This window comes from Oryza glaberrima, chromosome 2 (assembly GCF_000147395.1).
Source record: "Oryza glaberrima chromosome 2, OglaRS2, whole genome shotgun sequence".
NCBI classification, from domain to species: Eukaryota; Viridiplantae; Streptophyta; class Magnoliopsida; order Poales; family Poaceae; genus Oryza; species Oryza glaberrima.
The window spans coordinates 16,121,969-16,265,343 of NC_068327.1; the positions used below are offsets into that span (position 1 = coordinate 16,121,969).

Sequence of the window (143,375 nt, forward strand, 5' to 3'; positions counted from 1 at the left end):
AAACCAACAGCTTGTAGCGAAAACATACTCTTAATTTCCTCTGAAGAGGCATAGAGTTGCAGTAGGTCTCATGTCGCTCCAGTCCCAGGGGCGACACGAGCACCCCCGCACGTGCCTGCCGCCGCCGTGCCTACCCTGTCCCCTCCGCCTCGCCGCCGCCCGAGTGACCCGCCAGAAAGCTGGCTGGCCGCAAGGACGGCTGCGGCAGGGCTTTCTCTCGAAGCGGCGCCGGGGCTGGGGCATCCCTGTGCCGCTAGATCTTGGGTGGCGATGGGGTGGAGGAGGCAGTGCTGGCGGTGGCGGATGAGACGGAGGCGGCGCTGGTGCCATGGACAGGGAAGGCCCAACTCCCCTCGCCAAATCCGGAGCACCCAGTCCGGATCTGGCCTCATCGGATCCCTCCGTCGGCTCCTGGCAGCGGCAGGCCTGTGCGTCGACAACGGTGGAGGCGGGATGTGGAGGTGGGGAAGGAAGAGACCGGCGGTTGCGGGATGCAGGCGACAACAATGACGGTAGGAGGTCTGGGCGGCTGTGGCTGGCTTGGCGGAAGGCGCGAGCAATGATTGACCGGCGCGACCGACAGATGAGCGGGTGTGACAGCGGCTCGCCGGCTCGACTCGCGTGAGGAGGCGCGACCGACGGCAACAGAGGCTGGCACGGCGCGATGAGGCGTGGCCGGAGGCTGGCATGGCGCGAGAAGGCATGGCCGGCAACGACGGAGGCCGGCATGGCGTGAGGAGGCGCGGTCGACGCATGTAGGCGCGTGTAGGCCAGCTCGCCGCGAGAAGGCACGGTCTGCGGTCGGCAGAGGCCGACACAGTGTTGGCGGCATGCGGAGGTTGGCCGGCAGGGGGTGCCGGTGCAACAGCAGTTCCCACGTGCCGGCGGAGGTTTTGATGGCGGTGGAGCATCGGTACTACAGCTATGGACCTGCAGGCAGTGGACGGCGGGTGAAAACCTAGCCCGACCTTGGCTGGGCCAACAACCACTATGCATTCAAGCGTCTTTCCCCTCTTGAGGACGTTGTCGTGTCATCCCAGCTCCTCGATTGGAAATGCCGGATGAAAATCCAGTCTCGGCTCTTGGCCTTGACGGACGACGGCGGCAGTTCTTTGTCGTTCCTCTCCCTGGAGATGTTGTCTTGGCAGCCCGTTGTTGAATCCTCCAAGACAACTGACGCAAGCTTGCTCTCTAGATGTATGTCCTCTTGTGTCGGTGCCCTAGCTTACGCAAGCTAGCCACGACGGTAGGCCTAGGAGGGAGAGCGGTTCCATCTTCTCTCTCACCCTTTCTCTCCCTCAATCCCAAAAAGGTGGCTAGAGTGTGGTTTGTTGTTGGTTGTTAGGGCTAGGGTTTGGGTGATCTCAGTTACTCCTTTGTTGGCCTAGCGGCGGTCGGTCACGCTTAGCGGTGGCTGGTTCGGTGCTAGCCTTCTCTCGGGTATGTTTGTTGGTGCTGCCGGTGTGTGGGTGGTGGTTATTTTTTCTTTTTTTTTCCTGGTTACGACCTCCCAGGGTGTTAAAAAGAAACCACAGCAACTTGGGCGTAAACGTGGGCTCTAATGGAGATGGATGGGGTCATGCACCATAAATTCACTCAAAAGCTGCTTCCCCTACCTATGTTTTGTTGATTATTCTTTTTACGAAAAACAGCAGGATCCTGAACAAGTAAAAGATAATAAATGATATTTTACGGAACAAGTACAAAGAGTTAAAACCAATATTTTCCTCTAGAGTGACATTAAGCATCTTTAATTTTTTAAGGTAGTAAGCATCTTGAACAATTGAACCTCTTGTTCAATTGGAACCTTGGCAAATTGGAGGTCATAATATTGATGTGTCAGTTTTGACTAACTGGGATTACGTATAGCATGACGGATTAACAGTACTAGTTGTTAATCAGTGATGAAGTACAGCTGCTCGCGAGCTGAAGCTATTCACCAGTCTTGTACCCGTACGCCTATAAAAGACATCCTGACCGTCTCTAGAATGAGCACAGCGGCACAAGCACACTTTACTAATTCAGACAGAGCTAGCTAGCAAATACTCCTAGCTAGCTAGGTAGCTTAATTAGGCTAGTCACCATCACCAAAACGCAACAATGGCTGCAGGAGGAATTGAGTTAGTAACTCTGTTAGGGCCATCGATCTCCCTGACCTCAATCGCGTTGTCGGAGCTGCACCGTACGAGGGCCAAGAAGAAGGTGTCCGACACGGTGGAGAAGGAATTTGGCCTTCATCAAGGAGTTCGAGATGATGCAGCCATTCCTGGTGGACGCCGCCGCCGAGTCCGCCGCCACGACGACCGCGAGCTTCAAGGCCTGGTTCCGACGCATCCGTGACCTGGCCCACGACGCCGAGGACACCATCCACGAGTTCTTCCTCCACGTCGAGAAGCCGCCTCGCACCACCAGCTCCAAGCTTCTCCTTCCACTGGACACCATCACCAAGCGGATGGCAACTCTGAGGAGCGAGATCGAGCACGTGAAGGGCAATGGGATATATGCCAACATGATTTCTAATTTCCATACCGCCGCCGTGCCACCACAGGTGAAACAATATATATATATATATATATATATATATATATATATATATATATATATATATATAGAAAGAGAGAGAGAGAGAGGACACTCATATGGGGCACCATGATATCAAATGCACAAAATCACTCAAATTTTTTAAAATTTTCAAATTGTGAGTATATACCTAGTTATAATAATTTGATTCATACCTATACCTATCAACAAAACAACTCAAATTTAACTTTATTTCACAATCCATGATTACATACCTAACTAATTATATGTATGGATGCTATATACCTAAAATCAAAATCTAACAAAAACAAGTTCAAATTCAGTTCAAACTTGCTTTGAACTAGTTAGTAAAGTAGTTAATGTTAATATCTAAGTAATTAAAAAAGTTTCATACTCATTTGAATTGGGTATATACTCAATTTCAACGATGGTGCCCGGGCACCATGGAGCACCAAACAAATTTAATATATATATATATATATATATATATATATATATATATATATATATATATATATACATACATATATATATATATATATATATACATACATATATATATATATATATATATACATACATATATATATATATATATACATACATATACATACATATATATATACATACACATATATGTATATATGTATACATATATATATACATATGTATATATGTATACATATATACATATGTATACATACATATATATATATATTCTTCATATTTCTTCACTTTATTATCTAAAAAATATGTGCGCATATGTAAACTTCTGTTGATGAGTTTCTTCTGTGCCTGACAGTCAGCTGTATGGTACAATCACTCTTTCGAGTTTAATTTTTTTTACATGCATGGTTCAAAACTAATCTTTAGAGTTAATTTCTCCTATAGTTATGGTTTATATATAGCAACAAATTAAATTATAACCATATGAAAGTAAATTTAAATGTCAATTCAAGGATATTATTTTCAGCAAATAAAATTTAATTCATATTATATTAATTGTTGGTTAAATGTTTTATAAAACATGTACTCTCTCCATCCCAGAGTATAAGAACTTAGTAGCGAATAGGACACATATCTTAGTATTACGAATCTGGACAATGATATATCTCATTCGGTATGAAGTTCTTATATTATATGACGGAGGGAATACATAACTTTATATTATGTGATGGAGGGAGTATTACATTGTTGTGAGGAAACAAACTTATCTACGGACACTTCTTTACCACACCACAGTTTTTATAACCTGTGATGCAGCATTATGTTACAAGAAGATTTTGCCATGCGACACGCATGGAGATGGTGTAACATAATGGTTCAAATTTAGAAGCAAGTTGAATGTAGAGATTACGTCTAAAATTATAACATGAAAATTCAAAACAAATTATAGAAAGGGAACGTATCCTATGGACATAATCCTTCTCGTGTACACACCGTACACACCAACTAAAAAATATCACAAAAATTCAACAAAAATTGTATATGTAATTTTAGTAGTATTACATATATGTATAAAGTCTAGGAGGCAAAAAAAAACACAAAATTCTGATAGATTTATACTCAATCTGTCAGAATTCTTATATTTTTTGTTACTGCTAAAATATACTAAATTTGAAGTTAAGACTTTACACGTAAGTGTAATACTATTGGAAGTACTTATACATTTTTTTTCTTGAGTTTTTGGTGGAATTTTTAGTTGGTGTGCACGGTGTGTACACAAGAAGACTTGTATGCACATGATATGTTCCCTAATAAAAAATCATACTTAATGATTAGTTTCAAATTTTGAAATTGTTAGGTTAATTAATAAAAGGAAAAAGTCAAAATACCATCCTAAACTATGGATAGAAGTCCGTTTACTATCCTAAACTTTAAAACTATACATTCAACTCCCTAAATTCACAATACCATTTATATAATCCATAAGTGGTTTTACATAGTGTTTTTATCTTATTTGTATATAAGTTGGATAAGTTTGATAATGTGACATATACATTGGACATATAGATAAAAACTTCACTTAAATCTTTATTTTTATTGTTTGTTAGTTCTCACTTAGTAAGTATGAACATAATAATAATAATAATAATAATAATAATAATAATAATAATAAAAATAAAAGTATGACCATTGTATAAGTATAAATTGATGATCTACACTTGATGATATAGAAATATGTTATATTAGTTATTCTATGTTGTACCTTTAAGCTTCTAAAATACGTAAAACCATCATCCAAAACCACCTTGGAGGGTAATACGAATGGTACTATATAGTTCAAGGGGTTAGATATTTGGTTTTAAAGTTCAGGGTGTAAAAAGACTTTCATCAAGGTTTAGGGAGTATTTGAACCTTTTCCTTAATAATATCACTAAACTAAGATGAAAATTAAGACTGGTAGCCCACAATGTTATGATGTTTTGAGATTATTTAATCGATAAAAACTAAAATGAAAACAACACTCAAAATATAATTTAATATTATTAATATGGAATTATTAAGTCATGAAAATAGGTAGCGACAAAACAAATATTACGATGGATTCCGAAAACAAAGCAAAAATACATTTGCAATTACTTGTTTGAATTTAAAACTATTAACACAAATGAATTGATTTATTTAGGATTTAACAACTAGTACTTTATATGTTGAACAATAATTTATTTATAGGTGAATATATATTACACATATAAAAATTGTTATTAATTAATTAGTTAATTGAGTTGTCATTTATATATGAATATATATATCCAAAGAAAACCATTCAACTATAAAGTACAGATAAATTCCAACAAATTTGTATGAGTATTAGTTATATAAATATATGTAAAATCAATACACTTAATTTGAACATACGTGTCAACAACTAGTTTTCCTAATTTGAGTACACTAGTAAATTGGTAAAAATGGATTAAAGTACTTTGTTTTTAACTTTCAAATTATATTGGACGTTTTGGGATGTGTATGGTGTGAATTATATTTAATTTTTGTTTCACATAAATCAGTCTGAGACTTCTATGTAAAATAATAATTGTTCCTTATATATGAAGAAACGAAATTATTTGATACACAAATTTTTTTTGTTTTGAAAACATAGTACTTGGCTACTTGCACAAAATATTTTAACTTTTCAATGCTGTCCTGAATTCTTTCTGCAAGGATACATGTAGCATATATGGCTAATTTTGGAATGATAATATGCTTTTAAAAAAAACATATATAAGTACTTGTACAAAATATTTTAATTTTTCAATACTATGATAATTTAGTGACATGTAGGACCTGAATTTTTTTATGCAAGGATATGTGTAGCATATATACATGGCTAGTTATGGAAGGATAATACACTATATTTTTGTTTTGAAAAACATAGTACTTGCACAAAACGTTTCAACTTTTTAATGTCCAAACTATGGTAATTTAGTGACACGTAGGCCCTGATTTTTTGTTTATTCAAGGATACCTATAGCATATATGGCTAGTTTTGAGGATGATACGTCTGTTAGTAAATTTGTTTCATGGAAGGAGTTTTTTTTTATTAAATAAAACAAGTAAATAGAAACCAATTATTATGATTTCAACGCATTTGCATTGCTTTTATGGAGATTAGATGGAGCACTCAAATAAACCTCCCAACAACAATGACCTTTTCCCCTTTCTTAATACACATTTCCCTACATGTTCATGGAATAGGAAGTGTGACCCATGCCAAATTTGGTATGTGCATCTGATCTCATGCTCTGTGTCTTCTGCTTTTTTGTCAGTCAAACACAAGAACAACAGTAGCTGCTTCAAGGAGTTCTCCACTCATTGGACGAGAAAGCGAAATATCTCACCTTATTCAACTTATTTCTCAAGACCAAGAGCAATGTCAGATTATCTCCATATGGGGAATGATTGGTATTGGCAAAACCTCCCTCATTAGGAGTGTCTACGAAAGCGAAGAGATAAGCAACATGTTTGAACAACGTGCCTGGGTCACTATCTCGCATCCTTTTAACCTTGTTTACAAGCTTAACCCAGGAACTTTACGCACACAATTTTGTTGTGCTTGGAAATGAGTCAACGAAAAATGAAGAGGCAATCAAAGCTTCGAACAGAAGAAGATGCTTCATTGTCATTGATGATGTATTGTCCATTGAAGAATGGAACATGATACAACCACATTTGCCTGAGGAGACAAACACACATATCGTTGTGATCACAAATGATGCAAGTATAGCTGAACATTGCTCGACAGCATACAAATATATATATAAGCTAGAGAGTCTTATGGAAAATGCAGCTTTTGCACTCTTCAAGAATAAGGTATTCCCACTAGTCCAAAAATTCTTTTCTTATGCATTAACAATGACCATGAGAAAATGGCACATGAATATTCATGATTAAAATCACTTTTGTAGTATTGTAATTCTTTTTTTAGTAGTCCATATGAGAATCAAAATTAATTGTCGAAGTCATACGTTGGAGAAGTAGAGATTGCTCCAGGTCAACATACAATACTCAATTGGTTAAACTATTCGAGTACTTGTTGCTGGATATTATCATAGCTGTTAATTTTTTTTTTGGGACCCCGCTGCTGTTGATGCGGAAAAGTTAATAGTTGCATGTGCCAATGTGTGCATTTTGTTAGAAGCTTCTTTAGCTTTGGTTAGGAATTTCCTATGATGCTATTTTTTCTGCAACAACTCCTTCTATCATTAATTAGTTGGTTTTTTAGAAACAATTAATTTCTCCTCAACTCTCCATCATAGTCTATCAACCTTATATATCTCAATGTTTGTGCTTTGACATTTTTTTCATAACAACTATAGGTATTTATGGATAGTGCAAACATCGAATTGCATCTTGACATGGAAACCCAAGCAAAACTTATCATAAGAGAGTGTGATGGACATCCCCTTGCATTAACCAATATTGCTGGCTTCTTGGCAAGAAGGCCAAAAACAGCCATGGAATGGAAGAAATTGAATGATAATTTTAGTGCTAGATCAAGGAGCAATAAAAGTCTTGGGATGATAAATACGACCCTTGCCCTATCCTATGATAACTTGCCATATCATCTAAAGTTATGCCTTTTGTACTTATCTATTTTTCCGAAAGGACACAACATTAGGCGAAGACGTTTGGTAAGACGTTGGGTTGCAGAAGGTTACACAAGTAAGACACATAACTTGAGTGCAGAAGAGGTAGGTGAGAACTACTTTTTAGAGCTTATCAATAGAAGCATCATTCAACCATCAAAAACAATAGCTCACAATGCAGGCAATATTGAATATTGCCGAGTACATAATCTTATACATAAGATTAGTATCTCAAAATCAATGGAAGAAAACCATGGCTTTGTACTTGACAATAGCTCTAATGACCAAGGTACAATACGTCATGTGTCAATAATCAACACAAGTGAGACAGACAAGAACACATTGAAGGATGCTGACTTGTCCCATGTACGATCAGTGACCGTATTTGGGGAGTGGAGAGAATATTTAGATTCAAGCAAGATGAGGTTGCTTCGGGTGCTTGATTTAGAGGGCACATCTGGTTTGAAAGATCATGACCTGGAACAAATTGGAAATTTTCTTCACCTCAAGTACTTTTCTTTGAGAGGATGTGCTGATATCAACCAACTACCTGATTCATTGGGCAACTTATGGGACCTCCAGGTGTTGGATGTCAGTGGCACAAATATCATCAAGCTACCGAAGACCATCATCAAACTAAAGATGCTGCAATACCTTCGTGCTGGCAAGGTACCAAAGGATGATCTACTCTCTTCTTTAGACTTGAAAGAATCAAGTGATCTTTCAAAAATGGTGCACGAAGCAATTGATGGTGTTGAATTGCCGGATGTGGTAGCCAAATCAGTTCAATTTGGCACGACAGCATTGGACATGACAGCAGCTTATTGCACAAAGATAGTACAAAATACCAACAATATAAAGAAGCGTGACATATTCCACAAATATTGCAATGTCTTGTTACCTAGTATTCTTTGGGGACTTGACATGTATGGTGTTGAAGCTCCTGATGGGATTGGCCAACTGAATGACCTGCGGACACTAGGTGTTGTTAATGTTGCAGTTGGGAAAGCCATATTGCGTGAGCTTGAAAAACTTACGAAACTACACAAGTTAGGATTGACTGGTGTCAACAAGAAAAACAGCCAAGCTGTCATGTCTGTCATTGCCAACCTTTCCCTTCTTCACTCATTATCATTGCGAGCGGAGGGGGATCAAGGTTTACAAGGCTGTCTAGATCACAAGTTCTCACCTCCAAGTAAGCTTCAAAGCCTCAAGATTTATGGAAATCTAGTTACACTGCCAACATGGATCACCCAGCTCCAGAATTTGGCTAAGCTGAAGCTACGGAGCACCCAATTGAAACTAGCTCTTTCCTTGGAAGTCCTTGGGAAGCTACCGCATTTGGCCATTCTGCGGCTATGGAAGAATTCTTTTAAGAGCAAAGAACTCATTTTCCTTTTTCAGCAAGGGACTTTCCCCAGTCTTCTATTGCTGGAGATTAAAGATATAGATGGCCTCAAATCATTAAGCTTCACACAAGGAGCGATGCCAAGGCTTGAGTTGTTGCATACTGATAATTGTATACACATCGACAACAATGGGTTTTCTGGTGTGTCATCTCTCCCAAGCCTAAAAGAAGTTATGCTCAAGGGTGACTACAACGACGAATTATTGAAGAACCTACGTAATCAGCTTGCTCTAAATCAAAACCAACCAGTTCTAAAGGGGGCATGACCGCAAGAACTTTATGTAGTTTATTACTTTTTGTGTTTCCATTTCATGTATCTTATAATTGTTGCTCGTTTCCCTTCCTTCTATTTGTTTCTTTAAAGTTTAATAAGTTTAGGTTACGCGTGTTGCTGCTAATGTGTACTTCTGCACACACATAAGCTTGTTAGTTGGCTATCATTTTTGTTTTCATGTTCCTTAGTTTAAGTTTCATGAATCATGGAGTTTCTTTGTTTTATATGTAGCAAGAAAACCCGAAACGCTGCGCTTGTTGAGGCAGCACCAAATTCTCTGAGTTCTTAGTATTACTTTGGCATCAAGCTCTTCTCTGTTTATTAGGTCGAAGGTGTTTGACCGGGATTTGGGCTGAACTCCAACAGGTGCAAGGTGCATTAATTGGGGCTCAGCTTGGGTGACATTGGCTAGCTATGTCACAACGTGACATTGGATAAATCTAGACCATCCGAAACAAATCCAATGGAGATGCCGCTTGGGCCCACCTGCAGGTGCAAAATAATACCCAATCCATCCATTCCTGCGCGTGACAGCGCCCCAGATCCATCCATCGCGCGCGTGCTTCGCCAGTTCACCTCCCGTCGCCGTGAGCCAGCTGGGAGACTCGCCGCCGCCGCCGTGACCGGAGACCGCCGCGAGTGGGGAGGTGACCGGGCGAGCGCTGCGCGAGGCAACCTCTGGAGGGGGTTGTTGTATAGACTAGATAGTACCCCGCGCGTTGCTGTGGGGATTCATGTGCAATATATAGTTATAATAAACTTAAAAATATATCCATACTACAATTGTGTAATATCTAAGAAAATGTATGATTAATATAGTACAAAAATATTATGCGATAATCTGATTTGTGTAATATGTAAGAAAATGCATGATTAATATAGTACAGAAATATTATGCAATAATCTGAAGCATCAAAGTACCATTCATGGGTGCAAACGATTAGTGATGCTGTGGTATAATGTAATGCATATATATATTAGATTATTAAAGGAAATAGTTTTTTTAGAGTGAATTATATTCTTAAACCATGTCTGAGTGGAACAAGCAGATTAGATTGTAATATTTTGTAGCTCTAAGCTAGTGCCTTACAACTAATTAAGCTGCCATCTAAAGTACTAAACTTGGTCTGTGGAGTTGGAGCAATGCAGCAAGTCTACAGCTGAAATACCGTGTTAAGATGACGCAAAATGTAGGTGCCTGCAACATGTATAACATAGGCAATAGTTCAACAAAAGAAAGTACAATTCCATGAAATGTTTTAAAAGGGTCAGTTTTACCTCATACTAAAATACCACATATTTTACTGACAGATAGATAGCTGAAGTTATTTCTAACATAGAATATACAATTTTAGTGAACTAATTAAGGAGAAAATGTGATATCTGGCGGATGATTTCGGAAAGAAAGGAGAAAGCAATATGTAGCACAAATAGAAATTAATGACCACAATATCAATAAACTAACTGGATGGAGGTTAGAAAAATCTGAGAACCAAAAGTTGTCGAGAAAAAGTTTTTTGAACACCAGGATAATCAAATTACTATATGCATTGTTGCCAATGGCGATCGATGGCATTTATGTTTTGTGGTTGATCGCATCAGCTGATGCAATTACATCCTTGCACTACATTAAAACCTCCGGCAGAACAAAATCCGAAGAATAAGGTTACACTAATCGTAAAATTGTAGCTTACAAACCTGAATGTAAAGTAGAAACACCATATAGCAAGGAAGGGTAGCATGTGCACATCCAGGAATCAATATATGTACCTAAATTAAGTTAATTGCTGAAACAATCATAGCATGTCCTTCCTGTCTACACATGAAAATTCTGACAGTGTTTTTATGGAACAAATTGCTTAGTACCTCTTACAAAGATGGTATCGTAGGATGGTCATATAATAATAATATCTGGAAAGCCGGTGACCATGAACGAATATGAGGTACCAAATATATATTAGGATTTTTTCTTGATAGAGAACTCATATAGAGAAACCAAATCAGTTGCTGCTTTGGATGGGAATGTTCTGGGGACTGACCTCAGTAGCCAATAGTAATAGGAACTAACTGCAATAGGAATTAATAGTAATGATGAACTGCAATATGAATACATAAACACAACAAATTATAGGTGTAGAAAAATTGTAAAATTGGTTTATATACAATGAACAGGGCTAGTAGAAACCGAATAAATACCATGAATTGACTCAAAGTGTACAGACCAAATAAATTTCAATCTTGCTAGTAGAAATGCGAAACCAAATCCATCTCTGTTTTTTTAATCATTTGATAATTTCACTGACAATATGAAGAAATCAGTCTAGCGTGACTGGAAAAAAAATGCGAATAAGTTGCATGAACATATATAAGAATTAAGAAGAGGATGAAACATACCTTTGGGAAAGCAATATACTCGAAGGTGAGTGAGCGGGTGAAGCTTTAATGGGAGGGAGAGGCCCCCGTTTCCAGCGAGGTGGATAAAGTAGGAGACAAATCGAAGTAACGTGAGCAGACTATTAATGCCGAGGAAGATGGTTTATCATGAAATTTTGTTCCATGTGCGGTGGCGATTAGTTTCTGTCTCTCCAAACACCATGAAGGCGAGCAGTCTCGAGGAGCCGGGAAGCATGGGAGGCGCGCGGGAGGTGGGGAGCCGGCGGGTCGGTCACCATTCTAGCAGCGCCGGCAGATGCGAACGCTTGGGAGTCAAGAGCGATAACGATGCAGTATAATCGGAATGGATGAATTGGTGTCAGAGCTCCTGATGACCAGCCAGTAGATCAAGGTGATGGCGGCAATAACCTGGAGGAAGAACAGAGTGAAGGCAGAAAGGAGAAAGGCATCACCCTCAAGGCAAAACGTAATAGAGTTGCTAATACTAAGTATAGTGGGCCCGAATGGTTTGTGTAATTGGGCGTGCCTGCGTGTGGCCCATGAGTGGTTGGTGAGACTGGAGACCTGTATAACTATACTGTTGCATGTTCAAATGAAAGGCATCGATCTGGAACCTGGAGGCGAAGGCGGCGGTGGCTCCGATCCTGTTGGATCATGAGATGGTTCTAGGATTCCCAAATTATCTTGTGTGTTCTTGAGTTCGTGATTGCTGTGAGTGAGGGTTCTAACAAATCTGGTATCAGAGCTCGTTTCGATCCACAAACTCTTGATTCGGCTATAGAATCACTGATCGAGAATTGGATTCCACTCTCGGGTGGAAACCACGAAAAGACAACTTGCCTCGATTAGGTTAGCTGAATTCGAAGCGGATTGAGGGTTTTGATCCTGGAGAAGCCACGCTACGTGACCAAGCAAGTGGCGCAAATCATGGCGCAAGAAGGTAAACTGGATCTGTTGCTCAAAACATTGGAGGAAAATGAGAAGAAGAGGGGGGAAGCAGAGGACCGGAATTGAGCGGATCTGAAAGAGCTCAGGGCGGCGATGGAGGCTAGGTTGCCTCATGTGTAGAAGCAGGTAGTAGAGTTGCACGCGACTATGGGGGATTTGAGCGTGAAGGTGAAGAAGTTGAAGAATGCTCTGCTGCGGCAAGCAAAGGTGGAGAAGATGACTGGGGAAGTTAAGGAAGATCCCTTCATAGCGTCTCCTTCTCCCTCTCCGTCCCTGATCCATGGTAAGCGAGACCCCATGCTGAACTCAACTTGTCCTTTTGCTATTGAGAATTCTGTGGCGCATGAGGAAAGTTTGGGTGGATCTGGAGTAATACCTGGTAGTGTACCTGCGATGACTTGCCCTCAATTCAATGGAGAGAATCCACAGATGTGGCGTGCTAATTGTGAAGTGTATTTTGATGTTTATGGAATTCCCTCGGGGCAATGGGTGAAAATAGCAACTCTGAATTTTGTTGGAAATGCTGCTTACTGGTTACAATCTGTCAAAAATCAGCTGATAGGGGTGACATGGTTGGACCTGTGTGATAGGGTGTGTGCTAGGTTTACTAGAGACAGGCAGGAGGCATTGGTGAGGCAATGGTTCCATGTCAGGCAGACTAACACAATAACTGAATATGTTGAACGATTCGATAGGCTCATGCACCAGTTACTGGCTTATGAACATTCAGTGCTTCAAGTGTACTTTGTGTAGAAATTTATTGATGGGTTATAAGAAAAAGTGAGAAGGGTGGTAATGATATAGCGCCCGCAAGATATGGATGCAACCAGCTCGGTTGCTTTGTTGCAAGAAGAAGCTATGGAAGGAGTTAAGATGGGGACTTACAAAAGGAGTGGCAGTATTAGCTATGTCAAACCCATGCACAAGGTAGTGTCACAAGGAAACCTGTCTATCCAAGCTAACAGAGACTTATGGAGTTCACCAGGAGAAGATAAAAAGGGGCAAGAAACTAGCAGACCCAAGGAAGATAAACTATCTGCATTAAAGGCTTATAGAAGGTCTAAGGGACTATGTTTTGTTTGTGGGGAAAGATGGGAAAAGGACCACAAGTGTGCTACATCAATTCAACTTCATGTGGTTCAGGAATTGATAGAAGTTTTGCGGGGTGAAGTAGAAGAAATGGCAATTTCTGAGAATACCACTGAAGGTGAAGAACCCATAGTAATGGCTTTATCACAGCAAGCTGCTAGTGGAACTGAATCAGGCAATTCAATCAGGCTCAGGGGATGGATTCAGGGCACTGAGCTGCTAATGCTTGTAGACTTAGGTAACACTAATTCATTTATTGATGATCAGGTTGGAATGAGATTATCTGAAGTGAAGTGTCTAAAACAACCACTGAAGGTGCAGATAGCTGATGGGGGCCAGCTAGCTTGTTCCAAAATGATTCCAGGTTGTAACTGGTGGATGCAAGGCCACAGTTTCAAATATGATTTCAAATTGATTCCATTGGGCAGTTATGACATAATTTTGGGGATGGATTGGTTGGAGAAGCATAGTCCTATGCAGGTGGATTGGACCAACAAATAGTTGGAGTTCCAGTATCAAACTCAACTTATTAGACTCCAGGGTCTTCAGCAACCTAGCAGCAGCTGCTCTCAAATCTCTGTAGAACAATTGCTGAGAATGGCTAAGGCTGGCTCCATTCTGTATATGGTCAAATTAGCTGATGTAGCTGCTGCAGAGGACCAGCCTATTCCAGAAGTCATTCAATAAGTGATTCACAAATACCAGGAAATATTTGAAGAACCCAAGGGGTTACCTCCCAGGAGGAATTGTGATCACAAAATTCCTTTGATAGAAGGAGCACAACCAGTGAACCTAAGGCCATACAGGTACAACCCTAATTTAAAAACTGAAATTGAGAAACAGGTGCAAGAGATGTTGGTTTCTGGAGTTATTCAACCAAGTCAGAGTGCTTGGTCCTCTCCTGCCTTATTGGTTAGGAAGAAAGATGGGTCTTGGAGACTGTGTGTTGACTATAGGCACCTCAATGCACTTACCATTAAAAGCAAGTATCATGTCCCCATTATAGAAGAGTTGCTAGATGAGCTATCTGGTTCAAAATGGTTTACTAAGCTTGACCTTCGAGCTGGCTACCATCAAATCAGAATGAGTCCTGGAGAAGAACCTAAAACTACATTTCAAACCCATTATGGCCATTTTGAGTACAAAGTTATGTCGTTTGGTTTTACTGGGGCACCTGCTACCTTTCAGGCAGCTATGAACAAAACCTTGGCATCAGTCTTAAGAAGATGTGCTCTAGTATTCTTTGATGATATATTGATTTATAGTCCAGATCTTAAAACACATGTGGCTCATGTTTCACAAGTATTGCAGCTATTGAAGCAGGATCAGTGGCAGGTGAAGTTATCTAAGTGTTCTTTTGCACAACAGCAAGTTTCTTACTTGGGCCATGTGATTGGGGTACAAGGAGTAGCTACTGATCCTGGCAAAATCAATGATGTGGTTAATTGGGCAGTTCCAACTACCATTAAAAATTAAGAGGATTCCTCGGTCTTGCTGGATACTACATAAAGTTTGTCAGAAACTTTGGAGTGTTGTGTAAACCCTTGACTCAGCTGCTAAGGGAGTATCTTATAAGTGGACTGAGGAAACACAAGAAGCTTTTCTGGCCATTAAGCAAGCATTGGTGTCTGCCCCTGTTCTTGCTTTACCTGACTTTTCTAAGACATTCACAGTAGAAACAGATGCTAGTGATTATGGCATTGGAGCTGTGCCGTCACAGGAGGGACACCCAGTTGCCTATCTTAGCAAAGCATTGGGTCCACGGTCCAGGGGTCTTTCTACTTAGGAGAAAGAGTGTATGGCTGTCTTATTGGCTGTAGAGCGTTGGAGGCCTTACTTGCAACATCAGGAATTCGTTATACTCACAGATCACCACAGTTTAGTCCATCTGTCAGATCAAAGGTTGCATACTCCCTGGCAACAGAGAGCATTCACTAAGTTATTGGGGTTGCAATATAAAATTTGTTATAGGAAGGGCAGTACCAAGTCTGCAGCTGATGCATTATCCAGAAAGGAGAATGATGAGGAAATGCAACTGCTAGCAATATCTGTTGGAGTGCCTGTATGGATACAAGAAGTGATTAAGGGCTATGTCTCCGACCCTTTTTCATCTCAGTTACTAACTGAATTGACTGTGAACAGAGAAGCAAGAAACCATTTCTCTTTGCAAGATGGTCTCTTAAGGTATAAGGGCAGAGTGTGGGTTGGTAATAATTCTGATTTGCAGTCTAAACTCATGGAAGAAATGCACAGTCAGCCACTTGGGGGACACTCTGGCTTCCCAGTAACTTACAGGAGGTTGAAGCATTTGTTTGCTTGGCAAAGAATGAAACAGCAAGTCAAGCAGTATGTTTAGAACTACCAAATCTGCATACAGGCCAAACCAGAGAGAGTGAAATACCCTAGGTTACTACAACCATTGCATGTTCCTGAAGGTGCATGGCAAGTGATTTCTATGGATTTCATTGAGGGATTACCAACATCTGAGAGATACAATTGCATTATGGTGGTTGTAGATAAGTTTTCTAAGTTTGCTCATTTCCTACCACTGTCTCATCCTTACACTGCAGCCAGTGTTGCTGACATCTTCATGAGGAATATTTATAAGCTTCATGGCATGCCCAAGGTGATAATTTCTAATCGAGACAGAATCTTCACTAGTCATTTTTGGGACTATTTGTTCACTAAGGCTGGAACCAAACTGCATATGAGCTCATCTTATCATCCTCAGTCAGATGGCCAGACTGAGAGAGTGAATCAATGTTTAGAAATCTTCCTGAGGTGCTTCATTCATTCTGTCCCTCGCAAATGGGCTGCTTGGCTATATTTGGCAGAATTCTGGTACAATACCTCTTACCACTCGGCAGTTCACAAAACACCCTTTGAAGTTACTTATGGATATCAACCCACTCACTTTGGCATCAGCATAAAGGATTGCTCAGTTCCTGATATGGCTGAGTGGATGAGAGACAGAAGGTCGATGCATCAACTGATTCAACAACACTTAAATCGGGCTCAACAGCAGATGAAGGCTTATGCTGACAAGAACAGATCCTTTCGTGAGTTTACAGTTGGAGATTGGGTGTACCTTAAAATCCAGCCATATGTTCAATCATCAGTAGCCAAAAGAGCTAATCACAAACTTGCATTTCGATATTTTGGGCCATTCCAGATTCTACAGAAGGTGGGCACTATAGCTTATAAGCTAGATTTGCCGGAAGATTGTCTCTTTCATCCAGTCGTGCATGTGTCACAACTGAAAGCAGCCAAGGGTTTTACTCCTTCAGTTCATCATACTCTGCCTTCTAAATTGGGAAAATTGCAAGTACCAATGGCATTCCTGGACTATCGTCTGTTCAAAAAGGGTAACTCTGTTTTATCCCAAGTTCTAACGCAATGGTCAGGTGGTGCGGCGGAGGATGCTACATGGGAGGATCAGGAAGACCTACGTGCCAGGTTTCCGCATGCACCGGCTTGGGGGCAAGCCGGTTCCCAAGGAAGGGAGAATGTCAGAGCTCCTGATGACAAACCGGTAGATGAAGGTGATGGCGGCAATAACCTGGAGGAAGAACAGAGTGAAGGCGGAAAGGAGAAAGGCGTCACCCTTAAGGCAAAACGTAATAGAGTTGCTAATACTAAGTATAGTGGGCCCGAATGGCTTGTTTAATTGGGCGTGCCTGCGTATGGCCCATGAGTGGTTGGTGAGACTGGAGACCTGTATAACTATACTGTTGCGTGTTCAAATGAAAGGCATCGATCTGGAAACTGGAGGCAAAGGCGGCGGTGGCTCCGATCCTGTTGGATCGTGAGAAGGTTCTAGGATTCCCAAATGATCTTTTGTGTTCTTGAGTTCGTGATTGCTGTGAGTGAGGGTTCTAACAATTGGGCCTTGGCAGTGGCTTGGGCTTGCCCATGTATATTGGGCAGTGGTTAACGGTAGGGAAGAGAGGGACTGCAATCTAAACGATTGCTATTTCATCTAACGATTTAGAGATGAATTTACAAATTGTGGGGAAAAAGTGCACCGAAGGTCCCTCAACTTGTCATCCGGATAAAAAAACGTCCTCAAACCGCAAAACCAGATATGCGGGGTTCCTTAACTATACAAAATTGTTCACTTTAGGTCCCTCGGTGGTTTTGACCCCGGTTTTGTCTGACGTGGCGGTTGCATCAGCATGGGACCCACGTGGGCCCCACATGTCAGGTAGACCACGTCACCACCCTCTCTCTCTCTCCCTTCCTCTCTCCTTTTTTCCTCTCCACGTGGATGTCGGCAGCGTCTTCGACGCAGTGGGGAGGAAGGCTGGCGTGGCCGGAGGCTGACGGGGAAGGAGCGTGGCGGAGAGGAGGGCCGATGCGACGGGCGGCGCCGCCGATGGCTGTCGTCGCGCGGGGAGGAGCGCGGCAGTCGTCTGCCTTCCCTCCTCCTCCTCCTCCTCCGCATGCTGTGCGGCGCAACGCCATTGCCGTGGCCTACGGGGCATCGTCGGGGTGAGGCGGCGACGCACGGTGGCGCGGGCGGCGCGGTGGAGGGGAGGGCCTGTGTAGAGTGGCCGACGCACGGTGGCTCGGGCGGCGCGGCGGAGGGGAGGGCCCACGTTGGTGTCATCGATGAGCCGGATGGGACGGTGGCGGTGTGGCCAACTCTCGATCTTGGTCAGGCTGATGTCCCGGAACGCGAAGGCCGGCAGCACCTTGAACAGCACCGACGTCCCCTCCCTCTCGATCTTGGTCACGAACCGCGTCACGTCGCCGGCGTCGTCCTGGATGCCGTCGGCGAGCACCTGAAGCCCGTAGAGGTCAACGGCGCAGGAGGATGCGATGGCGGCGGTTTCCCGGAGCTCCGCGGCGGCGACGTGCCACGGTGTCATCGAAGGCTAGATTCCATAGCTCTTTTGGCGAAAAGTCGTTTGCACGCCGCTCTGTAGCCAGCCGGCAACCGCCCAGCGCTCGTCACAAGAAAAGTTTCCTCGGATCCATGCACGCATCAACTTTCAAGCAACACATGCGACTTTGTTGCTGAAACGACGATGGGCTTTGTGCAAAATTTGACACAAGTTCTAGCCGCTGAACTTGATTTCACAGCCGAGTTGAGGACCATGGCGTTGAGGGTGAGCTCGCACTGGGCAAGCACCTGAGGGTGGGAGCTGACGCGGGTGAGGAGGTCCCTGCGGATGCCCGGAAGCACGAGGAGGCAGTGGTGGACGGGAACAGGAGGAGGTCCGGCGTGGCAACGTCGATGACGAGGCCAAGGGCCTCCGCGCGTACCTCCTCCGCCTCCCACGCCGGCCGCTGCCGCGTGCCGCCATCGCCGACGGCAGTGACTTGATGGCGGCGGCGTTGAGTCGAAGATGGCGACAGCCGTGCGCCGCCATCGCCGACCGCACGAAGGGGATGAGGAGGCTGGCGAGCTCGCGCCGCCACTCGGGAGCCGCCGTCGCCGGCCACACCACCCTCCGGCCGCGCGGGACGCCGCCCGTGCGAGAGCAGGGAGCGAGAGGGAGGAAGGAACGAAAGAAAAAAAGAAAGAGAAGAGGGGGAAAGAGAATGGTGCTGACGTGGCACCCCGACATGTGGGGTCTACGTGGGCTTCACGGTGACTCAGCCGCCACGTGGGACAAAACCGGGGTTAAAACCGCCGAGGGATCTAGTTTGCACTGGTTTCGTAAGTTGGAGGATCCGTTATATCCGGTTTTATGGTTTGGGGACGATTTTGTAACTCCATGACAAGTTGAGGAACTTTCGGTGTACTTTTTCCCAAATTGTGGGACCTGTGAACTTATTCCTTCCATTGTAAACATATGGGCTGGAAGTGAGGCCCACCCAAAGTTCTGAAAGAAGGCCCGAAGAAGCCCACAATATTTACCACAAGTTTCTTTTCAGTCCAGCCCACGTGGCTACGGTCGCCTGGAACTTGGCGGCGGCGGCGGCAACCCCCCCCCCCCCCCCTCCCCCCCCACCACCACCGGCGAGGCGGCGACGGCGGCGGCGGCGGCGAGCTCCCCTGCGTATTAGTCATTGGCGCCGTCGCAAGCTCGTCTCGCGGTCCATTTGTTCGTAAGCGGTGGCGGCAGTGCTCCCAGGCAGGCCCCTCTAAAACCCTGGACGCCAAGATGCTGCGCTGCGTGTACACGCAGCGGCGGTGGGCGCACCGGCGGGGAGGCTTCGTCACCGGCGGGACCGGCTGGTCGCAGCGGCGCGCCCCCGCCGCGGCGGCGGCTGTTGGCGCGGGCGCGGGCGCGAAGAAGTCGGAGTGGTGGGCGGTGGACGGCGAGATGCACGAGATCGGGGAGGGCGTGCCGCACCGCGAGCGCTTCGCCATCCCGCGCGACAACCTCCCCAACCGCCGCCGGAAGCAGATGCGGGAGCAGTTCATGCGCCGCACGCGCCTCGTCCTCAAGGACACGGTAAGCTGCCGCCGCCGCGCGCCCGCACCTGTAGTTAGCTGAGCTCTGCTCCTCCCCCAATCCCCCCGCGCTAGGATTGGATTACCCATTCCTTTTGTTGAAACAATGATTGGATTGAGCTCGGCTGCTTGTTTCTGAACAATTTGGTTGAGCCCAAATGGAAACGAACTCTGCAATTTGATTTGTGCAGGCAAGTACTGATGTACTACCACTTATTATGCATTTATTAGTTTTCATTGGGAAGTAGGATAAATCTCCTTGCTAATAAGCTAGCAGAAATTTGGAATCATGGGATAGGAAAAATTGAGAAACATGGAATGAAACTCAAGATGCTATTGTATCTTAATGCAGTCAGTAACAAGCAGCAGAAATCATTGACAAAATGGGGTCTGAATTCAGTTTTTTTTTAGAAGATCTGAATTCGAATATTAAGCCATGTCTTCTCTAAGCAGATGATGCCCCCTTTTCCTAGATCCGAAGCCGCTGCCATTTTGTCCTATTAAAAATCATGGAAGTTCTGCAGCAACTCAACTTTGTACATTAATTTTTTTTTTCCTTTTCATGGTTAGTAAGATTTTTCTGCCTTGCTCTTTAAGACTAATTATGTTTTAGCCAACTTCAATCTGCTATTATCTGCACACTCGCACTTATATCTTTTCTACTTTTAGTTGGTCACACACTGAACATGTAATCTCTCAGATCTCTTCTTTTTGGCAATAGAAAGGGGGCGTATGAGCGTATCGATGTATGGTGCAAACAGAAGAACATGTTGATGCACCTTTGTTGTTAGTGTACGATTCAGGACAAGAAAAGGGCAAACCAAATTCACATTATTTATTCTTCATTTCTGAGAGCCAGTGTAACTGAGGCCATCCTAACCTGATTTTTGTGAGACCTAAGCATGGTTAGCTGTTTTCTTGTGGATTGCACATACTGATTCTTGAAATACATTTTAGGCATGTCGTACACTTTATATAACTATCGGTCCATTATTTCGTTCATTAGTCAGTGCCAAAACTTTGGTCACCAAAGCACTTTTCGCTGGTTTTGACTTTTGAGGTGAAGAGATACAAACTATGTGAATTGTGAAGGCTTTGATATGGAGATAAGATACCATGAAAATTCTGTGTTGCCATAGCTTAGGTTAGGCATTTCTTGGAATAAACCAGACAGGTGCATGTACTGTGTGAGAATTCATGATTTTGGATTCATGAAAAATCATTATTTCTTACAGCAAGAATTTTGGACTTTGGAAAACAACATCACGTTCAGGTTTTTGTTGTATTTCATATCTCATGCCTACCTGTCATCAAGGTTTTTATCAAAAGCATTCATGTCAGTTACCTTTTTTAGTCGAACATTCTGTCTCTTCGTTTGTTTATTTGAGTTGCCCATGATGTGCAATTCATGAGGACAAATTGCATTAAATTCTTTTGTTCGAACTTTGAAATGTTCCTTGTGGCCAACTGTAGTTAGGAGCACAATTAACTATTTAATACAGTAAATGGACTGTGCATAATGAACTGAACTGAATGGAAAATTTGCCGATCCTCTATTTATAAAGTGCTATGTTTAATATCATGAGAGAACATATTATTTTATTATTCATGAACTAGTGTGCAAAGCCTCCATGTGCTTTATCGGCTTACAGATATCAGCATGGCCTTTCATATTAGGTGACTGAATACCACAAAATTTACAGGAACATGAAGCTTGGTGTAAAAAATATATGGAACTATACCAAGAACTTAGAGAGAATTGGGAAAGGTTATATTGGGATGAAGGTTATTCCAAAAAGATTGCTGAAGATCATGCTAATTATGATTCTGCTGAAGAAGATGATCTAGACTTCTCACCTTACAGGTAGAAAATTTTGAAGGGATTTATTTTTTGTCTTGTTTATTTGCTAGTCAAATTGCTCAGTTTTTGTCAGAATAAACCTGAGTTAATTGTATGTGCAATTCTTTGATAAATGTTTGATATAATTGAAACTGCTTCCTCTTATTTTATTGTTTGTAGTATCTCTCCTTTTCATTATGTGTTATTGCAACTAAGATTGAATTGAATTGTTTTCCTCATATATATATATTTCTCTTAGATTTCCAGCCTATAAATGTTTAGCAATATTCTTTAACTAGTTATCCTTCTGAAGGGTCTTGCTCGAAATAGAGTGCCAATAATATTTGTCATCTGTGGAATGATCTCATCTGTTGTTTTCAATTGCAGCAGGAGAAGGCACACCAATGTAGAGCCAAACAAGGTAACCTCATTGTATTTTTGATGGACCTTATATAGTATCATTTATTTATGTAGGAACCTGCCTGTAATGTTCCAATCTTGCTATGCTAAGGGTGTCGGCTATCCTTTCATATGGAAACACAAAATTTCTACCTAAGCTAGCTAGACTGAAGGGGAATTCTTACTAATCCATGCATAACCTATGGGTGTTCAAACTGGTTTTGCCAACCCATTTGTAACTGCGCCATGCACACATAGACTGCACCCCTGAAAGTAATATAAACAAATGAATGTTCATTTCTGCATGTCCATTCAGGTTGCCAAGCCCAGTTGACCTGGTATGAACAACCCTAGTGTCAAACTTCAGTGGACATTTTTTTTTTCTACTATAATGCATGACATTAACTGTAGTCAAAAGTCTACGACCTCCCATTATTTTCTGGGAAAACTACTGAATACTGACCATGGGCAATCAGATTCAGCACTTGGCAGTATTGGAGATATGCCCTTAAGAGTTAGAGCTCATTAGCGGTACTTTAGTGGTGTAGTTTGTCTTTGCAGCTGCTTTAGTCAAAGGTTTTGGTGGCATTGTCTAAGTAGTATTTAAGCACACATCTTCATGAGTGTGATGACACTACGCAAACTTAGCAGCACAATCCTAAGTTAGCATTGACTTTATTTCAGGACATTGGTTTTACGGCAAGCAAACAAGGTGAAACATGGGAAAGGGTTACTCAAATTCGTGACAAGTTTGAATATGACAGAGAGAGAAGAATGAGGGAACGAGGTAAACATCATGTCTTCATAGTTCATACTGGAATTTTTCTTTTTTGTCTGCCATTGCTATTTGTACCCTCAGATAATGTATAGGTAAATGGTAAAAAATGTTAGGCATTTTCACTAACCCAGGATATAATTCTGTACCAAGTTGCTGATCCTTGGCTCTCCGGGCACTCCATTCCTAAAAAAATGCATTTCCACAACCTCCTGTCCATAAAATTATTGATACTACTGTTTTTATAGTAAACATGTCATGTTAAATGTGTTGCCCAGTAACTGTTTTTACACTGTTAGACATTTTGCACATGAAGTTCTGTAGGTATTACTTTCTTTCAGCCTCTATATGCCATGTTTAATTATGTTCTTTTTGTCTTTCTTTCTCTATGATGCAGCATTTGCTCCCATGAATATGGAGAACAACTTTGGGCAGCATGACTCGAGATTCAGGAACCGACATGATTCAAACTATGCCCCTAGAAACATGGAAAATAAATTTGGTTCAAATGACTCAGATTTTGGAACCCAATCTGGTAGAAGTTTCCGACATGATCCAAGTTTCAGGAACCAGCACGGTTTGAATTTCCAAAATGAATCAAGTTTCAGAAATCACCAGTATCCAAATTTCCAAAACCAACGAGACCCAAGAAACCGCGTGATGTCTTCTGAAGATCAGGAATTGATGTCTTCTGATGATCAGGAATTCTAATAAGCATGATCTTGCCGAGTGCGAGGTGGCCAGTGAAAATTGTACAACTGAAGCGTGCTGATTTTGTAACTCTGTTAAGCATAAACAGAATGAAATGCATTTTACATTGGCAATTGTAGTATAATGTCAATGTGTCCCTTCATCGTTGAGACTTGAGAGAAGGGTTGAGTGTTGTAGGAATCATCACCTGCCTTTTACCCGTCTCTTCATTTGTGATGATTCAGAATACTATATCTAGTATCTACAACAAATAGTTATACACTGACTCTGGCAAAGTACGACAACCTCAAAAAATGCTCAGATCCAGCGTGAATTTTGTAAGTGATAGAAAATAATGCCAATCCTAGAGTAGCGAATAGAAAATGAGGGCCATCTTTGGAGTGTTGCTGGAGCTTGTCGCCTTCAAAAGCTCCTTAGTGGGACGGCTAATAGGCAACTAAGCTCCCCGAGTTGTCTAGTGTGTGTGGGTCTTGGTAGGAGGGCTCGGGCACTCCTACTTTGTTTTTTTTTGTGTTGTGTTTTTTGTATTGTTTTTTCTTCCCCTTAATGAAATGAAATACAGCTCTCCTGCCTTCGAGGAAAAAAAAGCGTGAATTTTGTTGGTATTTTCTTTTATGCAGGATCACCATTTCGATAGGGCTCACCCTACCTAAGATTTTCCTTGAAGTTCATATATTACCAAACCCTAAAAAAGGGCAGGAAATTACATTTAAATTGTCGTCCATAGCTATAGCTTGGAGTCGTGAGTTAGTTTCTACTTCCTCTGTTTTATATTATAAGACTTTCTAGCATTACCTATATTCATATATATGTTAATGAATCTAGACACATATAAATCTAGATTCATTAACATCTGTATGAATATGGGTAATGTTAAAAAGTTATATAACCTGAAACGGAGGAAGTACTATATAACAAGCATACTCGATGCCAATTTTCTAAGCTTTTATGTTTTTTACAAAACTTCTCCAAAATAAGATTGTCAACAATTTCTGACATTGTTTTTTTCTAAAAAAAAAAACACACCCACTACAAACGCTGACAATATGCACACACTCACCCGGTCACCTTATGAGCACATCTCAAAAACACGAGCACTCATACTAAATCTATCTATGACTTTAATCGGGATGAGTACGTCTCACCAAAAAGAACTTAGCTATTCGAACTATGCTGCTTGGCCCTTTGTTTTTTTTTTTTTTAGTGATAGAGAGTGAAATGGGCTCTTTTATCGTTGGCAATCGCTTTCTGTCTTCTGTAAAAGAAGCCCAACGAAGCTACGGAGCCCGGCCCACCAAGAAGCAACCCCCCCTGGTAAGCCCCAGATGAAGCGACAACCCGATCGGACGGTCCAGATTCACGCGATGCCAATATAAGACAGTCACCACGCCCACGCGCAAAACCCTCGAGACCTAGGGCTTCCTCCTTCCCCTCCGAGCACCGCCGCCGCCGCCGCCACCGCCACCGCAGCCTGACCGCTCGGTCTCCGGCAACCAGGTGCGAGTCCCCCCCCCCCCCCTTCCTGACCCCAGCTCAAGCGAGGCATTTCTCGTGTTCGTCAGTTCTATCCATGTGGTTGCGCTCGAGTGTGTTGTTCCTTTCGTCTGATCTGAAGGCCCCCCGTACCTGATTTTGTTTGTGAGCTACGTGCTGTTCTTGAGTCTGCTGGGTTATACTGTAATCATTCCGACCATCCGGGTTAGCTAAGAGTTTTTGGTTGCTAGATGTTGAGAGTGGCATCGCTGGTGGTTGGGTGGATCTCCAGTAACCATGTATTTTTGTTAGTATAGTATTTATCTGCGATTTAGTTGTTGGTCTTGGTGGACAACTTCGAGTCCTTTCGATTTGGGAATGACTCGCAACTAGGATGTTGGTGCTTTTGTACGGTCGATTTGCAATGTAGCGACTAGCGAGCTATCCATTTCAACAGATTATTTTTACTACCTGGGGGTTTCGTGGGGCAGAAATGTGTAGTGTCTTCATGAACACTTAATCTGCTGACTAACTATTGACACAGTGGGAGAAGTTTTGGTTTAAAGGAAATCTGGTTTTCATGTTGCTTTGTTGGCATTTCAAGGTAGCAGCTTCGTATGGGCTTTTATTTAGGAATGTGTTCTTTCTGTTAGATTCAGAATGCTAAATGTAGCAGTTAAAAGTGTGACACTGATTTTGTTGGTTTTCTTAATGAAGCAGCTGACGGTTGCAATTTCATTTGCTAGAAACTACGATGTAATGCTTAGGAAGTACAACAGCCAATTAATTTTAGACCATTGTTCTAAAATGGTATGATGTGGTAGTCTGATGGATCCTTTAGTTGCATGCATTATGTACTTGTTCACATGTTACAAATCATGCATTCATCTGTGATAGTTGTCCATACTAATGATGTTTGGCATCCTTGAGGTCATTTTTTCTATAAAAAAGGCTATTTGCTATCTTTTGAAAGTACATTCAAATGTTTGTAGTTGAACTCTGTATTAGTGATATACATTTAGTCATTAAGTTGTCTTATGCTCGGTTTGGACAGATGCCTACCTGTTTCTTTTTTTTTTGGTAGCTATTGTTTGTGTGTCAATTATTCAGTGTTTACCAATTGGAGCTATGTTACAAATGTGAAATGGTTTTACTACTGTCTTTATTGAAGCTTGTAGTTTTTTAAGGTGTGTTTGTTGCCAACGGTACTTATCTTTTGCAGACAAAATGGTGAGAGTCAGTGTCCTCAACGATGCTCTGAAAACAATGTACAATGCTGAGAAGCGTGGGAAGCGGCAAGTGATGATCCGACCCTCATCAAAGGTTATCATCAAGTTTCTCATCGTGATGCAGAAGCACGGTAAGCCTTCTCTCTGTGTTTATGCATGCTCACTAGTAATACGAGCTGCAAACCTATAGTTCATTTGTCAGGAGTATTGAGACTGGTGCCTTAACTGGTCATACTGTATATCCTCAATGTAGGCTACATTGGTGAATTTGAGTTTGTTGATGACCACCGCTCTGGCAAGATTGTTGTTGAGCTGAATGGACGCCTCAACAAGTGTGGTGTCATCAGCCCTCGCTTCGATGTTGGTGTCAAGGAAATCGAATCATGGACTGCGAGGCTGCTTCCCTCCAGACAGGTTAGTAAAGAAGCTATAATTTATTTGGGAACATCCATTAGCTTCAGTTCTTTTTTCTGTGAAATGTTACTAATGTTTATTGTTTGTTGCTCTCCAGTTTGGGTACATTGTCCTTACTACTTCAGCTGGCATTATGGACCATGAGGAGGCTCGCAGAAAGAACGTTGGTGGGAAGGTCCTCGGTTTCTTCTACTAGAAAGATATATCTTGTTGACACTCTACGGGAATTTCTTATACAGTAGATGGATTCTCCCAGTAGGTGTTAGTGGAAGAGCATTTTATTAGCAGTTGAGTCAAAAACCTTGTTAAGATGATCCTCGAATGTCTGAATTGCCCCTTAATGTCATATGTTGTCTGTTTAATTTTGCTTGGCGACTTGAGTAAGCTGCTGTATTCTTGCTCCTTGGATGCCGCATGCTTTTTTTGTTAACTTTTTATTAGTTATTACTGAAAATTCCTGGAAGATATTCTATCATTTTTTTGGTCTAGCCACTTGCGCACTTGATAAACTGCATAACGTATAGTTCAGTAAATCCACTAATCCCTGTTCACTGGACAGGAAGCTTTATTGAAGTTGTAATATACTCCTACAAGCAGATAATAGTTCTAGCTAGCAGCATTTTGCATGTTGCTAGTTACTCTGATGTCTGATCATCCTTCGAAAAAGAGGTGTTGCTTTGATCAGCTTTGCCGCTTGCATCATATATCATGCAAAATACTACTGAGTCGTGATTTGCATCACTGCTACGTGTGCGGTTGCCACCGCCCACCATCAACTTCTTTCCTACGCATTGATATCGAGTCGCACGTTAAGTTACAGTTAGTCATAGGATTGGGATTCGGTGATATTGCTCAGGTGACATTCTTCGTGACATTGAATCACTGCCGTGTGGGACCCACGTGGGTCCAGGCACATGTGGGTCCCACATGTCAGTGACTCAATGTCACGGGGGAATGTCACTGAATCTGTGTCCATTAGTCATATATTAGTTGTAAAGTTGATCAAGCCGTTAGTCATATATTAGTTGTAAAGTTGATCAAGCCACACGACTTGAAGGCCACTACTCCACCAAGTAGCTCGTCGCATGATTAGTCATGCTTAGTCATAAAGTTGGTCATAGATTAGTCGTGATTAGTTGTAGAAAATCTCCAATTCATCCTGCTAATTGGTTTATTGTGTTTACTACTATACTTACTTCGGTTTTATTTCTTGTTGACTTATTATCTTGCTGGCTACTCCATAATCTATAGTTTTTATAATATATAGCGCTTACTGCACTATAACATTAGTAAAGATTATATAGTGTATCCATTGTTTTCACACAACTAAGCTGTGGACTACTCACCAAGTCAGCTCAGGGGATGCCTTGACTCGATTTTATGACTTGACAATGCGGCAAGGAGCTCGAACAATGTCATGAGCGGAGTGATTGGAGGAGGAGCATGAAAGGGAGCAGTGGCAACCGAATGAGACTAGGAGGTTTTGGGCACTTGGTGTGGGGGTATGAAGAGGATGAGGTGGGAGAGGCGAATGGAGCTGAGCTAGGGGAGGAAGCGGAAAAGGTAGGTTGGCAGCATGTAGGAGAGATGGGAGTAGAGTGTGGTCATGAAGAGGAGGTCCTCACTGACAAGTGGTGGGAGGGTGAAGTACGACAACAAAAGCATGAGTAGTAGCGGTGGCATAGCTTCTAGGGTCAAACTGGAGGTGAAGCCTCACGTAGGTACATCTGGAAGGGTATATAAGGAATATGTCCTTATGAGGCATGCATTCCGAAGAGTCCACTATGAGATAAACAAATTACTATGCATACAAGGGCTTCATGTAGGAACTAATGTTGCTACAAGAAATCACTATCGTAGCAAAATCTGCTCTAGGGCTTGTCTGGCAAATGGATGTAGGAAAATATATCCATTCATTCATTCTTCTTACCTCATTTAATTCTAACCATTTATTCATTGAGTATCTAAAGCATATTGTGGAAAATGACCATACCAACCGTTTCAATCGGCGTGTATATGGCTACTATAGTAAAACTGTTCCGTTAACATTATACGTATACATTTATCATTCATGAACATCAAAACTCTATTTTGGTGATTAATTGACCATTTCCCATTTAATTACCTAGATAGTCATTCACATACTGTGCTCGATTATGATCTAAAGTAGTTTATTTAGACTTTCTTTGTTATAACCTTTTGTTTTACTTATTCAATACAACCAAAACCTATCACTATTTGAGTATTTATTGTAAAAATGTGCTGTGGGAAGCTATATATTTTAAAAAGTGAAGTTATGGTTGTTCAATTAAGCAACAACATGAATGCATGATTTATATATTTGTATACACTAGCATATTGCCTGTGCATTGCAACGAAATTTTAATTGATGAAAATGATCATTAACCTCTTCTATTATCATTATTTTATTATCATATCTTAAATTCTACATATATTTGTAACTAAACCCTATCACCTCACAATATAATTCTTACTTCCCACAAAAAATAGAGGTGGTGGGGTGGTTGACATGTGGGACCTTATTTTTTCTTCACTCCAAAAGGGTAAGGACTAAGGAGGTGGTGGTGGGGCGCGATCGCTAATCGGCGCGCGCGACGACGGCGCGCGTTTCAGGCCCATAGGGCCCAGCACCGGCGCGCGCACCTCCTTCGACGCTTTTTTTTCGTTTTTCTTTAGTGATTTTTTTTCGTTTTCTTTTCCACTTTTTTCTGATTATTTTTTTTAATCTTTAGCATGTTTTGAGTTTGAAAGTTTTTAAATTTTGAGTTGAAAATTTTTAAATCTGAATTTGAAAGTTTTCAAATCTCGAGTTGAAAGTTTTCAAATATGGACTTGAAAGTTTTCAAATCTCAAGTTGGAAGTTTTCTAATTTTTCAAATCTGGACTTGAAAGTTTTCGAATCTCGAGTTGAAAGTTTTCAAAATTTTCAAATATGGACTTGAAAGTTTTCGTATCTCGAGTTGAAAGTTTTCGAATTTGAGTTGAAAGTTTTCAAAATTTGACTTTAAAGTTTAAAATTAAAATCGAAAATTTTCAAATCTAACTTAAAAAATTTTCAATCTGTTAGTAAAAAAATCTCCAAAATCTTTCCTAATTACTATCATTAGTGTTAAGTATATATTAACTAATGGAGATAGTTAAGTATATTAACTAATAGTGTTAATAGAGTAGGTTAATAAGGGAGGAGTGCTCGCTAGCTAGTAGAAGCGTGTCGCGTGTCGCATAGGCCGGGCCAACCGCGGGGGGAGGGGGGGGGGGGGCAACAGCCGCGCGCTAGTTAATTTGCTCGCGCAAGCTAGGACCCCCCGTGGTGGGGTGGCAGATTCACCACTTACCACCACCACTACTCCTTTTCAAAGAAGTATAGGTTTAAATCTCCAAAAGATACATAATATTATAAAATACCTATATATATTTGCGTTATATTTCCATATAATACTGATTAATCTTATGCATTTCGATTAATCTGTAAACGATACTCTTTTTATTCCACAACCGTATTCCCTCTTGTACGGCACTGATGTAAAGTTAGATGATCCTTTTTTACCTTTATACAGTATGTTCAGTCCAAAGTGAAAGTGTTCAGCTGCCCGAAGGCCCAGCCCACGGGAAAAAAGAACACTGCCCAAAGGCCCAGATAACTAGACATCCCGATCAGACGGCCCAGATTCACCAGATCCAGCTATAAAAATCCGGACCACGCCCACCACCCAAAACCCTCCGGCTCATTCTTGCCCACGCCGCGCCGCCGCCTCCTCCTCCTCCTCCTCCTCCTAGGGCTTCTTCCCCTCCTCCGAGCGCCGCCGCCGCCGCCGACGAGATGGTACGATCCGTTCCTTACCTTCACCGCCTCATGACCCTCACCCTCAAGCCGATACGATTCGAGTGCTCTCTCTCCCCTCGCGCCAGCGCCTCTGATCTGACTAATTTTTCTCTTTTCGTTTGGATGTGCGACGCGGTGCGCAGGTGCTATCCAACGACATCGACCTCCTCAACCCTCCCGCGGAGCTCGAGAAGCTCAAGCACAAGAAGAAGCGCCTCGTGCAGTCCCCCAACTCATTCTTCATGGTATGACGTGAATCCCCGCACGCGCACGCATCTCGTACCTGTGTTTCCTTTCGTAGCTGCTGTTCCTCTTTTCTGTGAGAGACTACAGCTAAGTGTATTTTTTTTCTTTGTTTTCGCTTGGTCCTGACGTTGTTCTTGGTTTGATCTGTCTCGTGTGTTGCAGGATGTCAAGTGCCAGGGATGCTTCAACATGTAATAACTTTTAACCTCAGTAGTTTATTTTGTTCTGAATAATTGCATCACTATGCTTTGATTGTCCCTAGTCTACCTTAGAGCCTTTATGATTATTGCAATTTAGGTTAGCACTCTTTAGTTAAGATTGACTGGCAGCTAGACAACATGAAATTTTAGCTGTTGCTGGATACCTTGTTCTTGGTGCAAGCCAATTATGCTATTGTCTGATTTACCACCCATGTGCGGCTCTGTGCGGTTTCCTGTAGTTTCTTTTTTTATGAATATATATGCTAATGCTATGATATGTTGGTAGTGAATATTAACTAGTACTCCTGCTGTCTGAGTAGTTGTCTAAGTGTTGCTACATCCTGCTGCAATGTAAATCCCTCTACTTTCAAGTATTCATAGTTGGCAAATATTGATGAATAAAAGGCCTGCTTGATGCATGTCAATCATTTTAGAATTAGCATTTGAGAAAAGTTGAAACAGCGTTCTTCGTCAGATTTGCCGTGATATGTTAACAATCATATATACCCCTTTGTGACTTTGTTGTCCAAGGAATCACAATATTTGCCTGAAAGTTGAAACTGGGACAACAAATTTGTACTCTAGTAATTGGCACTGTGATTGCTAGTTACATGTACGGTCTTGATTTAGAAAGTTAGATATCTGTATACTGTTTTATAGCTTGCCATTCTCACATTCGAAATGCAATGTTCATATTGCAGAACAACCGTGTTCAGCCACTCCCAGACTGTTGTTGTGTGCCCAGGCTGCCAAACGGTGCTCTGCCAGCCCACAGGAGGGAAGGCCAGGCTCACCGAGGGCTGCTCCTTCCGCCGGAAGGGCGACTAGAGTGTGAGTCGTTCATTCAGAAGACGATGTTTTTGTGCCAAGCAAGTGTTTTTCCAAGGATGTAGTCTTCGAGTTTTGCTCTAGTTAGCACAGAAATATCTATTTTGCAAGTGTTATGTTATGTATCCCGAGCTACTTCTGAACATTGTCATCTTGGAGGTCTAATTAGTTGGGTTTATTTGAGATTGTTCGATGAACTAAATTGGTGGTTGATAGTCTCAGGGGCAAACTGTTTGAATTATAAGCTGGTGTGGAAGATATTTATTGACATCTCGTTTTGTGTTTGACAGTAGAAAGCTTTACCCATTCGTCGGTTTTTACTTCTGAAATGCGTCAGCATGTTAACCATGTTATTGTCATGCTCTGTTACTGATTTCTTCGTAGCATTTCCGAAGCAATGAGGAAACTACTTTAATAGCATGAGCGTGGTTTTTAGACTATTCTGTATAATTTTCCCATGCCATAGTTTAGGTGATGAATGAACTACTCATGCTGTTCTGCTGTCTAAACTTGTGTATAATCGATGATTTTGATTTTCTAGATAATATATAGCCGTCTGTTAAAATTATATGGCATCACGCTGTTAATGTTTTAATTGTGTAATGTACTCATGGCTTTATACTTCAAAGGAAATTTTAAAATGGAACACGCTCTGACTACTACTCCGTCTGATATTTTTAGAACGGAGGTAGCCTACCAAAATAGTGTGTATATAGTAGAACGGAATTAACCTAACGTAAATAAAAGAATAAGTGTTATATGTTATTTGTCCCCTCTAGCACATGCTAAAATCGGTGAATAGAGAGAGGATTACGTTGTGACCATTAAAAATTTCTATAGATAACCTAATAGCTGTCACCACTATTGTCGAACACAAGACTTCTCTACTACTTTGCTACTCCCGTCGTTGATTTTTTAAACATATTTAATCGTTCGCCATATTAAAAAAATTTAAGTAATTATTAATTCCTATTCTATCATTTAATTCATTGTTAAATTTAAGTAATTATTAATTCCTGTTCTGCAGGGTTTAATGAGTTTCTCACGGTGGGATGATCATAGAGAAAGGTGGCTGGCCTGTCTGCTAACCAAATCTTTGCTAGTAATTGTTAATTGTGCCTCACAACTCACATGTCCATGACATTGGTCTACACTGCACTCACAAATACTCCCTTCGTTTTATATTAACTTTGATTTTTTTAGTCAAACTTCTTTAAGTTTAACTAAGTTTATAAAAAAACATAGTAGTATTTTCAACATAAAACAAACATATTATCAAAATATATTGAACGTTAGATTTAATGAAACTAATTTAATATTTTATATGTTGCTAAAATTTTTCTATAAACTCAGTCAAACTTAACAAAGATTGACTGGGAAAAAAGTTAAACGGCTTATAATATGAAACAGAGAGAGTAACTTATTAATGGAATTCTTTTCTTTTTCATATTTTTAAAAAGGAAAAAGTATGAATTATCCCGAATTATCGCGGTCGACTGAATTATCCTCCCAAAATCGAAAACAAGCCATTGCACACCCTAAACTTGTAAAACCGGACGAATTACCCCATTGCTTCAAACCAGAACGGTTTTGATTCTATGTGGCATACGTGTGACGCTAACGTGGCAATCCAATAAAAAAATAAAAAAAATCATGGGCCTCACATGTCAAACGGAGTACTACTAAAATCTCTCCTCTTTCTTTTTTCCCTCTGGTGATAGGGCTATACTCCTCCTCTGCTGCCTGGTAGAGCAAGAGGGGTAGAGCCGCGGTGGAGTAGAGGCGGCGGAGGAGCAACTGGGTGGGGCGACGACGGGGATGGGTGGCAAACTCGTCGCTGTAGCCTGCCGCCTCTAATGCCTTCCTCAGCACCGCCTGTCGCCTGCTCGCCGAGGACTCATCGCTCGCCGTCTGCCTGAGCCGAGAAGGGGGGGGGGGGGGGGGGGAGAGAGAGAGAGGAGGCCATGGATCCCTCAACTCCTCATTTGAACCGGAGAAGAGGCTCGGTACTTTTTTCCTCCCCCTACTTCGAGATCCAAGATGACGATGACAACGAGGGCTACCTCACCGCCGTCTCCAGGGAAGGGAGCATTAGCATCGCCGTCGCCTCTGCCTCCGCCTGGAAGGATGACCTCGACAACGCCCACCGCCCCCCTGAGTTGAGGACTTGTCACCTCGTCGTCATAGTTGTGGAGCTTGAGAGGGCTGCAGACTCGTCACCGTAGCCCACTGCCTCCAACGCTCTCCTCGGCGCCCCTCGCCGTGCCCTCTCCGCGTTCCGTCGCTGGCCCCCACGCGCCGATTGCCCGTCCGCCCCGTTGCTGCTGTGCGCACTTTGTGCTCGAGAGGGAGAGGGTAAGAGTGGAAGAGGAGGTATAACAGGTGGGTCCCATCATTTTTTAAAAAGAAAATGCTGACTTGATTACCACGCGTATGCTATATAGGACAAAATTGCTTTGGATTGGGTCGAGTGGATTAATTTGTCAGGTATTAAAAGTTTTCGGGTTAAGAGAGATAATTCGGTTGACCACGAGGCGGTAATTTACACTTCTTCCTTTGAAAACAGCACTACAGCAGCCGTGGGTCCGTGCTAGGCAAGGCGGTTTGATAAAGTCGGTTATCCTCCGTGGAATAGGTCGGTTCGCTTTGATATTGCGTTGGACACGTGTGCTAGCCGAATTACATCGACAAAAAGGAGCCGTGGGAATTTTCTTCCCCCAAATCGTTCCCTCCTTCTCCCCGCCTCCAATCTCCCGCCGAACCCTAACCCCCTCGCCCCCTGTCGCTGCCGCGGCCATGGACGACGAGATCGCGCGCGCGCAGGAGCAGCGCCGCAATGTGGAGGACGATGCCCTCGCGGCCGTATCCTCCGTGCCCTTCGACGCCGACCTCTACGGCGGCGTCTCCGACCCCGACCGCTTCGCCGGCTACGAGACCTCCATCGCGGCCACCGCCGAGGACGACGACGACGACGACGACGCGACCGAGCCGGTCAACCCCGCCGCCCGCAGCCTCGCCTCCTACTCGGGCCACGCCATCGCCTCCTCCTCCTCGGGCCTCCCCCGCGCGGCGGATGAGGAGGGTGACGGGCTCCGCGCCCGCGAGGGCGAGTAACGCCGCCGGCACCCGGTCCGCGGCATGTCGCCGGATCGCCACGACCCTTTTGCTGCCGCGGAGACCACTCCGGACCCATCCACGCGGACCTATGCCGACGCCATGCGCGACAACCAGCCCGCGCCCGCGACGAAGCGGCGGAACAGATGGGACCAATCGCAGGAGGACGAGGGGGATGGCGCCGCCGCTACTGGGGCCAAGAAGGCGAAGACTGCCTCCTCCTCCTCCTCCTCACATTGGGACGCCGCCCCTGATGCTGCAACTCCCGGGATCGGGCGCTGGGACGCCACGCCTGGGCGCGCCGGAGGTGCGACGCCCTCCCTGAAGAGGAATCGTTGGGATGAGACCCCGACTCCAGGGAGGATGGCTGATGCGGATGGAACCCCTGCACCGTCCGTGGCGTGGGATTCTTCTTCCACCCCAACGCCCAAGAAGCAGAGATCAAGGTGGGATGAGACGCCTGCGGGTGTGGGGAGCACGGCACCTCGCGCTACCGATGCTGTTACTCCTGCAGGTTATGCTCCTGGGCCAACCCCGTTCGACGCGGCGGACCTCGCCACGCTGTCACCTGGCCAGATTGCTCGTGGCGCGATGACACCGGAGCAGTACCAGCTCTTGCGGTGGGAGCGGGACATCGAGGGGCGTAACATGCCTCTGACTGATGAGGAACTTGATACCATGCTCCCGCAGGTGGGGTACAAGATTCTTGATCCTCCGGCTTCTTATCAGCCCATACGCACACCCGCAAGGAAGCTTCTCGCGACGCCGACACCGCTGTTTACACCGCTCTATGCCATCCCTGAGGAGAACCGTGGGCAGCAGTTTGATGTGCCCAAGGAGTTGCCTGGTGGGTTGCCACAAATGAAGCCGGAGGATTACCAGTACTTTGGAACATTGCTGAACGAGGGAGAGGAAGAGGAGCAGCTGTCACCAGAGGAGCATAAGGAGAGGAAGATCTTGAAACTCCTGTTCAAGGTGAAGAATGGCACACCACAACAGCGGAAAGCGGCGCTTCGACAGCTCACGGACAAGGCGCAGGAATTTGGTGCTGGCCCGCTGTTCAACAAGATCCTGCCGTTGCTCATGCAGCCAACGCTTGAGGACCAGGAGCGTCATCTTCTGGTGAAGGTCATTGATAGAGTGATATACAAGCTGGATGATCTGGTTCGTCCGTTTGTGCATAAGATTCTTGTGGTTGTTGAGCCACTTCTGATTGATGAGGATTACTATGCTCGTGTTGAGGCCCGGCAGATTATCTCAAATCTTAGCAAAGCAGCTGGACTTGCTACTATGATTGCCACCATGAGACCAGATATTGATAACACTGATGAGTATGTGAGGAATACCACTGCTAGGGCATTCAGTGTGGTTGCTTCTGGTTTGGGGATTCCTGCTCTCTTGCCATTCTTGAAGGCTGTCTGCCAGAGTAAAAAGTCTTGGCAGGCTCGGCACACTGGTATTAAGATTGTTCAGCAGATTGCTATTCTCATGGGCTGTGCTGTTCTGCCACACCTCAGGTCCTTAGTTGATATCATTGAGCATGGTCTGAGTGATGAAAACCAGAAAGTACGGACAATCACCGCACTGTCTCTTGCTGCACTTGCTGAGGCTGCCGCACCCTATGGTATAGAAAGTTTTGATACGGTGTTGAGGCCTTTGTGGAAGGGTACCAAATCTCACCGTGGAAAGGTCCTTGCTGCTTTCTTGAAAGCCGTTGGTTTCATCATCCCTCTTATGGATGTTGAATATGCCAGTTACTACACCAGGGGGGTGATTCCAATCCTGATTAGGGAGTTCCAGTCACCAGATGAAGAGATGAAAAAGTTTGTCCTGAAGGTTGTTAAACAATGTGTCAGTACAGAGGGTGTAGAGGCTGACTATATCCGTAATGGCATCCTTCCAGAGTTCTTCCGTCACTTTTGGATAAGGAGAATGGCTCTAGATCGTAGGAACTATAAACAACTTGTGGAAACAACAGTGGAGATTGCAAACAAGGTTGGAGTTGCTGACATCGTTGGGAGGATTGTTGAGGATCTCAAAGATGAAAGTGAACCTTACAGGAGAATGGTGATGGAAACAATTGAGAAGGTGGTGGCTCACCTGGGTGCCTCAGATATTGATCGTCATCAGGAGGAGCTTCTTATTGATGGCATCGTGTATACTTTCCAACAGCAGACAAGTGATGATTCAAATGTCATACTTAATGGGTTTGAAACAGTTGCGAATGCACTTGGCCAGAGGGTTAAGCCTTATGTTCCTCAGATTTGTGGTATCATCAAGTGGATGCTGAACACCTCGAGTGCAAAAGCTAGGCAGCGAGCTGCTGATCTGATGTCAAGGATAGCCATTGTGATGAAGCTGTGCCAAGAGGAGCGGCTGATGTGTCACTTGGGTCATATATTATATGAGTCCTTGGGGGAGGAGTATCCTGATGTGCTGGTTTCAATCCTTGGAGCTTTAAAGGCTATCGTGAATGTTGTTGGTATGACAAAGATGACGCCACCAATCAAAGATCTTCTTCCTCGGTTGACCCCAATCTTAAAGAATAGGCATGAAAAGGTCCAAGAGAACTGTATTGATTTAGTTGGTAGGGTTGCTGATCGTGGAGCAGAGTTTGTGCCAGCCAGGGAATGGATGAGGATTTGCTTCGAGCTGCTTGAAATGTTGAAGGCTCACAAGAAGGGTATTAGACGAGCCACTGTGAACACATTTGGCTATATTGCGAAGGCTATTGGGCCAGAGGATGTGTTGGCCACTCTATTGAACAACTTGAAGGTGCAGGAGCGTCAGAACCGAGTTTGCACTACTGTCGCAATCGCCATTGTTGCTGAAACTTGCTCCCCCTTTACAGTTTTGCCTGCCCTTATGAACGAGTACCGAGTACCAGAGCTCAATGTCCGTAATGGTATTTTGAAGTCTCTGTCATTTCTTTTTGAATACATTGGTGAGATGGGTAAAGATTACATATATGCTGTCACGCCATTGCTTGAAGATGCTCTGATGGATAGAGATCTGGTTCATCGGCAGACTGCTGCCTCTGCTGTTAAGCACATGGCACTAGGTGTTGCTGGCTTGGGTTGTGAGGATGCTCTTGTCCACTTACTTAACCTTGTCTGGCCCAACATATTTGAGACATCTCCCCATGTCATAAATGCTGTCATGGAGGCGATTGATGGCATGAGGGTTGCCCTAGGCTCAGCTGTGATTTTGAATTATTGCCTCCAAGGCCTTTTTCATCCAGCAAGGAAAGTGCGTGAAGTATACTGGAAGACCTACAACTCTCTATATATTGGCGCACAAGATGCACTTGTTGCTGCTTATCCTGCGTTGGACATTGATGGGAACAATATCTACAGCCGCCCAGAGTTAGCTATGTTTGTGTGATCAATGTGAGTATTGCTTATTTTACCCATCAACTTACTTTATGCGTTAATCATCGGAAAATATGCTGCTAGGTTATGAAATAAGTTAATATTCATGTATCTTATAGTTCATATTTACTTGTTTGCGCTCTTTCACTGATATGCAACTGTTGATCTATGTCCTTCGTTGTGCTATTAGAATGAAATGGCTTTGTGTTTCCCTTGATTTAGTGTTCTCCAACAATGCCTGCGTCATCTTTCTGGCTAATGGCTATGCTGTTTGGCCATAAGGAAGTTATTGACATGATGAATTGATGCGTTAGTTTTTTTCTCTCCACAAAAGAAAGGATCTGATGTGCTGGCATTGGCAGGAAGCATGTATGTGCATATCATCAGTTATCACACATGTCGCTTGAACTGGGATGGTATCTTCATTAGAGCTTACATTTAAAATTATGTTATTTGGTGTTCTTGTAACGTATGTCTTTATTGAAGTCATTTTTTTTGTTTGCAGGCTTGTTCCTTTTTGAAGGGGGTGCAATCTTTAAGAAATATCTATAAACTTCCTCTTTGATCTGATTGACTAATCTTTTTGGAATGTTTGTTTTGCAGGGTAATTTGATCCAAGTTCGATGCAGAGTTCTGGATTTAAGAACGACCACAAGGACATTTTCGCCACTGAGAATGGATTAGCTTATTCATAATCCTAGTATCACTGTTTTTCCTTTGGCCATAATTAGTAGTAATGAAGGTATTACTAGTAGTTATGAAGGTTGTGTTCATCTCATAGCTTCCTTTTGTCTCCAGTATATTGTTACTAGTATCTGTTATGATGCCTGGAACATGAGCATGTCTTCAACGTTTTTTTAGATCGTGTTCTGATTTCTGGAGATCTGGCCATAAAGCCATCGAATGTTTGAGTACTTGTGTTTGACATGTGGTGTCTAATTAGCTGTGTTCATTTTAAAAACCTTTGTTGAACTGAAATGGTGATTATTTGTTTCAGGGTTGGCCACAGCTTGTCTGTCTCTGGTTCGGAAGATATTGACTTGCATCGTTCGTATTTCGCGTCTAGCCTATGCTGTACTGATTCACCTTTTTTTTTATATATATTTCAGTAATGCAGAAGGTTCTGAGATGAACTGGACTTGGATTTATCTGTTTGGTCAGTGCTCACACACTTCAAATGTTTTACTTCACCACAAGCCAAATGAATAAATAAACAGATATCATACCATCGATATAATTTACAAGTTTGAACTCTGCTCCGTAGCATTTTTGCACGCCTAACAGATGCTTTTCTTTTTCAGTCAGACGATTTTCTTAGAAATTTCCCATCTCTATTTTTATTTTTTGCTTTCTAAAAGCAAAATTTAATAACATATAAAAGTCTAAAATATTGAAATTGCCCATGACAATGCTTAAATTATTTTCGCAATTAACATATGTAAACAATATCAAATGCTCTTTGTAACAGAAAAGAGTCAATGTATGTCTGATGAACAATCCCATTGTTAACTTGCTCTGATTGACATAAGAACATGATCCATTCATTCTTTACTGGTCCGCAGCAAAGCACACGGGGGAATTCATTTACTTCTTCAAAAGAGATCATCCGAGCGCCAAAAGTGGCAACTCGATCAATCGATCCGTGTGTACGCGGTGCTTGCAAAGCGGTTGCAATCAACGTACGCGCGTCACGCGCCCGCCGCGACGGGGAAGCCGATGCCGCGGCGCGTCGACGGGAACATGGCGAAGAGGAAGCTCCCCGCCGCGCCGGCCGCCATGGGCACCGCCGCGAGCAGCTGCCTCGTCGCCGGCGACTCCACCGGGTAGAAGCACGCCACCACGTTGCGGTCCACCATGGCCACGGCCAGGAACACCGCGAACGACAGCGCGCCGTGAAGCACGTCGCGCGCGCCCAGCCTGTACCTGTCGTCCCTCGGCGGCGGCGGCGAGCCGGAGCCGGAGCCGGAGTCGATGAGGCGGAGGCGGCCGCTGGGCGTGACGAAGCCGTAGCGCACGGCGCCCGTGGCGTCGCGGTAGCTGTCGGTGAAGCAGAGCAGGAAGCAGCAGAGCGCGCAGGCGCCGACGAGGCAGGCGGTGAGCGCGCGGTTGGCGGCCGTGCAGCTGCCGTCCGCGGTGAAGGACGGCGAGAGCACCTCGAACGCGAGCACGGCGCCGGTCGGGAGGTGCTTCGCGAGGTCGGCCGTGCTGTTCAGCGCCTTGCAGACGAGGCTCGCCTGCGTCGCCTGCGTCGTCTGGCCGTCGTCCGAAGACGCGAGCAGCGGCGCCTTCGCCTCCGGGGTCTCCTCGTCGGCGCCGGTTGGACGCGACGCCATGATGAACAAGAACAATGCCTAGCTAGCTACCGTGCCTTAGCTGTTGGATTAGCTTACTTCTAAGTTCTAACTCGATCGGCATTGCATTGACACGACGTATTTGAACAAAAAACCATGGACGCATGCAAAGCATCTGGATTCTGGAGAATACTTCAACACTAGCTTGCTCATGCTAAATATGTTTGAACACGCAAAGAACATTTGTGATTTTGCAACAACGCAAAGTATTTGTGATTTTGCAATAACGCAAAGTATCCTAATTCTTACTCCTACCAGAGAAATGAACAATGCATGCAGAAAGGCCAAGCCCATGGAAAGGGGGAAAGCAATTATGCTTTGTAATTGGCGTAAGTTCACTTCAGGTCCCTCAATTTGTCACCGAGTCTAAAACTCATCCCTGACCGCACTACCAGATATAACGTGTCTCTCAACTTGCAAAACGGTGTACCGATGCCCCAGGGCAGTATATTGTTCGGTTTTGGCTGACGTGGCAAGTAGAACCCATGTAGGCCCCACATATGAGCTGCCAACTCTTCCTCCTCTCTCTCTCCCTCTCCCCTATCTTCCGCATCTTTCATATTCTCAAGCGTTCGAGCGGTGGCCAACGGGAGGGCAGTGAGCAGTGGTTGATGGGAGTATAGCGAGTGGCAAGGAGAAGCAGCAACCAACGGGAGAGCGAAGACCGGGGGGGGGGGGGGCGAAGAAGGGTGACTGCTGACATGGAGAGGGGCAGCAACCAACAGTGGGCGCGAACAGCGTGTGACGGGGAGAAGGACTATCGCTTGGAGAGAGGTGAAATCACCAATTGTGGATGGCATCACGGACGAGCCACGAGACCTAGTTCACCGTCACCCTTTCCCACTGGCCGCTCGGGGAGCTATGAGACCTAGGCTCGAGGAGTCATGAGACCCGGCTCACATCGCCTGCCGCCACCTAACTCCTCTCCCGTTGGCCATCGGCCTTCTCTCTATCGGCTACCACGTAGGAGAGATGGGGAACCTAAGTGGCAGCCTGGCAGAAAGCTCAGGAGGTGGTCCACCGTGGAAGCCCGCCACTCGTCACCTTCCAATCCACCGCCAGCCGTCCTTCCCACCTGTCGCCGCCTAGCTCCTCTCCCGCCGGCCTTCTCCCCATCGCTCGTCACGATGGAAAGATGGGGAATCGGAGGTGTGACGGGAGTCCGAGGCCCGGTGGTCCACCGCGGAAGCTCGCAGCCCACCACCTTTTTGTTCGGTGGTTGGTCTAGCTCGGTGATGCGTTGCTGCCGCTTCCCTTCTCCCCGTCGTCCACCGCCCACCTGGGGAGAGTTGGTGATGCGAGGTCAAGATGGGGTAGGAGAAGGTGGAAGGAGCAAGTTGGTCGCTGAAAATTTTTGAAAATTCCTCTGTCACACATGATTTTGTGTGCCAATTATATCTTATTTCTGTCGTACAAAATTTATCTTTGTATGAATAAGGTCTTGACTAGGGAGGGGGATTTTTTCTAGAATACTTTTAACTCCTTGACTAATTTTTAAAATTTAAAAACTTTTTCATCCTTTGGTAACATCTTCAACTAATGAAAACCAATGTAAATCTAGGACAAGATTGAAATCCACATGGTTTCAATAATGCGCTCTTGATTTTAAACTTAAGGGCTGCTTTTCAGACAATCATGAAAGTTAAGACTACAAAATATACTTTTTCCTCAAATAAGCAATTGAGTTTTCATTCTGTTGGCCAAGTTGGTCTCTGATATTGGTCTTTGATTGAAAGCAGCAGTATCTTATGTACACCAGTAATACCGTAAAGTTTATCCCCTTTAGCTATTTACCATACCATTCATAATGATACTATCATATATAGACACCGTCTATTTTCAATAGAATTTTAGTGAGGTTACAGATTTGCTCTTAGCCTCAACTTTTTTGGTGTGTGTTAAGAATCATTTATCTTATTAAAAGTTAAGAAATTATCATTTGTTTTATTATAATTTATTTTATTATTAATTTTTTAAATAAAATGAATAGTTAGAAATCAATTGCGTTAAAAACTAAAGACAAGAGAAAGTAATAAAGATATTGTACATTATCTGCAACCCCGTCGTAAGACATGAGAACTGCTTGAACACATGGCCTACAAAATCTCACATTATACTACGCACGACAATGACGCAGATGGTGTCAAATCCCCAACAAAACACGGCCTACTATGGTGTCAAATCCCCAATAATCCACGGTCTACTCCATAGTACTCCCTCCATCTCATTTTAAGTACAGTTGTGGTTTTTCATCTCCAACGTTTGACCGTCCGTCTTATTTGAAAAATTTAGGTATTAGTATTTTTATCGCTGTTAGATGATAAAGCATAAATAGTACTTTATATGTAACTTATTTATTTTAATTTTTTAAATAAAATTTTTAAAGAAGACGGATGACAAACGTTGAACACGAAAAACCACAAGTGAACTTAAAATGGAACAGTAGATGAGAAGCGGGAGAGATCTAAACTGAGATCGAACCGATATGACATGCAATGATCAGGTCCCCTTGAGCAGAAGAGAGCAGATAAGTTGGTGGATAACCCCAGGGCCACTTATGTCTCCCAAATGCCCTCACATCACCTCCATCGTTCTAGCTCTAGATATGGCCACTCCATGGATTCACAGCTCTTGGCAGCAAACACACAAGAGGGCCCAGCATGTCCCCTATCCCAAATGCATTGCCTTTCTTACCAGCTGGATATGGCATGCACAGAAAGACAATCTATCTTTCTGTGCATGCTTAGAGGTCCAAATTTTGGATCAAATATTTTGGGTCCCATGGCGCCTGGCAGAAGAAAGAAATACAAAAATTTTAGATGCTAATGAACTGGTGCGTAATTAATCGAAAACCATGCTTAGACTAAATGTTGAATCGATCAATTTGTTGATGATGCATACGTTTGGTTGGGGGAGTTTATACGAGGGATGGAAGAGGGGCAAGGTTATTAATTCCGTTGTTTTATTAGTATGGGAAATTTAAATTGGCATATTTTAATCCAGAAAATTAAGATAGTACAGATGACATGTATATAGTTGAATGATCTAGTGTTGATGTTAAACATGAGCATGCTTTTAACAATATAAGCATAAACATCAACAATATTCACATAGGATGGTGATCCTAAGGATAGCATGGTGATAAACATAAAGATACTTGGGACTAAAACATCTAGCAACATGTTTAAAACGAAGATGAAAGTATCGAAGTACCCAGAGAAAGGTCCAGTATTATATGAGGCATTATTGGTATGGTTGCCTCCGTCGGTGTTGCCGTTCTTGCCTTCTCCAGTGCCGATGCAGGTGTTGATGTTGGTGTTGATAGTCGACATAACATTGGAGAGGAAGGAGAATCTGATGAAGAGGATGCAACGTAGTCAAAGCAGAACAGGAGCAGTCGTGCCGAGACGCTCACCAAAACCTTGATCGCCAGCCTATCTGTACAAGTACGCAAGCAGACGGAGTTTCGGAGGCCTGCTCATTTCGAGCACCCGTGCCCGCCTACCTGTGCAGGTACATAAGCAAATGAAGTTTCGGAGGCCTGCTCATTCCAAGCACCCGTGCACGCAGGTGATCAAAACCAGGGACTGTAGAAGCTAGCAAAACCTTGATCGCCCACCTATCTGTGCAGATACGCAAGCAGACGGAGTTATGGAGGCTTGCTCATTCCGAGCACCCGTGCACATGGGTGATCAAGCGTAGGACCAGGAACAGAGAACCACTAAGGTAATGGCCTAGCGCAGGAACAGAGAACCACTAAGGTAATGGGCCTGCTCATTCCGAGCACCCGGGCACGCAGGTGATCAAGCACATGAACAGGAACAGAGAACCACTAAGGTAATGGCCTAGCGCAGGAACAGAGAACCACTAGGGTAATGGCCCGTCCGTTGCAAAATAATGAGAGACTACGCAAGCAGACGGACTCATTCCGAGCACCCGTGCACGCAGGTGATCAAGCGCAGGAACAGGAACAGAGAACTACTAAGATAATGGTCCGTCCGTTGCAAAATAATGAGAGACTACGCAAGCAAACAGACTCATTCCGAGCACCCGTGCGCGCAGGTCATCAAGTGCAGAAACAGGAACAGAGAACTACTAAGGTAATGGCCCGTCTGAGAACAGAGAACCACTAAGGTAATAGCCCGTCCGTTGCAGCAGGTGATCAAGCACAATTGAGAGCAAAAAAACATAATTAATCCGCCGCCCGCCTTGGCCTGGCTCGACGCGCGCGTGTGGCAATCGCGCCACTATCTCAACCAGTCAAAAGGACTCTCTAATAGCTCCTTATTTAAGTTGATATCTCTCCACTTAATTTTTTAAGGTGGTATTAATTCCCATAGTATTAATTATAGGTTAATGGAATTTATTGAGAATAAATTAGGCCAAGCCTATTTAATCCAAGAATTAGAGCATTTAGGACTTTTGGTGTGACGGGGAATTCAATTCAGGAGAGAACTTCCTGCTTTTTAACATGTGTCGAGTTAGGAATTGGGATGGAATTCACCTTTACGATGTCTAGACAACTCTGAATAGTCGTCACTTCAAGTCTAGCCCCTATCGATTCCCATAACTACTCCTGTAAAAGGAGGGACTGAAACTAAAAATTAAAATTTCGGGTTAATCTCACCACCAATTTACTCCTCTAAACTTCAAATCCCTTTTTCCAAAGTTGCGAATCAGATAGTATTTCTCTAGGAGAGTACAATACTGAATGAACAACACGAATCACTCCACAGCACACACATGACACATGTCCCATACACATGCTGAGGGAGAGATCCGAGGGTCCAGTCCTCTCTAGCACGGAGACACACAAATCCATAGAGAGCCAAACTACATATTTGCAAAAAAAAAAAAAATTTGTAAATAAATTTTTATATACATGTTCTCAGCGATAAAGTGAAAGCTGAAAATAAACTACGATAAAAAACCGCCTAAAATAAGCTCCAAATTTAAGGTGAAAAAACTTTAAATTTAGCTTATAAACATAAATATAGGCGAAAAGATGAGCCGGAAAAAAAAAATCCCCACCGAGGCAATCCACCCTACCTGTTCGCTCCACCGAGTACCGCTCTTAGGGCATGTACAAAGATAAAGTTAGATATGAGTTCTACGTTATCTAGAGACTAGAATCCTACAACAGTTAGAGACAATATGGTCTCTAATAATTAATGTATCAGAATATTTTTTCTTACTTTTCTTTCCTTTCTTTCGCCACCATGCAACAAAATTTGCTCTAATAAATGCTAAGAGTCGACTCTGAGCTGTTGTCATGCATAACAACCATACTCCTTTCTCTTTCTTTCATGTCATCAAATTTACTTGCATGCATGGCAATAGAAAGAGACCACTAATAAACACCGTTGTAATAGCCAACTTATCATGATGTCTCTCAAGAAATCTAGGCGTAATATGAGTTCTTTGATGGCTCTTTTATCACAGAAACCAAAAGAACAAAAAATCTTTAACAAATACTCGTTCCGAAACCAAAAGAACAAAAGATCTTTAACAAATACTCGTTCCGTTTTTAAATAACTGATATTATTGACTATCACTATTTTGATTTGGGCTATTAATTACGATGAACAAAAGTATTTATATTTAAGATGTAATATAGTTATATTTAACATGTAATATGATACTATGGTACTCCTTTTAGTATTTATATATTTTTTTTAAAAAAAGATGAGTGGGTCAAAGTTTCAAAATAAATTTCAGTCAAAAAAAAAGTTTCAAAATAAATAGTGCTTAGTGTTAGTTATTTTTTTAAAAAAGGAGCAAGTACTAAAAATTTTTGCATTTATGTTACTCGTGTAAGATATGTGTGTCGGGGTCTCTCCCTTAATAAAAACAAGAATGACATGTGACAGTAGTTTTTCTTTTCCTTAAATTAAAGGAAGGCACCTTGGCGTCGAAAATGACTCAATTTGGATGGTGATTGGTGAAGCTATATACATCAAAACCTCCTTTCAAAGCCGTCATGATTTGCAAGTGATCATTTTCCGCCAATAATACTGACAAGATACTGGTTTCATACTAGCATTGATGGCCAGCCTACTGAATTCGATCAAAATCTCCTGTCGTTGGTGTGACCTGGCTGAAAATTCACGCATTATTCATTGTATTGATCCTACTTTCCAACAGCATACAAATCATCCTGTTTTTTGTTCGCCAACATTCTTTGCGAGATAAGGTTGCATATGCTTCAGTGGGTCTTAAAAAGAAAAATTTTCAGAGTATATATTTTTTAAAAGGGGGCAAAAGCTTTGCCACTTTTATATTGATAGAGCATGAATAAAATCTCAGAGTATTTACAGGGCACGAGACCAATGGGCCCGTAAAATAAGATAGCAAGACACTACTCTCATGCAGGGATTAACTTTGTGATTTTTAACGCCCCAGCTGTGATCTTGGCGATGATGGTGGCAGGAGTGGAGGCAACATGCCTGAAGATTTTGACATTTCGTTCACACCATAATTCCCAGGCGATCAGGATGATCATCGACTTGAGGGCTTTCCTTGAGCAGTTCGTCGTGCGCGAGATTTTGTACCACCATTCTTCAACTGTCGCACATCTGTCCCACCCTTGCAACCAGAGGTCGGTTCCTTTCGATCGTTGTATTTCAGCCCAGATTCTTCTAGACAGCCTACAATTTGCTAGCAGGTGTAAAGCTATCTCTGTCACTATGCGGCAAAGGGGGCAAAAGATGTTGATTGGCTCAACCTCTCTTTTGTAGCCGATCTGTCGTCCAGACACTGTTTTCGATGGTGAGCTAGGAGAAGAACTTGCATTTTGGAGGAGCTCAACACTTCCAAATTGTCTGGTTGTAAATCGTTCTTGAAAGAGTATGTTGTAGAAAGAGTAGGCTCCTAGAAACTATAGCCTATACGCCGAACTAAAAGAGTAGGCAGCATTGGCCGTCAGCTTCTAGACGATGGAGTTCTTCTGGTCGGTTAGAGGGCCAACACGTTGAATCGTGGTCCATAGACAAATGTACTGGTGCGGTGGTCTGCCTCTGTGTACTTAGAAGGTCGATATACCGGATCCAGGGTTAAGGGCAAGGGCCTCATGCACCGTCCTGGTTTTGTGTTTGGAGGCCGCTTTTCAGAGTACGTAGAGGCAAAAGATATGTATTAGTTATGTACCTTGATTTTTAAGACAATCGATAGAAATTCGGCCTCAATATCCAAACGTGGATATACACAACCAAATATTACAAAATATATATATATAAAAAAGACAAGACTAAGCTTCAAATCTTCGTTCATGCTTCAAACTTTCTTATGTAAGGACAATCCAGCAGACCTCATTTGAAACTTTGATGTCAGCATCGTATGTCATAATCGGCCTAAGGAGTGTTGCCGCACAAAAACTGCATTAAGACAATCTTCAGAAGCAGTTCGAACTCTTGCAAGCCCTCGCCGACATCGACCTATCTATACCTTCTATATATATAGTCGGTACCCGTTACAGCTAAAACTCAACATACAACCATGACACATTATCTATAATTTATTACTCCAAGCATATCAAATCATGTCAATCATCCTCATATTATTTCAAGTTTTCAATATATATATTCATCATTTCTATAATATATGAGCCCCATCTGTTGGCCTAATAAGTCAAGGCAAAAGCCAAAATTTAAATTTTTAAACTTAATTTTAGAGTTGATTTTAAGAATTTTCAACGCAATTTCTTTTTAGCGATAGCTTTTAAGTCGCTACGAATCCTATCTTACTATAAAGTTATAACCCACTAACTCCTAAAGCTTAACATGCAAAGATGCCACATCATCATCCACAAACAATCAATACATTTAATATCATGCAAACATGCTATGTTATCTATAATTTAAAATTTATTTCATTTTAGAGCTTTTTAAATGAAAGTATGTTAAATCATCAGCCCACAATTCACATAATATTTCAATATATATCTTCTTTTTTTTATAATATTTTATGTACCTATGTAAGTTCATTCTCACTTGGTTAATGTTATTTCTCTCTTCTTTAATCTTATATCACATCAATTGATTTTAATGCTTATGTAAGTTTATATTGTTTAGCTATTTTACACATTATTTTTACTTATTGTTATCATACTGAAATCGCATAGCAACGTGCGAGGTTTCACCTAGTAAATATATAAAAGTTTTACCTGTAAATTAATTTCTATTCCCTAATAAGCCGTTTTGGCTTATTAGAGAAGATGGGCAACCGATGAGGCTCTATAGCATGCAATCATTCATGTATTCTGCAGCTAAAACACAATAAATAAATGACAACGCCTATGGGTGAAAATGGTCCCGGAAATTTCTGATCGACTGAGCGCTATTTTCGTATAAGGCGTACCGTTTCTGATCGGACTATTTTAGCTATTTTTAAATTTTGTTTTTTTCAAATTTTTTTCTGCATCGTATTAATATCGATACTAAATAGTTTAAATAATAAATATGGTTAAATACCGGCCAATTGAGTGTCTTTTTCGAAGATATGCTACCGATTCGGACCCTTTTTACCCCCAAGTCGACGCCTACAAGAACACGACCCGGCACGCTGCTACCGCCCGTGTAGAAACACAACGATGCCGCCTCCATGAAGGATAATGACACCCAAAAGTGTCGCCGTCGCCTCCACCAATAAAGCTAGGCAGGGTTATCACGGTCACACAACTGCCACAAACCTCCGACCACTGCACCGAGTCAACAAACAAAATCTCGACCATTTATTATAAAACTAACATAATATTGATCACGGAAGCCAAACACCAAAGAATACCATGGAAGATCCAAGATCCAAACAGACGACGGATCTAAGACACGATATTTGTTAACGAGATTCAGTCAGGGCACTGATGTATCCGGAGTTAGGGTTTGGTGTAAACTATTGTACACTATCCGGGTGCAGAGTTTTGCACTTTATACCCGATGACTGGCAGAATTATCATGAAATTTACACCAAAAGAATGGGCGAAATCTAATTATAATGAGCCACGATAGTGTAACAGAAGGTCCATTGGAGGCAGACAAACTGTCATCAGGTTACAGCAGTATTGTCAGCAAGTTTGCCATGTTGTACCAGAACTACCAGAAAGAACCAAAAAAGATTGTACAATAGACAATTGCTTTGGACTATTGGTCTATACCAGTAAGCTTCACACAGAACCACAAACATGCATCATTACTGAAGTTAAGGAACAGCTTGCTCCCTTTTTTCCAAGAATCAACAGCCTGCTCTAAGAAATATGATGAATCTAACCATATCCCACCAGAGCAGTCCATACCCTCCAAATCTCAAAATTTGAAGGGAACACTCCAAAGTTATTAGACTCTCCAAATCTCAAAATTTGAACATAGTACTACAGAGATGAATGGCCCATCAAACTATGCACATCATTTATGTGCGCAACCTAGAGCAGCAAAGCAACAGAGTTCCTGCATGGATAAGGACATACAATTGAGCAGGTACAAAGAGGACGGTATGTCATCTACTCCATCAAAGTCCTTACTTTTTTCTGTTCATAATCCCAGGACCTGCAAAGAGTCAGAGAAGCTGACACAATTCAAGACATGAGAATAGTCCCTCACACTGCCTAGCCATCCATCCAGCCCACTGGTCCCCCAGCTCAGCTCCAAGTAAATTTCACTGAGCTGATCAGAATCCTGATCAACACAAAACAGATAGGATGTGCAGGCAGGAAAAGATTTTCTACAAAATCTTTACCAACAGTTGCCGACAAAAATGCAAGCTTCCTGAATTTCATCCTGAGTGTGCCAGGTCCACTTGTCAGAGAGCAGCAAGTAAAGATTTGCATGATGTTTTTTTTTCTCTTCTTTCAATTGTACTGCTACTACCAACAGAAGGACTTGAATGCTATTCACCAATTGAAGCCTCATCAAGCTGTTCAAGAGCTCAGCAATGACAAAGTGGAGGCAAGTGAGACCACACTTTTGACTTGGTCCTGTGCTCCTGGCAGAAAGCAGTGTGGCAGCAAATGCAAGTAAATGCACACCAGTGCTGCAGCATATGCATGCAACTGGGTACTGGAGCTAGATAAGCAGAAGCTGGATACCATTTCATTAGCTATGTAGCTGGACCAACACTTGACTCTCTAGGCATCTAATTAAAGAGGACAGCTAATCAAACACAACTAGATAAACTTGATTCTTTACCACCAAAAGAGATCAATGCCTAATCCCTGTATCGGCACATAATTAGCGAGGATCACTAAACGCAAGAACCAGCCAAGCTACCATCCAAGCTGCTCTATAAGTCTTAGACTCCATTGTTGTCGTTGTTGCTGCTGGTGTTGTTGTCATGCTCCTCGTTAGAGGTGAGATGGTTGGTGCCGTTGCTGTTACCACTGACATTGCATCTGGAGCTGTAGTAGGTATGCTTCTTGGATGAGCCCTTGCACTGGCTTGCTGGGTACTTGCGTGCATTGATCTCCAGCTTGCGTAGAGCAGCGCTGCCAAGATCGACTCCGCACATGTCCGACAGCCTGACGAGGTAGAGGAGCACATCGGCCAGCTCCTCCCCCAAGTGCACCTTCTCCGCCTCGTCCCAGCCGGGGAGCCCCTTGGGCACCTCCCCTTTCCACTGGAATATCTCAGAGAGCTCTCCTACCTCCCCTACCTGCACAGCGCACAAGAACCAGCCACAGATTATACACAAATTACAGAAGATAACTGGATGAGAAAAAGATTGTTGTGCTGGCTGCCAACTTGGCTAGGGTCATGGATTGAGCTAGATGCCGAGCTTATAGTTCCCACAATTGTTCTCTTATGGGCATCTCCTAGGTGTGGGCTGTGGGCAACACTTGGAAAAAAAAGGGATTCTGCTCTAGTAGGCCTTTTGAGATAGCCCCCACCACAATGCAGAAGAGCACATTGTGGACAGGGTGAGGTGACGTGAGTGGGATCCTGCTTAAGTCCAACTCATGCAAACTATTGATATGGATAACCTAACAGTGCAAAGGCCAAAATAGGATACATTGCATTGCAACATGTGTATTTGGCAGTGTTCAATGTGGTCAGGATTAAAGAATTTTTGTTTTTCTTCCACTGTTGTACTACTGCACATATACCTTTGTCAGGAAATGGTTGGTGAGTGGATTATGTTGGTTTGAACGTAGGGGTAAGCATAAGTTGTTCTATGATATTATTTTTATTCCAATTTTACTTAGAACAAAACAAAAGCCCTTGAGTCCTTGACTAGATAGAACATTTAGATAAGAAAATTGCATTCAGAAAATTCTAGATACCACAAACAGCGAGGTAGACAAAAGGTTAATTAAACCCAAACACTGCATATAGTCCCCAAACAGCGAGGCAGACAAAAGGACACAATGCCAATGTTTACTGTCAAGTTAACATCACTTAGACTGTCATGAGACATCTCACAGACAAGGGGATCATAAAGCTCCTTTCTGTTCAGTAAAGCAGAAAAGAGTTTGTTCAAATTAGCCTCTCGAAATCAACATCTAAACTTTAGTGTTATATGATGCCCTCGACATACCTATTTCTAGTTGGCCTTTACCCTGATACAATCGTAGTAAGAATACATTACTCTGATAAACCTTGAGATCTAAAACTAATAACTGTACAATGCCCTTTTCAACACAATATGATGTAGGCAAATGCCATATCCAATTAGAATAGGTGGTTTACATCAAATCATTCAGTAAAGATCACAGCCATATAAGCTTCAAACAATGATATTTTAGAGCAAACATGATTACGCAAGCATAACAGTAAATATGTAGGCAAAGTCCCTTGCCTTAGGCACATTGGTTCAGAGCCAGGCCGATTACGCCAATAGCACTCGCTCATCCATAAACCGGCTGACACAGTATTACAGCGGTACATTTGTAGCATATAAAACGAAGTAATTAATGTAATAATCCGGTACTCCACTATGAACAGATCAAAACTATTACTCGCAACAGAGCGTAATCTACCTTTTACCCGCATATAAACATCCATCCGATCATCAGTTCATCAATTCATCACCCACTGTGTGAGATGACAGTTTTATATAATCATATCGCACGATTAAAGACTTCTTGGAACACTGCCTTTTTGTATACAGCCAGTCAGCCACTCTCTATACCTATCTATCTATCCCCATTTCACCCTCGTGCATGTCAAAGTCGAAATACCATAAATCCATGATGGAGTACTACTACTTGTATACAGTTGGTCCCAAAAGAGAAAGGCGCCATCAACCATTCAACCTTTGCAATTCCAGTACAGAAACCAACCTGAAAAGGATGGATGGACTAGTACGTGCAATTCATTCTCTCAAGTTTGGTCTTCTTTTTTTTTTTCTTTTCTTTTCTTGGACCAAGAAGCCAAGAAACCCTCCGAAAATCGGAGTGAATGTAAAATGAGAAAATCAAATAGAGGAATGAATTTGGGAAAGAAAAATGGGGAGGGTGAGGAGGGGAGAAGACGAACCAGGGCGAGGAGGAGGTTCCTTGGGGAGTGGAACTGCTCCCAATCCCTCTCCCTGGCGAAGTCCGCCATCCTCCTCCGCAGCTCCTCCAGCCCCACCGTCGCCGCCGCCTCGGCGTCGCGGCCGCCGCGGCCCTCTCCCACCACCTCGACGCCGTTCATGATCTGTGCGAGAGAGAGAGAGAGAGAGAGAGAGGAATAGGGCGGAGGAAGGGATTGGTGGTGAGGACGCTATAAATAAAGAAGCGAAGAATGGGGAGAAGGGAGGAGGAGAGTGGCGGCCGGCGGCGCCATTGTTGGGCCGGCCCAGGTTGATGGCTACTTGTTCTCCTCCGTGCGTGGCCCATCATGTGTATATGGTCCGGGAACCTTGAATATTTTGACTTGTTTAGAAACACATTACAAACGCACCTGCTTATAGATTACACGTACACACACCCACATGAACACACACCATATTCTTATAAGTATCTCTGAAAGAATATGGTTACCATGGACATCTCAGCTATCGACGGGTACGAAGAATTGGTTAGCATATCATGAGATTGAGGAAGTTACGGTGGGCTCATTGCTTTCCATGCTTGGCATTTGGTGATCGTGATTGTGAAATAAATTGCTATATCATGCGGTAGAAGAGAGATTTAAGGAGAAAGAAGCGATAAGTTTTGAAAATAAGTTTAGGGCTAATGTTGGAGGCTGATTTTTTTATTTACATAAAAACACAAAATTATGGGATTGACGAAAGTAGTATAGGATATACTCTGAGTTATTATTTACAATCATCATCACGTGATAGCTTAGCTAGGAACATTATACGGATACGAACTCCCCCCAACATAATCGGCATGTACGTCGGCCCACACACGTGCTTCAACACAATCAGGATATGCTTCATATCCAGATTACATTCATATTATATTAGATTGTGTCACATCAATGTACGTGCTTAGGGAGTAGTCGCACGCAGGGTAGTTTGTTGATGAGATCAATTCATGCCCCGATCGATGATCGAGGCGCTTCAATCGGGTGACTTGGATTTCGTCTTTGACTCTAGCTGCTTCGATTTGTGGACGGTATTATAACCGTTTGCACCAGATCCTCCGCCCGCTAGAAATCTCCGGTCCGCCGGTGTTCATCCTCTAAACCCGAGTCAATCTAGCTAGCTAAAAATCATCATCTTTATAAATAACAATTAAATTCGTCATGCAATGCCGACAAACAAAATTAATTGAAAATCACAATTTTGAAACGTTGCAGGTATTATTTCGCTGGTATACCGCTCTTATAAGTTTCTTAAATTCATCCTACGTATGGTACATTCCTGCGCGAATGCGTGGGTTACCTTCCTAATTAGCCGTAAATACTTGAATCTAGGTGGGCTGGTATCAGCACAAGGAACATAACCAGTTGAGTTACGCTCACCTCGCAACTGCCAAATATTTTGGTTGCGAACTCTGCGTGCTTGGTATTTGCTGGAGGGTGGCATTCGGCGATCGTGGTTGTGAAACAAACTCCTATATCATGTGGTGGGAGAGCAATATTTAAGGAGAAAGAACCTGGGATTTTGAAAATAAGTTTAGCACTAAAGTTGAAGGCTGATGTTATTTAACTTAAAAAAACACGAAATTGTTGGATTGATGAAAGTAGTGTGGAACATGCTCTACGAGTTATTATTTACAATCATCATCACATGATAGATTAGCTAAGAACATTATACGGACATGAACTCCCCAACACCATCGGCGTGTATGTCGGTCCACACACATACTTCAACACAATCTTGGTATACTTCATATCCAGATTCATAGTATTATTAGGATGTATCACATCGATGTACGAGGTTGGTTTATTTTCGTACAAGGGAGTAGTCGCACGCAAGGTAGTTTGTTGAAGAGATCAATTCACGCGGTGAGATCGATCGATCGAGGCGCTTCAATCGGGCAGCTTGGAATCCGTCTTTGACCGCTGCTTGCTTCAATTCACGGTCGTGTGCCCGGTATTATAACCATTTGCACTAGATCCTCTGCCCGCCGGAAACCTTCGATCCACCGTGTGCTCATCCTCCAAACCGGAGTCAATCTAGCTAATACCTTCATCTTCCGAGAGTACTTCAACCAAACCAAGTCAAGCCGTTTGAGATTAATTAAGCACGAGTTGGCAGCTGCCATACTAGCGCGGTGGCTGTCGGACATGGCCGCGTTGGTGATGAGCTGTTGTGACCCTATCCCTAACGTCACCAATGACGGCGCTGGAAACCCGGAAGCTCTCGCCGCCCAAACCATATGTAAGCATCCACCAATTATTATTTTGTTAGATCCAAGTAGATTAGATACAAACATGTTGTACTAGATTAGTGGAATTATTGTTTTATTACTTTTGTTTCTTTCTTTTTGCAGATATCGTCAACGAGATTGAAGCCTTGTATGAGCTTTTCAAGAGGATCGATGGTGCCGTCATCGAAGATGGCAAGATCAACATGGTACGCCGCGTGTGTTCATCATGTTTAACTAGGTTACAAATGCATATTGATTAGTAGAATTATTATTTGGTTTACACATACCTTGAAGCATGCATGCATGCATGCATTTGTTCGCCCTTGATGATGGTACACATCAAACGGAAATTAAACACATATGAATGAATCATGTCATTGTTTACTCGCTGCATGCGATGGCTCACTAATCCCAATCAATTATGAAGCCTCGGCCGTTCAATGATTATTTCTTCATGTTACCAATGAATAATTAGTCTTTGATTTCTAGCCAAACTGATTACATGGGTCCAAAGTTGAAGCTGCCTAAAGTTTTGAAGAAACACCAAATACATTCCTAGTATTTCTCCATTATTTCGGTCTTTTTACGTCACCGTCTTAACTAATAATGTTTCAATTTAATTTGCAGGAAGAGTTCAACTTGAGAGTATTTGGTCCTGAAAAAGGAGGCACCCTGTTTGCTGATAAGGTATGTATACACTTGCATGCTTTGATGAGCTTTTTCTTTCTCTCTTAATTCACCTAAATAAAGCAGATGATTTTTGCACTTTCGCCCTCTTGTAAATAAACCAGCTCTTTAGTATGCCACATATCCTAATCTAAAATGGTCTAAAGTGCTGATATATCATAGGATTTATTTACAGTTAGGACTTAGGACACACGATTCAGTACTAGTGTTTCAGAGGAGATAATTGAAGAAGATTGACAAGATACGTAAAATGAGGTGAACCATTAATGTACGATCAATTAAATATTAATTATTGTAAACTTGAAAAATGGATTAATATGACTTTTTAAAACAACTTTTGGATATATTTTTCTTTGTAAAAAAAATACACCTTTAGTGGTATGGAAATTTTGCACGTGGGAAACGAGGAATCTTTGCCTTCAATCCGCTAAAACGGACACATATGATATTGTCAACATGTATGTAAGGACAAAGCAGCAGACTAGCTGCTTTTTTGTCTTGTATTTTTGCCGTTTTGCTTTGTAGGTATTCGATTTATTTAACGTGAAGCATGAATAAGCTCTTGGATTTAAAGAGTTTGTAGTAGCTTTATCCATCTTCCATCTGATGCTCCCATTGAGGACAGGATTAATTGTAAGTTGATACTTGTTCAAAGTCCATGTCTAATGACTTCAGAAGGAAATGATCAACCTTAACCAAAGAACATCATCACAATCAGGATATGCTCTACAAGTTATTATTAATAATCATCATCACGTGATAGCTTAGCTAGGAATATTATACGGACACGAACTCCCCAACACAATCGACGCGTATGTCGGCCCACACACTTGCTTCAACACAATTAGGATATGCTTCATATCCATATTGCATTCATAATATTAGACTGTGTTACATCGATGTACGAGCTTGGTTTATTTTGGAACAGATGGAGTAGTCGCACGCATGGTAGTTTGTTGATGAGATCAATTCATGCCCCGATCGACGATCGTGGCGCTTCAATCGGGTGGCTTGGATTCCGTCTTTGACTGCTGCTGCTTCGTTTCACGGACGGTATTATAACAGTTTGCACCAGATCCTCCGCACGCCGGAAACCTCCAATCCGCCGGTGTTCATCCTCCAAACCGGAGTCAATCTAGCTAGCTAGCTAAAAACCTTCATCTTCCGAGAGTACTTTAACCAAACCAAGTCAAGTCGTCTGAGATTGATTAATCGCGAGATGGCGGTGGCGATACTAGCGCAGTGGCTGTCAGATATGGCCGGGTTGGTGATGAGTTGCTGCAACCCTACGAGGTTGGTTTATTTTCGTACACTAGCAAAATGCCCGTGCATTGCAGCAGGTGTTAAATATGGAGCAATTTGATCAATGGCATTGCATATTTACCGTATCGAAAAAAACACCATTAATATTCGTGATACCTACCACGTGACGCCAATGAAAACACACCTTTGCGTGATGTCTTTGAAAATCACACAATTGCAAATTTACCATATTAAAATAATACCACTATTAAAACCATGGTATTGCCGTCAAATATTTATTCAACCTTCATCTAATGACATGCTTTCTAATTTTGGGTCTTTTTGAAGGAGGCCAAGCTCAACCAAGCTAGTAGACATCTACCTCATGGGCGTGTGACGCGTGTCTGGCGACGTCACTAAGCGGGTGTGCGCAGGGAGGTGCAACCTGATGAGGTGGCCATGCTCGCATGGCGACGACATCTTTCTCCTCATCTGCAACAACCGGTAGCTCTGTGTGCTTGACATGGCGTCTCCCTCGTCCCCAATGATGAGGACCACCCCACCAACTACTCGTTCGCGCTCGGTAGGGCTGCGTAGTCGAGAGAACACAATGTGTTGCGCATCAGCACGACAACACGTACGCTGCTGTTGCACGAGCCGTAGGACTGCACGGTCCTCACCCTCAGTGGTGGCCACCGCTGTGCGTGGTGGAGCTAGGGAGGTAGAGGCACCAAGCCCACCACACACCATCAGGACAGGACATGGGTGCACGTGATCGTCTCTAACGGGGTGACATATTTCTTGTTGCCTCACATACAACATGGACTAGATCACGGCATTCGTCCTCGAGGAGAAGCAATTGTGGCCAGAACTTGTCGATGGCACGCCGCTCGCTGCATGGTGCCTGACAAAGACCGGCCGAACTGCCTCCACCTTCGCATCACACTGGCCACAAGATGAGAGGCGCCTAGCTTGGTGGTGGCTGATCGACGACAACTACATAGCTGCCACCCCGGACCTGTGTTTCCTCCTTTCTAGCTAACTCCAGCGATGGCATGGCGGGAAATGCACTGGTCGAATTAGTGCACCAGTCTCTGTCGATGACGACGTGAATGTCAAGGTTCTTCCTTATCGTACCTTTTGACTGGACCATACCACCGTCATCATGGTGTTGGCGGCTGTTAAATGTCGATTTTATACCACCAACATCTGCATAAAGTTCGGATAATAAAACATCCAACATAGTGATAGGTGCTTAAATCTCACATATTCCACAGTGTTGGTGTATATTTATATGCAGGTGATAAACCCTGATGTTGGGAGGAAATCTAGACTAAAGTGAGGAGAATTGTGTGTCCATACAAGGATGGGTTGTGAACTTCATCAAAACATCAGTAAATCAGCCCAAAATGCCAAGAAATGGATAAAGGAGGATCAGGGGAAGAGATGGGCCGAAGACCAGGTCAGATGGGCCTAGCCCAGGTTTGGCCGAACCACAGCCATTCAGGTTGGGGTTTGGCGTGGACGCTCCAGATCACTCCCTGATGGCGGTTGGAGGGCACTTCGGACATTTCCCCTTCACCAACCATCATACCTACCCCTATATAAGGACATCATCTCACTCACTTCAACACACACTTCCAAGCTTGAACTGAATTATAAGAGGCTCTATTATACTATATTGTATACTAGAATAGGAAGAGAGTAGAGTAGAAGAAGTCGGAAGAATTCCGGAGTTGTCGGTAATCTTCTCCTATTTCTTTTATTCTGTTTATTACTCTGAATTCAATATAATATTCTTCTTGAGTAATTTAGATTTGTCTTGTGAGAATTATCTCTTGGTTAGTTCCTAAGTAGCATATGGGATTATTGTTCACTATAATCAACTAAAATATAGTGATTACTTTGGTGAGTTATAAACACTAAGGTAGATAGTAATTGCTTAGACGTGGTGTTTAGGTAATTGTTATCCAGTAATTGCTGCGTATCCCACAGTACGTTTGAGGTGGGTGTAGAGGTGGTGACAGCCCTCGAGATCACTTAAGTCCTCTCTATCCTAGCCTATCATTTGCTTAGTGTCCTTGGATGAACCGAAGAAAGATCTGACCACACACGTTCCCTTGGATTCGATACCCTTGGGATACTCCATAGGGGAAGTGCTACATCGGTATATCCATGCACTTGTGGATTTTATCTGTGATTATAAAAAATACCAAACACATGGCAGCCATTTTTTCCTTGCTGGCACAGCTGGTCCAGAATCAGGATTGGCAGTGATCATCTTCGGTGCTGTGCCACCTACCCGTGCGCCATCGGCGCAGCCACCAATAGCACTACCAAGAGGATCGATGGTCATCAAAGCTGCCAATGGATGCCTTCTCCTATTGCCATGCTAGCTGATCTTGCTCTTTTTTGGCCACGTGCAATTGCAACAAAAGCAATGCAAAGAGATGCATCATAAGTGATATTAGACTAAATATATTGGGGATGTGGTGGAGTTAGACGGAAGAGATTAAGGGTGTGTTTGGTTGAGCTGTGGTTTTTAAAAAAGCTGCTGTGAGCTGTGGACTGTGGAAAAGCAGCTGTGGAAAATCAGCTGTGGCTAAAGCAGAAGCCTATTTAGTTAGAACAGCTGTGAAACTGTATGTTGTAGAAGAAATACCTGTAATACCCCTAAAGGTCTGTGGGACCGTTTATATGCAAATTACTCGTAAAAACCTAATCTGTTCAATATTTCGTATTTAAAATGCTAATTTTGAAAGAAAAAAATTATAAGTTTTTCATCCATCAAAGGTTTTCATCAAAATATATTAGTTTTTCATCTATCAAAGTGATATGGTCCATATAAACAGAGCAAAAGATAAATGATTCATACAAACCTTATCAAAAAGCTACTACTACAAGCCTCATCATCAAGGATGATTCCAAATGCAAACAATCTTTCTTGCTTTGCTTGCATTCTGGTGAAACTGAGGATGCAAACAGATCAGAGTGATGTGTTACTTCCAAGGCAATCTTCCACTAAACAGGATGCATCATCCGAGGTGAGATGAGAGTATGAGACACCTCACCTCACTGTAGGAGACTCATTGAAGCAGAACAAGGCAAAGGTGAGTCAGGATAATGAGAGCCTGAACACACTGACTGACCAACTCGAGGAAAACTACACTGTACATTTTTTTTCTTTTTTCTGTTCTTCAGGCACCAAACTGGCGAGAGGCTGCTGCTCGACTTCCAGCGACTTCGCCCAGAAGCTGCTGCTCGACCTCCGGCGCCGCCGCGAGAGGCTCGGCTTCAACTTGCCGGCGCCGCCGCAGAGCACATCGTCGTCCAATGCCGCCGCTCTTCCTCGTCGTCCAACGCTGCCGCGGAAGGGGAGGGCAGCGTCGAACACCTTCTCCGATTGCACGCCGCCGCCGCCGAGGCGGCCGTCTCGGCGAGGCTGCTTGAGCTGGCGACCGACGATGACGCGGCGGGCCTCGGGAAGCTCCTTGCGGCGTGCCCCTCCCCCGCCAACGAGCCCGCGCCATGGAGCTGCTGACCCTGCTCCGCCTCGACATCAAGAACGGCGCCTAGCCTCCGACCACTACAGCTGTGTGCCGAGCTCGGAGTTCGACCACGCCATCGCTGCCGCTGTTGCCGCCGCCGTCCACCACCTCACCTCCATCCGCAAGCAGCCGCACCACCACCCGTGCCGCTCGCCCGAGGCGGCTGCCGCAGCGAGGAGGTGCGTGGAACGGGAGGTCGCCGCGCTCCGCCGCATGCATGGCCACCCGCACGTGGTGGGGCTCCTCGACGTCCTCGCCACCCGCTCCACCGTGTACCTCGTCCTAAAGCTCGCCCGCGGCGGCGGCGGCGTCATCGCGACCTCCGTCTCCCCCTTTCCCCTTTCCCCGCAACGGGCGAGGAGGAGGAGGAGCGGCGGCTCGGCAACTCGGCGAGGAGGAGGAGCGGCGGCGGAGGCTCGGTGAGGAAGAGGAGCGGCGCACAGTGGAGGAGCGGTTCGGCGAGGAGGAGGAGCGGCGGCGGAGGCTCGGTGAGGAAGAGGAGCTGTCCGCAGTGGAGGAGTGGCTCGGCGAGGAGTGGCGGCGGCGGGGCAGCTCGGCGAGGAGGAGGAGCGGCGGCGGCGGCTCGGTGAGGAGGAGGAGGAGCGGCGCGCGATGGAACAGACAGGTGAAAAAATAGAATGAAGCGAAACATTTTTTTTTTCACTAGTAGGGTGCCCGTGCGTTGCTACGGGGAATTTTGTTGATCACGGGGGGTAAATTCTGACATCGAAAAGACAAATATGGCATCGTAATGAAACTATCTCATGGCGTTTACTAAATTATAAAAAGCAACATAGATAGAAGACATCTATGAAAATTTGATGATGTCATACAAATAAAGCACAAACAAGAAATATAGAACATCCAGCAGATACGGTATTTCTAATGGATGATCACCTCAAATTAAATCACTCCATATTATAGTTAAATAACTACCCTAATGTTGTTCCATATAGTTAAATAACTACCCTAATGTTGTGCATTTTTTATACACTTTAGAAAATCTTGTACGCCGTTAGGGATGTTGCTTTCACACTCATTTTGTTGGTACATCAGTAGATTTAGCAAAAAAACAGTTTCCTTAGCTCGTCACCATCCTGCACATGTATTTAATAAGTTAAATTTTGGTAAATATATAATAATGTAATATATGAATAATCAATGCCTGTCACGACTTACATTAATTGCCGGCAAATGTGGTTCTTTATTATTCCATGTACACATGAAAAGATGAACAAGAAAACCCGATAAACTCCTAAGGAAATTGAAGAGTTAGCTTCCCTTTCTTTACACAGTTGAATGAGTTTTTAAGAAGATAACTTACCTGTTGTAAACCGGATTATTGACAATTACTTGCCTCCACAAGTTGATGTCTTCATTCCACCTAGAGCCAGGGCATGCCTTTCTCATAGCTTTGTTGAAGTGATCACAAATAGTTATCAGTTTTCTGGTGTATCTCATGTTTGGGTTATTTTTATATTCTGGCATAAGTGGATTTGGGTCTAATACATAGAGCGTTTGACTTTCTTGGTCCACTACGAGCACGATAAAACTTCGAGCATGGCGTACTGGTATAAGAATCTACAAAAGATCAACCGTCAAGATAATATATAAAACACGGCCATATGCGATGGAATCTTAGCGATCTTATCGCTTTGCACTGTGAAAGTTTGTAATGAATTTCCGACCAACTACCGACGGTCTCTGCAAGATTTATGTTGTCATGGTGGACCGGGTCTTTACCAAAGCCAGTAGCCCTCTACATGATTTAAAAAATGGTTCAATTACATAAGCAATAGAGAAATCAATATATTCGATATTGCGATTCTAGGTAATAACATGAGCAATAGAGAATGACATGAGAATTAGAATTTAAAAACTTACCCAAAATTGCAAGTACAGGCAATGATTCGATATTGCTTCTTTAGTTTCATGAATCATCTCGATTTTTTCATACATGAACTTATGAATAGCCATGTTGAAGCATTCACTTTCCAATGGCTCGTCCTTCTTTAGTATTGTTTGAAGCTGTTTGAGACTCAAGCTAATAAAGTGCGGCATTGAACTTTGTACCCATATTTTCCTGTCAATCAAAGAAAATAAGTTAATGCATATATGAATTACGATTGTGTATACAATGCATTGGAGTGGCTTACTCCATGGCTTCAGCACAATTAATCTGTTGGATGTAGTGCAGAAGGCCGCTTATCAACTCTTGTTTACTCATCTTAGATACCACAGAGAGTAGTGAACTATATTTTTTATTTACTTCTTTAGTTTCATTGATGTCCCTTGTAGAGCCGAATTTCTGTTGATGACTACCCAATATAACAACATCGTCATCACTATCTTTGGTATCTTCGCTTTGTTCCCCGGTCGTTATGACCGCCTTATTTGTATTCCAACGTAATAATACACTGACTAGTTTGGACCTAAAAAGTATAATATCCTCCTGCGCATTAAAAAGTAAATTTGTTTAATTTAAAATAGATAAGATATTTGATCAACTATTTTTTTATTAAGAAACACACCTGTGTAATAGAACGAGAAAGTGATTCTCCTGTCCAATTCTCCATAAGTTTGAGCATGAATAGTCCACATGAAGAGCTGCATTGTTTTAAAGTATAAGTACAACTATTAAAAACTAAACAACAGTACACCATTTGAAATATATCATTCATCTTATATTAATATTCCATGAAAAATTTATTTGTAGTATACCTGTCTTCCTGAATTCTTTCTTTTAGTTGTTCTATTATTGGCCACTTGATAACATTGAGGTCACCCCATTTGTGGCTAGGCAAGTTCTGTTGCCGTCCAATAATATTAAGATGATATTGTAGTCCTTGTAGCTGCTCAATTATCATATTTGCAGTCAGCAATATACATAAATGAATTACAATCTTAAAAAAAAAAGAGAGTTCACATGTCATATACACTAACCGTATTTGCGAGGTCAACACTATTGAATGTCATACACATGGAATCAAGTACTTGTATCTGTTGTTTTTCTGTGTTGACAACCGCTAATACCAATGTTTATCTTTCATATTTATTGGAATAAAAATCTAAACAAGACATGGAGTTAGGACATATATTATATTATATTATATATATATATAAATATATAAATAATAAACTTAAATACTATCAAATATAGAGAGCCAAACAATACCAGTTCATGGTCTAGGTAATTCTTCACTATCTTTGTAATAAAGTTATCTTTATCTTCATTTACTCCATTGACCCCAGCCGCTTTCAGCATGTCAGAAAGAAACGGGTTTTCATATTTCACTTTCTTATCGTTATTTGCTTACTCCCTTATACAGTGTATGTACGCACTGATGACCTGTTGATTCAATTAAAAATCTGCAATTAATAAAGAATATGTTGGCAATTAAATTGTAACGTTGCTTCATCATAGGTAGTTTTACTTACATCATCGTTCAAAAATTTATCTCCAGAGAGAAGGCACGTTAGGTGATGTTTCTTGTTATAAAAATCTCCCATGTCCACCAGTGTACAATTTTCAGTCGAATCTTCAATTAAAAATATGGCCATTACATCCTCGTCTGTTAATTCATAATCTGTAAAACAAAAAAAAATGAATTCTGATATCACAAAGTTTTATATATAAAGCACAACCACTCTTAAACCAAAGACCAAGAGATAATTATGCATGCACCCAATAAAATTAAAGGTCTTGGTGGAGAGTTTAAATAATAATATTTTAGTGGAGAAGAGGTGTTAGTTAATGACATGCATACATATATGCCTTATATTATGAAACAACTTTAAAAAGTAATTTTGCCGTACATTGTGGAATGAAGGGAGTATGTGAAAACCATAATGTACCTTGAGGGAGATACTCGTAGGTCTGGCCAAACATAAATCGTATCAAATTTGATGGTACATCAATATTTGGCATGCTGACTTTGGATACTCCATGCTACTCGGATTCCAAATTTGTTGCTTTCTTCGAGGGTGGGGTTGTAATGATATCAGCATGAATGGAGTCTTGATTGACCTGAGTACCACATGAGATTAAGCAAGGATATCTATATTGCATATGGAAATTATATATAACACTGGAAAAAAAACACGTCGGCAGGGATGTCAATATTATTGTAGCATTAGTCGGTGCAATGCTTTATTTTGCTCGATCATAGCTATTAATCTTTTTTTCTTGGTGAACCATACCACTCAGAGTATTATATATTATTTGTAAAATAAGCTGAGGGCCAGGTTGATTTTATTTTGAGTTATGTTGTTAGAGTTATTTTATAAAACCATAAAAATCTATTTGTTCTAATTGAAAACTATTTAATTAATCATGTGTTAATGAGTCCCTCGGTTTTGCGAGTGCGAGAGATGAGTTCATCATATAAGTAAAGAAGCAACCCTGAGAACTACGCACAAGCTAGTGTAGGAGCATATATTAATGCAATTGACATATTTGTAAGTAATAATTTTTTAATATAATAGTGGATGGCTAGCTAGGTGCTTTAATTAATAATCAAGTAACGTACAGTGTATAGCATTAATCTACAGTACCATGCATTAACATTAGCTAGCTAATGTACTGCCTGCTATAAGTAACCCAAATTGCAATAGAACGCGCATACATATACATACATACATACATACATACATACATACATACATACATATATATATATATATAGGACACTCATATGGGGCACCATGGTGCCCGGGCACCATGGTATCAAATGCACAAAATCACTCAAATTTTTCAAAATTTTCAAATTGTGAGTATATACCTAGTTATAATAATTCGATTCATACCTATACCTATCAACAAAACAACTCAAATTTAACTTTATTTCACAATCCATGATTACATACCTAACTAATTATATGTATGGATGTTATATACCATATATATATATATATATATATATATAGAGTAAATTTGTTTGGTGCTCCATGGTGCCCGGGCACCATTGTTGAAATTGAGTATATACCCAATTCAAATGAGTATGAAACTTTTTCAATTACTTAGGTATTAACATTAACTACTTTACTAACTAGTTCAAAGCAAGTTTGAACTGAATTTGAACTTGTTTTTGTTAGACTTTGATTCTAGGTATATAGCATCCATACATATAATTAGTTAGGTATGTAATCATGGATTGTGAAATAAAGTTAAATTTGAGTTGTTTTGTTGATAGGTATAGGTATGAATCAAATTATTATAACTAGGTATATACTCACAATTTGAAAATTTTGAAAAATTTGAGTGATTTTGTGCATTTGATACCATGGTGCCCCATATGAGTGTCTATATATATATATATATATATATATATATATATATATATATATATATATATATATATATAGTCTTCATGGACTAATTAAGCTGGGTGCTTAACTTACCGGATCAATATCTGTGCTGACATTGCTTGGCGCCGAAGAGGACGGCAAGGGCGGCGGAGGAGGAGCCGGTGACAGCAATGGCGGCGGCAGCGGCAACGACGGGACTGGCGGCTGAGCCGGCGACGACGGGACTGGCGGCGGCGGCGGCGTCGTCGACAACAGTAGTGGCGGAGGAGTCTGCGGATGTGGCGGAGTCGGCGAGGGCGGATTTGACGGCGATGCATCCATCGTGTGGTGGTCGCGTAGTCTGGTTTCGGTGGATTTTGCGACGGCAGCGGCGCTTGTTTACCAGCCTTGGTATTCGGCGAGTTGTGCGGTGGCGATACGATGAGCAGATCAAACTGAATATGACGGCAACACTTAGCAAGGAAACAGGGCACCAGCTTATCTTATATAGGGCTTAATCTTTATGAGTTGATGGGCCTTATCAACTCGAAAGTGATTCTTGACTGACTAATATTATATAGGCCTTAATCTGGATGAGTTGATGGGCCTTATCACGTGTCCTAGGTACGCAGGAGTCGAGGCAGTTTCACGCTTCTTCCTTCCTGACTAATATTATATAGGCCTTAATCTGGATGAGTTGATGGGCCTTATCACGTGTCCTGGGTACGCAGGAGTCGAGGCGGTCTCACGCTTCTTCCTTCCTTCCTGACTAATATTATATAGGCCTTAATCTGGATGGGTTGATGGGCCTTTTCACGTGTCCTGGGTATGCAGGAGTCAAGGCGGTTTCACGCTTCTTCCTTCCTTCAATTATTTTGTCCTTCAATCTTCGGGAAACTGAATAAATCCGATATCATGGGTACGATTAAAATTAGAAGGAAAAAAATTGAGAGAACAAAATTGTTGGACCGTGCACGTACGTATATCTCGTTAAAAAAATAAAGGGAATGTATCACAATTAAATTTTTTTGTCGATCCGGTCCGAACAAACCGGATGCAATTAATTAGGACGTAAAATATTTTTTCATAATATTATAGTTCTGGTTTAATTTATGTGTATGAAAATAACACGTGCATTGCAAGGGGGAACATATGCATCATAGGAAAACCATGTGTTTTTTTTATCTGGTTCGAACATACCGGACGAAATCCGGACATAACAAATCATCATAATCGAAATAATAGGACAGTTTAATTTATGTTTCTACGACCGAAAAAACAACGTTAATAGACCAGAGCATCCCTACAAATGTTAAACATGTAACCAAAATCATGAATCCAAAAGCAATCTCTTAAGCTTATTAAAAACGGGCGATAGTATTCTCTTGTTGTATCAAAGGCACATCTCGTCTGATGATTCCTTGAGGATCCAATCGGTCTAAAAGGGAAGCAATAGTAATAAATTTCGCTCTCAAGGAAACGACTGCTTGAGTGAACCGTTGAGCATCCTCACGAGAACTAACGAATAAATGACGAATCACGCCCAACTCAGGTGCACTGAGTGAATCTGTAGAGTTGGTCAATTCGGAGTCCATCGTAGTAGTTAATGTCTCTGCACGATAAGCAAGTCAGTCTGACAGTGTTCAGTTCTATTACCTCGCAAACAAAATGGTAAAATAGTAATTCATTTTAGGATGATTTGTTACTTACTGGTTAGAATATCTAATTTCTTGAGTCATGTAGCAGACATGCAGCAATACTGTGATGCAAGTGCTTGCCACCACACTGTATGTCGAGATGCATATTCACCCCAAATTCGAAGAAAGATTACCTTATATCTATAGTACTAAAAGTGGATTAGGGACCACTCACAATATGAGAACATGTTATGTAAAGGAAAAACTGAAAATGAACTCACCGACGATTAACCAAGGCAAAATCCCTAGTAGGTATACTTTGTCCGTAAAGTTGGTGATGATGTATTTCTCCCACGTATATAAGCACACCAACAACATCTGAACGAATATTTATGCAATGAACATAACTATAGAGTTTAAAAATAGGGCTGAAAATAGTTATTGAAGGTTGTTGCTTTACCTATCAACATATCATCACTTATCACGTCGGTAAAAATAGCACCGAAGTCTACAAAACGAGGCTTGCGTAGGGCTGTCTTTGGTGTCGGAATCATACAAAACTTAGCTTGCATGGTTAGGTTGGCATAGGTAGGCACATCGGTCGGTTGGAACCCCACATTAGTAAAATCATAGACTAAGCCACTCTGTATGGTTCCATTAAAACGATCTGCTTGCTGGTCATACGCTAGTGCTTCCATCCTTGTATCCTACGTTTAAATTGTACATATAGAATAAAGGCATAATTTCCATAATTTTTGTGAACAACGCTCAATTATATCTAGCAATTAGGAGGAGAGGGGTGATGCGTGTGACATACCGTTGCGTCCTTTAGGATAAACCGAATATATTGAGCACCAAATTTGTTTTGCTGCATGGGAGATTTGAACACCACCTTCACACTCACCTTCCAGCATGTTCGGAAGACGTGTTCCACCTTAATCTCATCGAACTCTACTGACCTGCAGCCATGCATAAAGTAACGGTAAACATACAAAAGGAGGTACGTACCCTCAACTTACGAAAATTTGATATAAAATTTTACACAAAATGACAAATAAAAGAAGAATAACAAACATGTGAAATATCCTTTCCTGTTAAATGGTTTTATGATTGTTACAGGTTGAGATGCATCAGGCAGCTGTTCTGACGTGGGGGCATGAACCCGGTTGGAGATGTGTGTGCGATAATTTGCCGACATCATGTTGTTGTAATTGACACTCTATTGGAAGTGAATCATTGAAGTTGCCAAAAAAAATTGTAATATTAGACAAATAGATAACATGAAAATTCAATTTGCAACAAACAAGAGTATACCACAAGAACGTGGTGGTGTTGCTACTGCTCACCTCTTATTTCACATATAGTGCAGTAGAAAGGCACCTCTTCAAAATTCAGTTGCAGTTGAAGATCGATTTGAAGTGTTGCACTTGCGGCGGCAGCGTCGTCACGGCAGCCGACCGCCGATGAAAGGCGCTTGGATGCGGAGGCGATTGGAATGCAGTGGATGGGATGCCTAGGTGGGAACCGACGAGATAAACGGAAGGTCGGTGCTACACGCGCGGCGGCAATCTCGCGGCGACAAAACGGAAGCAGCTCGTCACGTTTCATTGCTCCGTGATATGGGCCGATCAGGCCCCATAGCTTGTATACATCCTTTCTCAGTTAATAGGACGAGTGCACAGTAGCATGGAAAAAAAATCAAAGCACGTAGCTTTTGAAGTACCAGAAGCAAGCAACGAGCGAACGATTTAGATATAAAACAATTTTCCGGATGATGCGACGACGGCCGAGAGCGTGCGGCGGCGCGACGACGGCGACGAGTTGTGGCGGCGGCCGGATGCGTGTGGCTGCCACGGCTGGTCAAGGCGGCGGCGGCCGGATGCGTGCTGCGGTGCGACGACGACGACGACGAGTTGCGGTCACCGGTTGCGTACGGGGCGGAAGGCGGGCTGCGATTTTCGTGTTTTAATTTTTTTTCCGAGCGGGCTGTATCATTTGGCCGCGTGGGATAATCGATTATACACTGTGGCAGCGGTCGGGTGTGTGCGGCGGCCGCGGCCGGATGCGTGATGTGGTGCGACGACGGCGACGACGAGTTGCGGTGGCCGGATGCGTGCGGGCCGGCGGGCAGGCAGTGATTTTTGCCTTTTAATTTTTTTCCATGCGGGCGGTATGATTTGGCCGCACGGGTTAATCGATTATACAGTGTGGTTGGGCCGCCCGCACGTGAAAATATATAGTTTTCTAGACACTCAGGTACATACGGTCAAATTCTCCGCTCGGAAAAATCATCTTGATCGCACGTAAAAAGTGCTTTTCATTGAGATTCGTGGACATCATTTTATATGAGTGGCATACAACTTTTGTATCATATTGAGATTGTAAAATTGTGCTCCTTATTCTGAGTAAGCAACAAAGCTGATGACACTATAAAAACTTGGAAGCGAAAAATCATTATTTGTATGCGAAATAAAGGTAACTATAGTTGCCTTCATTAAAATCTTCTAGTTTTGGCGTTGATAATTATGAAGGTTTCTTCTAGCGATAGACTCTTCAACCTGCTCTTGAACATTAGAAGGTGATACTTCTAACGCCTGGCGCAGAACATTGAATTCATTTGCTAATGCTGAATCAGGATTAAAAATTATGTCAGATTCATAAGTAGTTGATAGTTCATCTGCAAAAGGAAAAGGTGAGTTAGTTTAAAATATGTGATTTATCACGGTGGCAAATATGTTAGAGAAATAGAGGGGGGCTTCTCCTTACCTGCTCTTCTGTCCACCCTCGTCAGCGTAGCCACAAAACAATCGAAATGTGTCCGTGCTGAGCGCCACCTAGTCAAGTTGCGGGTAAGTTGTTGGTCCCATACACGAACGAAAATTATCTGCAACCTGATTTACAAAAATTGTATGCAACATGAGTGTTGTGTGATCTTAATTAATTAATACATGTAAAGAAATGGAGCATGTCGTACCTAGGATTAACCAGCACGATTATCCTTGTCGGCGTCCGACGCAAATACAAACTCCTGAACTCAATGTCCCCGACATGCACAACTAATCCAATGACATCTGCACAACCCATAGACACATTAGTTTTTCATTTGCTAGCAACTAAACAAAGAATGGTATTTTTGTCAGTACCAAATCAAACAATATACCTACTAAAGAATTGTGCCTTGCCAAAAAAATATCATCATATTCTGGAAAACGCCATGGACAACGTAGCATGTGGACATGACCATGAGGCGTGCGGGTAGTTGTTGCACTATTGAGAATCATGCAGAAGTGAGATCTTATCTTAAATCTTAGATGCATGATCATTTCCGTCGGATCAAACCCGACGTTATAGAAATCATAAACAGATCTGCATCTTAAAAGCTTGTTGAAATGCTCAGCTTGACGACGGTAAACAATTGCCTCCATCTTAGTGCCCTACACATGTTATGAGATGTAAGACTATAAGACACTAAAACAATTATTGTCGTAAAAATCAATCAATCAATAAATATAAAGATTTTAGCTTCGGCGTGATCTGATTGGCTGAGGTGATAAGCAATAGAGTGTTGACATGCACTGAGAGGCTTGCTAGATACAGTGAGTCACAATGGAAATAAACTACATATTAGATCTAAAATTCTGAAAAAGAAGATTGAAAAATCATTTTGACTTACCAATTCATCAATTAGTATTAGCCGAATTTGTAGATCGCCGTAATAATTCTCTTGCAGATGTCCTTTCTTGATGACCCTCGCACGGACAATCCACCATTTCCAGTGTATGTGATCTATTTGTATCTCGTGGAACCGAACAATTCTGCATGGGGAAGACAATATACACAATATAATAGCATTGCACAATCCATCAACAGAAGAAACAATAGAATGAAGAAAGAGTGACCTCCATGGTTGAACGGCTACGCCATTCTCCATCTTGCATGGTAATCAGTCGTTCGGAAGAGACGTCCAGAAGAACGGGTGGAAATGGTGGCGGCTGGCAACAAGAGCTGCTGGCGCCATTTATGTGATGATTGTTAACTAATCACGATTAGCGTTATCTTGCCGTGGCGTCAAAATCGAATCAAATACCAAAAAAATCGCCAGCTGGCTGTTGGCTGGTTCTGGCACGTCGGAATCGAAACAAACACCCAAACAAATCGTTGGCTGTTGGCTGGTTCTGGCATTGGACTTTAACAGTCAGGTCATATGGGTCGATTAGGCCCATAAGGCCCATAGTTTGTTTCCTTTAACAATTAATTGAACATTGAGTCACATAAACAAACAATATATCCGTGCTAACGGTACGGTGCAATTATATAATAACACAAATAATAAAACAATATCAGCTTCGTCTCTCTTATGCTTGAAAGCTAAAATTAAAATTTCAAAACTAAGTTGAATTTGTTGTATTTTGTTGTAGTTTATTTTACAGTATGCCCTTTTTAATCGGTAAAGACACGCATATGAAAAGTTTTTTCTTCAGTTGCTAATCCACGAGATAGATTAAAGATTAATATAAAGAAAAAGAGAGAAAAGATAAAATTATTTAGCACTAAAATATCACCACATTCTTCGTAAAACATCTAATTCCAGATTACTCCATATTCTAGTATCATGGAAATGTAATGCATATTTTCCTGTACTCGTACCAAATATGCAAACACGCTCAAATCTAACTTGTCAAAGCTTGGAAGGCTCAATCCAAGAGAGCTATGATTTTCAATTAGTCACAGGAACTCCAGTATCCAACTTTTTTTTTAAAAAAAAACAGTATACAGTATCTGCACAATAGCTTCATGCCAACCAATGTAACTTCAAAATGCAACCCTCTCAATCCAACACCAGTATCTAGTATCTACACAATAGCTTTATGCTGACTGCACGCATCTGGAGTCAGTGCTGACAAGCACACAACACACACAGAGGCAGGCAAGCAGAGGCAATGCATCAGTTTATAGAAGATCCAGTAATCAGCCATAAGCAAAACAATGGAATTGCTGATGCTTATAAGCATCAGGCTAGTTCTGCTGAAAAGCAGCAGCAACTGCAAAACAATGGCGCCTAAATACACTATTGTCGGAGCATATTTTATTCCTTATAAGTAAAATCATAGGCAATATCACAATATGCTAAGCTTCATAAGTCAAATTTCGTATAGATGAAACAGCGTCTGCGGAGTAGATCGGCGATGTGGGCAGCGGCGACGGTCGGCAGCAGCTACAGAGGAGATCGGCAAGGCGGGTGTTGCTGGCTTCGGTGGTCCTCGACGAGGATCGGTGGTCTTCAGCTTCGGCGGTTGTCGTTAGGGGCGAGGCGGCGACGGCGTCAGCGGGAGTCCCTGATTGACACAATTTAGTTTCTTAGCCCAAACATCTAGGCATTATGTACCAAGCAAAAAAGAAAGATAGTAGGTCAGCAGATCAGTGAACCATAGTTGTAACCCACTGAATTCCTGAAACAAATAAGTAAAATGTACAGAAATTAAATCATCAAGTTTTCTCACAATCTAATTCCAACTGATGATATATCATTATGCAACTACCATCTGATCATGAGTAGCAGCAACATAGGTATGTGCACAGATAAAGAGTACAAACCACATATGGTCAAATGATCCGCGAAAGATAAGAAAAATGAACTAAAATGCCACTGAATGTCTAAAATCAGTAAACAGAGATCTATAAACAAATACAAGTTCTATTATACATGCAGTTGCAGAGTGTATGTCAAGTCAAACACTGACCAAATAAATATTATTAATATATAATATATGCCATCAGTCCACATTAACTATATAGATGCCCTTATTTGACCAAAAATTTGATCATGCATTCAAAAGGCATAAATGGGTTCACAAACTTGCCATCTGTTAGCTTAAGGGCTTCTTTGGAACATATGACTTTACAAAAATTAGTTCAAATCTGGTAAACTTCCTCCTCTCCAAAGAAGTCCTATATGGCGATTGAAATGGAATTGTAAGTTAATTTTATACAATTACCTACTGTTAACAATGAATGTTCATCAGGAAGGAAATTTGTGCTAGATGCATCCCTTCACTATTTCTTGCACACGCCTACAATGCTTCCACTGGGTCTATCCATCTTGCATATGAATTGACAAAAGTGCAGAAATGGTCAGAGAAAAAACAAAAAATGAAAGAAATCCACAAATCCTAAATGTTAAAATAATAGTGGTCCCTATAGTCCATCTTGCTTTGTCAACCTGACAATAATAGATCAAGAGCATAATAATGTTTTGCTCCTAATCCAGGCACAGCACCCCATTGCCAAAGATGCAATCCGACATCACTGATTTGACTCTCTTGCTAGAAACATCAAATAGTTTGGCAGAAGTGAGCTTAGCATGAGCAGGGAAAACTCATACCAAAATAATGTTAGAAACAAAAATTCTATAATTTTTTTCTTTGATAAACAACAAAGTTTTATTTGATACAGTAATAGGCTAATAGCATGAGCTCAAATGTTGGCTTTCAGTTCAGATGATCTCCACTCAAGTGGTAATTCAGTACCCCACTGGAAACTGGACTGCCACAACATGATTACAAGAAATGCTAAACTGCAATTGGCTTCTCTCCTCTTAGCAAAGAATAAAAAATAATGAGCAAGGGAAGAGCTGCCAGGGTGGTTCACCCTCGACTGATAGAAAAATATCTTTACCTGATCACCTGCAATTCCTCGGCGAGCAGCCGACTACAACGATTTTGGTCTCTGAATCAGCCATGATGAGGAGGCGGCGGGAGGGACTGCTCGGGGAAGGAGTGGATGTAGGCATAACAGGAGAAGGGGCAGACCAAGAAAGTAATGTTGATTGCTGTCCAAGAAAAAAAACTCACGAAATGTTAGACTTGGAATATAAAATTTACAGTAAGAAGGAATTTAAGCATATTGCGGATGGTTAATTAGACACATAATATACCTTTTCTAATCTGTGAGGATCTCTCTATACACAATATTTTTTGTGTATGTTGGACCCTGTTTAGACAATTCCTTTCCTTTCTTCTCATTGTCCTTCACTCTAGTACGCTTAGACTTTTTCTTTTGTTTCTTGTCTTCTACATGCATCGATAGTATTTTTATGTTTGATCTAGAGGTTGCTCTAGATAGCGCGACGTATAGTTGACCATGAGAGAAGACAGGCTCTGGTAAGTAGATTTGGAATCGTTTGACCCTGCGCCTTATTGATGGTCAATGCAAAGCTCAATCTAACCGGAAATTGCTTCCTCTTGAAGCGAAACGGGAACATCTCATCATCAGAAGGACATAAAGGTATTCAAGGAAGGAAAACTCTCTTTCCAGCATGCTGCCCTACAACAATCTCCGCGTCAATAGCATTTTTTCCGAACTGACGAACCACCAGCCTTGTCCCATTGCAAAGTCCGTTGGCTGGGTCAATGTTCCTCAAAAGCATGATGGGACAGTTTATCTTCAGCTTAAGCACATGCGGAGGTAGCCCATTTGGAGTTAGAGAGTTCAAGAATTCCAGCGGGTAATAGTTATGAGTGTCATCATCTGCTCGGTCAAAACTATGATATGTCATCACATCTCCTCTAAACCTCTCAATCATCTTCATGTTTATTCGATCGACGAACTCATTCCTAGTGGACAATATGGCCCTACATGTGATGTAGTTTGGGTCCGTCAGGTTATCGTTTAGGTTAGGGAACACGGTATCGATGAGCCTTTCTAGGTCCGTTTCATTCCCTTTGCACGACACGCAAATATCTGAAGGAAGGCCTATGAGTCCTTCCTTGTTCACCTCCTCGGTTCCATTCCCAACTCGAAGGAGGTAGTCCGCAAACCACGCATCGCTCTGCGCCCTCATATTGCGAACAAGCTTCAATTGAACCTTACAATCCCAAAGATAGGACCTGCATAGAGTGGCATCTGTTATCTGAGACCTAGTGCCCTTCCTAATGACCTGGAGCACCTGCCTGAAATCCCCTCCAAACACAATCATCTTCCCTCCAAACGGAGAACGTGGACAACCCATTATATCTCTAATGCTCATATCGAGGGCCTCAACCGCTTGCCTCTTTGTCATGGAGGCCTCATCCCATATTATAAGCGACGCCATATGGAGAAGCTTTGCCGTCCCACTTTGTTTGGTGAAGCTGCAATACAACCCTTCCTCAATGTTGAGGGGGATCTTGAACCGCGAATGTGCGGTCTGGCCTCCAGGCATTATAGAAGCTGCAACACCCAATGTCGCGGTTGCCACCGCTATATCACCATTGCCACGCACTGTAGCTAGTAGCGCCCTATATAGGAAAGTCTTCCCCGTGCCTCCTGGGCCATCTACGAAGAACACGCTCCCCTGAGCACTACCAACCGCGTTCATGATTTTATTGAATGCAGACCTTTGCTCATCATTGAGCTGGTCTGGGAGGTCCATATCATCTCTCTCACAACAATGGAAGACTCCTCAATAATCTCTCTGGGATCTCCTCGAGTACTATCATGTGATTCGTCTATTTCAGGGAGCGGGAACGATGAGATTTCCTTACCCATTGATTGTAGCATACCCCGGATTTCTATCAGCACCATCTGTTGGACAGCATAAGGGCATGCGTTGTTACGCCTATAGTCATCTGACATGGAATCTAGATGCTTGTCCCAAAGTGCACGGACATCGGTAGGTTCGCAATACACCAATATGGTAGCGAATAACCTGCGTAGCGACACTGGCATCTGGTAGACACCGGCTTCCGTAAGGCACTCGTCGAGGGTGTTGTCTGCCTCTATAAGACCCCTTCTTTCAACTGCAGCACGGAACGACGGCATGAGCACACAATCAACAGTACGTAGGTCTTCAAATGAGGTGGATCCTGCCACGTGGTTTAGAAGCACCTGAAGATAGTAGCGCTCCCCCTCTGCTGGGTGGGCACATACAATTCTCCCGACCTGGCCACCTCTATCTCTTTTCTTCCAGTACTTACCTGGCGTCTGCCAAGTAAACCACATTGGGAAATCTCTATAAAGGATATCTCGAGCCCAGACATGCTGCCTGTTAGCCTCGAAATACGCCGTAAGCATCGATCTGCCCGCGTCTTCCTTATCCAGAACTTCACGGAGATCCTTGTCTGCATCGAAAGCCAACATGTGCATGTTTGGCAGATGCAATTGCAACTGCCTCACAGACGGCGAGATGTGGCATATGTCAAAACCATATATACGCCACAAGGCTTCTGGAGGGTAACCCACCTCGCATCCCTGTAGCGCTGAATCTCATCAATTTCACCGTTTTTATCTGCCTCGTTTATGGATATCGAGGCCTTGTCATGTCCCTTGTAAAGGTATTTAAAGAGGTACTTTACAGCCTTGATGCTCGAGCAAACCTCGACATTCATATGACAGTTGTACATCCGTAGAAGATAAAGATTGTATGGGACAACCCACCTGTTATCGAGAGGATGTCCTCTAACCACCTTACTCTTGCCATCATTACGTCTCCTATACAATGGGTATGAATCCTTGCCTTGCGAGGTTGTGGGGTTGAACTCTCATGGGTAGTTGTTCCTGCACTTTCCATCTCGCATGCATTGGCAACTACCGTTGAGTCGACCACAAGGGCCATGCATCATATGCTTGACAACCATATTGTATAGCTCTAGATATTTTTTCTTGTCCGGTAGCTCAGCTGAGACGATGCGGTCATATTGCTCCGCAGACGTTAGCTTGTATCGACCACTCATGATCAGCAAAAAGTGTGCGTGTGGCAGACCCCTCTTCTAGAACTCAACAACATATACGTGTGCAATGACTTTGCCAAGGATGTGCTTCTCGAACAGCTGCTTCTTTATGTCCTCTAACTTGGCTCGAAAGACACGGACCACGAGATCAGGACGATCTTGTGGTGTCTGGCCAGGATCAAGCTCACGAGTAATCTCATCCCACTTGGGGTTGCTAGTCATTGTAAGGAATACATCTGGCTTCCCGTACTTCTGTACTAAGGCCATGGCATCCATGTATCGACGCTTCACATTTCGGCCAACACCGACGAACGACGCTGGCAACACAGTTCTTTTGCCGACCGCGCTTGCTCGACTCTCCCCAGCCTGGATGCTATCCATCAACCCTTGATACAGGTCCGCCCTTATCTCCTTCTGGTTGTTCCTCACATAGTCTAGACGAGAGCTCTCAACCTTGATGTACATGTCAACGGCAAACTGCTAGAACAGGCGTCCGCCGTGAAGTATAGGATTGAAAATTCCACGACGCATCTGGAATTTATAGCAGCAGTAGTCCCTTATAGAGACTCGTATCCTGCTATTACAATCTACACGTGACAAACATCTAGGTTAGTACAGTCATGTAACACACAATTATCAATTCTCTAAGGCAACATAGTACGAAGATAAACTTACCAGGATCATCGCCATTCCGAGCGTTTGCATCCTCCATGGTTATTTTGTCCTTTGGAAGGCCTTGATGCCAACCACTCTCTCCTCTAGGGAAGAACAGAGGGTACGAGAGGGGATCATAACATCCGTAGAAAGGCTGGATAGATTTCCGTGTACGGTCGTTCCCGTATATTGTCACGCTAGGCTCAAACATCCTTCTCTCATTTCCCTCAACCCAGACAGCAGCGACCTCAGTTGTCACCGACACATTGTAACGCCTTTGGTCCAACCTATGGTCCAGATTTAGTGTCACGCGATAATTCGCGAGGTCTTCAGCCTGCCCTAGACTTCTAAATGTCTCCGAGTACGGGTTGTTCCGAAGGACGTCTGCAACAGTCCTAATCACATCCTGGTCAAGGCTAGGGGAACGTTCGAATCTATGACTCAATGTTGGATCGTCATCGTAGAAATACAGCTCAAGATGCTCTGGACCAGAATCTCTAGGACTGAAAGAATGTATATTATGACATATCTGACCATGAGCCCGAAAAGTGTACATGCCCGAACTCATGTTTGCAAAGGCCTTGTCAAGGCTTAAACCAAGGGTAGTGAATGAGAAGTGGCCGTTGAAGTATCTAATGTTATCCCGGAAATGCTTGGCGTCTGGATCCGAGCTTGTCCAAAGCCTCATCAGTTCAGGCGGTGTTTCATTTTGTACAAGCTTGATCTCGCCATCCCGACAACAGAAGCTCGGCAGTTCGTACTGGAACCTCTTGGCACCATAGTGTTTACAGTCAGGTTCAGGCTTCAGAACATTTGTGCTTTGTGGAATGTTGCTATAGACATAGTCGAACGGATCAGGAACAGAAGAGGTTGGCGATTGCGTGTCATCGTCATCAGATTGTACCATCTCGTCATCCTCATCGTCTCCTAGTATGGTTTAGCGCAAACGGTTTATAGGCCGCAAAAAATATACATGTGAAAGAGAGACATTAAGATATCACGACGACGATACCTAGCCCAGCAAACATGTAGTATTCATCGTCGGAGTCATCATCCATGAAGGAATCCATATCATCTATAATTGAATGAAAAGTTAGTATGCGGAAGGGTTAAAAATGTGTATACGAATTAAAACATTGATCATGTACCATCATCGAAGGTGCATGATCGTGTACGATGATATGTAGAATGCTCAGTTTGCAGGCTCGATGTAGATGGCACATCACCGGTTGCTTCCAAGCAAGGCGTTGGATTTAGCAACGACGGGCTAGATCCCTCAGGGCACTCTAGTGCAATCGATTCAGCGCATGGTTTGTCACGCCTAGCTGCATAGAGTGCGTTACGTCGTGCCAGATGAGCAGATCTTTCTCCAGGAGTAACATTTTGTCGTCTTGGTCTACGACGAGCATTCATATCATGGATTTCCACATCTGGCATAGATTGCCTTACAACCCTACAACGGTCATTCAACTCTAGTCTATGTTCATTTGTTAGTGATTGACGTCGTGTTCTCTGTCGGTCCACCTTAGCTTGTTTTTGCTCCGGTGTAAGAGTTGCAGGCTTCTCCCTAGCTCGAGCTAGCTTTGACTGCAGTCGTTGTTTTGTCTGATTGGTTGGCGCACGCACCAATTCATTCTCTAGTGATGTGCCAACATCATCATGAGTGCATTTATAGGCTTTTTTGCTCACTTCAATTCAAAAATTTTAAAAGTATGAATAGATAATAACAACTAACTTAACGCACATCTCATATGTAAGCAAAGAGGTTTTATGTTGACAAGTGGATATTAAAAAACATATAATGAAGTTAAATTAGTGTTACCTAGAGAGATGTCGTCATCATGGTCGCACTCATTTCGATCGTTGCCTTGAAAAATACCGGATTCATGCATTGGGCTATGGGTATTTTGGTTCCCACTTGTTACGATTGGATCATAATGATTTTCACATCCTGTTGTAACATAGAGTCAGTAATATATATTTAACACAAAAATTTATAAACGGTAACATCATTGTAGTCCCATTCATAAAAAGATGTTAGCGTAACTGAATTATGAACAGTGAAGTCAGCACTATTCATGTTTAGGGTTGTTAATTGAGTGACGCGACTCATTGGAACTTCGTTGGGACCATAGTGAGCTACATTGTTGATGATTGTAAATGGGAGACGTCTGGGTGTGATATTGAGATGGGAAGCTTCTCTTTCTATTAAAACATAGAACCATCAATTTCCACTTAGTCGAATAATATATTGTTCAACCAAAGTGTACAAACAATAAAGACATTACTTCCTTGATGCAGTGTGGAAGAATCATTATCTTCCAACTGGCACTTCATTATATCAACAGCACTTATATTTGAAATATCGCCAAGTGGGGCTGTTCACACGGCGAGAAAATATAAGATTGTTTCGCATAATTTTTAGGACATATTTTAATTTTTACAGATACATATTATAGATGTACCTGAAGCTTGAGTTTCCTCCTTCTTTCGTTTCCTTCTTTCACGTGCCTTCTTGTTCCTATCATCCTTTTGCTGTGGGGTCAATGCTGCGTAGCGGTCTCGAGCACGCTTTCTTTTTAGTTCAGCCACAGTAAGGTCACTAACATCTTCATGCGAACCTGTGCACATATGCACATTGCTAGGTGTATTGAAGGATGCACCGCGGTTTTCCGCACATGGATGACTATTAGGCGTCACCACAGGATGCACAACTTCATGGCCAGCATCACAAGTATATAATCATCACATTGGTGTTGGTGGATACAGATTGAGATTTAATTAAAATAGGAAACAAGCAATATGGTAAACATACCATTTGAAGAAGTTGGACTGGCACTTAACGACTTGTTTCCACCCCTGCCTCGTCTATTTGTCAAACCGGAACCACTTATATTTGTTATATCAGCAAGAGGGCCTAAGAAAGGAACACACGAGTGAAATTAGCATGCAAAGAATTAATATGCACAGCACATTTTCCCGGTTTGAACATGAATGTATTTGTGTCAGGTTGCTGCTAAGAAAAACACCATATACAAACCAATTAATTTATGAAAGAATGGATCAAATGAGGATATTTTTATGTAACATAAGGGATGAGAGGTTCTCTTCCTTTTTTATTTATTTCTTTTTTTGTGAAGCTGAGAGAGGCCCCCGGCCCCAGCTCCCTCGAGTTCATCATTCGAGTCAATAACATGCACAAAACTAACCTGTTTTTGTACATGATTGTGTAGAGCCCCCAAGAATGTTATCCATTTCTGAAAAAAAATAGAGATGATAGATCAAAAATTATGAAGGAACTGGCATATCAAACAGGTAGATATTGGGAATTTTGATTAGGCTATTTGTCTATAGCTCCAAATAATTTAATTGATCAAGATTTCCTTCTTTGTTTTTGTGTGCAGATTTGGAGAACCACTGAATAATTTATTAATGTATTTCTGCTTTTCGTGACGGATCAGTGTCGCCCAATGAAGGTAAGCGGCTGACACAAAAATTATTTTGTAGTAAATACAAAGTTATCCCACAGAAATTATGTGTCTTTTATTTAAGCAAACATTATATATATCGGCAGCAAACTACCTGCGATACATAGATTCTTTTTTTTTTGTCCATTAGTTGTGTTGTCGAGGAACTTGGTTGCAACTACTGATGTTCAGAGCATCATAGAAGATCAAACAGTGTTAGAGTGCGACTGTCTGTTGGCTGTTTCCCCTGTTTTTAGTTTGTGATTGTTAGAACTGATTTTAGCCATGTTTATAGAATTCAAGGAGTGAACTTTTTAGACAATGTCAGCACGAATTTTGTACACAATCATAATCTTGGTCCCCTCAACTAACTGAACTATTGTTTACCCAAGTTTTTTGCATCTCCACTATTGTTTGCTGTACTAAATTAATCTGCAGAGTTTCATCCGATTATTACATGTCCATGCAGATGATTGCCTCTTGAAGCATATTTAAGTAATTCAACACCTAATATTATTTTGATGCAAAGAAAAAACATGGAGGATTCATATTTCAGAATGATGTTTAACCCAGTGTACCCAATTGATCAAGATTTTAAATATAACAGTAGCTGATTTTGTGAAGATGTGACTATAATATTAAACCAGATTTACCAAAACTACCTTACTCCAATTTATGCATATATTATCAGTACTGTCAAAATACTAAGAAATTCTAGCAACTTTTAACTAAATAATCATATCCAGCAAAATGAAGTTTTTATCCCTAAAGGGTGCCATAAAGCATAAATGTCAGTACCTCAATAACACGGCCAACTATGATATCACCAACCTCCGGCTTATACCTGAAAAGGTCAGAGAGAAAATGGAGTAAGAATTGATACGCTCATTCAGATGAAGCTCCCCTCGCTTCCTCTCCACCAACAGAAATCACACGAGCAATTCTTACATTCAGATGGTCCAGACAATAAAAACCAGAAACCAAATAGTTTTAAATAAAAGTAGCTAGGACATTGTATTTTGGTAGCATAACTCATTACGAACTTGTAAATAATTCAAAGTATGTCTCTTGCATGGTAGCAAACTTTTAATGAATTCATAAAGAAGTTGTAATGGCCTGTACCTATCATTTCGACAGCCAAAATAGATGAAATCTATGGTTTGATTTGGTGCAAATTACAGGCTCAGAACAAATCCAGCTGCAGCACAGTATATCACAAGTTGTTAGCACTTAGCACTGCCAGAGTGCTTGGAATTTGAGTCCATAATCCCCATTCTACATATACTCCCTCAGTCCATCAACATCCACCCCACAAAATCTACTACTGGACTCGTTACAATAACATAAACCCCGCTCTCATCTTGAGATAAACCTAACTTTTACCTTTGTGGAGCGCGATGCGTGGGGGCACGGTGAAGAGGAGGACGGCGAAGAGGAGGGGGGCGCGGCGAAGAGGACGGCGCGGTGATGGGGGCGCCGGCGGTGGAGGCGCGGCGGGGCGCGGGGCCGGGCCCACTTACATCTGGCAGCTTTTATAGGTCATAGACTGCCCTCACAGACCAACACATGTCTTTTCTGCACACTTTGTCCTCACTCGTGTGCACCCGGGAAGAATTTTTCTTTGGATATTGGCTTCCGGAAAAGAAGTTGCAACTTGTTGATATAAGTATTCTATTAATCCTATTAAGCCCTAGGCCGGGATATTACACTCTCACCCCCTTAAGAGAGATCGAGATATGAGTATTCTATTAATCCTATTAAGCCCTAGGCAAGAATGTTACACCCTCACCCCCTTAAGAGAGATCGATACCCCCGTCGATCAACCCCAGGCCAGGAACGTCCTCTCTTGGCCACGTCCATGTGTCCAGTGCCAGCGCATGTGCCATGCTGTGTAACCACTCCTGGTCTACACCAGCCATGCGCACCATGCCTGCACAACTGCGACACACGTGCCCGTGAAACCGCGAGAGTCGGCTCAGATACCATTTTGTAACGTCCCGCCTCTCCCAGGCCAGGCCCACTTACATCTGGCAGCTTTTATAGGTCATAGACTGACCTCACAGACCAACACATGTCTTTTCTGCACACTTTGTCCTCACTCGTGTGCACCCGGGAAGAATTTCCCGGTCGGTCACCCATCCCAAATTGCTCCAGGCCAAGCACGCTTAAACCTGGAGTTCTTTGGAGATTGGCTTCCGGAAAAGAAGTTGCAACTTGTTGATATGAGTATTCTATTAATCCTATTAAGCCCTAGGCCGGGATGTTACAGCGAGTCGGTGTGCGGCGAAGAGGCGATGGGGGCGACAGCGGTGGAGGCGCGTCGGCGGTGCGCGGCGAAGAGGCGATGGGGGCGACGGCGATGGAGGCGCGGCGAAGAGGTGGGAGGCACGGCGGCGAAGAGGACGGCGCGGCGGGGCGCGGCGAAGATGGGGGCTCCGGCGGTGGAGGCGAGACGGTGTGCGGCGAAGAGGCGATGGGGGCGATGGCGGTGAAGGTGGGAGGCGCGGCGGAGGAAGATGCGCGAGGCGTCGGCGGAGCGCAAGCGTTGCTGGGAAGGAAATCATTTCGCGGTGGAGGAAAGCCAGAAAAAGCAGATCGCACGCGTGCGAAGCGATATATCATAACCGTCCGATGTTCCGATCCAACGGGTTATAGGACGCGTGTCTGCCAGGTTTGGCTTCACCACCACCACTACAGAATTGTTAAGTAGTAAAGATAATGGCAGAGGTGGGTAATTTTTCCCCAAAAGCATGTGAAAGCAGGGGGTAGAGGTGCTTTTGATTTGTATTACACCAAAAGCTGGCTTTGGGCAAAAGCAGCTGTGGCTTTTGGGCCCTTTGGTTGGCTTCTAGCTTTTGCAAAAGCAAAAGCAGGTTGAAAAGCCCAACCAAACACACTCTAATTAGTGATTGTTGATCTCTACTAGCCAATTAAGCAATTATGCAGTCACTGAGGTTGGATTGTTGTGGACGGAGATGGCCGTGACCGCCCGGCGTGTGTGGCATGCTCGATAGTAGTAGTCGTGGCCAAGTCCTCTGAGAGATCCTTGACCATGCCAGTGCCCACGATGTAGTCCATGCCTTAGTGAAGGTACCCAGAAGAGGAGGCATGCAGCACGGCAACCAGAGATGGGGCGGTGGGCGGGAAACTAAGAACAGATCACCTTCAGAGGCGTCCAAGCGGTCGGCAAGAAGGGATCACCAACAGAGACAACGAATCGATCAGCAAGAAGGGCAAGAATCGATTAGCAAGCGATAATCAGCACGGGCCGTTTTGCCACCATCGATGTGGCTGTGGTGGCTGCGAGAGACCGAAAAAAGGATGGCGGGCCACTTCAACATGTGTTGCAAATAGAATCAGAACGGGGCAAATAGAATAAAAAAGCATCTGGGATCATGGCTAGCGACATGCAGTCGCAGCAAACGGCAAAAGCGGATTAATGCGGACAACACTACCTAGGTGACGCACGATAGTTATATAAGAAGCGACTAATCGCATGCATGGTAGTTTGTTGAAGAGATCAATTCACACGGCAAGATAGATCGATCAAGGCGCTTCAATAGGGTGGCTTGGATTCCGTCTTTGACTGTTGCTGCTTCAATTCGCGACCGTGCACCCAGTATTATAACCGTTCGCACCGGATCCTCCGCCTGCCAAAAATCTCCGATCCGTCGTGTGTTCAATCCTCCAAACCGGAGTCATTCTAGCTAGCTAATAAAAGCCTTCATCTTCCGAGAGTACTTCAGCCAAGTCAAGTCTGAGATTGATCAATCACGAGATGGCGGCGGCGATACTAGCACAGTGGCTATCGGACATGGCCGGGTTGGTGATGAGCTGCTGCAAACCGTGATGAGTTGCTGCAACCCTATACTTAGCTACAGCAATGATGGCCCCCAAAACCCGGAAGCTCTAACCATCCAAACCATATATAAGCATCCAACCAATTTTTATTTTATTTTTAGATCCAAGTAGATTAGATACAAACATGTTGTACTAGATTAGTAGAATTATTGTTTTATTACTTTTTCTTCTTTCTTTTTGTAGTTGTCGCTAATGAGATCGAAGCCTTGTATGAGCTTTTCAAGAGGATCGATGGTGCCATAATCGAAGATGGCAAGATCAACAAGGTACGCACGCGTGTACATGGTGTTTAACTAGGTTACAAATGCATGTTGATTAATTAGTAGAATTATTGTTTGGTTTACACATACCTTGAAGCATGCGTACATGCATGCATGCATTTGTTCGCCCTTGATGATGGTACACATCAATCAGAAATTATACATGCATGAATAAATCATATCTATGTTTACTCACTGCATGCGATGGCTCACTAATCCCGGTCGATTATGAAGCCTCCGTCGTTCAATGATTATTTCTTAATGTTACCAATGAATAATTAGTCTTTGATATCTTACCAAATTAATTACATTGTCCAAAATTGAAGATTGCCTAATGTTTTCTTCATCGATCTTTGCCTGATCACTCTGTTAGTTTTGAAGAAACACCAAACACGTGCCTTGCATTTTCTTTGTCATATCGGTACATATTTTGCATCATTGTCTTTCAATTTCAGAGTATTTGGTCCCGAAAAGGGAGGCACCCTATTTGTTGATCTGGTATGTATACACTTGCATGCTTTGATGAGCTTTTTCATTCTCCCTTAATTCGCCTAGAATGAACCAGAGGATTTTTGCACTTTGGTCTTCATGTAAATAAACCAGCTCTTCAGTATGCCACATGTCATAATCTAAAATGTCCTAAAATGCAGATATCTCATGACTCAAATAGGATTTATTTAGAGTTCGGACTTAGGACACATATGATTCAATACTAGTGTTTGAGAGGAGATGATCGACAAATGTTGACAAGATACGTAAAATGAGGTGAACCATTAACGTATGATTAATTAAAAATTAATTATTGTAAATATGAAAAATTGATTAATATGACTTTTTAAAACAACTTTAGGACAGAATATTTTTGAAAAAAAAATGCACCGTTTAGCAGTTTGGAAAGTGTGCACACGGGAAACGAGGGATCTTTCCCTTCAATCTGTTAAAACAAACAAAGATGAAGTTGTCAATATGTGTGTATGGACAAAGGAGTGGACTGGCTGCTTTTCTCACTATGGTATTTTTGCCATTTTGCTTTGTAGGTATTCAATTTATTTGACATGAAGCATGAACAAGCTCTCGGATTTGAAGAGCTTGCAGTAGCTTTATCCATCTTCCATCCTGACGCTCCCATTCATGACAAGATTAATTGTAAGTTGATGCCAGTTACATAGTTTATGTCTAATGACTTCAAAAGGAAATGAACAACCTTAAGCAAAGACTATTATGTCCATTCTCAACTGATTGGCACTACTGAATTTGACTACTCAGACTTCCAGTGCTAACAATTGTTGACATGGTAACACGAAGATGAAACTGCTGAATTTGAAAAAAAAAATTAACATCATGAGAAAATAGTATCTTGATTTTATGATGTCATTCTTAGTTTCTTGTAGTCAAGAGGTTCATGTATCCTATTTGAGTATATACATGGACACTCCAATTTGTAATATTGTCCACATTTTAAGCATGTCATTTTATTACTTGATTTTTTCCAGTAATTATCCAGTTCTATAGATGCTATAGTTTGTCAATGAGTCGAGCTTTAATAATTATACCATTTTGCAATTTCTTTCATGTTGTACAACATCAAGAATCAAGGTTTTATTGAAAGACACATGAGGTACTTTCTTGACCAAGTTAACACACAACTTACTAGTTCATAGAAGAGCTAGAGCTCTGTTAGTAGTTGGCTACTTCAATGTTTTGAATTTTTCAACCATCAGCTCAAACGATCGGAAGTTTGAGAGTGAATTGAACTAGTGTTGTCAATAATCACACAATTTACATGTGTGTAATCTTAGCTGAAGCAAATGATGGTTGCCATACTGGCTGAATCAGATCTGAACCTTACAGACCTGGTCATAGAAACCATCATTGACAAGGTGTGGATTCCATGGCTATTTGTCCTTAAATTATTTTAGTTCCTTTGCAATGTTTGAACTGATGCAATTTTGAGACATGACACTTACTGAATTCTCTCAAATTAAATGTTAACTGCAAATCTTTTTTTCACTATCATCTTAAGACATTTGAGGAGGCAAATACGAACAAAGAAAGGAAAATTGATTTTGAGGAGTGGCAAGCACTTGTCAACGCCCATCCATGTTTACCGAAGAACATGACTCTGACCTACCTCAGGTAGTAAGACTCTCCTACGTTGGACCCTTTCTTTTGTTCTCCTTTCAAGTACACTATCTTCTTTTGACAACTTTGCTCGAGTGAGTGATAATTTGATCGACTCTTTTGGTAGTGTATTTTGGTGGCGTTAGCTTTTACTTCATGCTAATTGCAAAGATGTCGCATGATTTGCTTGAGCAGAGATATCACCATGACATTTCCCAAGTTCGCCTTCCACTTTCAAATCCTAAGAGTCCAGCTGGTCAAGCAAGCAATGTTCTGAAGGGATCGTATGGTCGGCGTGTTACTCTTCTTAGCTTTTCCTCTTTTGTAATAATAATACTTTAGCACAAGTGTACAACAACAGGGATCATCTCTTGGGTGTTCATAGATAGTTAATGTGTGGCCTTAAATACCAACCTGACATGACCGAAAAATAGAAGCAGCAAGTGATGTGACCATGGCTATCATTGATACAACCGTTGCTCACATCAAGATCAAGTTGCCCAAGTGTTGGAATCCAATTCGGCCACCTACTACAGTGCTGACTTCAAACGGATGCCACATGTGCATACGAGCTCCATTTTGGGTCCATGAGTACTTGGTGGAAAGCTCTTGGAGTCCTCTTTCCAACGATTCCAGACTCATTGCTCAATTCCATCTCATAGTCCATGTGTAATGACTTCAGAAGGAAATTAACAACCTTAAGCAAAGACTATTGTGTCCATTCTCAACTGATTGACACTGTTGAATTTTACTATTCAGATTTCCAGTACTAACAATTGTTGACTTGGTAACACGAAGATGATACTACTGAATTCGAAAAAAAAACTTTTACAGCATGAGAAAATAGTAACTTGATTTTACGATGTCATTCTTAGTTTCTTGTAGTCAAGAGGTTCATATATCCTATTTGAGTATACACAAAGACACTCCAATTTGTATTGTTGTCCACATTTTAAGCATGTCATTTTATTACTTGAAAATTATTTTTAACTAATTCTTCAGTTCTATAGATGCTATAGTTTGTCAATGAGTTGAGCTTAAATAATTATACCATTTTTGCAGTTTCTTTCCAGATGTATGATATCAAGAATCAAGGTTTTATTGAAAGAGAAGCGGTACTTTTCTTGACTAAGTTATCACACAACATACTAGTTCATATAAGAGGTAGAGCTCTGTTAGTACTTGGCTACTTCAATGTTTTGAATTTTTCAACCATCAGCTCGAACAATCGGAAGTTTGAGAGTGAATTGAACTGGTTTTGTCACTGACTCACATTTTACTTGTGTGTAATCTTAGCTGAAGCAAATGATGGTTGCCACGCTGGCAGAATAAGATCTAAACCTTACAGACCAGGTTATAGAAACCATCATTGACAAGGTGCGGATTCCATGGCTATTTGTCCTTAATTCTGAGTTTAGTTCCTTTGTAATGTTAGAACTAATGCAGTTTGGAGACATGATGTTTACTGAAATCTCTCATATGAAATGTTAACTGCAATTTTTTCCACTGTCGTCTGAAAACATTTGAGGAGGTAGATACGAAGAAAGACAGGAAAATTGATTTTGAGGAGTGGCAAGCACTTGTCAATGCCCATCCGTGTTTGCTGAAGAATATGACTCTGACCTACCTCCGGTAGTAAGACTCTCCTACGTTGACCCTTTCTTTTGTTGTCCTTTCAAGTACACTCTATTCTTTTCAAAACTTTGCTCGAGTGAGTGATAATTTGATAGACTCTTTTCGTTGTGTATTTTGGTGGCGTTAGCTTTTACTTCATGCTAATTGCAAAGATGTTGCATGATTTGTTTGAGTAGAGATATCACCATTACATTTCCCGAGTTCTTCTTCCACTCTCAAGTGAAGGACTAATCCTGAGAGTCCAGCTGGTCAAGCAAGTAATGTTCTGAAGGGATCGTATTGTCAGCGTATTACTCTTCTTAGCCACTTTAGCACAAGTGTACAACAACAGAGATCATCTCTTGGCTGTTCATCCCTCCTCCCTAGCACAAGTAATTAATATAGCAATAGAGCGTAATCTACCTTTTACCCACATATAAACATCCATCCGATCATCAGTTGATCAGCCACTTTGTGAGATGACAGTTTTATAATAATCACATCGCGCGATTAAAGAATTATTGGAACACTGTCTTTTTTTATACAGGCACTCTCAACTCTATCTATCTATCTATCCCCATTTCACCGTCGTGCATGTCAAAATCGAAATACCAATAGGCTGAGATATTTCCCCAACTTTCTCAGCTCATCTCTCTCCTTTTCCATGCGCACACTTTTCAAACTGCTAAACGGTGTATTTTTGTAAATGTTTTGTATACAAAAGTTGCTTTAAAAAATAATATTTATTTATTTTTGAAAAAAAGCTAATACTTAATTAATCCTGCGTTAATGAGTCGTTCCGTTTTACGTACGCGAGGTATTGGTTCCCAATAGGGATGAAACTGGTGTTCAGATAGTTTCTGGCCGTCCGGACCAATTTTCGGATTCGGAAAAATTCGGTCGGAACTATCCGGAATTTCTCGAATTCAGAAACGAATTCAGATTTTTTTTTCTCGGATACGAAAACGAATAAAGTAAGGGTGATATCCGACAGAATCGGAAAACGGTCGGAAACTATCCGGGATTTTTCATCGGATATCCGAAGATATTTTTCAGCAAAAAAAACAAAAAAAACCAGAAACCCTAACCGGCTAGCCGGCCACGCCAGCTGCCCGCTACCGCCGCCCGTCGCCGCGCGAGCCTGCCTGCTGCCGCCGCCGCCCACCGCGCTCCCGCCGCCGCCCGTCGCCGCCTGCCCCGCCTCGCGAGCCCGCGCGCCGCTCTCGGCCGGTCGCCGCCTGCCCTACCCCGCGCTGCTCTTGGCCGGCCGCCGCCGCCCTGTGCCTGTGAATGAGAGGAAGTGAGAGAGAGAGAGAGTAGAAAGTGTGTGTGAGAGAGAGAGGAGAGAAAGAGTCAAGAGGATAAGGTTGGGGGTGAAAAAAATGGTGGATTTTTTTTCAATGTAAAAATCAATTTTTATTTTATACGTGGCTCTTTAAAACGAATTTAAAGGCACTAAATCAACTCATATGAAAAAGTTATTAAAAACAAAGTTGTATAATGTCACACCCTGAAGTTCTTTCCTAAGCCTAAATTGAAGTTCTAAATGGTCTAAGAAAATACCGGTATAAAGCAAGAGAAAACCCTAATAAATTAATGCAAATAATAATCGGATTTGGCATGTGGAACTTTTCTTGTGTTCTACATGTCGAAATACACTAACAAGATTTTTAGTGGAATTTTCAGAGCTCTAGAAATAATTTTAACCAATTAAAATTCAGCACAAGCAATATTTAATCCTAGGAAAATCCATTTTGCTTCTTTTTCCTTTTTCTTTTCTCTTTTTCCTTCAATTGGGCCGCCAGCCCATTCCCTCTTTCCCCCCCCCCTTTCTTCCCGCTGGGCCGGCCGACAGGCCGAGGCCCAGCCAAGCCAGCCGCCTCCCTCCTCCTCTCCCCCGGGGTCGCCGACAGGTGGGGCCCACCTGTCGGGCCCGTCCCCTTCCTCCAGCCGGCGCCGCCGCCCGCAACCGCCGCCGCGCCCACATTCCCGCCTCCTCCGGGCCACGTCGGCCACGCCCGCGCATGCGCCACGTCCCCCGCACCCACTCCCCTTCCCTCTCGCCCGCGCCCGCGCCCGAGATGGCCGGGATTCGAAATTCGAATCCCGCCTCTCTCTCCTCCCCCACTCCCCCACGTCGGCTGGCGATTCCCGCCTCTACCAGCCACGTCCGAGCTCCCCCTCCTCTATTTAAGCACCACCGCCACCCCCTCTCTCCTTTTCCCCATCTCACCGAGCCCTCTCGTGCCCTTTAACGCCCTAGCGCCGTCGCCCTCCTCTTCGCCGCCACCGCCACCGCTCCGGTCGCCGCTAGCCGCCTCTAGTCACCGCGCCGAGCCGCACCGACGACGCCGCCGCGATCACCGTCGTGCGGGCCACCCTGTCCACCCCTCCTCCGTTGGATTCCGCCGCCGGAACCCACTCCACGCCGTTCGCCGGTGAGCACCGCCATGGCCGCCGCCTTCGGCCGGCATCCTCGCCCTCTCCCATTTTCCTCTCTCCCTCTAACCCCTCTCATCTTGTTCGCTAGGTGGTTCCGGAGCTCGTCCCGCCGTCGCCATCGCCCTCCGTCGCTTGCCGTCGTCAATCGTCGTCGGTGAGGTCCCCCTCCCTTCCCTCTCTCTCTCTCCCGCGCCGCTAGCTGCCGCCATGCCGCTGCCTAGCCGCTTAGCCGCCACTGTCGCCGCCCTCCGCCGCCGGCCGATCGCCGCCGATCGCCGCCTCGCATCGCCGCTGCGTGCGAGCCGCGCCGCCGCGCGCCATGGCCGCTGGGCCGGCTTGAGCCGTGTCCGCGCGAGCCGGCCGCGAGCCGCATCTGCGTGCGAGCCGTCCGTTCGGCCGCCCGCGTGGCTGCCGCATGGCCGCCGCGTCGGCGCCACGTCCGCACCACGTGGTGCACCGCCCCTTTTTCCGGTCCGTGGACCCAGTCCACCGCGGACCGCCACCCGTGCCACTTCCATGTGGGGCCCGCATGTCAGCGCCGCCCTCTCTCTCCCCAGGATTTATTTATTGCGCAATAAATCAATTAAGGATTTTTCTGTTTATAGTAAAAATACAGTGAATCTTCCAAAATTCATATCTAATTCATCCGAGATCCGTTTAAGCCCATTCAAGTCTCAATAAATCAAGAAAAATGTGTAGAATCTATTAAAAATGGTTTTGTTCTTTGTTTCAGTAGCCTTATAGCTTGTTTGTACTGTTTGCTTTGTTTGTCGCTTAGATTCCGGCCCTCCCGACGCTCCGGTGTACCTTGAAATAGTCGCCGAAGTTCCTCCAGCTGCAGAGCAAGGCAAGTCATGCTTGTCACTTGAACATGTTGATCCTATATTGCAAATGCTCCATTGTTTTCCTTCAAATACTGCATTGTTTTATAATATTACCATGGGATGTTTACCTACTGTTATAGCCATGCTATTTTGTACCATGTTCCTTTATTAGCTTAGGATATGACATGACTAGATATTGGACTAGGGATTGCTTAGCCATGCTTAGTTCAACTAGCACACAATGGGGAAAATTATATTAATGTCTAGACTTCAGGTTCTAGTGTTGACATTGGATTAGAGCCACCGTCCTGGTGTCGCTTCATTAAAATGTGTTACATGGTGGGCTGTGGGTGCATGGTTTTGCTAGTCGCACCCATGGCAATTAAGGACCGGTTCGCGGGAAACCCTGGAAGAATTCCTCGTACTTACCACAAGCCAGCGTGGGCAACGGCTGGGCTTGTAGTGTAGCTTTCCTCTAGCTGACGCATCCAGGCAAGGGTGGGCGTGATGGGGTTTGGATGGGCCCTCCGACGGCCTATGCGGCTTCCGGATTCACCTAGGCACGAGAGGGGACTGCCCGCTGCCTTGCGAGGAGTGGGGGTGAAACCTGAGGTGTGGTGTGCTTGGTTAGAGGGGGTTATGCGAAGGGTCCTGTCACGGCCTCTATCCGGTATGTCGTGGTGGCATGTCGGCGCACGGAAACGTGTTGTGGGGCTGTGTCTTGTGGGTACAGTTGTACACATCTGATCAGAGTAAAACTATTCGAATAGCCATGCCCGCGGTTATAGGCGGTCAACCAGATTCACCGTGATTAGACTCACCCTAGACTAGTCTAATGGAATTGAATAGTATAGGTGGATGGTTGGGCCTGTTGCAACGTGGTATAGTGTTGGACAGTGGATGATTAATATTGATTAATTATTACAACTGTTTACTGCTTTCAACTTCTTTTTATAAATGCTCACCTTATGCAAATGAACCAATATAGCTATCCCTTGATAATTCCCTGCATCATACCCCTATTCCGGTATGACTTGCTGAGTACAGTGGGTAGTACTCAGTCTTGCTCTATTTTTCCCAAACCCCAGAGTTTGAGTATGCGTCAGATGGTGGTTTTTCCGAGGAGTAGGCTTCGTCCGTGCCGTCGAGGAAGCCTGTGGAGTTGTGTTCCCGCTGCGGTCCAAGTCAAGGCTTAGCTCCAGTTATCTTTTAATTTTCCGCTGCATTTATGTAAGACTTTTTATAATGTTTGTAAGACGTGGATCTGTATGTCAACTTTGTCGTTTGTGTACCCCGGCCGGTCCTGGACGGGGATTTTAATGCACATTCTGCTTGGAATTCTATTCGGGAATTTCTGGGCGTGACATATAACTTATTGAGATCTATCATTTTTATTTTGGTCATTTCTCCATCCGAGTTTGATTAAACTATATAAAATTTAAACTTAAAAATATAAGAAATTCAAATAATTTTTTGGGTAGTAAATGATTTCAAATAAAAAAATTGTCAACAACAAAGTTGTATAACACATCAACATCTACAACTTTTGTTTTGGTCATTTTTCTATATGACTTTGTTTGAACCATTTGAATTTGAATTTCAAAATATTACAACTTCTAACAATATTTTGAAATACTAAATGATTTCAACTGAAAAAGTCATCAACAACAAAGTTGTATAACTCATCAAGATCTATAACTTTTATTTTGGTCATTTCTTCATCCGACAAAGTGATAGTAACATTGTTCACAAAATTTGCATCTATCTCATATGTAAACTTTGTGAACAATATTATTATCAATTTATCAGATGAAGAAATGACCAAAATAAAAGTTGTATGTCTTGATGAGCTCTGCAACTTTCATGTTCATGACTTTTTCAGCTGAAATTAATTACAGCTTCAAAATATTATTTGAAGTTTTGAAATTCAAATTTTTAATTGATAAAACAAAGTCACAAGAAAAAATGGCCAAAATAATAGCAGAACACAATAACACGATAGAGCATGATTTTAGAAACATTTAGGAAAAAGAATCATCCAATTTGGAGTTCATATGAGAGAGATAAATTAGTTTCAAATTTCCAAATTTTATTTTTGCATACGGCTTCCTAAGTCACCCATATGGAAAAATTGATTTTTTTTCATGCGGGCCCTTAAATGGTCCACATACAAACAAATGAAAAAATTCAATTCTGAAAAATAACCACTCAAATGTTTAAAAACTTTCAATTGAAATGTTCAACCCAAAATTTAAAATATTCAACGAATTTTCAAAAATTTCAATGTGCCTACGAAAATTTCAGTGATACACATTAATTTATTTGTTTCATGATAACATAAATTTGTATGGAAAGTAAACATAACATTTTCTATCTCCCCCTTGCCCTTATAAATAGAGATACAATTTGAAAATACTGATGTTTTGTTTTTGAAAACTAATGGCTACATCTCTTCCTCGTTTTAAGAAGCTTATTTTGAGGGGTCTCGATATTTTGATAATTATTCGTTATCGTATTCGTTTCGATTCGTATTCGCTCCGTATCTGTATTCGATAATATTCGATTCCGTTTTCGTATCCGGGTTTCCGATTCCGATTTCGATTCCGAGAAAAAATATGAAAACGAATATGATAGAGCTAGTTTCCGACCGTATTCGATCCATTTTCATCCCTAGTTCCCAACATGAAAGAACGAACACTAAATCCATGATGGATTATCACTACTTTTACACTTGGTCCCAAAAGAGAAAAGGTGCCATTAACCATTTAACCTTGCCATTCCAGTACAGAAACCAACCTGAAAAGGATGATGGACTAGTACGTGCAATTCATTCTCAAGTTTGTTGTGGGAGAGCAAGATTCAAGAATCACAAGAAATTACGTATGATCTCTCTGAAAAAATTTTGTTTTGAAGTTTCCTAAACTTGGAAATAGGTAGTCAAAAAATTGATCTCTCTAAAAGAAAACCTAAATTTTATTCCTAAAACTAAAAGTGGGCATTTATGTTAAACTAACAACAAATTTTCCAAATTTTCCTGTTTTCCTTCATGTCGTGCACGCTGCTGGTGCTCCCCCGCAGAGTGTGGCGCTCCCGTGAGAAAAATCTCGCGCAAATAAGAGAATGGGGACGGCATATGCACCTAAAATAAAGAGAGCACAGGATGCGGGCAAGGGGCTTCCAAAAAATTAGCATCCGGGTAGGAGATCTGTTGGAGCCATTTTTTTCACCAAAATTCCAAAAAAAAAAGATTGGGAATGAAATAAGGGGACTCTTGGTGATGAGCGAGGATTTTGTAACTAAGTTTAGGACTAATGTTGCAAGCTGATTTTTTTATGTAACTTAAAAACACGAAATTGTGGGATTGATGAAAGTAGTATAGGACATATTAGTACGAGTTATTTACAATCATCGTCACGTGATAGCTTAGCTAGGAACATTATACAGACATGAACTTGCAACACAATCGATATCGGCGCGTACTTCGGCCCACACACGTATAAATAGTTTGTTGATGGGAAAAAGTGCATCGAAGGTCCCTCATCTTGTTATTGGATTACAAAATCATCCCCCAACCACAAAACCAGATATATATCATCCCTCATCTTACAAAACCGGGCCACTTTAGGTCCTTAGGCGGTTTTAGCCTCGGTTTTATCCTACGTGATAGCTGAGTCAGCGTAGGACACATGTGGGCCCCACACGTCAGGGTGACCACGTCATCATAATCTCTCCCCTCCTCTCCCTTTCTCCTATCTCTCTTTCTCTGGCACGGTGACGACGTGGGAAAAGGGGTGATGCGGCGGCGGTGGCGGAGGCGGGGCCAAGCGCCGCGGGTGGGCGTCATAATCTCCATCCTCTTCTCTCCCTTCCTCCTCTCTCTCTCTCTCTTTCTCTGGCGCAGCAACGAGCCAGGCGCATGGGCGTCATAATCTCCATCCTCTTCTCTCCCTTCCTCATCTCTCTCTCACTTTCTCTGGCGCGGCAACGAGCCAGGCAAAGGCGGGCCAGGCGCCATGGCGGTGGACACAAAGGTGGAGGCAGGCGTCGGGGCGGTTGGCATGGAGGCATTGATGAAAAAAATCATTGGATAGTTAGATATTTTTATGCTTTGAAATGAATGTAAAAGTTAACTTTTTAAGATTATGTAGCATGACACGAGTAAATCAGTTAGTTAATAAAATTATTATCGACGAAGCCATGAATTTTCCCTCCGTTTTCAGTTTGCTTTATTTTCTCTACAATTTTCAAGATTTTCTAACATTTTTTAAATTTCAATTATCCTGCAAAATGGATGTGGACAGAAATATAGACCATTTCCCTTTGTAAGGCTGTAGAAGTTCCCGTGCGTCCAAGAAAAAAAAAACACGGGAAGATTCCTCTGCACAGTTGGCCCCACAGCCAGCTAGGCGCGCAGCTAGGCACGTGAAAACGGAGTTAACGGGAGGTCTCTAGTGAACAGTACGTTACCGGGTGCGCCAAATGAAACACGGTATATTTATGTGTTACCGTGTGTGCCACTGCAGCGCACGATATGATCGTATGTTACCGTGTGTCAGAACGAACACTTGGTATCATTTGGGACGTTACCGAGTGTGATCATGTACGCACGGTAACATTAGTTAGCACACGGGAGCTTCCCGTCTCCAGTAGTGAGTAGAGAGCCCGATAGTAGGACAAAAACATATGGATTTTCACTTCTCTATCTCTACTATTATAAAAATTGAAGATGTTTTTGTCAGAATTTTGGTACGTCATCCGTTTTTGAGTTGGTTTTAATCTTTATATATCTATTTTAGGAAATGAAATCTGCTTCCAATGAGATTTTTGGTTCGTCCTGCATCTTTCGCTACTGATCGATAGGCCTGAGCGCGCCCGACAAGAGTTGGAATCACGCTCATACACAGAATCCATACTCTATATAATGTGGTAAATTGTGCCCGTTTAGCCTACGCGAACGCGATCACAATCATGATCAAGAGATCTCCTACAATCACGAAGGGTTAACGACTTCGTGCGACCAACACCGGCGTACGTAGCACCGATGATCGATCTAGCGATGCCAATCATGCATCAAGTAGTAGCAGGCAAGCAGCGTTGTGCGTGAAATTATGTGGCTTCTCGACAGCATCAGCATGGCGACCAAGAACAACTACTCCAACCTTTGTATCTCTACTACTATAAAAACTAGAGGATGCCCCACTCGTTACTGCGAGACTTGGTTAACATCAATTTGTTAGATAGGAGGTACAATCTCAAGAAAAAACAGAAGAAACAAATAGCTTTCTTGGAGAAATTCTTTTTAGCAGCCCTATCCAAAATTTATAGATAATTTAGGTAGCACATGTCAACTGAAGGGGCGTTCAGCCATAAAGCTCTTTTATACGGATTGACGAGCTGGATACATGTAGATGTGTGTGGAGATGGACCAATGTGTTCATGTGGGCTACATTTGGCACCGAGGAGGCGAAGAGACTCACCCGATGACTAATAGGTTGGCCTCTATGCTGCATTCCATCCAATGTCTGAGAACCGATCTAATGCATTCATCCAACGGTTCACAATTTGATGATGGCGTGGAAGCACGAGATTTGAGCTTTTGGCCCTAACTTTATAGAAAGAAGGGATTGAAGATGTTTTTGCCGGTATTTTGGTACGTCATCCGTGTAAGAGTTGGTTTTTAAGTTCGTTTGCTTTTGCAAATACGTATCTATATTTGAGTCGATTTTTAAGATAGTTCACTTTTGGTAATACAGAAAGAATCTTATAAGAAATCTGTTTAAAAAAACTCACATGCTAACTTGAGAATCGGACTCATAACTACAGCTCATGATTTTCTAAAAAACATATATATCCAAGCAAACTCACACAGTGAATTTCATCTTAACTAAACCATATAACAATAATAAGATTAAAATAGACTTCACCCGTTGCAACGCACGGGTATTTTTTTCTAGTAAAAGAAAACAATGGTCTTTTCATTTGGAAGATATAAAACTTGGAAACATTCCATATTGAAAAACTTTTTTCAAAAAAAAACTTTCCACTAGAGATTGAAATAACTTTTGCATGAAGAATGAAAACTTTATATTAAATAACTTCACTATCTTAATAAATGCAAATTTATACATGAATTAGAAAACATTCTACTCAAAACTTTCTACGAAAATCATAAACTTATTACCCTGAAACTTTCTACATGAAAACGTTGAAATAACATCACTATCTAACTAATATAAATTTATATGTGAATTATAGAACTTTCGTACTCAAAACTTTCTATGGGAATAAGAAACTTACTACTCTGAAATTTCCACAGGAACTTTATGTTGAAATAACATCACTATCTAAGTAATTACTCCAAAACTTTCTACATGATTAAAAAACTTTATGATTAGAAACTTTACACAAACGTTACGTACAAACTTTCTTCTGATACAACAAAAACAAAAGTTTCTACTAGGAACCACACCTATACTTTCTATACTTAAGAAAAACTCCTCTTTCCAATTTTGAAAAAGAAAACTTTCTATTATAAAATTTGGAAGACATGCTCATTGTTGCTCCTTGGGGAAATATCTTGACCATTTTTATGGAACTTCAAAAAAAAACATTGCTTCTCTGTGCAACAATAAATAAGAGACCAAATAAATTATTTATTTCTTAAAAAAATAAGTAATTATTTATTACTTATAGAAAAATAAGTAAGAGGAAAGATTCACAAGAGCAAGAAACACCAAGATGGCTGATGAGCGAACGATTGCCCAAAGCGAACACCCCTGTTGCCCTACGTCAGAGGGACGTCCGACCACGTTGCTTTGTTCGATCGGCATCGGACAGGAGCGATCGAACACAGGGACGAACAAGCTAGCTGTCGCAGCCCACGCAAGAAAAATCGGCCCACGAAGAGGCTCGACTGCTGTCTCCACTCTGACACATCCGGAGTGCCCGCCGGCGAGGACGGACATGCTAGAGCGGCGCCTACCGCCGGCAAAAATCAGCCCGGCCGATTCCATTCGGAAACATACGTCTAAAAGAAGCGTGTGAATACTCTCGTTCTTGCTTTTGCTGCAGAAGCCACGAGCTTGCCGTTAAACAAAAATCATTCATGACCAAACTAATTAAAAAGGAACACTAGCATTGTCAACTGGTTATGGATGCTTTCACCGTCGATTTGCTCATTAACACAGTAATACCCTAAAAAAGAGATGCACAGATACATATACGAGTCCTTTCCTTGCTTGGAACTGGAGATGACAACATTGCCGCCGCCGACGGCGCCGGCGGCGGGAGTGCCACGGAGGGAGCGCCTTCGTGAGCTTTGCCATGGAGCACACCTGCATCTCCAGCGCCACAACGAGGCCTCCGCCAGCAGCGTCGAGAACACAAGCTTTCAGAACCTTCGCCTTGGTCACCACCACGAGAAAATTGACATTGTGCCATTCTCAAAAGTGGGTTTCGCCCAAATGCCACGCTGGGAGTGGGCTTTGTTAAAATGCCACTTTCAATCGAAGACTACACGCTATAATGCCCGAACGGACAAAAATACCCCTGTTACTACCTTCTTCCACCTCTGACAAGGGATGCCTCGCCGGCTCGCCTCTGCCACGCCCACCTCATCCGCCTCCACCTCCGCTCCCCTTCCTCCCCGACAACCCCCGCCTCGTCCGCCTCGACCGTCCCCAACCGACGACCCCGTGGTCACGCTCCACGCCATCCGCGCCACCGACGCCGACGTCGGCGGTCTCCGTCTTTCGTGCCAACCCGCCGTCCCAGCCGCTCCCGTTCTTCCAGGCGGCGGAGGCGCACCCACACGGCGGAGTCGTTGGTGGGCATGGCCATGGCGAAGGCACGGCGCGGTGGTCATCGGAGGTGCAGGCGACGGCAGCGGTGTCCGGGACGGGTGCGGGGCTCGCGGAGGGCGGGGCTGGGATGGGGGCGGATGGGAGGGGGCACAGGGAGGGGAGCCATGGGAGGGGTCCCCGCAGGGGCCTGTGGCCTGTGGTTCTCCATGGAGGAGAGCTCGCGCGAAGGCAGATGGTGGCCGCCGGCGAGAGCTGATGGTGATGGAGGGAGGAAGAAGATGAGAGGAGGGTAATTTGGTCCGAGATAGTATTTTAGCGTGTAACCATGTGTTGAAAGTGGCATTTTAACGAAGTCCACTCCCAACATGGCATTTGGGCGAAACCCACTTTTTGAGGATGGCACAATGTCAATTTTCTCGGTCACGACACATGCGGCCGTGCGCGTGAGCTCTGCCGGGGAGCGCAGGGAAGATCCGGACAAAGCCAAGGCCACTTCAACCCGGGACTCCTGCGACCTCCTGACACCGGAGCTTGACTGGCAGCGCTTGCCTTCTCTTCCCCTTCCAACGGAGCTCCGGCTGTGTCGAGAGTGGAGACGGGCGGACGGCAGTCAAGCCTCTTCGTGGGCCGATTTTTCTTGCGTGGGCCGCGATAGCTTAGCTTGTTCGTCCCTGTGTTCGATCGCTCCCGTCCGATGCCGATTGAACGAATCAGCGTGGTCAGACGTCCCTCTGACGTAGAAGGACATGACTACACAGCTAGTGCAGCTACCACTCCATATATGATAGACACTATCCACCTATACTTCAAATACAATTTTCTCTAAAACTGCTCATCCGATATACGATCCGATTACACCGTTGTGTTCGTAACAGTTAAATCTTTATAACAATATCTCACATGATTATATTTTGATGAAAAAATATAAATTACTTTTATAATATATCTAAATTACTTTTAGATTTCACTAAGTTACTTCTTAGACATATAAAAGTAATTCAATAAAACCTAAAAGTAATTTGCATATACTATAGAAGTAATTTATAACAAAAAGAAAGTAACTTCTATAATATATGTTAATTACTTTAAAAATTTATTGAATTTACTTTTATATGTTTAAGAAGTAACTTAGTGAAATATAAAAGTAGTTTAGATATATTATAAAAGTAATTTGTGATTTTTTATCAAAATATAATCATGTGAGATCTTGTTGTAAAGATTTAATTGTTACGAACACAACGGTGTAATCGGATCGTAGATCAGATGAGTAGTTTAAGAGAAAATTATATTTGAAGTATAGATGGCAGGAATATTTTTTCTACTTGATCAATTAGTACTATGGTAAAGAACGATTCTTCAAGACACATATCTGGACAATGGCTGATCGTATCTGGACAATGGCTAGCGTCGCTTGTTATGACTAAATCGAGAGCGCTCTCGATTTAGATTTTGCGGACGTGGAAGCCACTACGTCTATCAGAACGGATCCGGTTCCGTTCTGACTGGGACACAGATTCAGATTCAAATGTTTATATATAGAATGTTTTTTTACATCAGTATAAAGTTTATAAGTGTATAGTTTATATGTATAAAGTTTGCGTTTAAAATATATTTGTGAATGGTAAGTTCTAAAATTATGTAGATGGACTTATGTGAATTGAAAGCCCAAAATCTAACTAAAAAATAGTTTCCAATTAGAGACTTTTTTCCATAAAGTTTGATAAATACTTGTATAAATCTGGTGTACATGTGGTCTGGCCGTTCGCTGCGCGTGCGCGGTCATGCGTCAGACCTTCCCATAGAAATGAAATGGCATTCAACAAACAAAGAAAAAAGATACGCATATGGTAGTAACATGAAATTGCTAATGCAACATTTCTGATCAAAACCAATTATTAAGCAAAACCTAAAACACAAACTTCGGATGCATAATTTTGTAGCAAGAGCAGGAGGGGCACATCAAGTCAATGTAGAAAGTTTCTACAGCATTACCATGTACTTCAGGGTAATCCTGCTTGGTTAGAGTGGTGTATGGTATGTAAGCACTTTTTCAGGAAATATTCAATATATCTTATCATCTATTTTTAGTTGCATTGTACTGATAGTAGTAGTGACGTTCTATAATAGTTATCATGTCAGTAAGTGATCCAGCTTTGAAACTTACGGATGAATTAACTTATCCACAATCATTTATTTTCCAAGCATTCTATCAGCACCTACCCCAATCAGAACCTATTTCAAGCAGTATCATGTCATAAACAAATGAAATGAACTGACAAAAAAAGGCATGGAATGAATTTAGTTACAGCTAACCTCTGTTTATTGACGTGATGTCAACAAATATATGTGAGCTCCTAAGAACAGAACGGGGGACAACTAAAAGCACTCATAAATTTGAAAAATACACAGTTAACTGTAAGGTTCACCAAATCGCTGGGTTCATCAAGCTTGCTGCGGGATAAAGCTCGATGTGGCAGGAAATACATGCGACCAAGATGACGAATCAAACAAAAATCACAACCGAATGCGCAACTAATGTAATAATCCAGGAGAGGAAAACCAAATCGTCGAGATAGCCCCCCAAATCGTCGCTGCATGGTAGCAAGTTCACCGTAGGAGGGAGCTAGACGTTGAGGGAAATACCGGCGACAAAGGAACACGATGATGAGCCGTTGCCGCAAAACCCCTAGACCTGTCCGTCTAACTTCACCATCCTCGCCTTCCGCCTTCACGTCTCCGAGAGGATGGTCAACGACGGCGATGGAGGGTCGTCGACGCTCCCGAAGACCTCACCATCTATCCCCCCTCCGCTGGAGTGATAGGAAGAGAGGGCAACGAGAAAGGGAGAAGGGGAATAAGGGGAATCGGACCTGTTAACCACTAGAGGAAAGAACAGATTGCGAAAGAGCGCGACGCGAGCGTTCGGTAGTTGGAGATTTCGGCTTCGGAATCGGGCGGCTACTGGACTCCGTCTTTGGCTGCTGCTTCAATTCCGCGGCCGTATTATAACTGCTGCACCGGATCCTCTGGCCGGCAGAAACCTCCCATAAATCCGTCCTCCGATCCGTTCCGCCGGTGATGCTTTCTCTAGTCGACTCAAGCTAGCCATAAAATTCTTCATCTTCCGAGAGTAATTCCACCGACCAATTCAAGTCTGAGATTGATTAATTGGTGTGCGAGCGAGATGGCGGCGGCGGCGGCGATAGCGCAGTGGCTGTCTGATATGGCCGGGTTGGTGATGAGGTGCTGTAACCCTATCCCTAGCTACACCAACGAGGACGGCCCCAAAAACCCGGAAGCTCTTACCGCCCAAACCATATGTAAGCATCCACGTTAATTTTTATTTTTTTTAATTAGATCTTGTCCCGTCGAGGTGCGTTTATACTTAGGCCCTATTTAATTCAGCTTAGGATCCTTATAATCTGGATTATTAGGAATAAGCTAAAATAAACATATAGCTTATTAGGGCGTTTACAACACACCGAGGTGGTGTTCAGCCTCGCACCCAAGAACCGAATATTCGGTGCCACATCAGCAATTCGCGCGGAATCCTAAAGAACGCGGAGCAAGTTTTGGCTACAAGTTCCTCGTCTCAGCCGGTGGGACCCACACGTGCCAGAGGAGAGAGGGAGAGAGGAGCGAGGAGGGGAGGGCGGGGCCGACCAGGAGAAAGGAGCGGCGGCTCCGGCCGCGCCGCCCCCCGATCGGCGCCGGCCGGGGCTCGCCAGCTGCGCCACCCCTCGATCTGCGCCGGCTGGGGCTCGCCGACGCGCCACTGCTCCGCCCGGCTCCGCGCGAGGACGAGCTCGCCGCTGCTCCGCCCGGCTCCACGCGAAGACGACCGCGCCGCCGCTCCGGCGCTCCGCTCGGCGCCGTGCGAGGACGAGCTCACCGCCGCCCCGGCGCTCCGCTCGCTCGCTGCTTGGGCCGCCCACCCGTCGCTCCGGTCACCGCCTTGCTGATTCCGTCGGTGGAGAGGAGTTCATGGTTCAATGACTTTCTTTGGTGGGAACGAAGACTAGAGGATAGAGAGAGGGTAGATGAAAAGTAAAAGGGAATAAAGATTGGTGGGCCCCACTTAAAAAAATATGCACTGTGGAGTATTGTTCTCGGGCGTTCTCCTGCATAGGTGGCATGCGAGGCTCCTCAAATTTTGACGACGCACTGCATCTGCCCTTACGATAGAATATTATAATCTATAAGTCAGATTACTATAATCTAGTAATCCACTTTAAAGGTTCTTTTTTAGATTATTGGGTAGCGAACAACTAACAAACAGCTTATAATCTAGGAAAACAAATAGCTCGCAGCTTATTATATGTTGGCTTATTATAATTCAGTTTATAGTAATCTAGTTCAATAATTTAGATTATAATAATTTTAAGCTGAAACAAACAGGGCCTTATTAAATAAGTAGATTAGATAAAAAATGTTGTACTAGATTACTAGAATTATTGTTTTATTTTTTTTTCTTCTTTCTTTTTAGTTACCGTCAACGAGATTGAAGCCTTATATGAGCTTTTCAAAAGGATTGATGATGCCATCATCGAATATGGCAAGATCAACAAGGTACGCGCGCGTGTGTATCATGTTTAACTAGATTACAAATGCATGTTGATTACTAGAATTATTAATTATTTGGTTTACACATATCTTGAAGCATGCATGCATATGCATTTGTTCACCCTCGATGGTACACATCAAACGGAAATTAAATACACATGAATGAATAATGTCTATGTCTACTCGCTGCATGCGATGGCTCACTAATCTCAATCGATTACGAAGCCTCGGCCGTTCAATGATTATTTTTTAATGTTACCAATGAATAGTTAGTATTTGATTTCTTGCCAAACCAATTAGAGAAAATTCCTTATATGCCACTTAAAATTACTCATTTCCCTTATATACCATTGAAAATGCTACGTTTCCTTTTATGCCACTGAGTTTTAGTTTTCATCCCTTTGATGCCACCACCGTCAAGTCAGTTGACCCTAGCTCCCGTTAAGTGAGTTAACATGTTAGATTTTTCTTCCTATACCTGTATTACCCTCACTCTTCAATCCATGCTATCACTAATTAATGATCTGAAATGTGCCTAGCACTCTCTTCATCCTTGGTCTCCCAGCGAATCAAGATGATTAGTTAAATGACTGCAAGCTAAAATCAAGAATAATTAAAGTGTGCCGATAGTTAATTCATGTTCTAGTATATATGTGCCCTTGATGCAAATTAAATGTGTGCCAATGGTTACATCAAATGACTGCAAGCTTGCAATCAAGGATAATTAAATGTGTGCCTACGGTTAATTACGGAAGCTTGTTTAGCAGAGCTTGTGGAGGTGGTTCACCGATATTAGCAACTTCTCTGGTATGCATGGAGAGGAGCAAACGCGATGTCACACAGTAGTGGAAGTGTGGGACTACAGGAGCTAGCTCAGTTAGTCAGTGTCTCGGTGATGGAATATGCACGATGGTGAAAAAAACATAAACGAGAGGGAGAGGAACCTGAGAAAAAAAAACAGAGGGAACAAGGGCACTAGTGTCTTTTCATGGCCTACTTAACACCAACTTAACAGTAGTCTAATGGTAGTGGCACTAAAGGGATAAAAATTGAAACCCAACGGCATAGAAGGAAATGTAACTTTTTCAGTAGCATATAAGGAAGCTGGGTAATTTTGACTGACATATAAGAGATTCTCTCAACTAATTATATAGGTCCAAAATTGAAGCTGCCTAATATTTTCTTCATCTATCTTTGCCTGATCACTCTGTTAGTTTTGAAGAAACACCAAACATGTGTCTTGCGTTTTCTTCGTCATATCGGTATTTAATTGCATCACTGTGTAACTAATAGTGTTTTAATTTGATTTGCAGGAAGAGTTCAACTTGAGAGTATTTGGTCCTGAAAAGGGAGGCACCATGTTTACTGATCGGGTACGTATACACTTGTATGCTTTGATGAGCTTTTTCATTCTTCCTTAATTCACCTAGAATAAACTGGAGGATTTTTGTACTTTGGTCCTCGTGTAAATAAATAAGCTCTTTAGTATGCCACATGTGTCATAATCTAAAATGTTCTAAAGTGTAGATATCTCATACTCCCTCCGTTTCATATTATAAGACATTCTGCCCACATTCATATAAATATTAATGAATCTAGATATATATGTGTATATATTCATTAACATCTATGTGAATGTGCTCAATGCTAGAATATCTTATAATATGAAACGGGGGAAGTAGTATTTATTTACATGTAGGACTTAGGACACGTAGGATTCAGTACTAGTATTTCAAAGGAGATGGTTGAAGAAGATTGAGAAGATTTGTAAAATGAGGTGAACCATTAGCATATAATTAATTAAATTTTAATTATTGTAAACTTAAAAAATGATTAATGTGACTTTTTAAAACAACTTTCGGATTTTTTTTAACAAAAATGCACCGTTTACCGTTTAGAGGTCTTTCTCTTCAATCGGCTAAAACGAACACAGATGATGTTATCAATATGTATGTATGGACAAAGGAGTGGATTGGCTGTTTTTCTAACTTTGATATTTTTGCCATTTTGCTTTGTAGGTATTTGATTTATTTGATTTGAAGCATGAACAAGCTCTCGGATTTGAAGAGTTTGCAGTAGCTTTATCCATCTTCCATCCTGACACTCCCATTGAGGACAAGATCGATTGTAAGTTGATACCAGTTCCATAGTCCATGTCTAGTGACTTTAGAAGGAAATGAACAACCTTAAGCAAAGACTATTGTGTCCATTCTCAACTGATTGACACTGTTGAATTTGACTACTTAGACTTTCAGTGCTAACAATTGTTGACTTGGTAACACGAATATGATACTACTGAATTCCAAAAGAAAACTTTTACAGCATGAGAAAATAGTAACTTGATTTTACGATGTCCTTCTTAGTTTCTTGTAGTCAAGAGGTTCATGTTTCCTATTTGAGTATTTACATAGACACTCCAATTTGTATTGTTGTCCAATTTGTCATTTTATTACTTGATGCTATAGTTTGTCAATGAGTCAAGCTTAAATAATTATACCATTTTGCAGTTTCTTTCCAGTTGTACGATACCAAGAATCAAGGTTTTATTGAAAGAGCAGAGGTACTTTTCTTGACCAAGTTATCACACACCATATGTTACTACTTACTAGCTTATAGAAGAGCTAGAGCTCTGTTAGTACTTGGCCACTTTAATGTTTTGAAAGTTTGAGAGTGGATTGAACTAGTTTTGTCACTAATCAGACATTTTAGTTGTGTGTAATCTTAGCTAAAGCAAATGATGGTTGCCACACTGGCTGAATCAGATCTGAACCTTACAGACCAGGTCATAGAAACCATCATTGACAAGGTGCAGATTTCATGGCTCTTTATCCTTAATTCTGAGTTTAGTTACTTTGGGATGTTAGAACTGATGCAGTTTTGAGACATGACACTTACTGAATTATCTCAAATGAAATGTTAACTGCAAATTTTTTTCCACTGTCATCTGAAGACATTTGAGGAGGCAGATACGAACAAAGATGGGAAAATTGATTTCGAGGAGTGGCAAGCACTTGTCAATGCCCATCCATGTTTACTGAAGAACATGACTCTGGCCTACCTCGGGTAGTAAGACTCTCCTACGTTGATCCTTTCTTTTGTTTTCCTTTCAAGTACACTATGTTCTTTTGAAAACTTTGCTCGAGTGAATGATAATTTGATCGACTCTTTTGGTTGTGTATTTTGATGGTGTGATGGTGTTAGCTTTACTTCATGCTAATTGCAAAGATGTTGCATGATTTGTTTGAGCAGAGATATCACCATGACATTTCCTGAGTTTGTCTTCCACTCTCAAGTGAAGGACTAATCCTGACAGTCCAGCTGGTCAAGTAAGCAATGCTCCGAAGGGATCGTATTGTCGTCGTGTTATTCTTCTTAGCCTTTACTCTTTTGTAATGATACTTCAGCACAAGTGTACAACAACAGGGATCATCTCTTGGATGTTCATCCCTCTCCTCCCTAGCTTAGTTTTAGCTAGATAAGTTAATTTGTGGCCTTACCAACCTGACATGATCGAAAAATAGAAGCAGCAAGTGGCAGCAGTTGTACATTCCCATCAGATAACCAGATATTTTATGTGGTCATGTATAACCATGCTCATGTTAATGTTTAATAAGCAAATAAATTCACTAACACCTAGATAGTACATCCATACAAGTCAGAGACCGTACGTGTAATTTATGCTAGCTTCAAAATTGAGCATGCCGATCTGATAGCTCGGCAGCAGGTGGATGTATCAAAGTATGACAACTTAAGTATGTCGATGCAACAACATGGATATGCAAAAGTGCTTTCTTGGTCAAAGAAGAGGAAGGTGCCATTATGCGTGATTTTTTTTAAGAAACACATCATCAAGGCACACATTGATAAAGGAACCACCTCAGCCGCTTGGAACTTCCATGCAGTTTTGTTGCAAAATTACGTGAATTTGATATTCTTTCCTCTTTTTCTGAAAGACGGAAGTAGGAATTAATGTGGGCCATTTATTTGCAAGAGTTACACATTTACTATTTAACACAGACATACATGGAAGGAAAGATTTAAAAAAATACTAAAAGTTTCAAAACACTTACGTTTATGAAAAGGAAAATGAGCATTTGGAACGAGTCCAGAGAATGCAAGGATTATTTTGGGTGGGCACAAGAATTTAAGGGCTTATTCGGATCATGGGATTGTAAAAACGTAGGAATAGAAAAATCATAGGAATATGATAGGAATGCATGTGTAAAACAGAGGATTGAAAAACACAGGATTTCTGTAGATAGGATTGGTAAACATGTGTTCGGATAGACAGAGGAAAAACAAAGGAAACGGAAAAAATGAGGTAGGAGTGGATGTTCGAGACTCCTAATGGGCGATCAATCGCTGGGCGACAGGAGCAGCGATCGATTTCCCTTTCCGCCACTTGCCGCCACCACTTGCCTTTTCTTGTTTTTCTTAGCCTCTTTTCTATTGGGCTTGGCCCACGAGAGCCCATCCACAGCACGCGATATCTCTAATGTGCGATCAGCCGCTAGAATCTCAGCGCGTCAACCAGCTTTCATTCGTTTTTTTTTTTTGCCAGGCTCGTGCACTTGCTCTCGTCTTTTCCACCGCTTTTTTTTTCTGTTTCCTCACGTGGTTTTCTTTTTGGCACTGCATTACTTTCCTATTTTAGTAAATTTTTTCACCTAAAGTTTGTACATCTTAAATTTACACATCTAAAGTTTACACATCTAAAGTTTATACACCTAGAGTTTATAGATCCAAAGTTTATAAGTTAAAAGTTTATATACTCGATTCAAATTTAAATTTAAATTTAAATATTTTTTATATATAGTACACGTAAAGTTTAGACATATAAAGCTTACACATCTAAAGTTTATACATCTAAAGTTTATAAGTCAAAAGTTTACATATCCGATTCAAATTTGAATTATATACAAACTTTAGATGTATAGAAATACTATATATAGAAAATATTTGAATTCAAACTCAAATTCAAATTTGAATCGGATATAATTCAAATTCAAATTTGAAACGAGTATATAAACTTTTGACTTATAAACTTTAGGTCTATAAACTTTAGGTGTATAGAAATACTATATATAGAAAATATTTTGAATTCAAATTCAAATTCAAATTCAAATTTGAATCAGATATAATTCAAATTCAAATTTGAAACGGGTATATAAACTTTAGGTCTATAAACTTTAGGTGTATAAACTTTAGATGTATAGAAATACTATATATAAAAAAATATTTGAATTCAAATTTAAATTTGAATCGGATATATAAACTTTTGACTTATAAACTTTGTCTCTAAACTTTAGATGTGTAAACTTGAGGTGTATAAACTTTAGGTGTATAAATTTACTAAAATAGGAAAGTAATGCGGTGCCAAAAAAAAAAAACCAGGTGGAGGGAGGGAGCGGGGAGGGGGTAGCGAATCTGATCGCTACCCCCATTGCCAGGGCGATCGATCACCCATTAGGGCTGCCTGTGGATGTTAATTTTCCTTTGTTTCTCTATTGATTGCGCAGGAAAGGAATGTTTGCTCTGATTTTCCTTTGGATTGATTCATTGAACCAAACAAAAGGAAAGGAAATATTTCCTATCTACATTATTCCTTTGAAAATCCTCTAAAAATCTCTCAATCCGAAGAGGCCCTAAAAGGGCAGGAAAATAAGAGAAAGAAGATAGAATGCACCATCTACCTTCAGTTTGCACCAAACCAACACCACTCTTCCTCCCTAGGTTTTCTCCAGTCATTTTCCTCTGGCAAAAGTAGCGCCACACTGCATGCTTTGTTATGCAAATCAACAATCAGGCAAAAAGGTAATTTGTGATCTTACCGCCCCCGTCAATCCATCACCATTCGTGGTTAAGCACACCAGTATGAAAACTTGGGCTGTTGGTCACAAAAGGTACCAGCAAAATAACGTTGTATTGATCGTTTGAACTGAAACGAATGTTCCATACGATTTCAATCAACTGATGCGATTTAGATATAGCCTAAGTCGCGGGCATTTGGTGAGAGCTGAGGATGTAAACTTACAGCCCAATCGTTTTGACAGCAGCTGATTATAAACCTTCAAAGCTAATGCTAGAGAAATAAACTAAAATAAGAAAACATCAAAATCAACTCTGAAATTAAGTTCCAAAATTCAAATTTTTGCCGTGGCCAATAGGTTAAGTTTCAAAATTCAAATTTTAGTTGTGGCCAATTATCTGAAGAATAAACATCAGCACCAGATTTCTGAAACGTGTACTCATAAAAGGAGTAACGATCAAGAAGTAACAAGTGCCCGCCACGGCAAGCGAAGCCATCCGCTCACGAAAGGTGATGTAAACAGAAAATATAAGGGCTATCGTTCCCATCCAAATCTTCTGCCAGACAAATAAATAAAACACGAATTTTACAAAAAGAGAACAGTCACACACGTTTATGAATACCGACCATTTCAAGGGTCACAAACGACCAGCGATTTTAATTTACAACACCACGTCTGTGAAACAAATAATAATAAATCCCAGTTAACCTGCTTCAGACTTGAGCACAGGTTGTGCAACAATGGCGTGCTCCGGCCTGGCAACACGCAGTTGGTGTTTTGAGATTTGAGATTATATGGCCACACTTCTTTTCATCCCAACAGCGGTCTGGTCTGGTTAGCATCCCTTTGACGGGTATAGCTGCAACTTTCAAACATGGCAGCGGTTCAAAATTTTCTACCTAGAAGTTTCTCCCTCTGTATTGTTGCATCTCCTGGGGAAAAAGAAGAAAGAATGTTAAACAGAAACAGGGGGCATTAGGTACAAAGCTTTGATGATTATACAGATACATTGGCTTACAGGTGCATAATAATAAACAGGACGAGTCTGCCCCATCATCATCTGCTGCCCATACTGCAACTTGAAAAAACATGTATAAGCCCAGCGATAAGTGAAATCAATATTTTGCATTGTTTATTTGACAACTAAGACCACAGATGCACACCATGCGAACTGTTCAGATAAAACTTCCTCGTAGGTCAGTAGCGTGTAAAGAATGAAAAAATAGTTGAAAGAAGCATTAAAAAAGGTCAAATTTTTAAACAATGCACCGCATATAGTCACAAGAGGTTGAACAAGAACTTCTTAAGCATGGTAAAAAGGGGGGGGGGGGGGGGGGGGGGGACAAGAGCAGTAATCATAACAGTACATCAGATGAAACATTAGTGAACACATGGCATCAGGAGATATAAAGAAACTGAAATTGAAATCATAGCAACATTAGTGAACACATGGCATCAGGAGATATAAAGAAACTGAAATTGAAATCATAGCAACAAGATTCCTTACCTGTGGCCCAGCAGGATGCATGTAACCTTGGGGCGAAGGTCCAGGCTGAGCATTGTACACCATAGGCTGTCCACCATAGGCCGGTGGAAACTGCAGTTTCATTCATATAAATGCAGCAAGGAAACCATATACATACAATTTATAAGTTTAAAAACATAGCCCATGTAATGAAATATGTAAAGTGGAACTGGAACCACAGCCTTCTTAAGAGAATAAGAACATTATAGTATGTAGATGTTATCACACAAGTACACAACAGTATAAATGTGCCATCCATTAGATCCACAAACAAAAAAAAGAAACAGAAATATTAGCTATAAATCATTTCAGGGAACTATATGATCACATTCAGTGGAATCAGAGCATACTTCGAAGTATCTGAAACAATTGTTTCCCTTAAACCCACAAATCACTCATGTAGGCTTCTGGACCAAAACTCAATGATTATACTTAAGGCCACAAAATCTTAGTCAGCAAGAACAGTTCACGCGCTTCTTAAAATTAATGATGAGAAATGGTTGTTGCATCAAGAAAAGGAAATGAATCCAGTAAGGATTATTGCATCAAGAAATGGGTGGACTTGGTAACCAAACGAAGGCCAAATTAAATGCTTAAATGATGCATTCTGTCAACAAACCAGTGCCACAATGCCTTGAGAAAATAGACCATATATGCAATTACATCCATAATTTAAGTATTAAACCACTATTTTTGAATGTCTGAATACTGTTTTCAGTTCTTAAAAAGATAAAAAAAAGTAAGAACTCACCATTGGAGGTCCAAGAGGTGCTGTAGGCATGTTATTAGCATAGTAGTATGGTCCATCAGATGCTGGAGGTTGTGGATGCCTCACAGAAGTTGATGGAGTGAAACTCTTAGCATTAGGGTTCAGCTTGAATTCCTGGTTTAGAAATAACAGTTGTCAGTGACCTTGCGACACAAATGATCAGAGGAATAGATGCCTATCAATATCCATGCACAAAAGCAGCCAGATGTAGTATACGATAGACCTTAGCATTCGGGTTCAAAGATGATTTTTCTGAGCTAAGAGAACCCATTGAAGAGCTCGGGGACAAGCCTGGAGCACATGCAACTGAGTTTGCAGCAATGCGCTCAGATGTTGATGATGTAGAACTACCAGGTCTTTGGGAGGAATTCACATATTCCCCCGAAGAAGGAACTTTTCTAGACAAAGAAGAATCTGCAGGTAGACTTTCTGAGGATTTCTTTGCTTGACCAGATGATGAAGGCTCAGAAGCGTGCGAGCTTGAAGATGGCACTTCCAAGTCTGACAAGAGTAGGACAGTACCATAACATCAGTTGAAGAACTTGTGTTAAAAATCATCAAGTGTAAGCAGATAACACAACTGAAATTAATAAGAACACTGATTCATCTGTAAACTAAAGATCTTAACCATAAATCATTTTACAACACTAGATAGCACCTTTACATAAAGCAAACTTTTACTAAATTTTACAACATAGCTTTGAAAGGATTAGTGTTCAAAAAATTTTACAGGGCTAAATTGTTCAATTCAGTGACACCTCATTTGGTTCGAACTTCAAAGGTAACTAAATAATCATGAAACCTCTCATTCAGAAACATAGCAATCATCCAATTCCGTAAACTAGGGATGGATACCTAGTGAAGGAATTATTCTACTAAATCAAAGTGTTACTAGCTAAACACACATACGGATAACATTTGACTTCATAACAACTGCACTGTAACCAAGTATAAGCACTCAGTTTGGCTTTACATTCAAACTATACATAGAACTCATAGAAGGAATACACTACCACAAAAGGACACAAATCAGGATAATCAACAAAAAAAATGTCTCTAGCTAATGACACATGATCACAGTAAATGCCATAAAGACAAATTGATGCATAGATCTATAACCAACCTTCAGAAATCGATGACCTGCCACCTTCAGATATCTGTAGAAAAGAAAAAGGTTTAAGTTGGATGTGAAGAAAGATGGTGTATGAATCATGTTAATAAGATAACACAGAAGGCAGCTTACAATATTCTCAGTTTGCAAATTGCTTGTGTCCCTATTACCACTGCTATCTTTGGTCAGTTTGTCATCCGACCTGTGGTTCACAATAGTGTGTCAAAAGTCTACCAATGATATTTCCATCACCATCACAATATCATCCTATTGCAATTAACACAAACTAAATAGAGAAGCTAGGAATAATGCATAATGGCCTCTTTTGGGGGGAAACAAGTACCAAATTTTAACCTAAACACAGAGGTTCAATTGTAAGAAACTACTACTGTTGTCCTAAAATATAGCTACCTCTCCACTTACTCCCTCATCTCAACCAACCACAACAGTCTCATTTAATTTCTCCACCTTCTTCATCTCAACCAATCACAACCATCTTATTTAATTTCTCCACCTACTTCCTCGTTACCAATTACAACCATTGTTCATTTAAATTTCACATCAACCTTAATCCCTCAAGGCCTCAAAGACAGTCCAAAGGTAGCTATATCCACACACGTGGCAGGCCAGGAACTGGGAAACAGAACAGCGTGCACAAAAAAAAAAATGCTTCCGAAGTGCCAATTAACATTTGCTCCTAGATCATGCCAAAACATGCATCCTGATGGAACTACTTGAGGTTGATCATGGAACTGAGGATTGTAATGGCTTGCTAAAATTATAGATTAAGTAGTAAGGGTTATCATAAGGAATAAGAAAACTTCTTCAGTTTAAGATCGCGATGTCCAATCTCTCAATAAAAAATGTGCTACTTAGTGCTAATCAGCTAGTAATTGTGATGGATAGTTTACAAACTACACTTTCTAGTGAGTTACTTAAAAGTTTGTGATAATAGGTTTTAGCAGATGGGCTCAATTTGAGCTCTAGCCTGTTGAGTCCGTGCTTTTCTTTTCTTTTTCTGTAACCCTAGATGGAGTAAAGAACAGAGAAAAAGCACAACCACACCTGGAAAAAGATTAATGATACAACACAACTTCCGAGTGATTCAGCATTAAAAAGTACACAAAAGTAACTCATATGTCCAGCGAATAGCACGATTTTATGTCAGAACCATATCGCAGCTTGCAATGTATAAAGCAGATGTAACATGCAAATTTATGTGTATGGATTAGATAGATGAAATTTGCAGCAAATGTGGAGAGAAGTATATATACCTGCTTTCATCAATGGGCAAAAGTTTATTCAGCTGGGACTGAGATACTAACTGGCTAACATTGTTAGTGACAGGCAAATCAGTGCCAAATAAATGGGAAGATGATTCTTCATCCTGCGTGCCAAGAAGATTAGCAAAGTTTTAAACAAGATTTCATGCTTAAAAATATTGCATATAGTAGTAAGAAAATATATTTGTTAATAGAAAGAAAAGCTGAGATACTCCCTCCGTCCCAAAAAAACCAAACCAAGAATTGGATGTGACGTCCAGATTCATTGTACTAGGTTATGTCACAACCAATGATTTGTGTTTTTTTTTGGACGGAGTGGTAAGTAATTCTACTAAATATTGCTCTCAAAACTAATGGTATAACTCATATATTGGGGACGACCAACAGCTCAAGCAGCACCTATTTAGAGATGGAGAATAGTACAGATAAGGCCACTCCGCTCTCTTACCGCAGTTGATAACAAAGCCTTGGGATTAGTGTTGCCTGCCCTGGTGAGTGAATCAACTTGATTTGTATTGCTCAAGACATTTGTAGATGACTTAAATTTGGTATTGTCTGTATCTCTGCGCACCGCTGAATATTTTATCTCTTCATCATGGTCAAAGTCATCATCCAAATATAAACCCCTCTCCTGCAAATATAATGTCATATTTTTATATATACTACGAAGATAACTGTTGCACATGTGTTTCTATTTTAATATTTATGCAGTCGCTAAAACTTTCTACACCCTCCACTAGTTCCACACACGCACACACACACAGAGAGAAGCAATAAATTATAAGAATGAGCACAGAGTGAAACATTTTTTTACTTTTTAGCGAGAAGGTGTTTGTATCCGAAAACATGCATATTTTTACTAAACTGAAGGACCAGAAAGCCCAGTGACTAGAGGCTTACCTCAGCAAGATGCATATCTTTTGTATCTTCTCCCTCTATTTCTCTAGCTATTCTTGAAGCATGCTTTTCAAGCTCTCTCATGTGAGGACCTCTCTCTAGCTTTGTGGTATAAAGTTCTTCATTGAAAGTACTCTTTACCCCAAACAAAGCTGCATTTGTTTCAAACTGGTCCCAGCTCCTAGCACCATATTAATTATTAATAGTCATGCTAACATGTATAATATATGAACATTATCCCCAGAGGAGCTAGTACTTTACAAGCAAAAATTTCCAAGGATCTAATAGAGAAATGAATCAGCAGAAAAGTTCCAACATAATTTCAATCTTAGTTCGCAGTTCCTTGCAAGTTACCAGAAAGTTCATACATGTTCTGGCAGAGTTCCCATTCAAACAGATGCAAGAGGATTATAGGACATTAACTTGACAAAAAGTGCTTACCATTGACAATCATATATTGACTCCCCATGTATAACCTTTTAAGTAGATTGACATCACATTTAGTGTTCACTATATCAATGTTTTCAAAGTGGAAACTCAAGTCTAGTCGCCTCAGTACCGATTAGGGCGACTTTCCGATTAATCGCGGTTAGAACCAAGTCGCCTTAGTACTGACTAGGACAACTAACCACGACTAATCAGGATTTGTCGGACAACTTGAAAACATTATTATGGCCCTTGTGAAACCAGCTACACATAGCATAAGTATGAAACAAGTAGTCGAAGCTGATGGTATTGCTAATGATCACTAAGTCATCAAACAATCTCTAAATGTGATTGATTATTTCACAACCACCTTGATTTAAATCCAACTTTCACTGATGTGACTTGTAAATCTTAACTTTGTAGCCATACCTGTTCCCCTTTCTGTCATATTTTTCCAATTCGATGCACTCTGAATCCCCTTCATCCGGTGCCCAGCGCTCAAGCTCCCTCTCCTCAGGATAATGAGAGCGAGAAATCGCAGAGTCTATCATTAAGTCCTTCCTTTTTTCTTGAGAAGGACCTTTTGGCAGCTCATCTCCACCAAGTGCTACATCCTGAAAGTTCATGACAAATAGTCACAACATAAGAAAGCATAAACTGGACAATGGATCATGAGAAATCGGATAGCAATCAAAAGGAACATATTTGCTACTCACAAAAACCAGTGATCAAACAAACTAAGTATCAATAATGGCAGTTATATAAATTTTTGGGTGAGAACATAAACAGAAAAGCAAGACAACGGTGGGGGATAATACCTTGGCAAGAATTTGGACAAGCTCCCTTCCTGGTATTATCATAGTCTCAGGCTTCTTTACAACATCAGCTGCACTTTTCTGTCCCCTGGCAGAACCATCCTTTATCACCTGTGCCATTTTCATGATAACTCCTACAAAAACACTCTCAAGAGTTATGACCAAAAAAAATATCACACTTGCTCCCTCTAATCAGTATAGTACCAGGATATGCCAAAAGAAAATAAAAGGATTCAAAAGTAATGCCAGATAACATATGGAAGCGAGATTTGTTACCTAAGTCTTTGTCAGAGTTTGTTGCATGTAGGATTCCGGAGATAATAGAGCCATTTTTCACATGCACATCCACATGATGTCCAATAAGTTGTGTCAAAACATATATTAGTCGATCCCTTGAAGGGCTTCCATGTCCTAGTTTGCCTCCATTTTCTAAACACAAATGAAAACGTCATCCATGCAGCATAATAACAAATACAAAACAAATAAAGTAAGACATGAGGTTTACCTGCACCACTAAAACCACCAGATGAAGATCTCAGCAACTGTGTTTTATTGTCATGCCTTCCACTACCCTCCCTGTCAAGCTTCCGATGGGGAAATCCATTGGCAGAAGCCCTAGGAGGCATAGTTTGCTGTGGGTGATTCATAGCTCCTGCATGAACCACCACAAAAGTTTAAATTTACATAAGGATCAAAAGAAATTCAAGATTGAGTTGAATGCAAAATGAACATGTGTAGATAGCACGCACAAACATTATATTGGTAACTAATTACTTATCACAAATTGATCCAGCATGCTTAAAATGTTGATGTCCTATCTTCATGTTAACTCTAAAAGCACAGTAGTAGTTAGTACTCTAGTATTACATCTAATCATCTAGAGATCATAATGAGCAATTTTCTAGAGGTTCCTTCCATTTTTAAGTGCCTCTGGGTCAAATGTTAACATAATTCCAATCAAACTAACAAGATATGTAGCAGACAGGCCATGGCAAAGGGTACAAAATTCTAACTAAAATGAAATTGCCCATAACTCATTTGGCATCCCAAGAGTGAACGTACAGGAACAGGGTGAGCTAAAAAATCAATAGGGCCCAACAATAAGAAATTCATAAAATGATTGCAAATCCTACTCAATAACATGTGAAAAGTAGCTTCCTCTCCCAAACTTATTATTGTGAGATTCTGTTATGAATCCATATGATTGTGCTAGGTGAACGAATAATGAAGCGACGAGTACAAATAGACCACCAAATCAGTAGTAGCCACAGGAAAGCTGGTTTCACCTCAAGAATGTATGACCACAGCTATTGCATACCGTAACAGTACAACATGCCAGTAAATGAATTGCAACGCACACTCTTGGGAAACACAAATATATACTGGAGCTCCATTATTTGGATTGGATAGAAGCTAACATCATAACAAGATATTTATGAACACAAATCAAATATGTACTACTAGCAACGCTTCTACCACGCTACACTTTGGCCGCTAGCTGCAGCCCGGAAACCAGAACCGCTTGCACGCAGCCGAAACAACCCGCGGAGCTACAACAGCACATTGCCCCCCCCCCCCCCCCCCCCCCCGGGGTGATAATACAGGTACCAAATGCATCAGATGCGGACAAAAACAGCTCGCGGCAGGCGGAAACAGGCGGAACCCGACCGAAGCAACGGCATTCCCGCGAGCCCCGGGGCGGATCGCGCCTCAGATCTACGCGCCTAGGGTCCAACGCGGGAACGAGGCGAGGCGAGGCGCCCGCCCCCCATCCCCGATCCAACCGAACGAGCAGAGAGAGAGGGAGAGAGGGAGGAGGGCGGGAGAAGAGACGGTGGCTGTTACCTGCGCCGCGGAGAAACCCTAGGGTTTCGGGGGGGTCACCGCCGGATCGGCGCGCGTGGGGAACCGGAAGCGGCGCGCGAGCGGGCGAGCGGGAAGGCGGGCGGGCGGCGGCGACGGAGGGAGCGCAGGCTCGGGCGGTGGAAACCCTAGCTTAAGCTCCGGGCGGCGGGAGGGGGGGAGAGGAGAGGGGGTGGGTGGTGCTCGCCGCCGCAGCCGCCGCGGTGAGGGAGGCAAAGGCAAAAGGGAGGAGGAGGCGAAAGACCGAGCGAATCGATGGTCCGCGCGAGGCGAGGAGGAGTTTTTTTTTTTTTCTTCTGGTGTTTGGCTCCGCGGGCGCGAGCTGAGCTGACTCGTCGCGTCGCCTGGCTTGGTGGGGGGTGGGTCGCGTTGCGTTGTTGCGTGCTAGGTCAGGTCGCGGTGGGTCGTCGGGCTACGCGGCTCGTGTCGTTCGGCTGTGGGGTGTGTGGGCGGCACGTGCCGGGCGCCTGGAAGATTCACACGCCGATCGCAGCAGCTTCTCTGTTTCCATTTCCCCTTTTCTTTTTTGGTTTTTTTTCTTTTTCTTCTGGAAGTGTATTCGGGTTCGTTCTGAAGTGGAATCTCTTGCGCTGACGATTCCGACACGTTTTAACCTGTACGCTAGCCGTGTCATTGCACGTGATAAAAATACGAAATATATACTGTATTCTCTTTTTTTCTTTTGAAAATTTGAGAAAACTACCCATAGCTCACTAAAATACTCATCCGTTTTCAGCAAAACCACTACTTCTATCATGTCAAATTCAACACCAAATAAACTATGCCTCAGGGAATTGGACTAGTTGGGCATATTTATTAAACAAAAACAGTACAAACATAAATGTTCACATAAACTCGTGCACTTATCCCTATAAACACATACCATACCCCTTATAAGCACCTCTAAAAAGACATATCTTAAATTTGACGAAGTCACCACGAGCGGCTCACTATTGATAAGTATATCGTCTACCACTAATAGAATTATCAAGCATGCTAATACAAATATAATCTAAAATAGACTGAGCCATCCCATGGCTTACTCATGGATGGATCCACCTTGGTTTTGACTAGTGGTATATTCGCGATCAACTTTGGTTCATAGTGTACCATGTTATTTCGTATGGCAGTATTCTTTCTTACCGTTTAATATTTTTGTCTTGAATGTTTTTGCTCCCTTTTGCATGTTGAGCTAAGTTGCCTCCCTTGAATTCGATTTTTAGGGAAAATTCAGGGGTTTCATTCATCATTTGTGGTGCCTTCTTCTGATTTGATTGCTAATAAGACAAGTAAAAATCCTCAAGCTTTAAAAATTAAAAAATTGATTTGGCTTATAATTTAAAGTTGAAACAAGTAGGCCATTTTGTCACCTTTGTGTGCTCATCCTCTGTATCTCACCACACAAATTTTCGCTGATGTCCATCTCTCTTGTGTTTGTGGCATACTGTTTTGATGAAAAGAAGAAGATGGCACTTGTTTTCTCAGAGCTCTAAAATTCACATAATATTATCCAACCTTCAATTTTCATAATGGTATATGGCAAATCCCCAACTATTGTGATGAATTAACCCAATGTGTCTTCTTTTCAAGGAAATCAACCAAATATGTTAGTTGCGAGACAAGGTACTCCCTCCGTTCCATATTACAGATGTCTTGGGTCTATCCTAGGTAAGACCAAGTTCATAGAAAAATGTAGCAAATATTTTCAACACTAAAAAATATACTATAAAATATATTCAATGGTGGTTTAATATAATTAATTTGATATTATAGATGATACTATGTGTTTCTACAAACTTGCCCCAAACCAAAAGACATATAAATATGAAATGTAGGAATACAACACAAGCCTCAATTTGGTGAGCATAGATGGATGAGCCCCTTAACAACATGTTGGTTTCTTTAGACATGTTTGGCAGTACTTTAACTCCTTAATCTAACTCCATAAGCGGAGTCTAGAGTGGAGTTGTTAATCGCTCTGAACCCCAGCCTCACCCCTCTAGTTCATTTTTTCATAATACTCTAGCCCACTCCACTCTTTATTTCTTTGTGTGTGTGTGTGTGTGTGTGTGTGTGTTGCTAGAGGAACTATACATCGCACTGACACCCCCCCCTCTAGTTCATTTTTTTCAAATCACTCCAATCGGGAATAGGAGTCCCCAGCCCTCCGGGGTCTTCGGGGCAATTGAGGTAGTGTATTACTTCAAGAGACCTACAAAATCTATATCTTCGAGAGACCTACAAGATCTACATCTCCAAGGTACCGAAAAGAGGGTGGAGACCTACAAGATTTATATCTTCAAGGTGTTGAGGAGGCAGCTAGCAGCTTGGTGCATTTTCCACAGAGATGATCATTAAGAACTTGTTCATCAACGACATCTTCGAAAAGCTTGTCCAAAGTAACAAGAAAACCTGTGAATTAGCGAGGGGAGAGGTCTCAAGTGCCCTGGGACAACTTGGGGCCTCAGGCGCGCAGCATGCCCAGGGTGTGCGGCTGCCCTGAGGTGTAAGGGCTACCCTCGGAGCACAATACAGGTGACTAGAGCTGCCCTCGAGGTTCTCCGCTCCTTTGAGTGGGCCTGAAGGTTTGACTTCAACCAAACATCATGATTTCTGTTGCATGAAATAACCATTTGGAGAATAGCTCATCCGCATATGTCTAAGGACGTGGCGCCACATGCAGCCTCCTGTGCGCCCACGCCAACCAAAGGAATGGGAGGGGCGTGACATGTCGCGCCCGCATCAACTCCCGCATGGTCCCACCTCGCCACCTCTCAAGGGTTGACTGGTGGACCCCATAACCAGACAGAGATTTCCTTGCCTCCACCACCACTTATTAAGCTAATAGGAGAGGCAGTCACTTCCGGTCAGCTTGCTAGGAGAGACATTGACAAGTCTAAGCATATCAAACTCTTTGGAGTGGGTCCTGTTCTTACATTCATGTATTGGCACCGTGGACTCCTCTTTGCCTATAAAAGGAGGATCCATGCCAACGGATAGAGGGCTGGATTTCATAGTAATTAGAGCCCACACAAGTCCCATATCTCATTGTAACACTTGTTCCTCATCGATAATCCACATACACATAGAAGTAGGTAATGCATCCGTACGCCCCGAACCTGTATTCTTCTTTGTGTTCATCTGTTCCCTGTGGGTGACTCAGGCTTGACTAGCCCCTTGGCCAAATCTTCGAGAAGGAGACGGGGGGGGGGGGTACTCGCTTCTCCGTTGGAGGAGTTCCGTACTCCAACTGTTTGGTTAGCATCCAAGCAAAGGTGGAGCTAAAGCTAGAGTCCTACCAAATAATCCCTCCAAGTTGTAGATATTGGTCTCCAACAATTTAATCTTAATATTTACTAGTTCTTTGGTTTCTTTTAAATCCCCAATTGTTGGGATTTGGTTTGTAAATGCAATCAATCTAGCTTCATCATGTTAGTAGATATGGGTGGCAATTTCCTCGTTGGAGATAGGGGCCCACCCCTACGAGGCTAGGGGCAAGGGAGAATTCTCATCCTCGGGTAAGCAGGGTAGGGGCGTAGGGCCCACTAATTTTCGAGGATGGGGACAAGGATAAAAAGAAACCCATGGTGGCCAGCAAGGCGGGTATAAGCTACTTCTCTAAGAGTAGCCAATTTCCAAAAATATAGGCCCAGTTGGCCCATTCCAAGTGGCCCATATATAAGGCTAACCCTAATCCCCATCTACCCTCACCTAGCCCCCCTCTCCGCAGCCACCACTCCTAGGATGCCTCGTCGCTGGCCATTGTGCTACGCCCCATCACGATGCCCCCTCTCGTCGCTTGTCATCTCTTCGCGGCGCCCCATTGTCACCAACCATCTCATGCAACATTGCAGGGCCCCGAAGGAGCTAAGGACAGGGACTGATTGCACCCCGTTCATCCCTCCTGGGTCAAGGGTAGGGATATCCGCAGGTGAGCCGAAGCAGGGGTGTTCCACCCCAACCCATCCCCACCATACCCCATGGTCACCCCGATAAATAGTAGATGATGCAATAAGTGGGGTGCATATAAACTAGGAATAGCATTGTGCAATGTGGCACGAGAATGCCCTTATAGCCCCACAACAGTTGGTTAAAAAGACTAGAAAAGACGGTTGGTTAAAAAACCAAAAGTAAGATCCAATCCCAGTTTATAGGCCCATGCAGCTTATCATTGTATAGGCCCGTTACAATACATGAGTATAGTACTAGTCTTCTCTACTATTATAAAAATTGAAGATGTTTTTAAAGATGTTTTTACTGGTGCTTCAGTACGTCATTCGTGCATGAGTCAGTTTTTAAGTTCGTTCGCTTATGTTTTTACCGGTGCTTCAGTACGTCATTGGTATATGAGTCAGTTTTTAAATTCATTCGTTTTTGGGAATTCAAATATGTATTTGAGTCAGGTTTTAAGTTTGTTTGCTTTTAGAAATACAAGAGGAGTCGTATAAGAAATATCTTTTAAAAAAAACTTGCATGTTAACTTGAGATGATCGAACTCCTAATTGTAGTTCATGATTTTCTAGAAAATAATATATCCAAGCGAAGCGAATTCTCACAGTGAAATTTCACCTTAACTAAACCGTATAACGATAATAAAATTAAAATAGACTTCACCCGTTGCAACGCATTGACATTTTTTCTAGTATTAATAAAATCCTTCTCCCATAATCCCGTAAAAGAACATAGGTAGTTCGACAAAATCAATGTGCATTTTTTTAAATTGCGTTTTTTTCCATGCGATTACCAAAATCTTTAGATCGGACTGCTCTTGCAACAATTAACTTGAACAATGCTGCAACAGAGTTTTCACAACAGCAGCAGAAACCTAGCTGCAGGTTAACACTTCCAGTTTCGACTGAAATGGCATGCATAGATTCTTTCAAGCAGAACAGATTAACAGTTAAGTATTAGAGAGTAAATGTGCCGATCAATGATCCCAACAGTTTAACACCAGCCCAAAAGTTCAGGTGTTACCAGTGGACATCAGTCTGAATGTCCAGCCCCTTGTAAACATATGACAGAAACAAAGATGAATTAGAAGACTACAACTACATGCCATTGTCACTAGTTTCCAAGTGCATTATGGAAATGAAAAGAAAAGGATATCAAACACCTTGGCAAATTTAATCATCATCGATCAACCAAAAGGAACCCATCCATTCTACAGTGGCGCTCTGTTCATCTGGCAACAGCCATCTAAAACACTTTCAGCAGTGAAGACAAGCAAGACATCCACAGTTTCAGCTTAAGCAGTGACTGGCGTTTCTACTTTGGGGGTATCTTGTAACTTCTTCTGCGATTCTTTTATATACTTCCACCCACGCTTGTTTACCCCACTGATTTTTGTTGGCGCTTCAGCAGCTTGAACACCTGGATGAGAATCATATTAGAGAACAGATAATAGAAATATTGGAATACCAGCATTTACGGTACATCAACCATGTATATTCTAACTTAGTTTGAGATCCAAGTATGCCTATTGACATTGTTAGCTGTGGCAGGTTTCAATATCTTGCTTCAAATCCAAAAAGCCTTTGCATGGGGCCAGACAACAGTAACTAGGTTGTGGCCTGTCACAACAGAACATAAAAAAGAGAAACATGGCAGAAAAAACAGTAAAATGTCGCCTGGTTTCCATCATGGTATCAACTACTTAGGGAAAATAATAGCTAGGGAAACTAAAGCAGCATATAAGCACGAAAGCAGAGAACAGTGTTATTGGTGAGAAATCATCTATTGATCTAATGTACCAAAAGCTACCTACTACAATTTTCATATCATTGAAAAATAGAAACTAACACATAAAAGCTCTCTTTGAAGAATTGATTGGGAGTGAAAAAGAAACATTATGATGTTGTAGGAATTATATTATTCAAGGATTCAAATACTATGGATGCATTCAAAAAAGATTAACACATTACCCGTCTTTACTCAATTGTCACAGATAGGGCACGGAATTTGAATCAAGTAACAACCAAATCAAAGGAGATTTAAGGGTACAGTTCTACGGGACTCCTCTACTTGTACACAACTAACAATGCCTGAAGAGATATAAAAATCACACATAGATATAACTGAAAGCATCAGAAAATTACCAACTTTCATTTTTACAACCAATAGAACTTGATCAACTGCACTTTTATCGACTCAATAACCCTTTTCCATTGCCATGTTTTTCTTTTGTGATTGTTATTTGTTACAACCTCAGTGTGGCCACAGAAAATGCATCACACCTTCCAGTTGCTAGGAGTATTCGTTTATAGTTTTGCAAAAGCATACACCTGGATATTTAATTTTTAAGTTGGCATGACTACTTGAAGCAGCAGGTTTATCTTTTTTCAAGGTTCATACCCCTACAGAAACTTAGGTGAACTCATATCATATCAGAACATCAGCCCAAGCTTGGTCCATGAGACGCTGAATTATATGCAATAACCATTTGGGGGAAGAGCACATTCTCAAATTAAGGGAACTAAAATTGAAAACAAGTATTTTGGAAAAACTCTGTTAGATATAGAAGGATTGTGGATCTTTTATCAGTTTCTAGAAACCATGGATCCAGCCCTGTATGACACAATGTATGAAAAAAAGCAAAACATTAAACCAAGTAAGCACAGGTTGTTATTCCCATTGTTCTAAAAGGCAGCCTAGTCCTGTGTTAAGCGTTTGTCTCCTGCCTGACTAGCACCTAGCGCCTTGGTGAAATTCATGAGCATAATCAAATTATTTCCAGGATACAAACAGCAAACAGAATTAGAGACTATCATGTGCAACTTCACAGATTGATGTCAAGCATGATTATCAGCAGGCATGTGAAGCATGATTCATTTATGCCCTCTGCTGCACACTCGTGCTATACCAAACTGCTGATACAAAAGCAAATCGCATATAATACACACAAATCTACTGGCAAACAACAGCCATCGTATAATTACACATTTTAAGCAGGGTATCGCCAAATTTGGAAGAGAACAGGAAAGGGGCAAAGACTAACCGGCCTTGTAGCGAATCCCCCACGCCTTCCCATGACGACCATCCTGCATTCCAAAGATCACGAAATCACAAGAGGCAACAGAAATGATTCGAAATGTGTCCGAGAAAGGGGGGGCGCTAACCTTGTAGAGGTTGATCTTGGTGATCTGGTAGGAGACGTCGCGCCAGGTGGTCTTGGCGACCTTGTAGCCCACGCCCCACGACGGCAGGAACTGCACCACGTCGAACAGGTTCTTCTTCTTCTTCCTCCCCTTCGACTCCTTCGCCGCCTCCGCCGCCGCCGCCGCCGCCGCTCCCCCCTCCGCGGACGCCGCGGGGCTGGTGCTGCTCAGGGCTCTCTGCGTGGACAGGGGCCCGAGCCCGAGGGATCGCCGGAGCAGGCCCAACCCCCTCTGCGCCATAGCCATCGGGAGCCGAAGAAGATCGAACCAACGCGTTACTGAGAAAAGATTAGAAGGAGGAGGCGAGCTCCGGCGAGCGGAGGGGAGAGGCGGCGGCGGGCTAGGGTTTTTGGGTGGAGTGCACGCGGAGAGGCCGGCCGCTCAGGTGGGTTCGGGAAGATCTGGGCCGCTCACACTGATCGATCGAACGGTGGCAGCAAAACCTCTTGTACACTTCTCGCCGTTTTTATATACAAATCTTAATTGATGAATGGAGAAACCTAAACGAAACGTAAATGAGCCATGTCATCCAATAAATATTAGCCATTGGATTCATAAAAAATAAAAGAGGGTGAATGAATCTTAACCGTTGGATTAGATGGATGATAAAAAAAAATCATTCAATAGGCTTTCAGAAGCTACTGGAAGAGGAAAGAGAGAGAAGAGGAAAGAGAGCCCAGAAAGAAATAAGTAAAGGAAAGATATAAGATTACATATATATTTTTACGATTTACACCTATAGCAAATTATTTTTCAAATGAGCCCTCATATTTTATGTAAGATTCATTCTAGGGATTGATCTATTAAGAGCATATTCAAAATGTATACTCATATGATAAATTTTGTTTCTAGAAGTTAACTGTTAATATGTTTGAGAAAAAAATGCTACTAGGACATACATATTCATTCCAATGAGAGGTCATGATCTCCCAAATATAGATTTAATGATTTTCACACTGATTTAAAACAAACAAAATATATGTATGTGGGCTACATAAAGGGTGCATACCAAAGTAAAATAAGGAGATGATAGAGGGGTCATGCAACGATGAAAACAACTATAGGATGAGATGTAAAGTTTATAATAAATAGCAAGTTATTTATTATATCACTACAACATCACTCATCCTGACCTATATTCTTTTACGAGCAACGAAAAACTCAAGAGAAATGGCTTACCACTCTCATGTACCACGTAACAGGATTTTAGAGTCGCGTGAATGCACGACATGATGTGCTAGTGTGAGTTGAAAATTTGCTCCCTCTAGTGCTTTAGGAGTTTCTAAAAATCCAAAAGAACTGCTCCAAATCAATTGAATTTGAAAACCAAAGTTTGAATTTCCTAGATGAAACCGGCCGGTTTCTTGCGGTAAATCGATTAGGTTTGATTGAGATTGGGTTGATCTATACTGCAAACTTATTACAACCATAAGGAAAATTGACCGGTTTGAATGGAAAACCAATAATTAAAAAGTGCAATGTTTACTAATGGTACAAATTGAAGGGTGAGAGCGTAAAACATGTTCTCCAAGGAATTTCGACGGTAACATCAACATATTGTCTCATAGGATTATTTTTTTTATTCTCACAGTTCCAATTTGAATTTTCTGAGTTTAGGTCAGTTTCGATCTTACATTCATAATGCGGACCATAGTAAATCAGGAAAAAAACTGTTTTTTTTTTCAAAATTCATTGCATTTGTAAACTCATTTTAACCGATATATCTAAGAGTACAACCATTTAACGTATATCTAACCCAACCATAGATTACAATCTAAACGAGTTACTTCTCTCCTACTAAATTATTTTTAGGCTGAAACACCAAGCTAACTACTAACAATTCATATAATGGCTTTGCAAACCTCATTGATGACAATTTCGACATAGGAAATTCTGAGAAACTTTGCAAAAGGTTTTCATTTTAGTTTGGATGATTTGGAAAGCTAGAAATGACTTTTATTTCAAAAAGAAAGTCTGGGGACCCATTCAAGTCAATATTGCTGCACAAATCATGTCTTCTAATTTCGTTCGTGATCTTAATGCTCAAAATGAAGATCATAATTTTCAGATTCATCAGGTTAACAATTGTTCAGCTCTTAATTTTGCTTCAGTGATTCGTTGCTATATTGATGCTTCTTGGAAAGATGGCAGTACTGGAATTGGTCTCTTCATACATAACTCTGCTACTCATAAAGCTTTTTTTTTTTTCAAGCTTCATCTGAATTCTTCTCTTCATCTTTACCAGCAGAGCTAGCTGCAATTATCACAGCCATCTCTATTTATCAAAAGCTTAAAATCACTGATGTTACTCTCTTATTGGATAATCAGGAACTAGTTAACCTTTTGAAGGTTCAAGACAACTATCCTTCTTCTGGTTTCTCTGTTGGAACAGGGTAATCACTGCGGTGCCTCATTCTGGAAGGAAAAGTTTTTACTTGTAAATGCACTGTAATTACACTATAGTTACAGTGTAACTATAGTAAAATTACACTGTAACTTTTAGTAGATGGGTTGGTGATATTTTTTTTGCAATATAAAGATCTAAAATAAAATATATGCAATATATATAATTAATATATGTTGATACATGTATAGACCCTTCTAATCAAGTGATCAAATGAGCCTAATCCAAGTGTCTAAAATCTGTGTGATTTGGACTAAAAATCTGTTGCGTGATGGATAGCTAGTCCCCCCTCTTTCACCTCTGCTCTACCTTCCTCCTCTCTCTCTTGTATTAGGAGGAGAGCGGCACGACCAGTGGAAGCATGAGGTGGCAGCTCGTCGCGGCAGCGCTCCGGCAGGATTCACGCCGCAGCTCGCGCTCGTGCCGCCGCAAGAACCCTGAGCTGCTGCTGGAGCCCCGGCGCTTTTTGTCACGGCATGGAGTGCCGGAGTGATGCCACCATCGACGACCTGGGCCACGCCTCGCCCCGTCGGACGAGCTTCCGGCGGATGCTTGTCCCAATGGCCGATGTTAACTCTATATATGTGTGAACTGACATGTCTCGTTCCAAACCAAGAGCAGCAGCATGAGCTTACCAACTCTTCTTCGCTCTCACTGCTATACGCTTGATCGTCATTTGCCACAAGTTAAAATTATCAATACAAAGCTAGCTGCAGTGTCCAGTTCTTCGATATCCACCTAAGCTCTAGCTAGTTGCAGCATAATTCAGAGCTAGCGGCCGTAGCTCGTAGTACTAGCTCGATCCATGGCTGCGGCGGCATCGCGGGCGACAGACCCGGAGTGGCAAGTGACGGTGCCGGAGCTCCGGAGGGTGCGACGGTGAGGGTGGAGCACAAGGCCGGCTTCCGGGCCACCGTGACGGCACTACTGGAGAAACCATCTTTGCTGGGTTGGCCAAAAACAATATTAGTCCCGGTTGCAATAGAAACCAGGACTAAACATTACTTTTTGTCCTGGTTGAAAAGCCAACGCCATTTTTATGATCTTTAGTCCATTTTTACTCCCGGTTCAAAAAGCGTCCAGCCCCTTACTATCGCTTCGTATATAATCCCTTGCACTTATCCTTTCCTCCTCGATCGCAAACACTTTCTCCTCCTCCCTTTCCTCCTCTCTCCACTTTCTCTTTCCTCTTTCTTATCCTCTGCTTTTCTTTTTTCTCTCTTATCCTCTCCTTTACTTTTTCTTGCAGCAGCAGAGGGAGCGGCCGCCTGCGCGCGGGAGCGAGTAGCGGCGGCCACGGGCGTGGCGGGCGGCGGTGCGAGGCGACGGCGGTGGCGCAGTGGTGGAGGCAGGCAGCGCGAGAAGACGGGGATGAGTCCCGGTTGATTTAGTTGTTAGATTTTGCTGATTTATCTGTGAATTTGTCGATTTGTGATGTCTTTGGTTGTAAATTTGTGATGTGAATTGTGACTGTGGATGTGGATGATTTTTGTGATGTTTATGTGAATGTTGATGATTTTATTGTTGAGTTTGGTTAGAAATCAATATTCAAACAACAAAAAAACAATGAATATAAGAAAAAAAGGGACTAAAGATGGTTTGTCCGGATTGGTGTTACCAACCGGGACTAAAGATCCATCTTTAGTCCCTGTTATTTCAATCGGGATTAAAGATGGGCATCTTAAGTCCTGAATTTGTGGTCCCGGTTACGTACCTGGGATTAAAGGGGGTTACGAATCAGGAGTTCAGGTTCATTCTCCAGCAGTGCGGGTCTGGAAGATCGGCGCCGACGACCCCCGAAGGGTGGTGCACGGTGTCAAGGTCGGCCTCGCGCTCTCCCTCATCGCCATGTTCTACTAGACCAAGCCCCTCTAGGATGGCATTAACGCCGCCGCCATGTGATAATTCTGTGTGTTGTTGTTGTTGTCTTCGAGTATACCATTGGTAATTCTGTGACCGATCGATGACTGTCAGCGTCATAAGTACGCGTCGCAGCGTCATGCACTTGAAGCTGCATGCAGCACTGCCGCAGAGAATTCTTTTTCCTCCTCTATTTGCTAAAATTCAATCTTCTCACGCCAACCCCTGCCTTCTTTAAAGACAGCCATTCTACGTACAGCCTATCCAAGTAATGAGCTATCTCCCTCTACACATTAACACGTCTATATATAGCTCAAACTCACTCTGCTTGCAATTGGCTACTCGATGGCTTAGCGTTCGCTGAACAACTCTTGCATGCTTCCATCATAAGCAAGTACAGTACAATGCAATATTGCATGTAGCTAGGGAGATCGACGTACATGCATGTGCATATGATTTGCCCGCTGACTCACTGAATACATATCATGATCTTCCTTTTTTTTTTTGTTGGCTCCTTGTTGCTGTCCTAGTCATAGTTGGTTTGGCATGAGAAGTGTCTGGATTCGCAGGGATGCGGATCCTCTTACTTAACTACACATGTAGTTAAGTCACTAGCATGTAGGTCCCACTTTGCTATGGCTCACATGTCAGTGGCTCAACTGCACAACAGTTAAGTCAGAGGATCCCTCCGATTCTGTCATTCCCCAGGAGTCGGTTTGAAAGATGGTGTTTGTGGATGAGTCCGTCATTTCCCAGCAACTCTACTGGTTCTACCATCTATTCAGCGGAGATTGGCATCTATGGCGGGATGTTGGCTCGGTGAAGGGGAAGAAAGATAGAGGAGGTTAGCTATGCGCTAGAGGATTTTTCACAACTTTTTTTTGCTGGTTAGTATGGAAGGATACGCGTTCTCTTTGACATAAATGATTGTTTTGGCTGATCAGCTGCACATAAATGAGAAACATGATCAACATATGATTAATTAAGCATTAATTATTAAAAACTAAAAAATAGATTGATTTGATTTTTTTTCAAAGTATCTTCTATATATAAAGTTTTCGCTCGAAACACACCATTGAACATTTTGAAAAGCTTAACTCTTTCAAGCCTCTTTCAATTAGCTCTTTCGAGACATACCGTTTTAACAAATAATGAAAAACGAGAATTAGCTAAGCTAATTTAGCTCTTTCGAAAGAGCCCACATGTCGGTGCATTAGTTGAGGAAAGTATATACGGCCATGTGTTAAAACGGGTTTGTTCCAAAGAGCTGTGAGCAATTAGCATTGGGATGTGATGTGAACTAAGTTAGTTGTTTTTTTTTTTTTTGCAAGGAACTAAGTTAGTTGTTGAAGCACTTGTTCCACATTTGCTTCTGGTGGTGAAATTTTACCAATTTGTGTGTTGATTAAAGATTAACTGCAGCACATGTCATCTGGTTTTCAGCATTCACTCCAGGGTTGATAGCTGGACTTGCCTATTTATTCCCCGTCTCCTTTTTTTCTGTAGTGAATTAATTCCTATTCTTTTGCTCTCTTGTACTATGCATCCCTCTTCAGAGTTCAGATAAGTCTGACTCTTTCAACCTCTTATAATGCACAAGACTATCACTTCTTCAATTTCTTCCTTGAACCACTGTGAATTGTCCATGTCTACAATGTTATTGCTGAATCTCTCCCCTTCCCATGATAATAAAAACTGCATTTAAATGTGTGGTTTAGCCTAGCTTCCTTTTGCTAATTAAGTTCATTGGCCTGATGAATAAGTTCGGAATGGGAGGTATTGGGTCATGCAAAGATTTACCACTGGAAGTAGCATGATATCCTGAATCTGCGAGCCCAACTGAAGTAAAAACTTTTCCTTCCAGAATGAGGCACCGCGGTGATTACCCTGTTCCAACAGAGAAACCAGAAGAAGGATAGTAACTATATGAGACTTCCAACTGTGGCACATGTTTTGGACTTTGGATCTTCATCACTCTATTGACTAGTTCAAGAAACATAAACAGTTGTGCATAGTAGCAATATTGCTGGGGAACAGTTCTCCTCCGTGATGTACACATCTTGTCTGAATTTTGAACTGTCATAACTCTAAATCTATTCTCTAATCAAGATTACGCCAGAGATAATCAAACAATCAAAGGAACAAGATTGTCTGATCAGAGAATAAGGAGGACATAAACAATCAATCAAATGAACTTATTAGCAGTGGGTTTATCTTATTAACCATAGCCGTGATTATGCACATTTCATAATCATAGCTGTGATTCATTTGTTTCATCACACAACTAGATATCTACATATGCCAAATGCTGAACCGAGCCATGCATTACATTGCCGTAAGAGCCATGTATTACATTGTCGTAAGAGCCAAATTAACCGAGCCCCTTCTCTTCACTCTCCTCTGCTCTCGATCATAATATCTCTACTCCCATCATTTTAAGCCTGAAACACCCAGCTACGCAGTCACCACTCCCAGCCATATTTAGTTTACACAACTCATTATATACTACATACACCCCTTTCGTATATCCATTAATTGAGTCGATAATGCCCTACTACTTTAGTTTGGGCATGGGAGGTACTAGGAGATGCCAAGGCACATAGTTGTACTAGGAGCTTGCAGTAATATGATTAAGGTTGGGAGCTTAAAAGATTTCGAAAGAGCAGTGGCATAGAATGGTTACTTTGTAGTGAGTTGCGTCTATAGCCAAACATTTTCACGCAAGGAAGAGCTAACAATTTGGCATGCATGATTAATTTGCTACGATATGTGGATTTAATTCAACAGTATTTACTAAAACTTATTCTGTAAAAACAACAATTAATTAATTAGCACATTTGTGCCTTGCTAATCCTATGTATACGAATGTATAATCATGCACATTGCATATATGATACTAGCCCACAGAGTCTTAATTTGTCATTTGCTAATACTACGTGCATATATAGTATAATGTTCTGAGCTGTTCATTGGAGCTTATTAGTTCCTGCATCACGTCTCTTTAATCTTTCCAACTTGTATTCTTTGTTTATAAGAGGTCTTGAGAATGTCCCGGATCGGTCAACCGATCGATCGGGCTGCTGATCGGTACTAGTGTAATACTCTCCCACTTTTGCTCTAACAATACATACATATAGCGATCTTTAAAATGATTTTTTTCTTATAAACTACTTATCCGATCTACGGTACGATTATACCATTGTATTTATTATAACTAAATCTTTATAACAATATGTCACACGATTATATTATGATGAAAGAAAAACATATGTTTCAATCCGTTAACGCTCTTTGTTTTATATGTGATAGTGATATGTTTCAATATGTGTCTTCAGTGTGTTTCACAAAATTCCTGAAACTACCTACCACTACTCCCTCTTCTCTCTCTCCACCTCATCCGTGCATGCATGCATGCATTTTAGCGAGTTTCAAAATGATTTATCTCCTAAACTAATTATCCAATCTACGATCTGATCACACCTTGTATTCGTTGTAGTTAAATCTTTACAACAAGATATCGCATGATTATATTTTGTTAAAAGAAAAACATATGTTTCAATTTGTTAATATTAGTTGTTTAATATGTGACAGAGACATGTTTCAACGTGTATCTTCACCATGTTTCATAAAATTTTAATTTTTAAATGTTTCAGTTGTTGGTTTTTTCGTTTCACCATATATAACTTGATGTTTCACTCTTGGTCAACTGAAACATTTGACCGACCGACTTTTTTTTGGCATCGGACGCCCGACGGGAAGATTCCCATTGATTTCTAAAGAATAATTTAGGAATAAAAAATAATGCTAACAAGGGCTTAGTAATTCATCAATCCTCAATTTGTCTGCTGGCAAGCAACATCCTCCTATAGTATGTGATCGTTAATCCGCTCCATCTGTGTCTAACCCTAAGAGAGACGGAGCAAGGAGTAGGGGCAGCCGAGCACGGGCGTGCACAGCGGTGGCGACCGGCGAACACGTACCACGGCTGATCTGATTGTTGCTGAGTGCTGTGTGGTGCAGATGCTGCTGATGTATGCTGGCTGCTGGATGGTTGCAGAATATCATTGATTCATTTTTGTGAAGCATTGATTAGCTCGAAAGCTGTTAAATTGAAAAGTTTGGAGTAACAGAAAAACTAGCCAATGGAATCCCATAGGAACGGAATAAGTGAAACGACATCCAAACTTATTTATTCCCCTTCTATCTCTCTCTCCAGAGCCTTGCTTTGTCGTCCTCCTCCTTCGCCTCTCCTCCTCTGTGCCTCTCTCCCTCTCTAACTCCTCTCTTCATTCCTAATGGGGCTGGGGCAAGTATCCACAGCAAGCCCTTCAACAAGGCCAAAGTGCAAGTATCTACAGCAAGCCCTTCGACAAGGCCAAAGTGGTGTTAGCTCTCACTGTGCTAGACATCACGTCGTTGATGGTGGTCATGGGGGCTCTCGTGTACCAGGTGCTTAGGAAGAGCTTCAACGAGTTCGAGCTAGGAGGTGAGATTGAGGTGTCCGTCCTACTGTTGCAGGCGATGCCCGCAACCATCACGGTCGCATGCGTGTTGAGGATCTAGCAGTGGCGCTCCGAATCAAGGATGGCAACAAGAAGGAATGGTGTCCTTCCACCTCTAAGGAAGATAGCCATATCATCTTTGTGCTTGCCTTGTCTCTTTTCCCTTGTCCTCATGGCTCTTATCGGCATGAGGGCCTAGTATCCATGAAACATGCTTGATACCCACAATGTACCTAATGCTTAGGTATCAGTTCCTAATACATAGGTATCGTGTAATTGGTACCTAGATTGTTCCGATTGATATCATAGGTATCAGGCCTGATACCTGGGGTAGCAAGGTACCTGGTACATAGATCAGCATTAATCTCATAGGTATCAGGCCTGATACCTGGGGTAGCTATAAGCTAGGTACCTGTTACCTAGATCGGCATGAATCACATAGGTACAAGATCTGGTACTGGGCATTGGATACCTGGGTATCACATACATGGTACCTAGACCAGCCTAAAACCTAAAGGTACCATACATATAGCGCTGTCTATGAGCCGAGCTCGAGCGAGCTCGCCTACCTAGTCTCGAGCTCGATACAAGCTCGAGTTGAGCCTATAAATGTTCGAGCTTTTAGACAAGCTCGATTGAGCTCGAGCTCGATTGATAAGCTTGATTTTTAAGCAGAACAATGTATTTCAAGGATAATCTTTTAAAACATAATTAATTTCTAGTTCATCATATTAATAGAAGAGGAAAAATAATAAAATAAATATACGATGCCAATACAAGGCTTACAAATAACATATTTGATATCATAATGTATTAAATAACAACAAAAATAATATATTAGCTTGTTGGAAGCTCGAGCTCGGCTCGACAAAGCTCGCGAGCTTTGGGAGAGGCTCGGGCTTGGCTCATTTGAAGCTTGAATAGAGCTCAAATCGAGCCTAGGACGAGTCAAGCCCGAGCAGCTTGTGAGCCTCGAGCTTCTTTGACATCCCTACATATGTAGTACTAGGTATCAGGGTGCATGGGGTATTAGGTACCTGGTACCACCTAAGTATCGTGTATCGGGTACATGGTACCTAAATTGATGATAACATCAGCATAAGCAAGTGTGTTGTGTCTCTAGTGAAAGACAACCATGGCCCTGTAGACTCTCGTGCGAGGACGTGAACGTGCGCTGACATGTGGACCCTTGTATGGAATTGCATGAAGTTGATAGATTGACAAAAGTGGTTGGTTGGTCAAACAATCATCCTCATTAAGTTATCCTGTTAGGACGGGAGTCTGTGGTGTAGCAGTCCTCGTTGGAATAATTGATTTCTTGCGAAATTGATGCGCTTAATTGCTAGCATGACCAAAGAATATATTCCGTTTGTTAATCGCTCAACATTTAATTAAGCAGATCGTGCACAATGATGATAAACTAGTTAAGCACCATACCGATGCATGTTACTTCTAATTTGCATCAACTGTACCGGCTTTGATACTTTGGATAAAATTATCTGAAATTTGATCCAAATCTATTGGGGATTTCTCCGATAAAAGATGATTGTACGTATTTTTGTTAACTGCACAAATAAGTCATAAAAGTCAATTACTATTTTAACCCTCCACCCTTTTTTACTTGGCCCACCCTTTAAGTACCTTCTCCCTGGTATCTTTTATCATAATACGTTAGATTATATTATAGGCCATCAACAGTCGTAATCAATTCCAAGCACAAAAGAAGCTTTCCATAAACAATCTTTACATCCTCTTTACAGTTCACCTACCATTCCCTCTACTTGTCTCTCTTTACAAGTCTCACCTTTTCTTCTCTTCCCTCCACTCCTAGGCTACGTACTGTTTAGTTGTAAATCCATTTGTTTAATTTGGGGATGAATCTGAATCTGGTGTTGAATGAAGTAATGATTTCACTATCTTTGAGAAGGTCCCATATTTTCAATTTGGTAGCTTTTAGTTTCTTGGTTACTAAGTGGAGCCTGGAGGTACCAAAATCACCAAACAAATTTTTTAAGTAGATGTATCTATTTCGGATTGGGGTGATTGACACTATGAGATGAGGATATCAATTGCAAGTTCACAGCTCTCTTCTCAGGTTATTTTATTCGTCGACCTAAATGCTTAACTTTTTGCTAAGTTGCTCAACATGGGAGGTACACTGGTGGAGAAACCATCTTTGCTCGGTTAGCCAAAATCCACAATAGTCCCGGTTACCATAAAAACCGGGATTAAAGATTATCTTTAGTCCCGGTTCAAAAGTTTAGAGCTGCTTTTTAATCACCAACCGGGACTAAAGATCTATTTTTAGTCCCGGTTGGTAACACCAACCGGGAAAAAAAGATGCCTACTATCTTTAGTCCCGGTTGGTGTTACCAACCGGGCCTAAAGATCTATTTTTAGTCCCGGTTGGTAATACCAACCGGAACAAAAGATTGTGGCGGAGAGTACGAGGCATCTGCCATTTGCGAGATCGAGGAGGAGGAGACGGGCAGCCTTATCTCTTCACCTCTTCCTCCACTGACCTTATCTCTTCATCCCATCTCTTCCTCTTCCTCCTCTCCTCTAACTCCTCTCCTTCCCTCCCCCATCATCCCTTCCTCTTCCTCCTCTCTAACTTCAACTCTAACTCCTCTCCTTCCCTCCCCATCATCCCATTGGGCGGCCGGCGGCCTCGCGGCGGCGCGGCGGGGCGGAGGCCTAGGCGGCGGCCTCGCGGCGGCGGGCGGCGCGACGGCGCGGCCTCGCGGCTGCGCGGCGGCGGGCGGAGGCCCGGGCGGTGGCCTTGCAGCGGTGGGTGGCGCTGCGGTGGGCGGCGCGACGGCGGACCACGGGGCCTCGCGGCGGGCGGCGGCCGGCGGCCGGCGCGGCAGCGGCCGACAGCCTGTGTTTTTTTTTCTTTTTTTTAAAGAATTTGTGATTCGGATCTGCGTATTTGATTTGTGTGTGATGTCCGTGAATATGTGATGTATTTGTGATGAATTTTGTAGAATTTGTGATGTAATTTTGTTTTAAGATTTTGTGATCTATTTGAATATGGCCGATTTGGGGATTTGAGGATTGGGGATAATTTATTTGGGATTTTGGGATGGGGATAGAGTAAAATCAATATATTAAAAACACAATGAAGAAAAGAAAATAATAATAGAGCAACCGGATCTAGCTAGCTAGGCTAGCTCTATCTTTAGTCCCGGTTGGTGTTACCAACCGGGACTAAAAAGGCTCTACTAAAGATGTATTTTTACTCCCGATCCCCGATTGGTAGAAACCGGGACTACAGGGGGTTATGAACCGGGAGTAAAGCCCCTTTCTCCACCAGTGACTGGGACATGCAAAGGTGCTTGTTCTTTGGTTTCCCTAAGTACATAGTGAAGTTCTAGGGCTTCGATCATGTCTGCTACCATATGCAGCACTACTGATGCAGTGATGGGTCACCGTTCGTTGAGACTCTTTCAGAATTGTTTCAGGAGATTAGCACCTTTAGGCAGCCTTGCACAAATCAATATCTCCCTGTCTCTCGTGCCCAACGGTTAATGCTTTTGAAGTACCCGCAGCTTGCAGGAAGACATGGATACCAAAGCGCTTGTGGGTAACGTGCTTTTGAGCTCTTAACCTCTTAGAAATATTCAATCTAATGGTAAATTTTTCACAGGTAATGTAATATGTATACTACATAAAATTCATCTATGTACCACAACCATGTTTTTTATTGAAGTGATTTTATGGTCCTTGAGAAGGTATTAGAGGCACCACCACATTCTCTGTCGTAAAATTTGATACTTATTAATACCTCTGGTATTAGGAAATACCAAATTTTGCACAAAAAAAATTGTGATACTTCTTAATACCTCTTAAGGATGGTGAAAATTTTGGTATCGATATCCTTCTGAGACAAACAAGAAAAGAAATATGAATCCTCTAGAAAGACATGCAACACAGCTGGACTAAAGTTTCAAGTAACTTTTTTTAAAAAAACTTTCATGTAAAATCATCCATGATACTCCTGCACCCCTAATACTACCATTGTCCTACATTTTTTGGTGTGTCTCCAATGCTTTCACTATATCCACCTGCCACTTTGAACTTGAACTACCATCATGTACGTACAGATTGATAGCAAAAGTGCTAAATTATTCTCAGCTGCTTAAGATACCTGCATTTGAACTATCTCATCTTCACTCACCACTCTTTCCTCTTTCACATGTAGTCTTTCTTGGCATCCTTGCTATCATACCATATATATGCAGCTCTGAATGCATATCAACCTCGTTGGGTAGATAAATGTGCAATAAGCATGCAGGTTGTTGCCATGTCTTGGATCCTTCCTTCACCTCCAACTCTTCATCTTTTTTCCATTGCTAACATCGACCAGTCTAGACTTCGTTCGGCATGGGAGACATCGGAAGAAACTAGGGTGCGGCATTTAGTGTATGAAGGAGATTCAAGAAAGAGATAATCAATTGTTTGATATATGTAGTCACATGGAAGGATCTGTATTGTATCAAAAGGAAGACATCCTTTTGGTTTGACAATTGGACAGGCACCTACATGCTTGCATGGTGTTAAATGAATCATTATTTGTTCCTCATCTAAATGCGCAACCTAAAATGCAACATGGAGAACTTCATACAATAATCTTGCAGAATCTATCCTTGAACGAAGAACAAGGCATAGCTCTACGACAGATAAAAAATAGGAATACTCCGCTCTGCGATCTATGACATGAAGATGAACAACAACAGAGTAAATAAAAAATGAAAAGTGATTTGGCACAACTCTGCCCTCCCTGCATTCAAGTTGCACGTACAAACTTCATGTATATTGAGATTTATTGGAGATCAAAAAGAAGAGAATGATCATGGTCATGATCAAAAGGAAAAAATCAATTGGGAGAAGTTTCGAGTGTTGTCAGAGGATTTTCTTTTGTGATATACAAAACTTGTCTAAAATGTGGGTTTCTAGAAAATTATATAATTTTATTCATTGATCAGGTGATGGCGGAGAGAATGACCTAAAAAGCATAAGTAACATAGGCATACATAGGTACGTGCCAAATGGAGTAGTACATGTATCACCACATCAGTGCATGCCAAATGCATCACTTGTCTTCACTCCCGTCTGCTCCCTCTCATCATCTTTGATTTGCTGCCATCGCTTTAAACCACAACCACCAAGCCCGCCAACCATTTAACTTACATAAATATTCTTCCCTATTGTACTCTTCTTCTTACTACTCTTCTTTGGCAAGCTCATCAGCTCTGGTTCGGCATGGGAGGTGTTAGGAGATATAGATGCACATAGATTGTGCATCCAACTGGGAAGTAGACCAATCTTAGCCATGATTTGTTTCCTTTCTATTGGAGGGCACTCAAACAAGGTAGTAACACCACCATTGCCTCAGGCTTTTGAAGACAAAAATGCACAATACTGTCACTGCAAGAAGATAGAATTGAGTTCATGATTGTGGATGGTGGACTGTTCGCTTACTCCGATAAACAAATACGTGGTGTTGATAAAAAAATCGGTTTCTGAGGTTTATGTGGTGTTGATCATATTGCATAATGAAGCTAGAGGAAATGGTCGTGTGTAGAATCCATTTCTTGTATGAGCTCGGCCTTTTTTCTGGTACACCGTCAGACTGCTTAACCATATCATCAACCATACTATTAAATAATTTAGCCATATAAGTCTAATATATTAGCCCATATGGAGCATACATGTGTAAGTCATATGCCATGATAATTGTATGTGATATTAATTTCCGCCCTATGCTTTTACTAGTCACTCCCAACTTTACTTAAATCATTTAAGCTTGCACTACTATTGTGTACATCTAGTAAAAGTATTCTCAGCTGCCTGCCTTGCAAGTTGCTATCTTCATTTGCGCTACCTACTCATCTCACTCACCCCTTTATTTACACCACAGGCCTTCCTTGCCATCCTACCATATATATGCAGCTTAGAATGCATATCTATTGGAATTAATAGATGGGCTAAGGCCCATTCGAAGACTAATTCTTTGAAAAATCACAAAAGCCCACCTCATAGGATGGCATGCATATGGAGTTTAGTACCACCTTGCTTATTCTAGGAGAGGGGGAACACACCCGCGCGCTCGCTCGCCTCGCCTGGCCTCGCCCTGCCAGGGCAGGCCAGGGCAGGCGGCGCGCGTGCACGACGTACGCGTCGAATGGTCCGCAAAATTGGCTCCTCACCCTTGCGCAGATGCAGCCTCCTTTTGCAGTTTTGTTTTGCTGCGGAAAATTCGGATTTGTTTTGTTTTGAAAACATTCCGAAAAATCCGGTGCGTGAAAATGGCGTGGAGTCCGGATAAGTTACGCGCGACTTATCCAGTTTGGTTACGCGGAGTGGAGATCGTGCGGGCGCCCTGATCAAGCGATCTATCTCTATATAAACCGAGCCGCCGCCTTCATGCAACACACGCGAAATCAATCTAGGGTTTGCCTCCTACTCTGTGCTGCGCCGTCGCTCGTAGACTACTCCATCCCACTCGCCGGCGTGCACCGGCGATCGGGAGAGCAGGTCTCCGGAATCTCTGCCTTCGACGTCCTGCACCGGGAGAAGGCGGCAATAAGGTTTTTGGGAAGCGCTTCGCGTGACTGCTCCTTGTTCGTCCGCGATGGCTCGCCTCCTCTCTGCTCGCGTGCTTCGCGCCTTCGTCGACGCTCGCAACCGCGAGTAGTTCCTGCCGAGCAACCGGTCTTTCCGCCACCTCGGTACGTGTTCGACATGTTGCGCATATTTGATCTGTTCATGTTTTACTGCCTAGTTTACATGTGTAGATCTAATGATGCATTCAATCTAGTTTACATATGCAATGTCATGATTTATTTATGGAATAAATTAAATCATTATGTGCTTATAATTTCAACGATATCAACGTCGTAGGTAGATCAGAAATGTGCATGCGAGTTGCATTACCATGTCTTATTCTTCCTTCACTTCTGATTCTTCTTCGTGATGTTGTTCCTCCGTTAACTTGTCGACCAGTCTAGCCTTAGTTTGGCATGGGAAACATAGGGAGATAGGATTTGAATTGTTTGGTTTATGAAGGAGAGTCTTGAAAGGCATTGGCCATAGGATTTGAATTGTACGTGAGTTGTTTGATATATTCTGGACATGGATTCAACTGAAGAAGCAGTTGGGTGAAATCATAAAGTTCGGGGCCGGCTTTACATAATTTATACATAGCAGGAGCAGCGTTCAAGCATTATTCGAATTGCATACTCAACTTTAGGGATATAATGAGATGTATTGAAGATTAGTAGAAGAGAATTAATTACCATCACTTGTTCGTAACTAAAAGGAAAAATCGACCGCTAAAGTATCAACTATATTGCCAGATAATTTTGTTGTGTGGTGTATAAAACTTGTCTGAAATTCGGACTACTAGAAAAACATACATTAATATGAAAGCTACTGGTGACAAGAGAATTAATTAGTCTATCAAGGAACTAACAAAAGGCATGACTAACTAAGGCATCCATGGACAACCGACTAATCTCAACCTCAGGCAGCGAGCTCAGCTCGACATGCATGCATAATTA

The 143,375-nt window shown here is 42.2% G+C and overlaps 11 protein-coding genes and 2 pseudogenes across 13 annotated transcripts; 8 read left to right on the plus strand and 5 right to left on the minus strand.

Annotated features, from left to right (window-relative positions):
• Positions 1 to 2,251: 2,251 nt before the first annotated feature.
• LOC127762539 (disease resistance protein RGA4-like) lies at positions 2,252 to 9,305 on the plus strand. Its single transcript, XM_052287044.1, is given in 4 exon segments — positions 2,252 to 2,548; positions 6,312 to 6,550; positions 6,552 to 6,855; positions 7,362 to 9,305. Coding segments are annotated over 4 exon segments (2,784 nt in total).
• Positions 9,306 to 19,704: 10,399 nt separating this feature from the next.
• LOC127761315 (uncharacterized) lies at positions 19,705 to 24,447 on the plus strand. Of its 2 annotated transcripts, none has more exons than XM_052285587.1 (5): positions 19,705 to 20,151; positions 21,854 to 22,014; positions 22,378 to 22,411; positions 23,074 to 23,176; positions 23,562 to 24,447. In XM_052285587.1, exons 1-5 carry the CDS (start codon positions 19,858 to 19,860, stop codon positions 23,873 to 23,875), a joined length of 906 nt encoding a protein of 301 aa, XP_052141547.1. In that variant the 5' UTR covers positions 19,705 to 19,857; the 3' UTR covers positions 23,876 to 24,447. The 2 variants fall into 2 exon arrangements, with proteins under 2 accessions (XP_052141547.1, XP_052141548.1); XM_052285588.1 differs by having other exon boundaries at positions 22,381 to 22,411.
• An 824-nt stretch (positions 24,448 to 25,271) lies between these two features.
• On the plus strand, positions 25,272 to 27,466 carry LOC127764800 (40S ribosomal protein S15a-1). Its single transcript, XM_052289717.1, has 4 exons — positions 25,272 to 25,372; positions 26,571 to 26,708; positions 26,831 to 26,991; positions 27,089 to 27,466. Exons 2-4 carry the CDS (start codon positions 26,576 to 26,578, stop codon positions 27,185 to 27,187), a joined length of 393 nt encoding a protein of 130 aa, XP_052145677.1. The 5' UTR covers positions 25,272 to 25,372; positions 26,571 to 26,575; the 3' UTR covers positions 27,188 to 27,466.
• A 3,264-nt stretch (positions 27,467 to 30,730) lies between these two features.
• On the plus strand, positions 30,731 to 32,398 carry LOC127761161 (40S ribosomal protein S27). The gene is made up of 4 exons (XM_052285402.1): positions 30,731 to 30,835; positions 30,979 to 31,080; positions 31,244 to 31,272; positions 31,983 to 32,398. Exons 1-4 carry the CDS (start codon positions 30,833 to 30,835, stop codon positions 32,107 to 32,109), a joined length of 261 nt encoding a protein of 86 aa, XP_052141362.1. The 5' UTR covers positions 30,731 to 30,832; the 3' UTR covers positions 32,110 to 32,398.
• Positions 32,399 to 34,839: 2,441 nt separating this feature from the next.
• Positions 34,840 to 39,794, plus strand: LOC127761935 (uncharacterized). Its single transcript, XM_052286270.1, has 2 exons — positions 34,840 to 38,612; positions 39,198 to 39,794. Exon 1 carries the CDS (start codon positions 35,248 to 35,250, stop codon positions 38,605 to 38,607), a length of 3,360 nt encoding a protein of 1,119 aa, XP_052142230.1. The 5' UTR covers positions 34,840 to 35,247; the 3' UTR covers positions 38,608 to 38,612; positions 39,198 to 39,794.
• A 318-nt stretch (positions 39,795 to 40,112) lies between these two features.
• On the minus strand, positions 40,113 to 41,037 carry LOC127761936 (protein DMP6-like). Its single transcript, XM_052286271.1, has one exon. The coding sequence runs from the start codon at positions 40,925 to 40,927 to the stop codon at positions 40,283 to 40,285; it is 645 nt and encodes a 214-aa protein (XP_052142231.1). The 5' UTR covers positions 40,928 to 41,037; the 3' UTR covers positions 40,113 to 40,282.
• An 8,882-nt stretch (positions 41,038 to 49,919) lies between these two features.
• Positions 49,920 to 53,599, minus strand: LOC127761335 (uncharacterized). Its single transcript, XM_052285612.1, has 2 exons — positions 53,407 to 53,599; positions 49,920 to 51,583 (listed from the first exon to the last, which is right to left on the minus strand). The coding sequence occupies exons 1-2, from the start codon at positions 53,563 to 53,565 to the stop codon at positions 51,224 to 51,226; spliced, it is 519 nt and encodes a 172-aa protein (XP_052141572.1). The 5' UTR covers positions 53,566 to 53,599; the 3' UTR covers positions 49,920 to 51,223.
• A 1,994-nt stretch (positions 53,600 to 55,593) lies between these two features.
• Positions 55,594 to 90,012, plus strand: LOC127762540 (calcineurin B-like protein 3; annotated as a pseudogene).
• Positions 60,778 to 62,095, plus strand: LOC127764500 (uncharacterized; annotated as a pseudogene).
• LOC127764502 (uncharacterized) lies at positions 62,215 to 63,130 on the minus strand. The gene is made up of 5 exons (XM_052289385.1): positions 63,038 to 63,130; positions 62,806 to 62,912; positions 62,478 to 62,735; positions 62,333 to 62,408; positions 62,215 to 62,250 (listed from the first exon to the last, which is right to left on the minus strand). The coding sequence occupies exons 1-5, from the start codon at positions 63,128 to 63,130 to the stop codon at positions 62,215 to 62,217; spliced, it is 570 nt and encodes a 189-aa protein (XP_052145345.1).
• A 13,768-nt stretch (positions 90,013 to 103,780) lies between the features above and the next one.
• LOC127764501 (calcineurin B-like protein 6) lies at positions 103,781 to 108,695 on the plus strand. The gene is made up of 8 exons (XM_052289384.1): positions 103,781 to 104,148; positions 105,315 to 105,397; positions 106,705 to 106,764; positions 107,410 to 107,518; positions 107,899 to 107,951; positions 108,117 to 108,197; positions 108,342 to 108,454; positions 108,641 to 108,695. The coding sequence occupies exons 1-8, from the start codon at positions 104,013 to 104,015 to the stop codon at positions 108,693 to 108,695; spliced, it is 690 nt and encodes a 229-aa protein (XP_052145344.1). The 5' UTR covers positions 103,781 to 104,012.
• Positions 108,696 to 111,716: 3,021 nt separating this feature from the next.
• LOC127762749 (polyadenylate-binding protein-interacting protein 4-like) lies at positions 111,717 to 120,173 on the minus strand. Of its 2 annotated transcripts, none has more exons than XM_052287231.1 (15): positions 119,873 to 120,173; positions 118,533 to 118,679; positions 118,304 to 118,456; positions 118,031 to 118,161; positions 117,642 to 117,826; positions 116,790 to 116,967; positions 116,338 to 116,520; positions 115,881 to 115,993; positions 114,739 to 114,808; positions 114,619 to 114,652; positions 113,719 to 113,996; positions 113,478 to 113,609; positions 112,709 to 112,798; positions 112,220 to 112,279; positions 111,717 to 112,133 (listed from the first exon to the last, which is right to left on the minus strand). In XM_052287231.1, exons 2-15 carry the CDS (start codon positions 118,672 to 118,674, stop codon positions 112,101 to 112,103), a joined length of 1,782 nt encoding a protein of 593 aa, XP_052143191.1. In that variant the 5' UTR covers positions 118,675 to 118,679; positions 119,873 to 120,173; the 3' UTR covers positions 111,717 to 112,100. The 2 variants fall into 2 exon arrangements, with proteins under 2 accessions (XP_052143191.1, XP_052143192.1); XM_052287232.1 differs by having other exon boundaries at positions 112,220 to 112,273; positions 119,873 to 120,172.
• A 4,733-nt stretch (positions 120,174 to 124,906) lies between these two features.
• Positions 124,907 to 127,466, minus strand: LOC127761295 (uncharacterized). Its single transcript, XM_052285567.1, has 3 exons — positions 127,006 to 127,466; positions 126,885 to 126,927; positions 124,907 to 125,260 (listed from the first exon to the last, which is right to left on the minus strand). Exons 1-3 carry the CDS (start codon positions 127,288 to 127,290, stop codon positions 125,136 to 125,138), a joined length of 453 nt encoding a protein of 150 aa, XP_052141527.1. The 5' UTR covers positions 127,291 to 127,466; the 3' UTR covers positions 124,907 to 125,135.
• Positions 127,467 to 143,375: the final 15,909 nt, after the last annotated feature.

Excerpts from the sequence above, each read along its gene's own strand:
- LOC127761315 (XM_052285587.1), top strand. The coding sequence starts at position 19,858 with ATGCTGCGCTGCGTGTACACGCAGCGGCGGTGGGCGCACCGGCGGGGA. Across the intron at positions 22,015-22,377 it reads CTAGACTTCTCACCTTACAG|CAGGAGAAGGCACACCAATG; the intron begins GTAGAAAATTTT and ends TTTCAATTGCAG. Across the intron at positions 23,177-23,561 it reads GAGAAGAATGAGGGAACGAG|CATTTGCTCCCATGAATATG; the intron begins GTAAACATCATG and ends TCTATGATGCAG.
- LOC127764800 (XM_052289717.1), top strand. The coding sequence starts at position 26,576 with ATGGTGAGAGTCAGTGTCCTCAACGATGCTCTGAAAACAATGTACAAT. Across the intron at positions 26,709-26,830 it reads CATCGTGATGCAGAAGCACG|GCTACATTGGTGAATTTGAG; the intron begins GTAAGCCTTCTC and ends TCCTCAATGTAG. Across the intron at positions 26,992-27,088 it reads GGCTGCTTCCCTCCAGACAG|TTTGGGTACATTGTCCTTAC; the intron begins GTTAGTAAAGAA and ends GTTGCTCTCCAG.
- LOC127761161 (XM_052285402.1), top strand. Across the intron at positions 31,081-31,243 it reads CCCCCAACTCATTCTTCATG|GATGTCAAGTGCCAGGGATG; the intron begins GTATGACGTGAA and ends CGTGTGTTGCAG. Across the intron at positions 31,273-31,982 it reads TGCCAGGGATGCTTCAACAT|AACAACCGTGTTCAGCCACT; the intron begins GTAATAACTTTT and ends TTCATATTGCAG.
- LOC127761935 (XM_052286270.1), top strand. The coding sequence starts at position 35,248 with ATGTCGCCGGATCGCCACGACCCTTTTGCTGCCGCGGAGACCACTCCG.
- LOC127761936 (XM_052286271.1), bottom strand. The coding sequence starts at position 40,927 with ATGGCGTCGCGTCCAACCGGCGCCGACGAGGAGACCCCGGAGGCGAAG.
- LOC127761335 (XM_052285612.1), bottom strand. The coding sequence starts at position 53,565 with ATGAACGGCGTCGAGGTGGTGGGAGAGGGCCGCGGCGGCCGCGACGCC. Across the intron at positions 51,584-53,406 it reads GGAACCTCCTCCTCGCCCTG|GTAGGGGAGGTAGGAGAGCT; the intron begins GTTCGTCTTCTC and ends TGCGCTGTGCAG.
- LOC127764502 (XM_052289385.1), bottom strand. The coding sequence starts at position 63,130 with ATGGCTATTCATAAGTTCATGTATGAAAAAATCGAGATGATTCATGAA. Across the intron at positions 62,736-62,805 it reads AAACTTTCACAGTGCAAAGC|GATTCTTATACCAGTACGCC; the intron begins GATAAGATCGCT and ends TGATCTTTTGTA. Across the intron at positions 62,251-62,332 it reads CACATTTGCCGGCAATTAAT|GATGGTGACGAGCTAAGGAA; the intron begins GTAAGTCGTGAC and ends ATACATGTGCAG.
- LOC127764501 (XM_052289384.1), top strand. The coding sequence starts at position 104,013 with ATGGCGGCGGCGGCGGCGATAGCGCAGTGGCTGTCTGATATGGCCGGG. Across the intron at positions 106,765-107,409 it reads GCACCATGTTTACTGATCGG|GTATTTGATTTATTTGATTT; the intron begins GTACGTATACAC and ends TTTGCTTTGTAG. Across the intron at positions 108,198-108,341 it reads TAGAAACCATCATTGACAAG|ACATTTGAGGAGGCAGATAC; the intron begins GTGCAGATTTCA and ends TGTCATCTGAAG.
- LOC127762749 (XM_052287231.1), bottom strand. The coding sequence starts at position 118,674 with ATGAATCACCCACAGCAAACTATGCCTCCTAGGGCTTCTGCCAATGGA. Across the intron at positions 114,809-115,880 it reads TTGCCCATTGATGAAAGCAG|GTCGGATGACAAACTGACCA; the intron begins GTATATATACTT and ends TGTGAACCACAG. Across the intron at positions 112,280-112,708 it reads TGCATCCTGCTGGGCCACAG|TTGCAGTATGGGCAGCAGAT; the intron begins GTAAGGAATCTT and ends TGTTTTTTCAAG.
- LOC127761295 (XM_052285567.1), bottom strand. The coding sequence starts at position 127,290 with ATGGCTATGGCGCAGAGGGGGTTGGGCCTGCTCCGGCGATCCCTCGGG. Across the intron at positions 126,928-127,005 it reads CCAAGATCAACCTCTACAAG|GATGGTCGTCATGGGAAGGC; the intron begins GTTAGCGCCCCC and ends TTTGGAATGCAG. Across the intron at positions 125,261-126,884 it reads GGGGATTCGCTACAAGGCCG|GTGTTCAAGCTGCTGAAGCG; the intron begins GTTAGTCTTTGC and ends ATTCTCATCCAG.